General features: G+C 37.9%; 7 protein-coding genes across 14 annotated transcripts; 3 read left to right on the top strand and 4 right to left on the bottom strand.

Moving 5' to 3' along the window:
* Positions 1-24,502: 24,502 nt before the first annotated feature.
* On the bottom strand, positions 24,503-66,874 carry spag9a (sperm associated antigen 9a). Of its 8 annotated transcripts, XM_079864882.1 has the most exons (33): positions 66,326-66,835; positions 61,391-61,511; positions 57,113-57,183; positions 51,828-51,919; positions 51,561-51,711; positions 50,422-50,502; positions 48,521-48,680; positions 47,485-47,575; positions 46,827-46,948; positions 46,585-46,596; positions 44,411-44,440; positions 44,192-44,249; positions 43,948-44,100; positions 43,645-43,699; positions 42,731-42,861; positions 41,525-41,581; positions 41,246-41,410; positions 40,947-41,076; positions 38,070-38,159; positions 37,633-37,785; positions 36,386-36,557; positions 35,587-35,808; positions 34,732-34,915; positions 34,526-34,648; positions 31,751-31,831; positions 31,469-31,536; positions 31,226-31,374; positions 30,241-30,412; positions 28,754-28,867; positions 28,608-28,640; positions 28,030-28,209; positions 27,164-27,280; positions 24,503-27,038 (listed from the first exon to the last, which is right to left on the bottom strand). In XM_079864882.1, the coding sequence occupies exons 1-33, from the start codon at positions 66,623-66,625 to the stop codon at positions 26,914-26,916; spliced, it is 3,963 nt and encodes a 1,320-aa protein (XP_079721008.1). In that variant the 5' UTR covers positions 66,626-66,835; the 3' UTR covers positions 24,503-26,913. The 8 variants fall into 8 exon arrangements, with proteins under 8 accessions (XP_079721008.1, XP_079721002.1, XP_079721001.1 ...); XM_079864876.1 differs by lacking the exon at positions 44,411-44,440 and having other exon boundaries at positions 28,030-28,206; XM_079864875.1 differs by lacking the exon at positions 44,411-44,440 and having other exon boundaries at positions 28,030-28,206; positions 50,422-50,505; positions 66,326-66,759.
* Positions 66,875-68,412: 1,538 nt separating this feature from the next.
* kdelr2a (KDEL endoplasmic reticulum protein retention receptor 2a) lies at positions 68,413-72,501 on the bottom strand. Its single transcript, XM_079869015.1, has 5 exons — positions 72,273-72,501; positions 71,343-71,443; positions 71,047-71,205; positions 70,072-70,324; positions 68,413-69,399 (listed from the first exon to the last, which is right to left on the bottom strand). The coding sequence occupies exons 1-5, from the start codon at positions 72,361-72,363 to the stop codon at positions 69,365-69,367; spliced, it is 639 nt and encodes a 212-aa protein (XP_079725141.1). The 5' UTR covers positions 72,364-72,501; the 3' UTR covers positions 68,413-69,364.
* Positions 72,502-74,042: 1,541 nt separating this feature from the next.
* On the top strand, positions 74,043-76,439 carry LOC307166557 (immunoglobulin superfamily member 6). Its single transcript, XM_079884996.1, has 6 exons — positions 74,043-74,219; positions 74,615-74,938; positions 75,020-75,117; positions 75,259-75,312; positions 75,852-75,959; positions 76,131-76,439. The coding sequence occupies exons 1-6, from the start codon at positions 74,171-74,173 to the stop codon at positions 76,188-76,190; spliced, it is 693 nt and encodes a 230-aa protein (XP_079741122.1). The 5' UTR covers positions 74,043-74,170; the 3' UTR covers positions 76,191-76,439.
* Positions 76,440-80,006: 3,567 nt separating this feature from the next.
* rps2 (ribosomal protein S2) lies at positions 80,007-82,351 on the top strand. Its single transcript, XM_079885760.1, has 8 exons — positions 80,007-80,085; positions 80,494-80,631; positions 80,824-80,913; positions 81,366-81,473; positions 81,564-81,737; positions 81,813-81,972; positions 82,060-82,151; positions 82,231-82,351. The coding sequence occupies exons 2-8, from the start codon at positions 80,497-80,499 to the stop codon at positions 82,309-82,311; spliced, it is 840 nt and encodes a 279-aa protein (XP_079741886.1). The 5' UTR covers positions 80,007-80,085; positions 80,494-80,496; the 3' UTR covers positions 82,312-82,351.
* A 2,165-nt stretch (positions 82,352-84,516) lies between these two features.
* ndufb10 (NADH:ubiquinone oxidoreductase subunit B10) lies at positions 84,517-87,291 on the bottom strand. The gene is made up of 4 exons (XM_079882773.1): positions 87,047-87,291; positions 85,325-85,463; positions 85,092-85,231; positions 84,517-84,684 (listed from the first exon to the last, which is right to left on the bottom strand). The coding sequence occupies exons 1-4, from the start codon at positions 87,192-87,194 to the stop codon at positions 84,599-84,601; spliced, it is 513 nt and encodes a 170-aa protein (XP_079738899.1). The 5' UTR covers positions 87,195-87,291; the 3' UTR covers positions 84,517-84,598.
* Positions 87,292-87,984: 693 nt separating this feature from the next.
* LOC307167419 (methionine-R-sulfoxide reductase B1-A-like) lies at positions 87,985-92,694 on the top strand. The gene is made up of 4 exons (XM_079886512.1): positions 87,985-88,164; positions 89,376-89,518; positions 90,817-90,931; positions 91,299-92,694. The coding sequence occupies exons 1-4, from the start codon at positions 88,110-88,112 to the stop codon at positions 91,316-91,318; spliced, it is 333 nt and encodes a 110-aa protein (XP_079742638.1). The 5' UTR covers positions 87,985-88,109; the 3' UTR covers positions 91,319-92,694.
* Positions 92,695-92,816: 122 nt separating this feature from the next.
* Positions 92,817-93,802, bottom strand: LOC307167595 (oxaloacetate tautomerase FAHD1, mitochondrial-like). Its single transcript, XM_079886818.1, has one exon. It carries the CDS (start codon positions 93,633-93,635, stop codon positions 92,976-92,978), a length of 660 nt encoding a protein of 219 aa, XP_079742944.1. The 5' UTR covers positions 93,636-93,802; the 3' UTR covers positions 92,817-92,975.
* Positions 93,803-103,682: the final 9,880 nt, after the last annotated feature.

The following is a 103,682-nucleotide window of genomic DNA, read 5'->3' as shown; positions in this document are numbered from 1 at the left end:
TCAAAGGCGACATCTTTGACTCAATACGGAGCTGACGACGAGAAGGTTTGCTTGTAACGTTAAAGGGATAGTTCAGGATTTTAGACATGAATCTCTATAGCTTCCCCATAAGCAGTGTGGTGCATTGACCATGACTTACCCCCGACAGCGTCCTGTGAGCCGAGCTCCGGTCCAGTTTTGGTCAAGATGAAATTAGTCCGGCAAGTTTGCTGGGGTCACGGCAATAAAGCTTTTTTCTTCTCAAATCAATATGTGTTCAAAAGAGTGATATATTTGCAGCACAAAACCGCTGTCTATGGAGAGGTCAGACCTCGTAATGGCTTGGCACTATTTTCTTCCCCGTCATATCACTGCGCGCTGCCGCTACCTACAGCCAGCTGCGAGCCGCGCACGTGTCACTTTGTTTACAGCTCGTAAAGAGAACGATAACATGTCTGACTACAGCAGCGACGATGACAACATTGACTTCGACACACAGCCAAAAGGATATCTTTACGAACCTGAATACACAGATGACGAGTTACGCCAGATGGAGTTAGAAAGGACAGAAAGAGAGAGGATGGACAGAGAAGTTGAACAAGTTGAAGCTGGAGCTTGTACAAACTGATCGCTCTTGGTGAGTAGCTATGTTAGCTCGTTCGTGTAGCTGTTCTGAGCACGTAAACACTGCTGTAAACACTGCCGAACAACTGAAAAAGTGGTGTGCGCCTGCGCAGCTCGCAGCTGGCTGTAGGTAGCGGCAGCGCGCAGTGATATGACAGGGGAGAAAATAGTGCCAAGCCATTACGAGGTCTGACCTCTCCATAGACAACGTTTTAGTGACGCAAATATATCACTCTTTTGAACACATATTGATTTGAGAAGAAAAAAGCTTTATTGCCGTGACCCCAGCAAACTTGCCGGACTAATTTCATCTTGACCAAAACTGGACCGGAGCTCGGCTCACAGGACGCTGTCGGGGGTAAGCCATGGTCAATGCACCACACTGCTTATGGGGAAGCTATAGAGATTCATGTCTAAAATCCTGAACTATCCCTTTAACAGGGAAAACACCGAAAATAAGTGTTTTTAACCTAATTTACAACATGTATTTCATGCCATTATATTGTTTTATAACGATATTTATGTGATGTGTGCGCCTAAACCTTTCTCACAGACTAACGTTAGGCCCTGCATCTTCTTTGACTCGTGACGCAGTGCAGACACGGAGTTTGCTTTTAACGGTGAAAACACAGAGTAAGTGTTTTAACTCATTTACAATATGTATTTTATAATGTTATTTTGTTTTATGACAATATTTGTGATGTGCAAATATCATAATGTATTTATCCTCAAACCATATTTTACTTTCGTTTGCCAGCACACCTAACTTATCTTAACTGAAACCTAACGTTAACTGAAAAACAAATTTTCTTAGAATGTGTAAGTAATTCTTTAAGATTAAATGTTTATGAAAATGTATTTATCAGATTCAATTTTGGTTGATGTTTGGATATGCTTTCATGTTTAAATGTATTTGCTATTTGTGTTTGCTAGGAGCATTTCCATGCTGCACCAAGTGGTTAAGGCTAACCAGGCTTGGTCTTCAAAGGCTGTGCAGACTAGAACCTGGTGAGGGTCAGATTTTACAGATAACATTTGAGATAATCATGTGCATAAACATTTAAAAAAAGCTTTGTTGCTATTTGGTATAACTAGATTTTTTTTGTGTTTCATAAGTCATTTTGAATTTGTCCAGTCAAATTACTTTACAAAAGTTACTTTTCCTTAAATAAAATTAGTTTTCAAACCAATTGTTTTCATGATTTGACAGGTAGATGTTGTCTTGCTTTTTTAATTTTAGACTCAACTGATTGGGAAATCTCTGCCCATCACCTGCCTCCAACATCACAAAGCTACAAGAAGGGAACAAAGATTCTTCCGTCAGCTGACTATTTAGTGAGATTTCTTAAGGTGCGTGTCTAAATTTATTCCTAAAGGGTTAGTTCACCTACAAATGGAAATTATGTCATTACTTACCCTCATCTCGTTCCAAACATGTAAGACTTTCTTTCATCTTTACAACACAAATGAGGATATTTTTAATGAAATCTGAGAGCTTCCTGTCCCTCCATTGACAGTCTACGCAAATACCACGTTCAAGCCCCATAAAGGTGTAAAGGTACATCATTAAAGTACTCCATGCGACTCCAGTGGTTTAACATACATTTTATTAAACTACGCGAGTGCTGTGTTTGCAGCAACAAAACATTTACCACTTAATTTAGAAAATATAAATTTCCAACATGCGTTCATGAGAACATTACGAGTTGTGCATGTTGTTGATGCGAAAGCAGATGTTGTTAAGTGAGCGTGCATCGAAGATTAATAATTTGTAAATAAAGTTAAGTTTTTGTTGTTGTTTTTTCGTGCAAACAAAGCACTCTTGTTGCTTCATAAAAATTTTTTTAGGTTAAACCACTTGAGTCACATGATTACTTATGATTTCCTTTATACCTTTCTGTGGCTTTGGAAGTGATAGTTGAATAGGCTGTCGATGAAGGAACAGAAATTTTAAAATATCATCATTGTGTTCCAAAGATGAGCTCTTACTGGTTTGGAACAACATAAGGGTGAACAATTAATGACAGAATTTATATTTTTGGATGAATTAAGTCTTTAATTTACTTGGAAATCAGTAAATTCAAGTCTTAATCTAACCAAAATAGTTTATTGTTTGAGTCACGAAAGTCTAAGATGATTGAACTTTTTCCACCATAAACTTGCTGTATTTATAAAACACAAATATTAATTGTAAATGGTCTGGTTTTGTGTTGTCTACTCTAGGGAACCAGCACTACAGGATTTTTCGAGAAAGTTGGATCTGCACAGCCTTTCCTTCTCTGTGAAACAACTATGCACTGAACTTTACTGTTAGCAATTGGACACAACTGATCCACTCGTATCCTGCAACTGTTTTTCATCTGTTGAATGTTGTTGCTGTACTGTTGCAAAGTCGAAGGTATTTTTTCAACTTCACTGACACAGGACTTACATTCACTGACATGTACAGGACTTGAAGTATTACAGAGATACAGACCATTTGATGAGCAGCTTTCACATAATTCTGATGGCAGAAATGTCTATATTTTGCCTTCATTTATTTTAAAAGTTAACCTATGATGTAAAGGGACTTGTTTGTTAATAAAAACTAGTTTGTTAAAACAACTGTTTGCATTTTGCCTTTATTTTTAACTTTACAATGAACAGAATTCTACTATGATCCCAGACTAAGGTTACATTTTAACTTTCTGGATTGTTTTGATGTGCATTCATTGTTATCAATAGGTTAAATGCTTTGCTTTTATTTCTGAAAAGATTCCTTTTGTCAAAAAGCACATCTCATAAATACAAACTCAATTTGAGTCAAATTTAACACTCCTGAAATGTATATATGACTCCCTCCATTTTGGAGTTAAAATAACACTTTTGAAAGTGTGAAATATGCACATTACTAACGGAATACATTTTAACACTGTAAGTGTAAGTTACTGAGTTTCATTTTGTAAAGCAGATATTTGTTTTTCCAGTACAGCTATTGACTAAGAGTGATATGCCATGCTATTTTATTAGCATGACAGACAAGTTCATATGGATTTAAATAAATACATAAAATGTACTTTATCAGAGCATAGTGTGTAATTTATTTGAAATAACGAAAAATAGATTTTTTGACCAACATTAATGAAAAATAGACTTTTTGGCCAACATGAAATATTTAATTAATACAACATTTTATTTCAATTTGAGTCTGCTTGTTGGCCCAACAAGCTATGTTTAGTCAACAGAAAATATTTAATTGACACAACATTCTATTTCAAGCTCAGTCTACATGCAGGGGTAGTCAGCACAACACAAAGAAGTTGGTTTCTGCAACTTAAATTGGGCCAACTAAAAATTTTAGGTGCAACGGGTCACTAGAAATTTTTATGTTGGAGAGGCATATTTTTTTTTACAGTGTATATACTGAATATGTTGTTATACTGTTTTATAATGTACTACAATACACTGAGATCTAATTAATATCTGCCGCTATTTGCACTAAGTATAAATAGCATCTAACTACTATTTGCACTTAAGAAAATAAAATACTTCTTGTTGCTATTTAGTGCAAATAGCTGCGGCCTTAAAAAATAGGAGGAGGCATGTAGTATTTACAGCACAGTACAGTAATAAGTAAGCTAACACTCTGTTCTTAATATATCTTGTGTGTCTGAAAATGCAAACTATCTCACTTCACAGCAAGAGTCAGCAGTATGTATATGTAAGGCTGGCAAACTGCTGTACTGTAGAGTAATTTATACCTAATTTAAATTTAAATCAAATACGGATAGAAATACACTATTGCTAAAGAATGCGTAACAAATTACACTATTTTCTGCAACTGTCACAAACAGAATCAATTAAAGTCAAACAGGTAAAAGTAAATTTAAAATTACCAGTTGAGACAACTCCTGACAACTGCATGTCCTGCAGAAACTTTTCCACAATGCTCCTCATATTTAATTCAGAGCGACCTCAAGGAAGAGACAGGCCTGTCTGCTGACAAATCTAAAGCTCCAGGAAATATGAGCCACAGTCATATACGCCCACACAGACAGGCACACACACACACACACACAATCATCCTGCAATTCAAAGCGTGCTTCCCTCCCATGGGGTCTGATTCTCCTCCACGTGTCAAATGGCAGGATTTCATTTTGTTGTCTGATTATGGAAAAGCAACCCACATTTAAAGCCACTTCAGATCTGTCAGTAAGACAAAGGAAGGGGGGTGACAGACGAATCGGATGTCTTGCAAACACACAGCGATCTTTTATATTTTTGTCACACTTCTTGCCTCCTTTGAGCTCTTGCGACCTCAGAAAAACACATCTGTTTATAGCCGTCGAATCAAACACACAGAACTAAAACACAAATCCCACATTGTACGCCTCGAGTGTGAGTCATCACACCAACACTTCAAAAAGCACAACTGCATTTACTATTTTGGTCATTGTGAACAGGGAAAATATAAAAGAACTGCTAATAAGAACTAATAAGAAACCAGCTCAGAAGAATAATGTGTGTGTAATTGGGAAATTAATCATTTGGAGGCTCATTTTGATGCTTTTTTGTATGTAAATTAGCAAGCGAAGGATTGTTGCAAGGAAATCAGGACAAACCATTTTTTATGTTGTCCAATCTTTTAAACCATCCTAGGTTCACCGCAAATTAAAGTTGACATGAAAGCAAATTTTACATTATTGCCTGTTGTTCCTGGTCTTGAGTGAATGAAAATTTTATAGTGCATTTTGGAGCTTGACTATTAGTTAGCATGCATTTTATTAATTCATTTTGCTTGGAGATTCATTCTGCATAAGATCTCATTTTTATAGAGCTGCTAAAGGGACATGGTGATGGAAAAAAAATGAGATGGGAGGAAAACGTTTGCGTCCCCAAGAATCTTTGCATTCCCTCGCAACACTTTTGCGTTCCCAGAAAAACTCTGCGTTCACAAGCAAAACTTTAGCATTCCCCAAGAATATTTGCGTTCCCTCGCAAAACTTTTGCATTCTCTAAGAATCTTTGTATTTCCTCTTAAAACTTTTGCGTTCCTCGAGAAACTTTGCTCTCCCCCGCAAAACTTCAGTGTTCTCCAAGAATCTTTGCGTTTTCTCGCAAAACGTTAGCATTCTCAGAGAAAATGTTTATTCCCTCGCAAAACTTTAGCATTATCTGAGAAACTTTGCGTTCCCTCGCAAAACTTTAGCATTACCTGAGAAATTTTGCGTTCCCAAGAAACTTTGCATTCCCTCGCAAAACTTTAGCATTACCCGAAAAACTTTGCGTTCCCTCGCAAAACTTTACCATTACCTGAGAAACTTTGCATTCCTTCGCAAAACTTTAGCATTACCTGAGAAACTTTGTGCTCCTGCGCAAAACTTTACCATTACCTGAGAAACTTTGTATTACTAAGCAAAACTTCACCATTACCTGAGAAACTTTGCATTCCTTCGCAAAACTTTAGGATTACCTGAGAAACTTTGCGCTCCCTCGCAAAGCTTTAGCATTACCCGAGAAACTTTGCATTCCCAAGAAACTTTGCATTCCCTCGTAAAACTTTGGTATTACCCGAAAAACTTTGCGTTCCCTCGCAAAACTATAGCATTACCTGAGAAACTTTGTATTACTAAGCAAAACTTTAGCATTACCTGAGAAACTTTGCATTCCTTCGCAAAACTTTAGCATTACCTGAGAAACTTTGCGTTTCCCTGCAAAACTTTAGCATTACCTGAGAAACTTTGCATTCCTTCGCAAAACTTTAGCATTACCTGAGAAACTTTGTGCTCCTGCGCAAAACTTTAGCATTACCTGAGAAACTTTGCATTCCCTCACAAAGCTTTAGCATTACCTGAGAAACTTTGCGTTTTCCTGCAAAACTTTAGCATTACCTGAGAAACTTTGCATTCCTTCGCAAAACTTTACCATTACCTGAGAAACTTTGTATTACTAAGCAAAACTTCACCATTACCTGAGAAACTTTGCATTCCTTCGCAAAACTTTAGGATTACCTGAGAAACTTTGCGCTCCCTCGCAAAGCTTTAGCATTACCCGAGAAACTTTGCATTCCCAAGAAACTTTGCATTCCCTCGTAAAACTTTGGTATTACCCGAAAAACTTTGCGTTCCCTCGCAAAACTATAGCATTACCTGAGAAACTTTGTATTACTAAGCAAAACTTTAGCATTACCTGAGAAACTTTGCATTCCTTCGCAAAACTTTAGCATTACCTGAGAAACTTTGCATTCCTTCGCAAAACTTTAGCATTACCTGAGAAACTTTGTGCTCCTGCGCAAAACTTTAGCATTACCTGAGAAACTTTGTGCTCCTGCGCAAAACTTTAGCATTACCTGAGAAACTTTGCGTTTCCCTGCAAAACTTTAGCATTACCTGAGAAACTTTGCATTCCTTCGCAAAACTTTACCATTACCTGAGAAACTTTGTATTCCCTCACAAAGCTTTAGCATTACCTGAGAAACTTTGCGTTTCCCTGCAAAACTTTAGCATTACCTGAGAAACTTTGCATTCCTTCGCAAAACTTTAGGATTACCTGAGAAACTTTGCGCTCCCTCGCAAAGCTTTAGCATTACCCGAGAAACTTTGCATTCCCTCGTAAAACTTTGGTATTACCCGAAAAACTTTGCGTTCCCTCGCAAAACTATAGCATTACCTGAGAAACTTTGTATTACTAAGCAAAACTTTAGCATTACCTGAGAAACTTTGCATTCCTTCGCAAAACTTTAGCATTACCTGAGAAACTTTGCGTTTCCCCTCAAAACTTTAGCATTACCTGAGAAACTTTGCGTTTCCCCTCAAAACTATAGCATTACCTGAGAAACTTTGCATTCCTTCGCAAAACTTTAGCATTACCTGAGAAACTTTGTGCTCCTGCGCAAAACTTTAGCATTACCTGAGAAACTTTGTGCTCCTGCGCAAAACTTTAGCATTACCTGAGAAACTTTGTGCTCCTGCGCAAAACTTTAGCATTACCTGAGAAACTTTGTGCTCCTGCGCAAAACTTTAGCATTACCTGAGAAACTTTGTGCTCCTGCGCAAAACTTTAGCATTACCTGAGAAACTTTGTGCTCCTGCGCAAAACTTTAGCATTACCTGAGAAACTTTGTGCTCCTGCGCAAAACTTTAGCATTACCTGAGAAACTTTGCGTTTCCCCTCAAAACTTTAGCATTACCTGAGAAACTTTGCATTCCCTCACAAAGCTTTAGCATTACCTGAGAAACTTTGCATTCCTTCGCAAAACTTTACCATTACCTGAGAAACTTTGCGTTTCCCTGCAAAACTGTAGCATTACCTGAGAAACTTTGCGTTTCCCTGCAAAACTGTAGCATTACCTGAGAAACTTTGCGTTCTCTCGCAAAACTTTAGCATTACCTGAGAAACTTTGTGCTCCTGCGCAAAACTTTAGCATTACCTAAGAAACATGGGCCCGGTTTCACAGACAGGGCTTAGACTAAGCCAGGATTAGACCATAGATCAATTAGGACATTTAAGTAATTTTTATAAACATGCTTAGAAAAAAACATTACCGATGTGCATCTTAAAACTAAAAAGGCTCTGATATATTTTTAAGATCAGTCAGTGCAAGTTTATTTCAGTGGAAACAGCTCAGACTTACATTTTAGTCTAGGACTAGTCTTAAGCCCTGTCTGTGAAACCAGGGGATAGTGTTCCCTCACAAAACTTTAGCATTACCTAAGAAACATAGTGTTCCCTCACAAAAATTTTGCGTTCCTTGAGAAACTTTGCCTTTACTCGCAAAACTTTTGTGTTCTCCGAGAAACATTTTGCGTTCCCTCGCTAAACTTTTGCATTCACTGAAAAACTTTGCGTTTCCCTGCAAAACTATAGCATTCTCCAAGAATCTTTGCGTTTTCTCGCAAAACTTTAGCATCTTCAAATAAACTTTGTGTTCACTAGCAAAACTTTTGTTCCCCAAGAAACTTTGCGTTCCCTCACAAAAATGTAGCATTCTCAGAGAAAAACGTTTGCGTGGTTTTGTTGTGTTGTGACAGTGGCAGGTGCTGGTCGGGCTCTCTGTCAAGAGGCCCAGTTCAGTCATGGTTGAGCTCATCACTCTGTCGCTGCCTTCTGGCATCATTATGAGTCACAGAACCTCTCAAAATCTGACCAATCACAGCACACCGACGGGAGAATCTCTTGCACTTACTCAGCGACATGCTTCTGCTTGGCCACTGTCCAAGGTGCTGAAAACACAAGCGATGAATGCTGACGTAGACAAAGAAAGCTCACCATCAAGCGTGATACTAACTCAGATGGAAATATGAGCTTATTTCCAGCATAACTTAGCCTGTAGTAGTCTGATATGGAGTTTGTATGTATGTATGTATATATATAGCATCATTACTCCAGTCTTCAGTCACAAGATCCTTCAGAATTCATTCTAATATCATGATTTGCTGATTATCAATAGTTGTTATATTAATATTCAATAGTTGTTATATTAATATTGAATGTTGCATCTTACTTTTTTAAAATATTTTTTTAGGATCCTTTGATAGAAAAAGAACAGCATTTTTTGCAACATAAATGTCTTAATTGTCACTTTTGATTAATTGCATTGCATCCTTGCTGAATAAAATTATTTATTTAAAAAAAGTATAATTTTTACTTTTAGACATGCACTAGCATATAGATGGCTGCAAAGTTAATTATATGGACTAAAAGTTAATACAATTATTTCAGGGGGTATTTTTCTTTTTTTCTTTTTCTTTTTTTACATTCATTCCAAACCCATTAGTGGTCCTTTTTTTTTCTGTGAGGCACAAAAAGAAAATTTTATGAATCTTCACACCAGTCTTTTCCATACAAAAACAGTTTATACCAGTATATATATATATATATATATATATATATATATATATATATATATATATTATATATATATAAAATAAATACAAAATCAAAGAGCACCATAAAAGTAGTCAATATGACTTATAACTGCATTATATTTCAAGTGGTCTTCAGAAATTCTCTTTGTTTTCCACAGGTAAATGTACACAGGTCTGGATTAACATGAGGGTGAGCAAATAATGACAGAATTTTCCAGCTGAATTACTCATTTAATGGGGCTCTGCTACAGTTTCCAGCAGGCTTATGAGATCCAAATAAACTTGTGCCATATAAAATGAAACCTGAAATGTGCAAACAGATGCTGATAGTGTTGAGCTGCAGTGGTCAGTGATCTCTGAAGGTCTGTCTCTGACACATGGCTAATGAAGCATGTGTCTTCATGCCTCTGAGATCAGAGGAGTTCATTTAAAACACACACACACACACACACACACACACACACACACACACACACACACACACACACACACAAGGTCTCTCTCAGCTTCTAGCCCACTCTCTATGTAAAATTCAAAGCAGGTGAGCAGCAGGCCTCGCAGCAAACGTGTTTACCCAGCCTGTGACGCACATTAGAAAGAGAGAGAGCAAGATGGTGCTGATGGAATGAGGAGGAGGAGACAAATGGGAATAGGAAAGAGAAAGAGAGAGATGCTGTGAAAGCCAACACAGTGATCCATGAAACAGGATACAGAGCGCACATGTGCTGAGTCAAAGTGATAAATTAAACACGATTCCTAAAGCACCTGTCCCTCTTTCCTAAAAAGCGCTTTAGGTGGAAAGTAGACTGTGTATGGCCGTTTGGCCAGAAGCTAGAATTTTACTTTGTAACATGTTAAATATGAATATTTTTCTAACACAAACGCATCACTTCGCTTCAGAAGGCCTTTATTAACCCCCGGAGCCGTGTGGGGTATTTTTATGATGGATAGATGCACTTTTTTGGACAGAAACAAACATTCTCTGCCATTATAAAGCTTGGAAGAGCCAGGGCATTTTTTAATATAACTCCGATTGTATTCGTCTGAAAGAAGAATGTCATATACACCTAGGATGACTTGAGGGTGAGCAAATCATGGGCTAATTTTCATTTCTAGGTGAACTATCCCTTTAAAGTCAACATTCGGGCTGTCAAAAGTACCAACACTAAGTCGCTACTGAAATTTGAAAGTCCCCCTGTGGTGAAAATCAAGCTTTTAATGTTGTTTATATTTGTATGTGGGGGTTTTTAATATGTTTTAAGACAAACCATGTGTAATTTCATAAGTCAACACCATTGCTGAGTATTTTCTCTTTAAAACTGCGGCGAATCAAAGACAGTCTCAAAAACGCGCTTTGAAATCGCTGGTGTTTCTGACGTCACAAACCACCTTGTAACCAATCACGTCAACATGTGATCCGTGTGATCGTCAACGAGTGGGTGGAGGCGAGGCTAATTTACATATTCATAGAACCGCATATACTGAGGGTGTAGAGTTACATTCAAGCTATTTTAAGGAAAAACCTGCCCTTCAAACACATACACTTTTTACAATCCAATCAATTCTAAATAAGTGCTGCCCTTCATTTCATTCTCATTGATTAACCATTTCACTTGAAAGCACGTCACTTTACTAAAGTAAAATGGATGCTGAATGCATATCGGTTCAGTTGGCGGCCATTTTTGCAACACTTGAAGGAGGAAAGACTTAAATCTCTAAAACTGCTGGCTAAGCTTTTGTTTTAATAGCATACACTAAGATTATTTTAACGAAAGCAAGAAAGAAATACTTTTATTCAGAAAGGACATGTTAAATTGATCAAAAGTGACAGTAAAAACATTTGTAATTATACAAAAATGCTGATTTTTGAAAGTTGTATTCAAAGAATCATGAAAAAAAATGCATTGTTTCCACAAAAAAATATTAGCAAGTGTGTGTGTGTGTGTGCGCGCCAGAACCAGAAGCTGTTCATTGATTGTGCCTTTTGTTTGGGTTATTCTTTTGTACCGTTGTGCAACTCTTCTTGTAATTGGTGCTTATGGCAAGAAAGACTACTAATTTGTATGCTATTATTGTTTGCACATTCTCTTATGTTCTATGATTTTGATAAGTTTATTGTTAATTCTTTGGGAAGGGATTAGTAGGTGGGTGCCATTTCCTTTTGATTTTGTTTTCTCCTGTTGAAGCTAGTTAGGGAGTTAGTGTATTTTCATCGTTCTTTTGCTTTCGTTTCTTTTGAAGCTTAGTTAGTTAATCTCCCTGCTAGGTAAAGGGTTCACGTTTGTTGTTTTGGCCATGCCCCAATCTTGAAGCCTTGCAATCCTTCCACATTTATAAAACAAAAGTTGTTTTAGGTTATTGTGAAAGCACTGGGGTTGACAACTGAACCTTGCTGCCTCCACACATCACATTTTATTCTGTTACGTTCCTCCATCTCCACACTAAAATGGGGATGTAACACTTATTTGTTATACAAATTGTCCCTCTCCTTATACTGTCAACCAAAAACATGCATCCAAATAGTTTTATAATGCAGTTCAGTGACAGTCCTGACTGCTCTATCACACATGTTGGGCTAACTAATGTCAACACAACAACAGTTTCACCAGTGGTGGATCTACAAGGATTGCTGAACCTGATGGAATCTCTTATACTCAGGACAGCTCTAAAATGCACCGGGGCAAAAGTGTACCAATAGTACTGTTGTTACTGTTACTGTTGTTGAGAACTGCATTCTCCTCCAGGGTAAAATTCTAGAGGTTTATTGAGGACGTTAGGAGCATGTGAATGGTTTTAGAGTCTAATGCATGTTTTGACACGTTTTACTCTAAGGAGTACATTCTGTACCTTGCAAGTTGCACTTTCCAAAAATAAATCCCATAAACTGACATTCCAGAACCAACCCGAGCCATATCTAGACACCAGAATTTCATAGAGACTTTGGTCACTAAGAATCCACCAAGCAATGCCCTACAGTTTACTCAGAAATCCTTAGCAATAGCAACATCAAACTACCTTCCTATTTGTCGTCTTAGCTGTCATACTTCTCTTAAGGAACTATTCTCTACTTTTGACCCGTCAAAACCATGGAGCGGAGCTGCTCAAACTTTAGCGTCCCGTGACAGGTTTTGTTCTAGAGAAATGCCTCAGCTGCTCTTGCTCTAGTTTTGTGCTCTGCAAGCCCCTTTGTGGTAATAAGCACTGTTCTCCAGGCATTTCCCCAGAGACTGTCAGGATAAATTTAGGGGCGACTTTGTGAGCCGAGCGAAAAAAAACATGCTGAGTACACACACACACACACTCTCTCTTTCTACCTCTAAATTTGGAGGACTGCAGTGCAGGGATATTAAAAAGCCTGAATCATTACAGCCTTCAGAGAACTTGATAAATTACAGACACATCACAGGGATGATAGGTCAACGGATGGGCAATAATGAGAGGGATAACAAACTGACGACAAACTCACTTTTACTTCATTAACAACCCACTGAAACCACCCACAGAAAGCGGTTTATACCCTGTTGTGTTAAAGGAATAGCTCACGTCATTCTGAACCCGTACGAGTTTGTGGAACATTAAAGGAAATGCTTTGAAGAAGGTCCACGCTGTTATTTTTCATACAAGAAAATGCTAGCGTTCAGAAGGTTGAAGGTGCTAAGATCCTTTAAATGTCTTTAAAAGAAGACTCTCATATCACCAATGCTGCATTTATTTGATACAAAATACAGTAAAAACAGTAATATTGTGTATTATTGTAATATTTCTATTATTGTAAAATGTAATTTATTCCTGTGATGCAATGCTGAATTCTCAGCATCATTACTGATGCCATGACAGATCGTTTTTAATTAATTACACTTTTTAACTCTACACTATAAGGGTTTTGATACCAATTGAATGAAATCAGTATCAACAAAATCCATCTTACTATTCATCATAATCCATTTACGCTGCAATTACGATTGCCTAAATAATGTTATGATATTAACTTTTTAAATATAACATTTAGATTTTTTTGAATATATAAATATGGGTAACACTTTACAATAAAGTTACATTTGTTAAGATTGGTTAATAATATTAGTTAACATGAACTAACAATGAAAAATACTTATTAATGTTAATTTCAGCATTTTAAATCAAAAGATGAATCTGTTCACATTATTTAATGGACCTGAGCTAATGTGAACTAACAATGAACAGTTGTAATTTTGATTAACATAAACAAAGATCCATAAAAACTGTAATAAATGTATTGTTCATTGTTAGTTAATGAATTACCTAACATTAACTAATGGAACCTTGTTGTAAAGTGTTACTGAAATAAGCAGTATTGGGAAAAATTAAATGATACTAATACATGAAACTAAAACCTTCAGAAGTTGATGGCAATTCGTAATAAGTGAATCATAGAATCATTCACTCAACCGAGTCGTTCAAACTGGCTGATTCATTCATGAAAGAAGCAAGTATGGCCCTGTCCCAAATGGCGCACTTCATGCGGACTTTCGGTCTTGTGGACTTAAATTGCGCGTGCTCGCTGAGTCTACGAGTCCGTAGACCGTCCACTTCAGCATTTTACTGCTCTGAAGTGTGCTCAGCAAAATGTACCTTTTGTACCCTTGAAGCGGTCTTCCGCGAAACCCTCATAGAAGCAGGCTCCACACACTTTAACTACCCAGGAATCTTTGCGAAAGGCCAATCAGACAACGGATGGGAGGAGATTTCGCTCAAGAAAATATTACGGTTTTTATGACCTAGATGGCTACATTTTACCAGTTGTAACCTACAGTTTACAAACATTATGGTCATCGAGCAGTGGTTGATGTCTCAAACATAATAATAGCGCGTTGAATAATACGATCGCATTATGATTTATTAAATAAATAGAACCGAATGTCAGGGCTTTACTGAGTCATATATTTACACAGTATGAATATTGAAACCTGTAAATTCATCTGAAACTCATGCACATTTTCATTATGTGTTAAAATTGTAATCTTAGTTCAAATGGAACATTATGTATTATTATGTACAACTGTATACATCATTTAAATAAGCATGATGTATTGTCTAATGCCCATCTAGATGGCATGCATAATATCAAAATATAGAACTGTAAAATTAGGCTGTGTAGTTGACATGCAGATAAGACGTCGGAGTGCAAAAATGTGATTACTCCTGTCCAACAACAACCAGACCATTATTTCCGGCGTGACGATCGAGTCTGTCCCAAAATACCTCTCAATGCGCCCTCGTGGACTCGCGCCAAGGGCCCTATAGGTCTGCACTACATGACGTCACCAAAGTGTGGACTCTGAGGAAGTCCACAAGTCCGGAGTGTGCCATTTGGGACAGGGCCAATCTACTTGCTTTATGAATGTGTCATTGAATCATTGACTCACCCGATTCATTCAAAAACGCTGAATTATTCAAGAACGAAGCGCCGCTGTGTTGCTAGGAGACGCAACTTCTCTGCTTTGTTTGTAAAACAGAGCAAAAACAGTCCAAATTGACAACGTTGTGTCAATTCATTTAATCAGCTTATTGTTTATTGAACTGTTGAATAAATTTAAATGAATATCACATTTTGCAATCATGCTGATATTCGAGAAAAAAGCACTCTTGCTCGTGTGATATTGTTTAATATGTAATGTATAATTGACTCCTTGACAAATTATTGAAAAATAATGCACACCCGAGGTGGTAATGTGGCCACGATGCGAAGCCGCTTATACTACGGTCAGAGTGGTAGAGAAAACAGTTCTCTCGAAAATAGTTCTCTCTCTATGGCTCTGACTATGGTTAACAAACCTAAAAACATTGTTTAGATGATGTATATCAAGACATTTGTCAGGTTTTCCTTTAAAACACTGTTATAGGACTAATTTCTTACACATTTAATCCCAAGCCTCGGTTGCTAATTCCAAAACATAATTTTAGAGCTAGTAAAGGAGACTTTAGCCATTGTTAGCAGTCAATGAAGTTATGAGTGAGAGAGAGTGAGAGAGAGAGAGAGAGATATTAATCTAAGTGAATTACCTGAGTCTGTGCGTCTCTCAACAGTGTTCGACAGCAGAGTCTCTACTACTAGCGAAACTGTGGGCCCTATTTTAACGATCTGAAACGCAAGTATCAAGCGCAAAACGCAAGTAACTGTGTGGGCGGGTCTTGGGCGCTGTTGCTATTATACCCATAGATATCATATAAAGGCTAGATGTCTTAAGGCGGAGTCACTTCCGGCATCACCGGCGGCCATCTTAGGACAGGGCTCTGTGAATTAAGGTGAGTGAGCAGCACGCACACAAATCCTCTTATCTCGCTGAAACCTGGACAGATTTACAAACGGTTTGGTTTCTTACAAACGTTATTAACGTGGCTATAATTCTGAATGCTTAAACATTTTGAACATAATTATTCATATGTATGCAGTATAATAGCTACATCTCTGACGTTTATAACAAACCAAACCGTTTGAAAATCGGTAGAAAATTGAGCAAGTTATGGTTATTTAAAAGTACATGCACCATGTTATGAGTGAGCGAGCACCCTGTCGTAAGATGGCCGCCGTGTGCGGATGTCGAGCTCCATTGGCCAGCAGCGCGGACGAGACATCTAGCCTTTATATGATATCTATGATTATACCGGCGGGATAAATGACTCTTGCGCCCGACGCAAATCTAAAATGGGTTGGTCTGAAGTAGCTTCATTATTCATAGGTGTGGTTTGGGCGTAACGCGAAATAAACCAATCAGAGCGACATCTCACATTCCCTTTAAGAGCAGGCGCGCTTGTTCTATAGCGGATTCCTATTATAACGGCGGATTTGCCAGGTGCACGCGAGGAGCAGTTCACAGCAGACCGATGTTCTCGTCAGGGCCGTAAAACAGAGAAGTGACATTGGGGATGGAGAAACACACCCAAATTAACTTCGGTTAAACAGACATATGATAATTTGGGTAAATGTGTAAGCTAGATGTATGCTTTTATAATAAACTGTCTATCTATCTATCTATCTATCGTAATAATGTATTATTTGCAAAAATGAGAACTGCTGCTTCTGTGTATGAGAGAATCGAAGTGTATGTGCGTTGTGCACTCGCTACATTGATTATGGCCAAGCATGCACCCTTGAAATAGCATTTAATAACATGCGCAACGCGCCACTGACTTTAAACTAGTTTTTTCGGTCAGTGGCGGAATTGTTTTCTAAACCTGCAAAATAGCACCAGGGAACGTTTGCGCCGGAACACGTCTCCTCTTTGCGCTGAACCGCCCCCGGGAGCGCAAGTGTATTTCTTAGTTAACCGACGTGCGTCTGTGGAGGGAAAAGTCCGCTGTGCGTGGGTGCAAAATAGGAATGATACATGCGTCGCTGTGCAAAGTCAATTGCGCTGGGTGCAAGACAGGGCCCTGTAAGTTTATCAGCTTCAAGAACAGCGCCGTTATTACCTCGCTAGTGAGAAATGTCATGTAGCCGTCAAGTTGTTCAACTATTTTAGGGATAAATTCATCAGAACAACACTGACAACACGTTTCTGTGCGAATGTATGTCTGTACTGTATGTGTTTGAATGGGAGAGAGAGCGGGAGAAAGAGAGTATGTTTTCCGTACATAATAAAACGTAATTTTGTGGAAATAACATGGAAATAAGTTTTCTTTTTCATCCTATTGTTTACTATATTTATTTGCCTGGTCAGTGTCGTTAGTGTCGGGTTTGTTCTTTTGCTGTTGTAGTCTGTAAGGACTTTTGAAATAACTGAAATCATTTGGCGAAGCGATATGGAACTGTAATGCGGTCAAGACCTGCCTGGAACTACTTGCACACCTTAGAACGTTCGTCAACCAATCAGATTCAAGCATTCAACAGCAGTAGTAATATTATGTTATAAACAGAAAGTACTTATACAAGGACAATTCATATCTTGATATCTGGGGCATATGTATTCATTTTGGAGGCATTTCAGACCTTGCATGACGCTAAGTTAACACCAGACTAGCTTGCTTGTTTTTAAGCTTAATGGAGGGCTATTGCTTAAGTTAGGCTGGCTGTATTGAGATGTTTTAATAGTGGTTTAAAGGGCAAAATATCAGATACTTGGGGTCTATCTGTGCATGTGCCTGGTGACCAGGGGCTATCAAGTATAAAAAGCAGTCCTCGTGCACTATATTTCAAGTCTTTTATAGTCATACAAAAGCTTTACGTGATGAAAAGACCCAAAATGAAGCCATTATTCAGTATTAATGCAGTAGCTCTCGAATGCCATTTCCACATGTGCATATTCAAACGTAGCACACCAGATTTGACGTCAATGCCAGATCTGTTCTCACGAGTTGTATAAAGCAAACAGAACATGCCAATTTTCAATATGCAGAAGGGTGAATGACATTTAAAAGCAATCTGAGCAAATTATGACAGAATTTATTCTTTTGTTATAATTGTTCCTTTAAGAAATGCCATTTTATAACCTCTTAAAGAAACAGCTGGAATTTAAATGAAAAAAAAAAAAAAACTAAAATAGATGTTGTTTTGAGGTGGTGCCTTTAAATGTAGTTAAAATTAAAAATAATAATGAGAAAAAAAATAAGCTGTAATGGGCAACAAATGGACAGCCGTGCAACCGATGATAAACAAAGCACTGCCAGACACTTGAGCTGTTTTATGTGTGTGTATAAATATAGAGATACCAATGAAATGAACAAACCTTTCACACTCTTCTCCCTCACAATACCGGCCAGACACACTAACACCTCACCAAAATATACATCACACAAGCACATGGTCAGTCGCAGTGCTTCTATGTTTAGAGAGAACGGCCAGGGGAAGGACGTCACCCCATGTAACCCTCGTGATACTAAACCTCGCATGAACAGTTTGTCGCATTCACACAGTCTCGTCTTGCCCAGCTCCTGTGATTCATAATTCCTGATTCAGCCGCAGGGAAACCCTGACATTTGCCTGGACGCCGGCCATGTTGCCGCTGCCCTTCGACCCGTGTCCTACACATTAGAGAATGTTTTTAGCACGCTCTGTAACGGCACGGTCTAAATCACATTACAAGATTGTAATACTCACGCACACCCTTCGTACTTTCTAACCTTGAGCTTAAGCATTTCAAAGAGGTTAAATAACAGTTGCTGAAAGACCTGAAGACACAAATCAAATCACAGTTTGTTACCTAACATGGGTATACAGTTATGGTACGGTACGGATGGCAAAAGCAAGGGCCTGAATGATTACCATATACATATACTATGTAAAATATGGAATATGGCACGCCATGCATGGTCTTTCAAAGAGCAAATGCAACAAAAAACACACAAAAAAAACATGATATTACTATGGTACATGGTGTTCAAAATTGTATTTTTATGTTTTTGCAAGCAACATGAACAGGTAAATTTACAATAGCAAAAAATGATGGAGGTGTAGGATGTCCTCAAAGTACGTGAACGGGTAGGTGAGCAAACACAAACAAACACACACACACAGCTTATGAGAGCAGCTGGCTCTCTTATGTAAGTGCTGTAACTCTGTTTCTCTCTCTCTCACACACACACACCATCAGCAGCATGTGTAATGTCCTTCGTGTTGCTATGGGCCTGCGGGAACAGAGCAGTGCTGCCACCTGCTGGCGAACGCGGTTCTCAACTCTATTTTTACTTTGGACCTGAAGTGGCGACATAAACACAGTACCAAAGTTAACCATGATATAAAGTAAATAAATGTCATTAAAATCAAACATCGAAATTAATCTATAGTCTATAAATTACTTTGAACGGCATAATCTCGACAATATTGAGAGCTTACATGAGGGTGTTAATAGAAGTTAATTTTTTTTTAGTCTTAATCTTTCAGCTGTCGATATTATTAAAAAGGATTTTTGTAATTATGTCAAACAGGACTGATGTTTTAGATTGAGACAAACCACCTAATACCACAAAACAAAGTAGATCTATTGCCAATACTTACAGGTGTGCGTTCTGTTGATTTTCCTCCAAAATGATGTCACTTCCTGGTGGATGATGTCATCTTTTGTCAGTTAAAGGGATATAACAATATTGACAGAAGGAAAAAAAAAAAAAAAAAAAAAAATATATATATATATATATATAGACAGGATGGAAATCAAATTCAATTCAATTAAATATTCCGTTATAAATGTCTATTAATTTTTCAATTTAAAATGATAATGTAAAATTATAATTTATAGTTTTGTCCATTTAAAAGGTAATGTATTTTATGCTTGAAATATTAAATTGATAATTTGTTATATGAAAAGGATCTCAGTGTACACTGATAATAAAGTAAAGTCTATTAAACGATTACCAATTTAAACAATATTGTTAATTCTGATAATACATGTTTGGATTAAAATAAATCTTTTAACATTTAAATAACATTTAAATTGAACATTTTAACATTTAACATTTTTTAAAATAAATCGCCAGTTGTCATTTTAAAAGTTAAGTTCCAGTTAGGAAACTAATTAGAAAATTAACTGATTCTCAAAATTTTTTATTTAATATTTTAAATTGGGGATATAAAATGAATATACTGCATAACAGGAAAGACTCATTTGGATTGGTTCAAAAATAAACCCCTTCCTACAAATACTACAGTAACACTTGCCAATGGCGTTCAAGCATGCAAAATATGGTAATAATATATTTCAGATAGGCTCTGAACATCATTCATTCAAAACCTTTTCTTTCAGTCAACCTTCTTCAAGAAGCCTATTAGCAATCAAGACTTACACACCATGATCTAGCGGACAACGCCTTCTCATCCGCTGCTGTTTTCCAGTGAGCCATCAATAAGGATGACCTCTCACGATTGCCTCTCCCCGCACAGATCCAATAGGACCTTCTGATGGCCACGAGACGTGTGCCTTCTGCCTGGGTCGTGCCCACAGAGAGCCGGTGCTTGGGGAGTCTGACTGCCCCCACTGTGGAGATATGCACAGATATAGGTCTGCAGTCTGAACACTTTACCTCAGGGCGTACGTACGTTAACTGAATTAATTGAGAATCTCACCTGAAAATACGATAACATCAGCAATTTTCATCCACGCAGCTGATTTCTGTAAATGTAAAATGTAAAACTAAATGTATCTTGCAGCACAGGGTGAAGTCAGTATGTAGATTAACGAAGATTTGAGACAAATATAATGTAAATTGATTATAAAACTATGTAAATTGGCGATCTGAGGTCCTGAGCCGTAGCTGGGCACCGCGGACAGACACCGAATGGCGCTGCCGGTGTGTGTACACTCATAGAAAACATGTCCGGACAAGTGTGTGTACACTCGTCCGGTGTGCTTTGGCCTTCAGGCTCCGTGTGACCATCATCCAAGGTGATGAACTAACCCAACAAGCCCTGCCGCGCTCTTCCTCTGTCACCTCTTGCAAGCAGAGGAGGAAGGTGCCGCAAGCTTCTGATGTGGTCCTGTCAGGGTCAGGTGATGAGCTTGCGCCTGCTCGATGCCCACGCACCTCTCACCATGCCCCCCACCCCCCGCTGCGGGCTCCCTTCCAGTGCACTTCATGACTGCTGAATCCCCGCCCCTCCCCTGACCCACAAGATATGGTGGGCACTGAGGATGATGCCATACCAGTGGCAGCATCCGGGAAAGGATGAGTGATCCAACAGCCCGCAGGATTAAACCACGCCCCACGTCAGCAACGTAGGGGACCTCCATCATAGTGATGATGTCAAGCTCCTACCCATCCTGTCCAAGACGGTTGATGAGCTCGGTTTGGAGTGGGCACCTCCTGCCAAGCCAGCCAGGAGCTGCCTGGACGAGTGGTTCCTCCAGTCGAACCGTGGCCAAAATGACAACATGAGGAGGCCCTCTCCCTTTTCCCCGAGGTGCACAATGAGATATCAAAGTCGTGGAAACGGTCGCTCAAGACTCGAGTGCACATTCGAGTCCGGTATGAAGACAATCCCCAATAGAAGAAGCCATCTCTGCCCTGCAGCAGCGACGAGATGGAGCGTGAGAAAACACATCTCTCACTTCTAAACCTTGCAGCACCACAAACTTCACTGGCAAGGCATTCTCCGCAGCGGGCCAAGCAGCTTCACCACTGCATATGATGGCGATCCTCCAGGTCTATCAGGCCCAGCTGCTCAAGTCTGTGGATGAGGGTGGGCCGGACCCAGAAGATTTTAAAGAGCTCTAGTGTGCCACAAATCTGGTCCTCAGAGCAACAAAAATGACAGCTCGGTCGATCGGCCGCAACATGGGAAATCTGGTGGTGTTAGATCGTCACCTGTGGCTCACTCTGACTGAGATAAAGTACTCAGTCAGAAAGAAAGACGGCAGACTCCACCCAATCTTGGATTTGAGACCATTGAATCGCACGCTATCAAAGCGCCTGTTCAAAATGAATACGCTGAGGCAAATCCTCTCTCATATCAGGCCGGGAGATTGGTTTCTCTCTGTGGATTTAAAGGATGTTTATTTTTACATTCAGGTTGCCCCTCGTCACAGGCGCTTCCTGAGATTTGCAATCGAGGGGATAGAATATCAATTCAAGGTCCTTCCTTTCGGGTTATCGAAAGTATGAATACGTTCACGTGAAGCAGAGTGGAATGCACATCTTGACCTATATAGACGACTGGCTGGTTTTAGCCCAATCAGAGAGGGCGATGCTCAGCGACAGGCTCAAACTTCTCACTCATCTTCAGAGCTTAGCTTTCCTATTGGACAGGTGATCAGGAGAAAGACTGTTACGACGGATGAGTTGGGCATGGTCTGGGAAGCCATATGTAATGGCAGACCAGCCTTCGGGAAATGGTCAGAAGTTGAGAAGTCGTGGCACATCAGCTGCCTAGAGCTCCGTGCTGTTCATCGAGTGCTTTCTCCCAGATATTCTTCACCATCATGTTCTCATCAGGACAGGCAACACGACAGTGGTAGCGTTTATAAACCACCCAGGGAGGTGTGAGCTTGCTGCCCCTCCTGTGGCTATAGTGAGAGACCTCCTTCTGTGGTCAAATCAACATCTCCTCTCTATTCAGGCAGCACATGTCCCCAGACATCTGAATTGCGATACGGACATGCTATAGAGAGGCGGGGTGATCCATGGAGAGCAGAGATTACACCCTCTAACTGTCAATATGATTTGGAGTGTATTTGGCAGGGCGGAGGTGGATCACTTCTCATCCACAGTGAACGCTCACTGCCCAGTGTCTCGCAGTCTCCCTGGGTGTGGATGCACTCGCACACAGCTGGCCGAAAGCGCACAAGTACTCCTTTCCTCCAGTAAAACTTCTGCCTTGCATGCTTTGTCAAAATTAGGAAGAAGAGGGAATCAGTTCTGTTAGTGGCGCCGAAATGGCCCAACCAGCCATGGTTCCCAGAACTGGTGGAGATGCTGGGAGCTCCTCCGTAGACAATCCTGCTGAGGAGAGACCTCCTCTCTCAAGCACAGAGAACGATATGGCACCCCAACCCGGAGTTCTGGAATCTTCATGTCTGGACGCTCAACAGCGACAGACGCGCTTTCTCAGTGAGTGCTGAACACTATATCTCAGAGGCCAGGGCTCCTTCCGCTGTAACGGCAGAAATCACATAGTGAAGCGATTCTTAAAGGGGGCTAGAAGGCTGAACCCCCTTGCCCTTCCACCCTGCCCACTTGGGACTTGGCACTTGTGCTGGAAGCTCTTATGGGACCTCCATTCAAGCCATTACAATCAGTGAGCTTTCGTGAGCTCTCTCTCAAGGCAGTTACTGCTTGCGTTGGCCTTTGTTAAGCGAGTTGGGGATCTACAAGCAATATCAATTGACAACTTATGTATTGAATTTGAGCCAGGTGATTGCAGTCACTTTAAACCCTAGGAAAGGTTTCGACCCCGCTTAAAGCGCAGATCATAGCACTATCAGCTTTCCCAAGGAACCGGCCAGGACAGGACAGCTTAATACACCCTTGCTGTGCCCTGTACGCGTGTTACATGTTATATCGAGCGCTCTAGACAGTTCAGGCTCTCAAAGCAAAAAGTAGCTATTTGTCTGCATTGGCGGACGCACAAAAGGCCTGCCTGTGTCTAAGCAAAGACTGTCCCACTGGATTGTCTATGCAATCACCCTGGCTTATGGCTCTAAAAACGTGGATTCTACAAGAGTACGAGTCCACTCCACCAAGGGAATGGCTTTGTTGTGAGCATGGAACAATGGCATATCTATTCAGGACATCTGCATGGCGGCAGGCTGGTTGTCACTCAATACTTTTGTGCGGTTTTATAACTTAGATGTGTTGTCACTTGCTTCACATGTACGGTCTTGTGTGAGCTGCGCACCCGCCTACCCAGTCTCAGTTATGATCTGCGCTACATGCCTCAGTGGTTTCAACTAGGTCGTATATTCCACCTCAATTCTGTCCCTGTCAGCTCATCACGTTTATTATGATATAGACAGATGGCGACGTGATCACCGTATCATACACTACTCATTGAGCACCATTGAGCTCAGCCGTTACCCCATTATACATAATTTCGTTTCAAATGATCAAAACTTTTCAAAACAATTTAAATGTGATGGCATTGGCACCATTTCATTTCCTACAGGTCTTACCAGTGTTAACTCCACCTCACCGCTGGGGTGAATGCGACATCTTTATAGTTAACACGGCATGTTAGTTAACACCCATAGTATTATCAAATGCAATGTCGAGAAACAAAATCGAAAGGTAACATCTCCGGTTACTCCCGTAACCTCGGTTCCCTGAGATAAACTGCTGTATTACCTAGCTCAGGATCTTGCAATACCAGGTTGCTTCAGTCAAGATTCTGAATGAAAGACATTCAGCACTGCCTTATATGGCAGGGAAGCTCACCCATATCTTGTACGCTTGAACGCCATTGGCCAGTGTTACTGGCATGATTTAATAGGGCTTCAGTAGTATTTGGAGGAAGGGGGTTAGTAAACGCAATGTCTCGTTCCCTCATCTCAGGGAACCAAGGTTACGGGAGTAACCGGAGACCTTTGTGAATTAGACTATTTTATAACATATGAACACATTAGTGAATAAAACCAAGACAGAACGTTAAATCCCCATGAAATCGAGTTTAATAGAATTTAAAAATAAGGCTATGATGCAGTTTTAGCAAACTTTTGACAAGAAAAACAGTGATGACAAGCCGTGGCACACACAGCAAGTCCAGTAAGAGTTAAGGGATACAGCGACTACACACACACACACTCATCCACACACACAAATGCAGTAATATTTCTCAATCATCTCTACACACTCACACATATACACACAACCACCCAAAAAGGTGGTGATAAACAAACATGAACAAAAAAACTGCAGTATACTTTAAAAAAAACATGCATAGCTCAGTACAATAATCATGTTGATTTCCAAACGATCCATGGAGGTTATACGTCATACGCCGTCTAATACTGTCAAAATTATTAGTCAGTTCCTTCAACATGACAACATTTGTGTCTGACGTAAAGCAAAACAATAACGTCCTTGTTCACAAACATGTAAAAAGTTACATTCTGAACCACAAAGTTCATTATGAAAAATAAATACTTGGAATGGTGTAGATGAGGATATAAAGATTCCCTTTATGTGTCAGAATTTAAAAGAAACAAAAAGCCCAAAACCTACCCATTTCCCCATTTACACATAAAAAGTCATATATCCTGTTGCATTTGTTTCAACAGACATCAAGGTACAATAAAAGTGTCGAACAGAGCAGATACAAAAGGAGCGCAAAACTCAGAATTAGAAAATATAACACTCGAAACGAGGCCTGGGACATACAATACAGACAAAACCCATATTAATTATCTGGTATGCTTAGTGCTGAAGCAAACAAAACTAAATCCAACACAAGAAATACAAATCATTTATTATACAATCCCTGTCAATTTTTTATTAACATTATTTTGTCCATTGTTTGTCCATTCAAGAGAGTCACAGAACATCAAAAAGCCTTGGCAATGCAAAATATTTGAAAATTAGGCTGTTTAGTTACGTGCTATTTGTTCTAAGTTTCATCCTTTGGTAAAAGGGTAGACCATCTCTACTGCAATAAACACTACCGCGTATTAGAGCTGCACAATTAATCGTTAAGAGATTGCAATATCAATTCAAACACCCACACGATTCTGTCGCCAACGGTAACTGTCACTCGTGACGTTGGAAATTGAAAGCTCTCCATTGAAATGAAATTGGCAGTGTGAACACAGCTTTTTATTCCTAAATGACAACAATTCGCCAGGCTATTAAACCAAAAGCACATCGAAACATTCAAATCTGCATAAGTGCTGCCTTTTCTGTCTTACAATAATTCAAATTATCACAGAAGTACTGGGATAAAAGTTTATAGTTTGGAATCTGGATATAAACACTGATGTCTATGGTAGCAATAAAAAAAACAGAGCAAATCACCTTTTAAAAGTAATGTGGCGCTTCAAATAATGATTGTATCAGTTACATCGTAACACCAGTAGGTGGCGACAAGTGACTGTTAAAAATATTTATTTGCCATCAAATCATTCATTCAAAAGATTTGATTAAAAACACTGATTCATTCAGTAATGAAACAAGAAGTATTTAAGTGAGTCATTGAATCATTCGTTCAAACAGATTAAAAAAAAAATAGAATTTGAATTAAATAAACATTTTTATATAGACTGCAGCACTTAACATTTTGTCAGATCCTCTAATAAATTAGATATTATTTTGTTCAGTTGTCTGTTCAGAATCGTGAATTTGAGAACAATTTTTTTTGGGATTTGAATCATGCAGCTCTTCCATATGTTGCTCTTTCCGGAGATTATGTTTGTTCGGTACTGTCTTTAAAGTGTCAGAAAGCTCTAGCGTGAAAGAAGCCCGAATTTCTAGAGCTCCGGGGCTCCGTATAGGAATGATACAGGACTCATGCAAGCGAGAAATACACACATACAGACACGCACACCATGCTGTAAGGTGCCGAGACACACCGCTCACGAGATCTACGGCGGACATATAGCAAAAATAGCTCTCTGAGTTTCTATATACATGAACTACACAATGCTACCACTGCCATAGTGCACAGAGAAACCTCTGATCAATTCTGTGAACAACATAAAAAAAAATCTACAAAAATCATCTCAAGCAGCTAACATTATAATAGTTCCCTAAAGTTACATGTAAACCTTTAAGACTTTTAGCACAGGATTTTCGTATAGTTGCGATATATTTGTGGATGGACTTAAAGTTGCCGTTTTGTTCCTTCATTTCAACACTGATCTCTTCTGTCAATGCCAGATTTATATAAAACAATAAAATTAAATAAACATCCAAGCAAAAAATATTAAAGAACTCATTGTGATGTAGGGATTAAGAACAACACTATTATTATTAATGACAATATCCGTATCAATAAGAAGAAAAGTATGTCCGTGTGGGTTTGATCTAGAGTTCTCCGTTTAACCCGAAGCAGTGATTCATCAGTCACTCACTGCGCAACCTGCCAGACTATAACATAACTGCGCTCCGGCTTGGCAGGAGCCGACTGCAGTTTCAACGTAGGTTCGCCTGATTCTTCATCTTCATCTCGTCCCAAACCACCATCCTCATCACCTGAGAGAACAAAAAAAAGAGATGGTTTGTCAGCAGAGCAGAATGTGCACATTTACTAGGTTTACAATGTGAGGCATCTGCTGCTCATGGACAGGTCCTGGAGACACTGGTACTGAACCTCTTACCGATTCTGAAGTCGATGTATCCCTCTCCTCCACTCATGATAAGCATGCTCTTGCCGTCTGGGGCTGAAGAGTCTGAGTTGTCAGGCGTGCCTTCAGCTCCTGGCACAATAACCTGACCTGAAACACAGCATTAACACATTTGCACTCCACCAGTCATTATATATAACACCACAGATTTAAAACAATATGCTGAAAACCTTCTTTCATCTAGTAAAATGCATATAACTGAAACATATTTTCATATTTTTTTTGCACACAGCATATTTTTCACCATTGAAGGTTTCACTTTATTTTGATGGTACCTTTAACATGTTCTGTTGACAATAAGTAACGTTGCACCTACATCTCTACTTACTCTCAGTGTTTGTAGAGTATTAGTAGACTGGTAGGGTTCGGGTTAGAATAAGTTGACGTATTTGCAAAGTAACTTATAGTCAGTAGAATGTCTATTGGAGGACCATCACAATAAAGAGTCCACATATATTAAGCAGACAGTCTACTGATACTCTAATGACTGCAAGTTGACATGTAGTTGCAAAGTTACTTATAGAATGTTCAAAAGAGACCATCAAAATAAAGTGTTACCCCATCTTCTATCTGATTTTATGTAAAGGTACAGTATGTCTAGCAAACATAATTCTTAAATGCTTTACTTGCTTAAAAGAGATGAAGAAATTTTGCTATTTTTGCATTGTAATGCAATGTAATTTTTGCAATGTAAAACATCTTGTAAATTGCCATTTACCATTTAATGTATTCTAGTTATTTCCCTATAGATGTATAATGAACAGGAAGTCTTGCACATTCACAGAAAATAGCTTGCTTCCGTGTTTCAAAATAAGGTGGCTAATGTTATGATGTTATACCTGGAACTGTAGCAAAGAATTTAACAGCGTCTCTGTGGCCATGGAAGCAGAGCTGAGCGTGTGCCATGGAGCAGTACGGTACGTACGAGCCAGTCACAGCACCGACCACGGTGTCATCGCCGTACACTCGCACCGCCCCACCTGGACGACAGGCGATCGCTCCCACCGTCTTATTAGCTGCTAGGGGAAAAGTGTGTAAACACAAGTGTCTAAAGCATCTAATGTTAGCAGTTAGTGTCTTGCAGAGAAGATGCCTGTCAAATTCAAAGCACAGCCTCGTTGTGAAATTACTGGGATACAGCCACTGATCTATATAATGACATGTCATTCTATATAGATCAGTGGATACAGCCAATAATATTAAAGCATTAAAAGCAAATTTCAACTAGATGCAGATTCACAGCTGATAAGCTCAGAAAGATGAAGTTGGTTGGAGAGAGAGGACGATCTAAGAGGAACTAAGAACAAAGAACTTGGTTATGAAATATTGAACACAGCTGAGCATAAAAGCAAACAAGCCAAGCAAGACAGCTTTGTTTCAGAATTAATCAGCTGTCAACAATGTGTTTCCCACTCACCCCTCTGACCTAGATATCCACACTGACCTACAGCTACAGAGACGAGAGAGAACAGAGAGAAGTGGCCAAAGAGACTGAAACTAAAGCTGCCTTCCACATCAAATACTGATGTACATGTGTTTATGTGTGCTGTGATGTTGGCTTACAGTCTGATAGCGGGATGGAGATGATGACACCATTTCCTGTTCCCACCCACAGCCGGTTACAGGAAACCATTAGAGCCGTAATCCTCACAAAAGAGAAGCCCAGTTTCCCTGTTCCTGTTAAAGACAAGTGGAAGTCCGATAATTGTGTATTTATTCCAAAGCATATTATAAAAGAGCTCAAATCTTGTCTTGTAATTTCATGTGTTTTTCAGATGCACACTCCCAATCAAAAGTTTTGGGTCAGACAGACTTAATTTTTTTAAAGAGACAACAGGTCTTCAGTTTAATCTGGTTTCGATAACTGTAACCCTCCATTTAGCTTAACAACAAGCAAGCGAGTCAGGAGTTGGCGTGAAATAGCATTGTGCAGGGTAGGAAATGCCCACAAATTGAATTAAATGCCCGCAAAATTCAAGATATAAATTGTACGAGATTGTTTTTTTTTTATCATATAGTTAAGCAATATCACACGAGGAAAAAACGCTGTTTTTCCGAATTTCAGCACAATTGCAAATGTAATACAACAGTTCAATAAACAATAAGTTGATATTCATTTACATTTTTAAACAGTAATGTCAGTACAGTTTAACTGTTTTTGCTCTATTTGACCAATGATAACAGTTCCAAACAAAGCAGAACAGTTGTGTCTGAATGAATCATTGTAAAAAGTTGTAAAAGCAACGTAGAGATGGTGTTTTTATGACTCAAGAGGTGAGTGAGGTATTTTATTGAACGTAAATTGCCATATGTAGCTCTTTAACAGAGTTCATTGTAAAGCATTATCTGTTGTGAAGGGTCATTTCAGTATGGTTGTAGCGCTGTGCTGGAATTTATTTTCAAAGGACAGGGTCTAATGGGTAAAGCTACAGTAACGTCTTCAGCTAGTCAACTTGAGATCTTTCTATCTAATCTCTGGTTATAACTCTTAAGCCTAGTAGTGAATGTTTTATGAGCAGCAGGATAATCTCTTTTTTTAGTTATGAGAAATAACCATATTCATCCACACAGTCAGGCAGAGCCGAAGCACAACCAAAATAATGTTCTTCTGCAAAATGCATTCAGTTTTGTTTAACCACTAGAGGCCCAAAAGCTACATGGTGCACTGCAAGGATAATGAATTGATCAAAAGGGACACTAAAAAACATTTAAATGTAACAAAATATTTGTCAACTAAATACTTTTGAACTTTCTATTCATCAAAAAATCCTGAAAAACAAAATGTATCAGTTTCCACAAAAACATGAAGCAGTTCTCAACATTGATAATAATCAGAAATGTTTTTGAGCATCAAATCATCATATTAGAATGATTTCTGAAGGATCATGTGACACTGAAGACTGGAGTAATGATGCTGAAAATTCAGCTTTGATCACAGGAATACATTACAGTTTACTATATATTACAATAGAGAATTTTAAATTGTAATATATTTCACAATATTAAGCAGAATAATAAAAGGTGACCATGAATTTTCACAGTATTCTCACCTAACATTTTGCTGACATAAGGCTCAATGTCCACGTCCTGGAGATGCTGGAAGGTGTGAGCGTGGAAGAGGCGGAGGGTGGAGTCCAGCCGGATGGACACCCAAATCCCATCACCCACCCAGGCCAGCTGACGCACCTGACTCTCCTTACGCGGGTGGGCATCAAAAGACTTCTGTTTCATAAATACCCAATGAGAAATGCATCACAACTTATTGTAAAAACATCCTGCTTAAGCAAGTTAAAGGAGAACTTCACCGCTGGCAAAATGGGCATTCTATATAACATGTCGGCCTATACAGTAGAAAGGTGAAACAATTTTTGAAATCCGTGCTACCTGACTAGAGAAAACAGAGAAAAAAGGCTGTTGTCTTTCCTTTTGCCAAATAGGTAGGAAAACTTAATTAGGCATGTTGCCATCCAAGCCCACTCCCATACGCTTAACCCGAGACAAATATTGCCTTGCTTTAGTAGGAAATACTTCTCAGCAAATTATAATGGTGTCGACTTGTATTGTTCCCAGCTGCAAAGAGTTAACGTTTAGCAGGAGTGAGTTACTACCGGTTTCCAGTGAAAGATCCAATGTGTTGTAGGCACTAGAGGCTGAATCGTAAATACGGAGAAAACACAGTGATGAAAAATATGAAAAACCTCAGTGTTTGTAGTCAACATTTCAAACTGGATGACCACGAACATAGTGTTTTGGGCCAAACGCAGGAGAAAACTGAAAGAAACTGCTGTTCTGTCAGTTTCGACCCAAAGCAAAACAAATAAACGTGAATTTCTCGGTCCAGGTAACACGGAGAACGAGTAAGCATAGTTCATTTACATATTTTATCGACATTGCCTATTTTCAACCCGCTTTGAATTGTAACAAAGTAAAACTAAGGAATTTTTGCTCTCAAGAAAATTGAATTTAACAAATATTAATAAAAAACACATTTTTCAAAAACGCAAAAGCTAATAGAGTAAAGACATAATCCTGAACCTCTATTTTCATTGCTTTGGGCTGAATGACATAGATCTTGTTCTTGTAGCCGCACCACACTTTATCATGCACAACGGTCATGCAGCGGATTGAGTGATGTGGCCGGCCGAGGTCCAAGAGGTGGTAGTTGGTCAAATCCCACTGGCTGTCTGTAAAAGTAGAAGCAAGATGGAGTTTTTTGTACAAGTAAATGTCAAAGTTAAGATAAGTTTCTGAATTATTAGCAAACTGACAGTGTCTTACCAAGACCTCTGTGGAAGACGGCCAGTGTACCATCAGCCAGAGCCACCAAAACACGGCCTTTCACATGTCTATGTCGAAACAATATAAAATATCATTAGCACTCAGTGTTTTCTTTTTATTGCAGCTCAAGATTGCATTAAAGTGCAATAAAAGTAGAGCTAAAAAGCAAATTGCGTTATCATCTGGCTACATATATTGGAATTCCACTCAAATATGAAATAAACAATATTCCAAAAGTTGTTAAATTACCTTCCTAAATTTGTAAGTTTACTTTCCACTTACACTATGTTCAAGATGGAATCCTTCAGCTTGACAGCATGAAGACACTTCCTCCATCGAGCGACTGATGAGTGCACGTATAAACTACATGAAAGACATTTGCAAATTTGTTAGATTGTTTTTCAATGGTGCAATATAACAAATCGTTGATGATCTGATAGAGTGTACATTAAACAGCTCTCTAAATATTTTTTCAGTGCAGTGCAGTTGCTATACTGTAGATCTTAGTCAAAGGAGACATTTATTTGGCATGAATGAAAACAAGGCAGGCAGTGTCATACTTTTGAGTACTTAAGTGTTGATTGTTCAGCTGACAAAAAATTAAAAGTATAATTTTTCACAAATTTCAAGTGGACAAAAATACTACAGATGTAGATTGTAAAAGTGAGATCCAAAGAAGTATGGCAGCAAAATTAAGGAACGTTCGTTTTGACGCATCCAGTTTAAACAGCTGGTTTGCGTCTCTGTACAGACTTCAAAAGGTTCACAGCATCAGGAACAATTGGATGGTTTATTTTAATGCCGTCCTGGATCACGTTGAAGGATTGTATGTTTGTTCGGAGCATTTTGTTTTGCAAGCGAGTCACAGAGAAATGGAGAGTTTGCAAAGAACCTATTGTTAAAAGATAAAGCAGCCGACTGTATTGGATCTGACAGCAGTTGCATCACAAACCGTAAGTAAATGATTTCATAATACTTAGTCTGTAAATGAGGGTTTTATATGGATAATGTTTTCTAAAAACTCTCATGCAATAGCGAGTGGGCGTTGATACTGTTTCCTTATGCAATGACGTTAGCCAATCATAACAGTGGCCGTTTACTGACCAGTCTTAAAAGGATTAAGGTTCAAAATAATTGTTTTTACACAAATTTATTTGTTTTTTGGGTTTTTTTTGTGAAAAAATCTTTATTAACATTATATGTGAACTTCAAGGAACATGTTAAAATATTTTTTTTAAAATCCATGTCATGACCATGGATCCATTTTTTTAATGCTTTGAAATAGGCTGCATTTATTTGATCAAAAATACAGTAACAGTAATATTGTGAAATATTATAAAAATTTTAAGTAATTGTTTTCTATTTTAATAAATGTAATAATGCAATGTATTCCTGTGGTTCAAAGCTGAATTTTCAGCATCAGTACTCCAGTCTTCAGTGTCACATGATCCTTCAGAAACCATTCTAAAATGATGATTTGCTGCTCAAGAAACATTTAACGTTACTTAATATTATCAATGTTGAAAACAGTTGTGCTACTTCATGTATTAATATTTTGTTTAAGGATTCTTTGATGAACAAAAATTCAAGCAAACAGCATTTATTTGAAATTTATTTGTAACATTATAAAGATCTTTACTGTCACTTTCGATCAATTTAGTGCAGCGATTCCCAACCCCCGGTCCGTGGACCTGTTAGTACCGGGCCTTGAAATATTCCCAGAATAATGTTTCTTTTTTTCTTTTTTTTATAATAATAATAATAGTCTTTTTTTAATGCTTTTTAAGTGCTATGGCGTCATGTTATTTCATCCAAAACCTAAACAATAAATAGATTAAAATGTGTTTCTTTGAGCGCCTTCTTGCGATTGCTTAGCAACGCGTCATATCTGAACGGACTGCAAAAAAGCGCGCTGCACCTGAAGTGACAGGGAAGTGGAGAGATGAGCGGGCCGCGATATATTTTTTTCAATGGCTAGTTTAATTGCGGACAGTTCTGGTAAAAGGAAAGGCGATGACCAACTCGAAAATAGAGAGAGAGAGAGAATTTCGTTTTATTGTATCCTGGAATTTGTGTGCATTGTTTTGGATGCATATGTTTTTTATGGATGCTCAGGAAGAACAGCTTGTCTTGTGCACAGCTACAAATATAGTAATATCAATAAGCAGTTCATGCTCACATTAAAATAGTTTTGTTCTCATTGGTCTGATCTGGTATTTTTTGTTAAAGGTTAAAGCTTAATCTCTAATTTTATACTTTTAAAAATGATTGGCTGAAATCACTAAGTTATGTGTTTGCTATTGTATTCTGAAACTGTCTGACTGTTGAAACTGTCTCTTATTTTCATACAATTAGCCTTTGTTCACCTGTTGGTGAGTGAAAACACTAAGTTGCTGTTGAAGTGATTGTCTTTAGTGGTTCTGGAGAGATTTGACAGGTGAAATGAACTGGTATTTTCATACAATTGCCATTACTGCCACCTGCTAGTGAGTGAGTGCTGTGTGAGTTGCTTTTGAAGTAGACCGGTCTGAAAGTTTAAAAAGATTGGTATATTCATACAAGTAGCCTTTGTTGCCATCTAGTTCATTATATGCAAATAAATGATAGGCTGTTACTGTTTTACACAGTGATATGTTCCAAACGATGCATCTTAAAATTGACAACTGGTCCCTGGAATTTTTTTTATGAATATGCTGGTCCCTGGCACAAAAAAGGTTGGGAACCCCTGATTTAGTGAGTCGTTGCTGAATAAAGTATTAATTTCTTTAAAATAAACAAACTTACTGACCCCAAACTTTTGAATAGTAGTGTATATACTCATATACAAACTCATACGTATATATAAACTCCTATATAAAACTAATTTTGCCTAGCCTATTTATTTAAAATTATTTCTCTCTACATATTTAAACTTTTGACATTTTGTGAAAAGTTTCAGTATTGAGTGTTTCAAATCTTTATCATTTTGGTGTTTAATAAAGTCTGTTGCTTGCCATAATGGAAATGTATATGGTGCTTGTGGCCAGATGCTGTTTTTTTGTGTTGCGTGCATCTCACCAGCCATTCTGAGCCCCCAGCCACATGGTGGGCAATGCGCTGCTCATCCGCTGGGTCTCTTCTTTTGCCTGATCCACTTTTCCACCTGCTGAGACCGCATCGTCCCTGCCATGATCTGACTCCCTGGAGAGGAACCCAACCAAGGATGAGTTCCCATCCAAATCTGGATGTAAATCAACAACGAAAAGATACTGGGTCTGACTCACCTTTGGTTATCGTTGCCTGCTGACGCCCCAGAAGACTCTGTTCCGAGTGGGTCTGTAAACACATGCTCTGTGTAGATTCCTGGCTGACTGGTGTCCTGTCCTGGGCTCTCCTGGTCTTCCTCAGTGGCCTCCGTGGCCTCCTCTGCTGCAGGGACCCCGTCTTCACTGGGAGCTCTGGAGAGATCTACAACAGAGAGACTTACAAGTAGTGATGGGAGATACAAAGCTTTTCGAAACTCTGACAAACTGCTTGACAAAATGATTCGCTGTTTTGAAGAGCTCGAAACACCACAGGCTGGCTGGACAATGTAACGGACATTGTACATTCATAAAAAAATTCAGCTCAAACACCTCTAATTGCACGTTTCATGGAAGTGTAATCTATTAAATTTAATCTACAAATAATTAAATATCATTAAATATGAAGTTTCAGTAAGATTTGCATTCTTATATTATTTGTAGTGCTTGTTTTGTGTAGAAGCAATAAATATAATTAACCTTTTTGTATTGAAATTCATTAAATTAATAATAAATTAACCTACATTACAAAACTGACCCAAGATCAGTTAACCATTAGAAACATCTTCATGGGTTCAAAAAATGTCCGCCACAAACCTTCTGAATTCTTAAACGTTTCGAAACCAAGGTTCCAAACAATATGAAGCCTTGTTTGTTGAAATCACATGACTTGGCAAATCTGAAACAACCTCCGAACCACTGATTCGAAACAAAAGATTTATAAATGTTTCCTTTTAAGCTTAAAAAAATCCCCAACAATTTAGAGTCTGAACTAATTGTTCTATTAAAGTTGCCAAAATGACATGAATTCTACACTGAGCTACAAACGGTTCCTACCACTTCCTCTGGCAGGACTCTGTTCTGCTGACTGTTCGTTGACTCCTGTGCTGCCCGTCTGAGATCCTGAGCTGGACTCTTCAACGCTGCAGCCCACCGCTGACACGTCACTCAACACACCCTCACTGCCCTGAGAGCTGCTACTGGCCAATAAAAAGTCTGGTCCCGCCTCCAAATCCTGAGGAATCTCCTCCCCTGCGGGATAGTCTGTCTCCAAAACTCCTGGAAATCATATTACAATAAACAACATTATTACTTTTTATTCATATTTAAATGACACTGTTAATTGCCATTTAATTGTGTGAATTGTGTGAATTATGTGAATTATTTGTGAATTATTTCTCCACTCCCTTTTTCATCTGACAATTATTGAATTATTTATTAAATTATCTGCAGAATTCCAATAAACAAAACTAGACATGCACAGATGTATAGCTCAATAGTGTTTTGTAGACTAAAATGAGTTTTGAGCCCAATTTCAAAGTAAAGGTACAAACTCAATGCACTCTCTTTTAGTTTGAATACTGAAAAGGGTCTGAGTTGGTTTCCTGTAAAGAAGTCACGCTTAAAAAGTACCTATTTCTACTCGTATCAGTGTGTGTTCTCTTTGTTTTTTTTGCCTAGGTGTATTAAATAACAATATAATTTTTTGGTCAAATCACGCAGCCCTAGTACAACAATACCATTTACATTTTGTATTTGTTTATCAAGATATAATGATAAACTATTTATGCTTATGATTGAAAGAAACATGACAACAAAAGTGTACAAATGATGATGTGTTATGTACAATTCTGACCTGGTACACTGGCGATGCACAGCACACATGAGTTACAGACGTAGAAGCTGTCCAGCAGGTCGTCGGGCCGCGTCACATCCATGACCATCACCTTTGTGGAGGAGTGAGTGCTTGTACAGATCCAAACACGACTGGACATCTCCACATGCACCGCCTGCTCCCGTTCCTGCTCCTGTCAACACACATTGAGAACTAATACATATATTATACTGCAAAAACAGATTTCCCCCCTGTATTTTGTCTTGTTTTCAAGTACAAACATTTAAACATCCTTAAATCAAGAAAAAGTGACTTAAAAAGCAAAATGAGTGTTGTTTTCTGAAAAATATAAAAGTGACTTTACGCTTAAAACCGGCAAAAGATGTCTGCCAATGGGCTAAGCACAATAAGCTTTCTATCCCTTTAAAGCATGTTTATTTTTCTTACCCCACTGGCAGATATTTTTTTATTGTTTTAAGCATGATTTATAGGTTTTTGCCAATCTGCCTTTCTTATGTATAGGGCTTCTATAGACCTTATGCACCAGAGAAACAACCGTGCATCTTTAGAATTTTGTCTTTGAACTTCCATTTTTACATTTACTTATTGTAGAGCAGGGGTGCCCAACCCTGCTCCTGCCGATCGACTGTCCTGCACAGTTCATCTCCAACCCTAATCAAACACACCTGCCTTTAATTTTCAAGTGATCCTGAAGACCTTAATTGGTTGCTTCAGGTGTGTTTGATTAGGGTTGGAGATAAACTGTGCAGGACAGTCAATCGGCAGGAGCAGGGTTAGGCACCCCTGTTGTAGAGTAAACGAAAGTTATCAAGAACACTGTGATGTTTGAAGTGGATGTCATAACAAATGCCAATAGACCGGGAAGATTTTGAAACGAGCAGTTCATTCATAAATCCGTAAGATCTTACCTTCATGCTGTGGAAATACAAACCAGAAGACAGAACACAACGAGCGCAATGCTGAAAAGGGGCGGGGCTAAATAAGGCGTATATATAAATGATGTTTATCATGATTGGCTAGCCTCTACGCATTTCAACTAAGTAACAATACCCTCACCAAGAGTCTAGATACCAAACATGTTATGTAAAAGTGAACGGCCTTATGCTAATGAGCTCACACTTTTGATGCCATGACCATGATGATTTCTGAATGAGCTTTGTCTAATTTCTACATCAAGCTCTTTCACTTCAAACAAGTCCATGTTTTCCATGATAAGGCCCTTTTAAAAGTTTACTGAAATATTTTACTTTAGGTTCCTGCTCCAGCTGATCTAGGCTGCTCTGAGAGCCTTTCCTCTGTTTGGAGGCGTCAGCTTCCACCATAGACTCTTCACCAGAAACGCCAGAGCCTCCCGCACATGACCGTCCACCTGAGAGGTTCACTCCAGCTGCACACAAGAGCTACACAGGGGAAATCAGAAAAATAGATCTATCAGAGGCTGACAGCAGGAGTTCATATCAGCAAAGTAAGGTCTGGTGAACCCAAATAAGTCTTCATGCATGTAGGTGCACTTATATTTTTCTCAAAAGACAAAACTACTAAAGCAAAACGGAATGAGAAATTTGCACAGGAAGACTGAAAAAGCAGTATGGTCCGATTTTAATTATTTTCATATTTCAGGTAATTTTCAATCCATACATACTTCATCTTTCCTCACTAAATGAACCTTCCTTCTAGTCCTCACCTTCATAGAAGCATCTTTCTGCTCCAGGGGCTTGAGACACACAGGAACAGGTAGGTTTATTTTGTTCTCTGCATGGCCACCATTGGTAACCTATGCCAAGAAAAGGATAGCAGCACGATTATAGATGTAGAAATGTGGAAAATATGGAATTAATCAAATCAAATGTTGCAGTGCTTTTAAATAGTACTTAAGAGCAAGATAAAAACGAAATAAAACATAACTAAAAAAGTTTAAATAAATAATATAAAACGTTTTCCTATATATTTCCATGACTTTTGAAGCAAATAATCATGACTTATATGATAATTCACTTATGACATAAACAAGAGACAGATATTTAGACATAATTTTGTGTTTATGTGTCCATTCAAGTGCAAGGAAACACAAAAGAGGAATCAATTCGGTGTTCGAGCGCTGTCTGAAACGCACCTCTCTCTTTCTCTCTCTCTCTCTCTCTCTCTCTCTCTCTCTCTCTCTCTCTGCGCACGGCTGTGTGCACACATAACGCGCGAGTCCCAACTTTTGTCTCTTCTTCCGCGTTTAAAATTGTTTGAATGTGTAAATTGGCAAGACAAAACATGTCCAAATTATAAACTTTCACTCTATGAAGATTAAATTTAGCAGTTAATCCACAAATCATATGCGTGCCGAACCGTGGGGCCTGATCCGTACGGATCACGGTTCAACTGCGATCCGTTCCACCCCTACTAACAGTCAGTAAAAAAAAATAAAAAAATAAAAGCAGTAGCACAAATAAATACAACAGAATAAAGAAACAAATTAAAGGTAGGTTTCAGGTAGGTCTAACAGTAATATTCAGGTACAGAAATACTACAGACACTGAACTGTAAAAAAAAAAAAAAAAAAAAAAAAAAAAAAATTCACTGTAAATTAAAAAGAGATTAATCCTTCAAATTAATGTTACAAATGTTATTCAGTCAAGATCAGTGAGTGAATTTATTTTTCTTTTGTTGCTTGATTAACATTTATGACAGACGGCAGCAGGTTTATTAGGCTGATGTCACTTTAAGACCTAATGCATGGATCCGATATACTGATACACGTGTTTTCTTTCTCAACTGTTTACGTTCACTTAAGACTTACCTGATTGTGTTCATGATGATACTTGCCAAGGTGGGCATTTTGACATAACTTTTGTGTGTATTTGGCCATTTAAATGCAATAAGCCATGAAGAAATCTGGTACTCGTGAGCTGTTTGCGAGGCTGCTTTATGTGCGTGCTTTCAGAGAATATGCAAGTACTTAAGTACCAAATAGTTTAAAAATACTTAAAAAGATCTGCAAATGATAAACTTTTGTGACGATGCAACATAGGTCAAATTCTGTCCGACAATTTTGACAGCTGTCTTGAAACGTGAGCGAAAGTCTCATATCGCAGTGTGCTGTTTTTAAATGACTGATACCCCTATAACTGATATCTATATCCCTCAATGCCGCGCAGAAATTAAACATATTTCACTATACAGATATTTAGATATTCACTATACAGTGAAACAAATTTCTATGACTTTTCCCAAACTTTCTGGGTTTATTTATTTGTCCAAAACTTTTCCAGGCCTGGAAATTGCTATTTTAAAATTTCATGGCTTCTCCAGGTTTTTAATGACCATGCGAACCCTGATAAAACAAAAAATATAATATATAAAAAATATCTTGATAGTTTTGAGTTTTCTTCAGGGAAAATAGATGTTACAATATTCCTCATTTAAATAATCCTCAGATTCCCGGAATGGGGATATTTGTAGGTTACATTTCTGACACACGCTCTAAGCAGTAGACCAATCACAACAGACTGGGGCTGGCTGACCAATCATTGCAGACTGCGCATTTCAGAAGGAGGGTTAGAAACCAAAGCTAAAACAGAGCGTTCAGACAGAGAGTTAAAACAGGTGCTGCTAGAGTTGTCAAAAGTACAGACTTCAGTACCAAGTTAGTACTGAAATTTAAAAAATGTGTCAATACCAGCATTTCCCTCTAGCATTTTGAGCGCTGTTGAACAGATTCTTAAACACCTCTGATTGGCCACTGTGTTTGACGGACGTGCTCAACATATATGTCTATGATTGGCCACTGTGTTGATGCACGTGCTCAACATATGTCTCTGATTGGTCATTGTGTTGACACGCTTAACATATATACGTCTGTGATTGGCTACAATGATCATCGCTTAAAAACCATATTGTCTTTGACGCTCTACGTGGAGCGCTAACACAGATACACACAGGAGCGTTTGAAAGCGGCGTCTATCAGCGAATCTGGGATTTTAAACGCTCCTGTGTGTATCTGTGCAAGCGCTCGGTGAAGAGCGTCAAAGATGTCATTGTTGATCATTGTAGCCAATCAGAGACATATATGTTGAACATGTCAACATAATGGCCAATCAGAGGTGTTTAAGAATCCGTTCAACAGCGTTCAAAATGCTAGTGGGAAATGCTGGTATCGTCACATTTTAAAGATTTCAGTACTTTTTGACAACTCTAGGTGCTGCAATTATAAATTATAAGACAAATGTAAATTATAAGAAAAAAATGTTTTTTGAACATTAAATGATGTAAACGTATTCCAATCTAGTAGACCCCATAAACAAAATTATGAATCCCCTTTAAGAACAAGATAACAGTACAATTACCGTATAGATATTTTACCAAAAATATAAGTAGAAAATAAGTCATTTAAAAAAAAAAAAATATATATATATATATATATATATATATATATATATATATATATATATATATATATATATATATATATATAATATATATATAATTTTTTTTTTTTTTTTTTTTTTTCAATAAACTAAAAATAGTCACTGCTTTTTTGTAACAATATACTATCAAGACGTATAACTCTTACCTTGCATTTGCCCGGGAGACTCCAGCCATGTTCGATCACCCTGCCATCCTCTTTCTGCATGTGGGCTTTCACATGCTGGTACTGAGCCCGCTTCTGCTCCCGGCGGGACAGAGAACCACTTGAGTCCACCCTAATGAGAAAAACAGAGAAACAACAACAAGGGAGGAGAGGATCAGAGCATGATGAATTGAGTTTGATGTGCTGGGTGATCTTCATATGAGGTTTATAGATCTAAATGGTTCTCAACAGCCATAACATTTTTAATATGTTTGACAAGGTAAAACATAGGTATAAGTTACTCTTCTTTAAGGAAGTCGAATGCTTTGGACTTTTCTCTGGGGAACTGGGAGAAGGTGTTGCTCTTTTTCATGATGCTGGGTGGGTTGTACTTGACGTTGGATGGTAAACCTCTCGCTGTGTTGCTGGATGTTGAGGAACTGGAGGAACTGAACAGGCGACTGAAGCTGGAACAGGACATGGAGAGATGGAAGTGAACAGGTCGAACTCACATTTTTGATCTTTATGATTAGCATGCATGTGGACGAATTTTCAGGAGCAGTTAAGATAAAAGGTCTTACAATTGCCTGATGCTTGACCTCTTCTTCTCTGCAACTTCAGAGTTTTCCCTTGAAGCTCTGTGGAAAAACAAGACATCACTTTAGGAGAGCCGTGAGCAACCAGACATGTCTCCATGTGGCGGAGTGGGGTTTTTGCTCATTAACCAGAAAAACTGGCCTACTTTCTTGGACAATTAGTATGAGAACAGAGCTCAAGCTGAGCGTAAAAAAGATGGTCTTGTCAGACACTAAAGACATCAGAAATAAACAAACAGTTTACAAACAGACTACAAAACAGTAGCATCATAATTAGCATATAATTTGCTTGGCTGCTGTGCAAACAAATTTAATATAATTTTGGACAAAACAAAAAAATTATTAAAAAGGACAGGAAAAGAGCTTTCATGTTTCATTTTGGACAATAAAGTTCCCCTATTATAAAATTGTAAAGATTTCTTATTTTGTTGTGGAGGCCTGTGACAACAAGGTCAAAAAACACTTTAATTTTCTAATAATATACACTGCAGCATCGCTTCTTTTCTCACAGTGTCGGAAACAGTTTGATAAAGGATTCAGACTGGTCTGTTGCCCAGTCTGTTGTGATTGATCTACTTTGCTCTGATTGGTCAGATGGCCGAGTCTGTTGTGATTGGTCAACTCTGCTTTAACTAGTCAGATGACCCAGTCTACTGTGATTGGCCTACTCTGCTCTGATTGGTCAGATCTGTTGCCCAGTCTGTTGTGATTGGCCTACTCTGCTCTGATTGGTCAGATCTGTTGCCCAGTCTGTTGTGATTGGTCTACTCTGCTCTGATTGGTCAGATCTGTTGCCCAGTCTGTTGTGATTGGTCTACTCTGCTCTTATTGGTCACATCTGTTGCCCAGTCTGTTACGATTGGTCTACTTTGCTCTGATTGGTCAGATGACACAGTCAGTTGTGATTGGTCTACTTTGCTCTGATTTGTTACAAACCTGCATAGGTTCGGGCAGATAAGACTGGAATTACTGACAACTCGTTTCAGGCAGTTCAGAATCGGTTCTTTCTTTTAAGAGACAATAACTTAACTTGTTGTGCACTTTGATCTTTGAATCTTTGCAGACCTTTTACATTCACAAACATCTATATTACACACTACATGTAAGGTAATATCAAAAAAAGCATAATAGGGGCACTTTAAAGAAAAAATATCCTTTCCTTACAGTACTGTGTTACAGTGAAATGCTTACCGGATCATTTCTGTCCACCTGACGGCCTCCTGCAGCTCCATCAGTCTCTCCTTGTACTGATTTCGCTCCATCAGGACTCGAGCCATCTCCACCCGTGTGAACCTTCTCCTCTGAGCTGTGGGCACATCGCTCTGCGGAAACCCAATGAAAGAAGAAAATGACACAAAAAAATTACACACGCATATGGGCCTAGATATTATTATTTTAACATGCATTAGCTGTCATTTTTTGTTTTAAATATAATAATATAATATGCCAAGCTAAATGGCATTGGAACAAGTCAGCTAAAATGTAGAATGAATATTATGCATTGGAGAGCAAGGCAACAATTTCTGTGACAAACAAGTTATAATTTACACAAAACTATCATATGGCTTCAGAAGACCTGAAATATACACAACTGTTCAAAAGTTTGGGGTCAGTAAGATTCATTAATGTTTTTGAAAGAACTCTTACACTCACCAAGGCTGCATTTACTTGATCAAAAATACAGTAAAAACAGTAATATTGTGAAATATTACTCCAATTTAAAATAAATATTTTCATTTTTAATATAAATTAAGATCAAATTTATTCCTGTGATGATAAAGCTGAATTTTCAGCATCATTACTACAGTCTTCAGTGTCACATGATCCTTCAGAAATCATTCTAACATTTTGATTTGATGCTCAAGAAACATTTATTATTATTATCAATGTTGAAAACAGTTGTGCTGCTTAATATTTTAGCAGCATTTATTTGAAATAGAAATCTTTTGTAACATTATGAATGTCTTTACTGTCCCTTTTTGATCATTGTAACACATCCTTGCTGAATCAAAGAATTCATTTCTTTGCAAAATAAAAATGTCACTGACCCCAAACTTGTGAACGGTGGTGTATAATTCTTGTAATAATATTTTCATACCACTCACCTCATCTTCGTCTTTATTATTGTTCTCTTTGGCCACCTCTGTCTCCGCTTTCACTCTGTTATAAAATATTCTTATGAGTCCCTAATTTTCATTGCAATTGTACAGTCTAATTAAACATTTAATTACATAGTCCAAGTAGCATGTTATGAAAAAGTTGCACATTAATGTGATAAACATAACCTGTGGCTGCTAACCTGAATATGCCATGTTTGATTTATTCCACTACTGCATGATAACTACACCCTGAAAACTGCATATAAATGCACCCCTTTGGCTTTTTATTTGGACACAAAAATGACTCACTTTTTGAGTTCCTCCTCCAGCTCCTTGGTTTTCTCCTCTAGTTTGGTTTTGGCCTGCAAAACCGCATCCAGCTCCCCTTGAAGAACCTCTCTCTCACAGGACAGCTCGTCCACACGAGCGATCAAATCATTCTTCACCACGTTCAATGCATTTCTGTGCACACAAACACAGACAATATGGTGTCAACAACAAAGCCACATAAAACAGCAAATAAACTGTAAAAAGCAACTAAAAATGGACTCACTTTGTCTCAAGCAATTGCACATTTTCCTGAATAAGATTCTCCACCTCACGACTCATGCCTGCAAAATACAACACAAAATGATTAGAGTAAAACCAAGGCAAATTGATGACAACTGCAATGATCCAATAATAAACACACTGTTCAAAAATTCTAAATGTTTGAGATGAGTTTTATGTGCCCTGTGTTTTTAGGTTGGACAGGCCATATGAATGGTCTTACCGGAAAGACTCGGATGTGAAAGCGCATGCACTGCATGTGTTTCGACAGAGAGACAGACACATGGAGAGTGAAACAGGAATGGACAGCTGTGAGGTGAGAGTTAACAGGTCACAGAAAAACCAAGAGAGATGCTGGAAAGAGTGGAGAGTCCACTGACAGATCAGCACGACTATTCAACCACATTTAGATGAGCTATTTAACCAGGCCCACACTGAATCCATGCCAAGATTATTTAATATTACGGCTGATTTGTCCAACAAGACAGCGACGAACAAAGAGTGTAGTGTGAGAGACCAGGCTTCACTTTGTGAAAAAGGTTTAACAAAAACTTGGGCAATTAAAGTAATTTTGGGGGTATCAAAATTGTGTTTTTTGTTTTTGTTTTTTTGAGCTTTAAAAATTATTTTGGGGATGCTCAAGATTTCTAAGTTCCAATGCCTTTATGACTAAATTGGAAGATTAAATCATTAAAACATGTAATGCACATTATTTAATTTAAGTATGTGGTTGAAAACTGTTCTTGACTCATAAAGATGATCAATATTTTCTGGTAAAAAATATTTTAATTATACCATTTAAAATAAATATAATATAAATATAATATATACACTACAATTCAAAAGTCGGGGGTTTGTACGTTTTTTTTTTTTTTAAAGAAATTAATACTTTATTCAGCAAGGACACATTAAATTGATCAAAATCAATTTAGCATTAATCGGCATTAAAGACATTTATAATGTTACAAAATATTTCTATTTTAAAATAAATGCTGTTGTTTTACTTTTTTATTCATCATAGAATCAATGTCCTAACGTTGTGGGACACACATTATAGCTGCGACCAGGTAGCTAGCCTTATTAGGCCTCCAGTGGGTGGCCTCAATATTTGTGTTGGTGTAGTATGGTTCCCAACGGTATATGTGTGTAGCAGAATTGACTGGCTATCAGGTAGTAGGCCTAACCAGGCCTCACTGATGATGAGTCCCCGGCAGTATGATTTTGGCTGACAGCACTGACTTGCTTCAGGCCTAGTAGGCCTCTCAATTTTCTAAGTGAGTCTTGAGTGACGGGGTATACAAACAGTGGTGTTTATGGTCTTGACCTTAGCAAGGCCTCCCTGACCCTGAGCCCCATCATGGGGTGCTCGACTGTTAATTCGCTGGCCAATCAGACAATTGGCTTCAGAGGGCCTCTCTGGAGGCTAGCCCCAATTATGATCAGCTGAATAGGATTAACCACTGTCAGGCGGTTGGCCTTATCAGGCCACCATGTAGCTCGGACCCCAACCTTACGGCCATGGCAGTCCGTTTCTTACCTAAAGAAAACTTTCAGACGACCGGCTTTAACAGGCCGCTCCAAGACTGAGCCCCAAGACGCCTGGGACTGACAACCGGAATCAGAGTTCATAGCAATAACCAGTTTTAGCTTGCTATCGGGTAGTAGGCCTCTCCAGGCCTCCTTGAAGGCAGGCAGTAGGCCTCTACAGGCCTCCCTGAAGGCGAGTTCCCACGGGTGCTAGCTATCAGGTAGTAGGCCTCCCTGAAGGCAGGTACTAGGCCTTATCACGCCTCTCTGAAGGCAAAGTCCCAAGGTTGGGTAATTGCACAGCTAGCTGTACTGGCTGCCAGGTAGTAAGCCTCACTAGGCCTCCCTAAAGGCGAATTCCCAAATACGGGCACTAGGTAGTCAGCCCTCTGATTTTCAGGTAGTAGGCCTCACCAGGCCTCCTTGTAAGTGGTCTCCCATTGACACTGGGTTCTGGCAGCTAGTGGCCGCTTGCTATCAGTTCAGCTGGCCTTAGCAGGCAGCTTCTGAAGGCAATCTGTTTAACAGACTCTAATCACATGTCAATACGCAGAACTTTGCAGATTTCTATAATAATTACTGCATAAAATGTGAAAACGTCGGCAGATTCTGTGTGGCCTTGGGAATAACACTAGAACTATATTATGTGCTACATCTAGTTAAAAATAAGGACAGTAGGTAAAAATGTTCATATCATGTTGCTGCTTTAGTCCAAACCCATATGGCTGGCACTATTTATTTGCTGTATGATTTAGTTAAAGTGGAAAGTATGAAGAAGTAAGAATGGAAGATTAAGATGCTAAGAAAGATGCTAAGTGAAACAGAGGATGCTGATTCTCTGACATAAAGAAGCAAGGATGTCATACACACCGGAGTACTCCACTGCGGTTAGAGGGAAGAGCAGGACAACAGGGCATGGAGAGAGAAATCTGGGTCAGTTCAACATGCAGAACAGAGAATCATGGGACTGTGCCACTATATCTCAGAGCTCATCTCATAATGATGGAAAATGACACACATTTATTGTTTATAAAAATAAAGCTCTGGTAAAAATGTTATATGTTTGTGTAATACTCTTCATAATATCTGAAAATGAACAGCAATAAACGCACCTAACAGATCTGCTCCTTCATCCACGTCTCCAATCAAACCTGTGCCTGCTGACGACACTTCTTCAAAGAGAGAGTCCGTGTTCCGGTCAAATGCCATGTTCTCAATCCCTTGGGTCGGGGTACTTCAACACATCAGCAACAGGCATGTTACATCATTCAAATATATGCCAGCATTGGATTTATTCTGAGAGGGTAACAACACAGCAGTTACTCAGCTCAGTTTAGAGAATCCTATTGAACTGAGGTTTTAAGGTGTAATCTCCATTGTTGGAAAAGTTACTTTTAAATGTAATGCATTACAATATTGCGTTACTCCCTTTAAAAAGTACTTAGGTACTTTTTGTGGAATGCGTTACGTTACTTTTGAGTTTCTTTATCTGATCTGAAGTGTTTAAAGCAGTAATGCGTTCAACAACACAACCTATATAACATACACCTTACTTTTCTTTTAAAAACAAATTTACAATATTACTTTAGAATATTTCCTTACCTCTAGAGCTATGTATGCCATAATGTGATTATGTAATGCAATGCGTTACTCCAACACTGATCATCTCTTTTAAAACCTAGTACACTGCCTGTCTAAACAGCATTGTTTGGGCATCATAGACACATTCAAAGGTTGTTTCAGACACAGTGTTTGATTTTAGTTGGATACCTTGCACCTTTAGATCCGAGGTCCATGTCCAGCTCTGGGGTGGACTCAATAATGGCCTGAACATCTGACGTCTCCTCATTATCAGCCAGACCTGAATAATCAGAATGAATAATTACATATTTGCTCTGGGGACTCAATGCATTTAACATGTGATCTGCAATATGTAAGCATGCTTGTATCATATTACATGGTTGCTAGAGTTTAAGATGCTATTTACACCGAGTACAAATAATGAAAGCTGCTATTTACACTAAGTTTAAATAGCAATTTAGATTATATTTATTTAAAGTGAAAAAAGCTATTTTACTTATAAATAGTGGAAGATACTATTTGCACCTCAGAGTTGCTGTACATGAAACTGTATGCAATAATAACAGTCAAAATTATTAAATGGATGCTGGCTTATTGGGACAATAAAGCCGTCCCTACACCTACCCCTAACCGATAAACAATTTATTATTAAACACACGTTAGACATTTTATTACCACTTTTCGAATATTTTCTTCATTTTTATTGAAAATAAATGCCTTTCCATCGTGATATGTGATGGGAAAAGGGAGTAGAGCGAAAATGGGCCGATTTGTGTCAAAACTTTCTGCCAGGCACCTTTTTTTTTTGTCTGTCCCAACCAAACGTCAGTGGGCGGAGTTAGTGTAAATAGCCTCTGTCAACAAGGCGGACTCTTGCACTTAGTGTAAATAGACACTCCGTAATAATAAACGTTTCTTGAGCACCAAATCATCATATTAGAATGATTTCTGGAGGATCATGTGACACTGAAGACTGGAGTAATAATGCTGAAAATTCTGCTTTGCATCACAGGAATAAATTACATTTTAAAACAGATTAACACAGAAAACAGTTATTTTAAATGGTACATCTCACATTATTGTTTTTACTGTACATTTGATCAAATACATGCAGCCTTGGTGAGCAGAAGAACATCTTCTAAAACAAAAAATCTTACCAACCCCAAACTTTTGAGTTATTTAAGCTTGTACTGATGCTTCCATCCCCAGTAAAAGAGTGTCTAACCTGCAGAGACGCTCCTGGTCCCGGGAACAGCCTGAACATCTGTGTTCTTCCAGAATCCATCTCCATCCTCTCGATGGGAGTCCAGGGCCAGGTCAGAGGCCGTGGTGGACATGGGAGTGACAGACTTTGAGCCCCCCTGGCTGAGGTCAGACAGCTCATCCTGAAATCATTCAACGCACAATGATCATTACGACAAGGTCAACATGAAAAGCATAGAGGGGTAGGGATATCACTTTATCCCAGCACATTTAACAACCTGAGGTGACACCAACGAGCAAACACAGGACAGACACAATGAAAAAAATATAATGAATAATATTCATAACTGCTGGGACTGGTCATCAAACTTATTTGAAAGGGGGATTCTGAAATTGGTGTCAAATAATAACTAGATAAATCAGTGTCAGTTCAGGATACAGAACAAAGGTATGAAAATAGAATAAGACTGTAAAAACAAGAGAAACACTTGACAGCTCACTGATGCTACTGTGAGAAAGCTTACAAGAAGATACACAGATAACAACACAACAACAGAGAACTGTGCTTAGAGCACCAAAAAAATAAAACAAAATTGAGATTGATCGATACAGATTTTTTTTTTCTGATATCCAGAACCAATTTCAAATATTGTTTAGTTTCTGCTTTTTGACACAATAATAAAAAAATAACAATTATTAAAAAATATATTTAAAAAGTGTATGCATAATAATAATATTATGCCATTATACACATAGCTCAAATATGGTTTAATTTCTGCTTTTTGACACAATAATAAAGCATTATTGTTAAAAAATAATTATACAACTATGCAAAAGTGTATGCCAGTCCGAAATTTTCGTATGCGATTTTTCGTATTCGTGATTCGGTGGCTCTGAATTGTCAAAACACCATTCAAAATGCTTGCTACGGATGCGAAAATTGCTAGAATTTAAAAATGTGTATACAAGATTATAATTTTATCCAAACAATTCATGAAATAAGTGATTTATCTGTGAATTACCATTACCATACCAATGTTAAAGAACTGATAACTGAAAAATGTTTTTTTTTTAAATCACCTAAACCAATTATCGGTCAATCTCTACAAAAAAAACTATTACAAAAACACATTGCAACACGCAGATATTTACCGTTTACACAACACACCCCAAACAATAAAGCAAATCATTTATAATGAATGATGAAATAAGTATTTTATTGCTGTGAATGCAACACAACTGAAATTAATGACGTGATTTATAGAAAAGAAAAAAGAAAAACTACATTAAAGCCAAGTGTTGGGGGTAGCATGTTAAAGTTGACCCTCTCATTCAATATTCTGTTTCACTCAGAAAACACGTCACAATATTGAAGTAACTTCCAGTTCACGGTGACTTTAAAAGTAATGTAAAGGAAGCAACAAATAAATTACATAAATTACACTGTAAAATGAATGTAACCTATTAAAATTGAAAACTTTTACTGCTACATTTTTTATGTTTTAAAAAATAATGCAAAAGTAATTTATTTCTTTAAAAAGTAACATTCCCCAACACAAGTTAAAACTAAATAATAGTTACAATATGTGTTAAAAAAAAACTAAAGACAAGCGATACTATCAGCTACTATTATGATTAAAAACACAATGTAAGAAAAGTGTGAATGAAGAGTTAAATCTGAAATGGCATGCGGTGAAATTGAAAATAACAGCATGCGTTAGCTGTATGCAACTATATCCTAGATTATTGAAAATTTTAACATGCTCTTTTTTATTAGCATTTATTATTCGTCTAGAATTTCTGCATCTTTCTAGTTGCATACAGCTAAATAACCAGACATGGTTCTGTGAATAAACTTTCTGACTATTAAAGGACAACAGTGATTTGCACTACACACTGTCCGCCGGCACGGAGACTTGCTACCTTGCAGTCGTTTGCCAGCGAATCCCAAGCTTCCAGAACATCCTTACCCTCCCTGTTCTTTGGAGCGTCCTCCGCCTCCAACTGCTTGGACAAGAAAATTGGGACGTGGCATCTTATATTTGTTTGCAACACTGACACAACACAAAACACAATAGTGCTCACATGTGTTTGTGTATGTGCTGTGGGAAACACAACTCTGACATAACATTATTGAGCATGCGAACATTTAAAGCAGCGATTCATTCAAGAGAGCTTCGAATTCTTAATCTTGCCATGTTTCATGGAGGTGAACGTGGATGTCGAAGCATCAGTTCACGTAAAGAAAAATGGCTCTAGTAAACAATTCGAAATGCTTGTCATGGCTTGATGTAAATTCCCTCGACATTTGTCTTAGGGCGTTTTCACACCTGAAAATCTGCACCAAGGTCCGAACCAAAGGTCATGTTTTGATACATTGTATAAATTCGGTTAGTTTTGGTTTGGTTTCTCATTGCAATTATGCGAGCGCACTAAAGAACTTATGACGTACTTGTGCCCTGTCATCATCATCTATATGGGCTGCATTAACATTGATTGGTTTGTAAACGGACGTGCGTCTAACGTCAACGTGTTGTCAAGTCGGCGGGTAACTTTGACAAGAATGAATGAACAGAGTGACGCATATCGTTGCCACTATACTGTTATTATTACGGCATTACTCCCTGCAGCACCAACTATACTCGAGACTAGTTCAAATTCGTCAAATGAACGTCCTCGTTGTGCGAACATTTTATCGTCGCCGACAGGAAGCAGGACAAATATGTGTGTGTGTGTGTGTGTGTGTGTGTGTGTGTGTGTGTGTGTGTGTGTGTGTGTGTGTGTGTGTGTGTGTGTGTGTGTGTGTGTGTGTGTGTGTGTGTGTGTGTGTGTGTGTGTGTGTGTGTGTGTGCGTGAATCAGCTGGAAGAAACTCTGTGGGCAGGACTGACAGATCTGATCCAAATTTCGTCTGTTTGGTTCCAGACCGTGGTCCGGGGGAGGTTTCAAACCTGTAATTTTGATTCGGATCAAACTGAAAAGTCCAAAAATCCGGACCAAACAAGGTAGGTGTGAAAGGGCCCTTAGAGTCTCAGTAGAAAATGATGTGGGCCGTTATTGTACCTTGAGGCTGGCGTTAGAGCGCTGGTGACTGAGATTGTTGAACCTCCAGCCTTCCAGCCCAGGAGTCTCGGCTTTGCCCTGGACATCAGGCGTCAGTGAAGAGCTCCCGCCAGACATGGGAAAAATTCCCAGAGACAGGGGCCGCTCTTTCCTGTTCAAAAAGGGGGAAAAAGAGGATTAAAAATCCTGATATAAGCAAACCTGCATCATCATTCATCTACATGACATTTCTTTCAAGCACAGATATAGGGATCATGTCCGTCTTACCGAATTCGGCCCAGTGTCCCCATGTCAGAGGCCTCTCCTCCCGTCTGCTGCAGCCTGATCCGCTCCACATGTTCCATGTAGTTGTGGATCATCTGAAGAACAATGAACAAAAATCATGGGGATTAAATGAAGAGCTGCAGGTAGACACTAGAGCTAAATGTGGTAGTAAATTATCTCCTAAATGATCAATTCAGTTTTTGTATGGGTTGGTAAGATTTAAGCGGTCCAAAATTACCCCCAAAAGATCATTTAAAGTCTTTATTGTGTTAAATAAGAAAAAAGCTATAAAAAGCTATTCTATATTTTTAATATAGAATTTACTACAACACATAACCTTTTAGGCTACAACGGCCATGAGGTTATGAGGGTGAGTAAATGAAGACAGAATTTTCTTTTTTGGGAGAACTATACCTTTAGTTTTTTATTAATATGGAAATATAAAATATTTTTAATGAAATGATGCTCTAAATAAGAAACTAAATGGGTAAGTCATTGAGTCATTCATTCATTTGATTCGTTCAAACAGCTGATTCATAGCTTGTTTGCATATGACGTCACGTCACTGCGTTGGCATGGCGCGAAATGCAGATGGAGGGCAAGAAGTGATGTGCTACATTTAGGAAGCAATATAACAAACTCAAAATGTCTATGTTTTGCGTCGTTTATGGTTGCTCAAATCGATCAAACCGAGAAACCACGAGGAGTTTTTATCGTGTACCAAAAGTTGTTGTTCATAAGGGGGAAAAATGCAAGAAATTGACCGAAAAACGCTGGAAAAAATGGCTTGCAAACCTACGTCTGTGGTCACGAGGAGCCGAATCGGAAAATGCCAGTGTGTGCAGTGTTCACTTCGTCAAAGGTGAGTTAATACAACTTATGTGGCTATGTTTGTGTAACGTACCAGTTTCCGAACTTTGTAAAGTCAAAGTAATTGTTTCTTCTTTTCTTTGAGTTTGTAAGTTAACCCTGTAACTGAAGACAAACGTAACGTTACAGGCAAATCTTTCAGTTCAGTTGAAAAATCGCTCCTCTTCGATTTTTTGTTATATCTTTCTCTTGTAATAGCGTCTAAAGTAGTACAGTACGGACTTTCCTCCATCTCGTCCATTCCGCTCTTCACTTCCTGCCCTCCATCTGAATTTCGTGCGTCATCACAATCACGTGACTGCAAACCACTTATTCAGGAATTCAATAAATGGCTCTTTTGCTGTGTCCCAATTCAGAGTCTGCATCCTTTCAAGGCCATTTTCTAATACCAATTGCATCACAGTGGCCCGACGAAGGCTGTACCAATTCGAAGACTCCATCAAATGCACGGTCAAAATGCGTCCTTCGTTTCCCGCTAAATGAAGGATACAACAGATGGATCCTTCACAGCTTTGTCAACCCCAAAATGAATTGCTCGCCGGTGATGACAGGATTTTTTTTTTGAGAAATTACCAGATTACACTTTTAAATGTAAGTATTGGCTTTCAACTTACTCAAATAATCTAATGTATCTAATGATACAAACGTAAAAAAAAAAATAAAAAAAGTTGTCACAGTTGCAGTTGTCAGTTGCTAGGCGACAAGAACAGTCCTCTGTAGGCTAGACCGTCCCATTTAACAACGCTCAGTCTGACCTTTGTAGCCTTCGAAGACGTTAGCTTTGAAGTCTGAGTCCTTCGAAGGATGCTGCAGCCTTTGAATTGGGACACAGCCTTTATGAACAGGCCACTGAATCCTAGGTTCACCTGATTGATTCGCTCAAAATGCGGGTTCATTCAGAAACGAAACACCATGTTGATTGGAGACACACAGTTCTGCTCTGGCTTTAGAGGTAATATTTTTGTTGGCAAAATTGACCAAAAACAGACAATAATGTGTCTAAAATATAACACAATATTAACTTTTGCACTCGTGCTATTTGAGACAAAAACAGCACACGTGTGAAATTGCGCTCGTTATTCGCGTGATATTGCTTAACTATAACATATGATATAAATATGAGACAAAAGTTGTGCTGTTTAATATTTTTGTGGAAACCTTGATACATTTTCTTTTCAGGATCCTTTGATGAATATGAAGTTCAAAAGAGCAGCATGTATTTGAAACAGAAATCTTCTGTAACATTATAAATTGTGACACTGGACGACAAAACCAGCCACGGGGGTCAATTTTTTGTAATCTAAATAAATAATAATAAGCTGAATAAATAAGCTTTCCATTGATGTATGGTTTGTTAGGATAGGACATTTGGCCGAGATACAACTATTTGAATATCTGGAATCTGAAGGTGCAAAAAAAATCTAAACATTGAGAAAATCGCCTTAGTTGTTCATTTATGTTCTTTTGCTGCATCCACTCACAAAAATAAATGTTTTTATATATATATATACAGTGAGGAAAATAAGTATTTGAACACCCTGCTATTTTGCAAGTTCTCCCACTTAGAAATCATGGAGGGGTCTGAAATTGTCATCGTAGGTGCATGTCCACTGGGAGAGACATAATCTAAAAAAAAAAATCCAGAAATCACAATGTATGATTTTTTAAAGGGCACCTATTATGCAAAATTCACTTTTACATGGTGTTTGAACATAAATGTGTGTTGGCAGTGTGTGAGCAAAACCACCCTAGAATGATAAAAATCCACCCAGTAGTTTTTTTACTATCTCAATAAATCATGAGCACTGTCTCAGAACACCCTGTTCTAGATTTTCCTCACTGTGACGTAGAAATGAGCTAAGCCCCGCCGACGTGATTTGATTGACATCTGGTTTTGGCATAGACCCCGCCCTCGGTGATCTGCATCCTCCATTGTTTCAACGACAGCCGGTAATGTCTCCTAAGAAGTGTGTTGTGGGATGTAAGAATGGACATACTAGTCTTCACTGACATCAGAGCCACTGAAAACGCAGCGGATGGATTTTATTTATGAAGAAAAGGCACCACTTAAACGTCCTAAATACGAGATTCATTTTCTGACTGACTGTTTAGTGAACGAGGGTCAAAGTTAATCCTCAAGTGTGGATCGTTGCCTACAGTTCGCGATCCAACGTCACCTCCAGAAAAAGTAAGTGTATTTTATGATTTTTGAGCAAATAGTCATTTCAATCGATGTCAGCCAGTTCAACAACAAATGCGTCTAAAGCTATATTTATTGTCGTCGTCATAGGATGTCTCAACAAACAAGGTCAGACAGTTTTATGTCACGTATCATTTTTTTTTGCAGCATTTACAAATGTAAATAAATTAAGGTCTGCTCTATCTCCATAGACAGTAGGCTATATAAACGTCTATCTCCCTCCCCTTAAGAAATAAATAAAAAAATTTGTTTGTACTTCACAGTAGTGTGTGTGTGTAGTTTCAAAAAATTGCGCGAACGTTATCACAGTTCGTGTGTGTGTGTGTGTGTGTGTTGCACATCCATAATGACAAAAGGGACGCGATTAAAACTTTGTAAGTACATAAATGTATCAAATAACCATTCCGAGACGTTTAGTCCATTCTCATTCGTGTTTATTCTGTGCCGGACTCTCTTCATCATCTGGGTCCAGCAGCAGGGCGGGGATATGCAGCTCATTTACATTTAAAGTGGTAGACGCCAAAACAGCTCTTTTTAAAACAGGCCCCAAAAATGACATTTTCAAATGGTTATAATAAATTAACTGTGGGGTATTTTGTGCTGAAACTTCACAAATACATTCTGGGGACACCCAAGACCAATATTACATCTTCTAAAAAGGGGCATAATAGGTGCCCTTTAACTATTTATTTGTATGATACAGCTGCAAATAAGTATTTGAACACCTGTCTATCAGCTAGAATTCTGACCCTCAAAGACCTGTTAGTCTGCCTTTAAAATGTCCACCTCACCATCATTCTTCTTCCTCCAAACACGTTTAGTGGAATTATGGCCAAAAAGTTCTATTTTGGTCTCATCTGACCACATGACTTTCTCCCATGACTCCTCTGGATCATCCAAATGGTCATTGGCAAACTTAAGACGGGCCTTGACATGTGCTGGTTTAAGCAGGGGAACCTTCCGTGCCATGCATGATTTCAAACCATGACGTCTTAGTGTATTACCAACAGTAACCTTGGAAACGGTGGTCCCAGCTCTTTTCAGGTCATTGACCAGCTCCTCCCGTGTAGTTCTGGGCTGATTTCTCACCTTTCTTAGGATCATTGAGACCCCACGAGGTGAGATCTTGCATGGAGCCCCAGTCCGAGAGAGATTGACAGTCATGTTTAGCTTCTTCCATTTTCTAATGATTGCTCCAACAGTGGACCTTTTTTCACCAAGCTGCTTGGCAATTTCCCCGTAGCCCTTTCCAGCCTCATGGAGGTGTACAATTTTGTCTCTAGTGTCTTTGGACAGCTCTTTGGTCTTGGCCATGTTAGTAGTTGGATTCTTACTGATTGTATGGGGTGGACAGGTGTCTTTATGCAGCTAACGACCTCAAACAGGTGCATCTAATGTAGGATAATAAATGGAGTGGAGGTGGACATTTTAAAGGCAGACTAACAGGTCTTTGAGGGTCAGAATTCTAGCTGATAGACAGGTGTTCAAATACTTATTTGCAGCTGTATCATACAAATAAATAGTTAAAAAATCATACATTGTGATTTCTGGATTTTTTTTTTTTAGATTATGTCTCTCCAGTGGACATGCACCTACGATGACAATTTCAGACCCCTCCATGATTTCCAAGTGGGAGAACTTGCAAAATAGCAGGGTGTTCAAATACTTCTTTTCCTCACTGTATATTATATATATATATATATATATATATATACACACACTGTAGGAAATTTACAAACATATCTTCATGGAACATGATCTTTACTTAATATACTAAATGATTTTTGGCATAAAAGCAAAATCGATAATTTTGACCCATACAATGTATTGTTGGCTATTCCCACAAATATACCCGTGCGACATGTGACTGGTTATGTGGTCCAGGGTCACAAGTGTTAAAAGAAAATTATTGATTTTATATAAAAAATTTTTTAAAAAGATTACTAACCCCAAACTTTTGAACGGTATATTTTAATTTAAATTGAGTTCATTAAAGTCACCATGAAATCAAATTTGACAGTTCTTGTTTTTTTATGGAATATTGCAGTATTTATTATAAATGATTATCATTCTGTGCACATCATTATTTTTTATAAATCCCAAAAGGGGATCACAACTTCCGTGTCATGCCGACTTTAAAATGTGGTTATCACTCTCAGTTTCACTACGTACATGGCCAATGTCATTGACATGGTGTTGCATTTGCTCTCTTTCTTACCTCTGTGTGCCGCAGGTGAAGGGAATTATACTCTCGCTTGAGTTCAGCCTCTCGCTCCTCTAATCGACTGACTGAGAAAGATAGATTAAATGAAGCATGATTAGTTCGGCAGTACAAGAGTGCTTTGCAAAGATTTTAGAGTTGTAGTTCAGTTCACAAGTACTTACAAGTCTCTTTCTTTTTTTACAATCAACTGCTTTTAAAAAACTTTAAAAGAGAATATTTAGGCTTGTCATCTCTTTGCATGCAAACATGCAACGTTTGCAATGTCTTATAAACACACGTTATGCCACACAGAAGCTCTGAAGAAGAGCCTAGACCAAAATGAGGACAGAGAAATGAGGGTAATTTATTCCAGTCTTCATAACACAGGTTAAAATGTCCCAAATGACCAAAGACGATCCGCCGCTCACCGTTTTACTGTAAAACCATGTGAGAGAGCTTGGCACTTTAAAGGTACAATAGGTCATTCTCTACAGAATTGTTTTGTTATGCTGGTTGAAAGTCTCCTCATATCCTGATAGCAATCACAATGTTAAAGGGTAACTCTTGCCAAATTGCAACCTAGGGTCTTTTTGTTAATCTACCCAAATCAAACATTCGTGTAAAAGCATAATTAGAATGGAAACGCCACTTTTAAGATTGACCGTATTTTCGTTTTCGGTCAAATTTCCTTTTGAATGGGAGTGCTTGTGGCTCGACTATGATAGCATTAAAATCTCTATTTTTTAAAACACTAAGAAGGCTCGACACAACATGAAACTTTGTATCACCAGGGGCTCTACACATGAACTAGAGCATTGACAACATAAATCTTTCCATCTTTACTCTCCTCATGTTACGTTGCATTCGGAGATCGACTACTTTTGATTGACAAAATTCCAGCCACCGGAAACACATCCTTAATGTCAACAGGTCACCTTCTGAACTGGAGTCATTTCACAATCACATACTTATGCAAGCAAGTGCTTCTCTTTCTCCGCTCACTGTACTATTAAGTTTTCACGCCGGTGAATGACACATGATGTAATCCAATAACGTTGTCTCTGGTCGTCTCTCTTGTGGTCTGTGCGCGTTCATGTGTTTCGGACGAGGTGTGGTTTTGGACGCGATATGCAGGGAGGGTGGGAACGTATGCTTTCAATGCTAGCAGGCTAAAGTTAGCATTTCCCAGATCACCTATTGCACCTTTAAACTGGCCTGAAACCAGATTTTATATAGGCCGAGTAAGGCCTATAAAAAAACACTTGCAGTTCTGTAGAGGATATTCACACAGGATATTAAACAGGCTTGATTTAAGAGGTGACACAAAGACATAATCCACTTTTAGCTGTCAGGTTTAAATCTAAGCCTGCAGCAGAACTGCCCAATGCATCTCGCCTACAGTAATTCACTGTCTACTACATACTTAATTTAAGCACAGTGATTTCAAGTAGAACTGATATCCAGTTAAAATCTCAGACAAGGGTTTGCTGGCAATTCACTATTAATTAATGCCAGAATTAATTCATTAGTGCCAGATTAAAACAGCAGACATCCATGATTAGCATGTATTGGTGCTTGACTAATATCATTATCACCCACGGGCATCTTGTGGAGCACAGGCCAATTCTAGCACACACTCGGTGTGAACTGACCCTGTTTTAGCTTCTCCTTTTATTTTTTTTACAGATGTTTTTGAACAACAAAAAATGAGTAATGGTATTCAGGGCCACAGAAAACACTGCACTTAATAAGACTGAAGAGATGAATCACATCAATTCAAAACCAGACTAAACTCTCTTCAGGGTTCGTACAGATTCCTGGACTTTCAAGGACTTTTCAAGCACTCCTTTTTTGGATTTCAAGGACTACAATCAGCACTTATCAAACAATATCTTTATTATTTTTATTTATTTTATTTGTTTGTTTGCTTGTACTCAAATACAGATATCAGATCTCTGACGTTTCACTTCATAGAGATAAATCCATTGACAATCCATTTTTTTCAATGAAATTAATTTCACATATATCGTATTTAAATAATTTAATCACCTTTTAATTACCTCTTCAAAAAATATGGATGTTTTTCAGGAATTCAAGTATTTAAAGCACTTTAAGCACCTTGTACGAACCCCGTCTCTTACACAAAGCCAGACTACTAGTGGTCCAAATTTGCTGTGACGATTTCAGTTCAGATTTCAAATCTTTTCACATTAATGACTCTCAGTCCATGAGGAATCAAACAGCTATTGAAGCCAAAGAAAATGTCAACTCTTTCCTGTGCAAATGGGCAACTTTACATTATCACTGATCCATTAATGGGATCGGTAGAATGGGTTGAGGAGAGAGAGCAAATTGAATGATGGGATGCTACTCTATTATATGGGCCATGTGTGAAGAGCACTGTAAACCAATACTTCACACAAACAGCTAAATTGCATAGAACTATGGATTATATCCATTTGATGTTAAAGGAGTCATGACCTAGTATTACCTTGGATACCTACTGCTGTATTATAGTCTTTCAGGCCCTTCTAAAAAAGAAAAGTGGAAAAAAAATAAACACAGAGCTCCTCAGACCCTTATTTCTGAAGGCATTATTGTCTCGCGAGATCTGATGCGATATTTTGGCTGTCGTGGACAGTCATTTTAATAATGCAAATGAGGGGCGCGTTGATTGGTGGCAGGAAGGAGGGGGTTGACAGCGCAGGTGACGCTTTAGCATATCATTACAAAATGACATCATGGCGCAAATTATGAATGAACCCGACCTGGCCGCGACCGGCTTCCCGGCCAGTGTATAAGTATGAGGCGCCGTTTAGGGCTTAAATCAAACTTCATTCACGCACACATATATGAAACACGCTTGCATACATACTAAGTAGTCACACATACATGTATATGAACTCTCCACGCACATACTCATATGAGACGCGAGCACACACACACAAACTCGCGCACATACTCATATGAGACGCGAGCACACACACACACACACACACACAAACTAGACGGCGCCTCATATATAAGCGTTAGGCAATCAATATACAATAGCCGAATTCATGATGATCTCAGTCATTTGTTGTTTGCAAAGTAACGTTAGCAGCCATTCCCCATGTTTACCTCGAAGCTAATACTCCCGCTAGCATACAATAGCCGCATTAGCAGTTGGCTGCTGTTTGTTACACAGAGTAGAGCAATAAAAACACATTCTTACTGTTTCAATTGCAGGCAAGTGTCTGATTGTTGAAAATGGCCCCTTTTTCCCGAGCTTCGATGCCAACTTCGCCTGATATTGCCTCAAATTTGTGAAGGATTCCGGCGTAAAATGTTTAGTTAGCACAGACACATAACGTTAAGCCAGTGGGAAGGGTTGTAGGAACCGCGTCATTAAAAATGAATTTAATCCACTGGTCCCTGACAGCTTGGTCCGTTCTTGGGAGAGAAAACACATTTACATGTTGATTCTGGCAGTCAACAACAGAGCAACTCAGTGTGCACTACGTTTCTGCTTCTTTCTCGACTGAATATGAGGGGAGGAGGGGCGCCAGGGCGCACTTCCTGCGGCAGGTCTGCGGTGTCCATATATGGTATATCCTGCCCCGTCATGACGTCAAGTCGGGGCTGAAATCAAAATCTCGTATTTGAGTGCGCGTGCACGCGCGCTGGTTTATGAACCCTGGGGTAAACGAACGCTTCACTTTTAAATATCGGCTTCCCGGCCAGTGTATAATCGTTAGGCAATCATAACATACATTGATTCTCGTGGAAAAGTGAAAATTGCAGGTCATGACTCCTTTAAAGGATTATTTCGCCCATGGCAAAATGGGCATTCTATATAACATGGCAGCCTATACAGTAGAAAGGTGAAACAATTTTTGAAATCAGTGCTACCTGACTAGAGAAAACAGTGAAAAAAGGCTGTTGTCTTTCCTTTTGCCAATTAGGTGGGAAAACTTCAACACCCACAATGCATTAGGCATGTTGCCATCCAAGGTCACTCCCACCTGTCTGCTATGGATACACTTAACCAGAGACAAATATCGCCTTGCTTTAGTAGGATATACTTCTTAGCAAACTTTTAGTTATTATGGTGTCGACTTGTATTGTTCCCAGCTGCAAGAATTCAAAGAGGTTGAATATCAGCGAAGTTAAACTTTAAAACAGAAGGACTTTTTGAGCAGATACATGGGCATTAAACATCTAGAAGACGCATGTATGAAGGTTCTAAATATCGTCAGATCATGGAAGTGTAAGAGTAAACGAGAACAGGAAATAAAAGCGGGTGATTCTTACTCTGGTCAGCATAGTTCTTGATCTTCAGCTCCAGCTGACGGGAATGCGATCCCAGGCTTTCCAGGTGGTTCTGCAAGTCCTTCTTCTCTTGCTCCTGGGAATCTTCAAATTCAATGAACTTCTGCTCACAGAAAACACAAAAGAAAAAATTAAACATTGCATAATACATTTACTTTTAGAATAGCCAACAGGCGTTACAGGATTTAATTCTTACATCAGGAATAGACCATGATTTGCTACTTGCTGTTGGTAGTCAACACTAGGTGGTATTTTTAATTTAAAGGAAAGGAGCATTTTCAGCCTTGTACATTTTCATGAATCATCCATATTTTTGGTCTTATTAATTTTGCATGTATCTGCTAAAATAAACTTCAGTTAGCTAGCATATTGATTGTACCCTTAAACTAAAAGCTACAAAACTTCAAGCAGAAAAAACATTAATGATTTCTACTAAATAGTAGAATAGATGAATAGTGTTTTTACAGATCTTTATGCCTTTTTACAGGCTAAGGAACAAGTTTAAAATGTCAAATCTATCAAGACTGAAAGGCAGAAAAGTTTTCCAAGGATTTAATTTAATGAAGTATATCCAATTTTTTTGTACAAATACATATGTAACCAAATCTATGATGTGAAATGTCAATAACTGGTTGACCGATGTGACGCTTTTCTCAATAGTCAATGCTGCTGATATCTAGAAAGCACAGTCATTGACAGAATGCCGATAAATGATTTAATGATAGTAAATTAATAACACTGCCGAATGTACAAAAATGTGCTTTTCACAATATTTACTCACCAAATTCACTAAAACGTAGGAGACTGTGATATTTTTTTTCAGTATTATTTGATGAATAGAAAGAACAGCATTTATTTGAAATAGAAATTGTAATACTATAAATGTCTTTACTGTCACTTTTTAAAAAATCGTACTGATCCCAAACTTTCGACCAGTAGTGTATGAAAACAGCAAAAAGTGCATTATGCATTGACAAAAAAACTGTCTGTTTCACAAGAAAAATACAGTTTGATTTGAATCCAGTTTTTCAGCATGGTCACAGCAAAGGATCCCTTGACCTGGAAGTAATATCTTAACTAATATTTTCCTTAATTAGAATCTCTCTCCTACAGAACATGTCTGGAGTACAGGGGTCTCCTGGAGAGCCTGGTGCAGTGTGAGCATCTGATAAAGAGGAGCCGTTTCAGTGTCACTTTAGGTTCCCGTCACATTGGCACACAAAACTCATTCAGCACTCCACCACCCCCGAGCACGGAGATCAACAAACATATGGTTCAAGTCACATTCAATTCCCAATCATTTCCAGTGCAGCACAGCACTCGCACAAACACGTAAAGTTAAGGAAGTTTAAGATAAACATACACTAAACAGACATGATACTGTACAATTTCTGTTTTCAGACTGTTTTCTGAGTAAATATTCTGAGAAACTAGGGGCCAGGACATCTAAAATCAATAAATGATAAATATGCATTATATCAGACATTATGCTCTCTAGAGATCAAAAATATCCGCATCTGCCATGGAAAAACCCAAATTAACTCATTCAAATACGAAATATACACTGATGATGAGCCAAAACATTACGAGCAGTCACGGGTGAAGCGAATATCATTGATCATCTCGTAACAAGCACACATATTAAGATCTGGGTAGATTAGATAGAAAGCAAACAAGCAGTTCTCGTAATCAACATGTTGGATGCAGGAATAAAGATCTGGGCGACTTTGACACGGGCCAAATCGTTATGGCAAGGCGATTGGCTCAGAGTATCTCTGAAACGGAGAAGCTTGTGTGTCGATGAGGGTTTATCAGCAGAGTCCGAGGAGGGACGAACCTCAAACCAGAGACAGGGTGTTAGACGTCCAAGACTCATCAGTGCACGAGGGCAATGAACGCTGTCCCGTCTGGTCTGAGCCAACAGGAAGTGTACAGTGGCACACAACATTTTAATGATGGTCATGGGAGGAATGTGTTACAACACACAGTACATCACACTCTGCTGCGTATGGGGCTGCGTGGACACTGACCAATCAGAGAGATGATGACCCCTGTCCACCGGCAAAAGTGCCTATATGTGTCTGCAAGTGTCTGAACTGGACTTTAAAGCAGTGGAAGACGTTCGCCTGGTCCGAGGAGTCCTGTTTTCTTTTACATCATGTGGATGTTCTCAATTAACCCAGTTTAGTCTGGTACGTGTGCAGCATTTACCTGGGGAAGTGATGCATTGTGGGACGACGACAGTGAAGGGAGTGTGACGCTCTGGACAATGTTCTGCTGGGAAACCCTGAGTCCAGCCATTCATGTGGATGTAAATTTGACACGTGTCATATACCTAAACATTGTAGCAGACCAGGTACACCCCTTCATCACACTGGTGTCCCCTGGTGGAAGTGGCTCTTTCAGCAGGATAATGCACATGATGAAGAGTTCAAGGTGTTGCCCCGGCCTTCACATTTTTGAAGGCCTATTCAATTGAACATCTGTAAAATGTGCTGGACCAAGCTGGACTTTGCGACCTACAGTCAGCGCTATTTTGGCAGCACACGGAGGACCAACAACATATTAGGCAGGTGTTCATATCATAATGTTTTGGCTCATCCGAGTAGTGTAGTATAAAGTGGCCCAGTTTCACAGACAGGATTAGATTCTTAGATTAAGCCAGGATTAGGCCTTAGTTTAATTAGGACATTTAAGAAGCTTTTATAAACGTGCCTTGGATAAAACTTGAGACAAAACAATGGCACTGACATATTTGAGTGCATTGTCAGTGCAAGTTGCTTAAGTTAAAACAGCTCAAATATGCATTTTAGTCCGGGACTAGCATAAGTCTGTGAAACCGTGAGGGTACGTATAGTTTAAACTTTGGTCTCATATTGAATTTGCAGGCATGATTGACACTGTTGTTATCGTTAATTAAAACTAAAACATTTTCAGTAATCAAAATAAAAGCTGCAATTAACTAAAATGTAAATATTAGAGTAAAAAAACTAGAAAAATGTAAATGAAAATTACGTGTAAGTTGAAATACTAAAATTAAAATTTAATAGAAATATTTTAAAAAATTACAAAAACAAAAAAATTCTAATGAAAACAGAAAATCTAAGGCTAATTCAGCATAACGGTGTATAAATAATACTAAATTAGCACACTGGATTAAGACAGCACAGTGGTACAACACGTGGCTACTATTTTTCAGTAAGAAAATATCAAACAGTATGAAAATGAAAAACCTAAACCAAATTATCCTAAATAGTCTTAAAAGTCTCTCTGGTATTTCAGTGAGATGAAAGGCGAGTAAAAGATCAGTGTTCACCGCTGAATATTGATCACAACAACCGTATGTCACTCTTCTGGAAGTGAAACCAGTCTGTCATAATAGGATGTGTCCTAGATCCCGTATCAGTTCACACAGGGATTAATGGAGCTCATGGCTCATTTGTGTTTTGGTTGGAGAATGTGCCCGGCATATTGCTCATAATCCCAGTTAACTGTCACTGTCTCAGGAACACATGAAGCCATTGAGCAGCCTTAATCTGTCCAAAGTCAGGCTTACACACGTTGAGAACTGTACAATGCAGTGTAAGCTTATTTCCAAAACAGATTAGAGTCACATCAAAGAATTTACTCATGTAATCAACTATGAAAGGTTCATAATTTAACACAAATGACACATGCTAGGTTTAATGTGGGGAAAGACTTTAAAAATACTTTTCTGCATGCCGACAGACGGTTGCATCAAAATATGGGAGACTTAAATTGGAATAGCTTTCAAACTTTTGACTCATCGTGAATATTTGCCAGGGTAGCTAAGATTATATTTTGAAATATATTATATTATTAAAAAAATATTAGATTAGATTAAGCCAGGATTAGAATTTAGGCCTTAGTTCAGTTTAAGTAGCTTTTATAAACGTGCCTTAAAAACATTACTGGTGCATCTAGAGACTAAATAATGGCAGTGACATATTTTAAGATTTGCAAGTACAAGTTGCATCAATTGAAACGGCTCAAACATGCATTTTAGTCTGAGACTATCTTAAGCCTTGTCTGTGAAACCGGGGGTTAAAGTTGTGGTTACAAAACAAAATCATCCCAACCATTATCGCCCAGAGAAAAAGAAGAAAAGAAGATGCTGTCACACTACATGGGGTAAGTTGTCACAGTGAAAACCGTAATTAAATAACCTAATATAGGCTTATTAGCTAAATTAGACCAAGTATAACCTTTACAACACATGACAACTTGACATATTTTGAACAAACAAGACCACTTCTAAAGAAAACAATTTGACTTTTGACTCAAAGCTTGTCCTAATCTATTATATTTGTCTAAAAAAAACCTGGTATTGTGTATTACAAATATAGTCTCTTTGACAAATTGCTTTTCGTTCCTATTTTGTAAGTCGCTTTGGATAAAAGTGTCTGATAAATGCATAAATGTGATTTAAAAACCCATTGTGACAACTTGCCCCATATGGCACTGAGGAAAGCATCTCAGTAGTTTGCATGGTAAGCAAACAAGCAGGTTGCATGTTGTTTGTTTTATGCATAGATGTTATGTTGTTTTCCATCTCTGGCCTTAATTTATAAGCGTGCAAACAGCATTGTGCTGCCATCTAAGCTTGTACATTAAGTTCTCCCCATCAGCCAGGACAAGGACACAGTGATGACTGTTAAAACAAACATGCATTGATGATAATGCTTTTTATTGATTGATTTCTTGAGGCCCAAGACTGACTCATCGTCGAAGGGCACTGCCTAGTAAACAAGGCATGGTGAGATGACAAAGCCGTTCGTGCACGTGCAGCTGCTGTGATGCTGCAACAAAACAAAGATGCCAAGCTCCCGTCGTTTTCCCCGCTGATGTCAACTCCTGATGGATCTCCTTCCCTCACTCACTCACTCACTCACTCACCTCCTCTGCGTGTTTCCTCAGCGCTTTCTCGCGCTCGTACTGTGTGATCAGCTGCTCGTTGTCCTCCTTCAGGAGCTCCAGCTCCACTTCGTGCTCCTGGTTCTCGGCGAACACGGTGTCGAGGTTCTCCAGCACCGCCACGACCAGCGGCATCAGCTCTTTCACCACGTCCTCGTCGTATTTGCGAATAAGCCTCTCGAATTCGCGGTAGATGGAGTTGGCGAGGCCCGAGACTCTCTCCGACATGATCGCCGATGTCCCCGGGTCGTCCTGGTACACAACTCCGTCATCCAACTCCATTTTCCTTCCTCTTCTTTGAATGTCCTAGATTTAAACCGCCGCTATTCCAACCGACGTGCCCTGAGATATGTTGAGAACAAATGCGGATATATATATTCCCGTTATATTCTCCGACACACTGCCACAAGGATCCCACGTAAGTCCGGAGTCCCTCCCTCCCTGGAACTAACCGGCCGATGTATTACGTGGAATATTTTCCCGCGGTCGACCGACAACAGTCGAGTTCAGTTGTTGACCAGACAGTCGCGCGGTGACGTCACGCTACACATATTACATTATACCTGCCGTTAGTTTGTAAAATCACAACATTTCCACATCGGAATTAATCAGTTTATCATAACTGAGCATGAGCATTTCCATAATTAGAGTGTTCTTGACAAGATTGCTGAGTGCGAATTACAGTGTCTTAATCATCAACTGTAAAAAGGTGTTAATATTAAAGATTTTTAATAAATACATTAAATTAATAGATACATTTAAAAACGGTAAATAGTCGCGTTAAAAAAAAAATGATGGGCTGCTTTAATCCATGTTTGGGTCAAATATGGACAACCCCAACCGTTGTTGGGTTTTTAAACTTATTTAAAATTTTTGATTATTATAATTTTTTTTTGTCCATATTTGACACAAGCATGGGTTGAAACAACCCAGCATTTTTAGAGTGAGTATACTGTAGTAAAATGGTCGGTTACTAATTTCAAATTAACGTTACATGACAAAAATTGTACAAGTAATGTAATCTCTAATTATTTTATGTATTCTGACTACTTTTTGATTACATTTTAGATCACTTTTTACAATCACATTGATTTGAGTAGGATAATCCGTACCATATTGACAAAAATATAAAGAGAGAGAAAATGTATTCCATTCTTTGTTACACCATGAAGTGCTTTGAATATTACATTACGTCAGGGTTTCCCAGACTGGGGTTTGTGAGTAATTGAAAATTGAAATAAAATTATATAAAAAAATAAATAAAAACAATTAATTATAATGTAAATAACGTGAATTTGTATATTTTAATGTGTTTGAAAGACAAAAGACTTTAAATGACCCACTGAGTTTTAATTCAAGTAATAATTAATGTGTTCGTCAGGAGCTGATGATTAGATATGCAATGTTGAGAAAATCAGTGGTAAATGTTCGAATGCTTGTTCACTGTAAGGGATCAATGGATCACTGTGGTGGCCACTGTTTTTTATTTGGATCTGAACTAATTATTCATTGATGTTTTCACTGCTGTACACTTACAAATCCATATATAATAGTGTTCAGTTACTGATGTGAAATACATAACTAAAATACTGCATGCATAGTTATTATAAAAGAATGACCAAAAGAAATGCATCGCATCACAGTTTTGGCATATATATTCAAGTTACATGTACAAAATAAAATGCCCCAATTAAGCATTTTATTCATGCATTTAATTTGAAAAAAACTGTGATGTGATGTTATATGTTACTCTTTCTTTTATAATTAAAACTGCATGCATGATTATTGAGAAATTACATGGAACATAACTTTTAAAAATGTATCACACCACAGGACCATTTAAATTGAGCTAGCGAAAACAAAATAGTGAATAAAAATGTTGAAAATTTGGTCATAAGCACCAACAACACTGATATTGTTTAATTTTTGTATGGCAAAACATTTCTATTTATTTCTTTTATCTGCATCTTATAATAACTGTAAAACAGTGGAATATACCAAGTAAAATTGTCAACAGAAATTAGACAACTGACTTTAAAAACCACCAAGGAATAACACACAAAATCGTGTCCCTTAAAATATTTATTGGAGACATGTAAAAACTAGAAAAAAAAACTGTAAACCCTAGAGGAATGATGAGAGAGGGGAAAACAATGGGGATGTTGAACATAGAAACAAAAAAATACTAAGCTACAAAACTTATATTCACTCCAATATGTGCTTTGACAGTATCCACACCACTAGATTTAATGGTCTTACCATAAATTACTGCATTTCAACAAGCTGATGTCTGCAGGAAATAACTGAATATTTAAACAACCTTGCTTTAACATCACATATCATTGATAAATGTTGACATCCTAAATAAAATGATATGGGTCACACAAGGAGAATTGTGCCGAATATGAAACATATTATTTACAGTTGACTCGTTGCTATTGGGGCCATCAGCACAAATGCTTATGTACATAAACCGAAAGACGAATTATAAGGCATTTGTGTGAAAAGATGAAACCTCAATTTTCAGTGGTGGCTAAACCTCTCATTTAAGTAAAGTGTGATTTTACCACATTTACACTGTGGGGGAGAAAAAGAAAAAAAGAAAAAGAATGGGATACAATAACTTGAATTGTTGGACACACATTTCATCGTCCCTCTTAAATCAGGAAAGAACTTATTTGACACTCTGGGAACCATTTCCAATCATGGACAAATTTACAATGACGCATTTAATGTGTACAATGCACTGTTCAATATTCAATATTTCAATACACCTTGCATATAGAAAAGTTTTTTTCTTCTTTTTCTTTTTAATAGCAATAAAAAAGTATCGCAAGATGCTAAAGACAGAAGAAAACGTCCTCGTTTCTGTAAGGGGATGGTTGGTGTCCAGGCGCAGAGAAATAAATCAGTGATTGAACTGGCGTTATGTGTTCTTTGTCTTGGGCATCTTGCGGTGGCATCATTGGCTTGTGCCCCTCTATAAGTCTGACGGAGACACAGCTCTCTGTTTTTTGGCACTTAGGCTGGTAGACTCAGCTTCTTTCCTTTCAGCACTGTGGTGAAGACAAAAGATTAATAAAATAAAGCATAAAAAAGGGCTTTTCATCCTAAAACAAGCCAAAATCTACAGACAAAAGCCAAACAAGTGCTTAAACTGTCATTAATACATGCATTCATTCATTATCTGTCAATAAAGGGTTATTTTACAGTGTCCTTCTTACACAATACATGTAGTTATTATGTAATAACTATAAATTATGCATAATTACAGGCAAACTAATCTAATCCTAACCCTAGTGCCCTATACAGCCGGGTTCCGCAAGTAAAAACTCCATTCATTTTCTCCATAGAGAAATTGATTTTGAATGGTAACTTATAAACCTTTAAAAACAGCCTTACTGTGAGCTACGATGTTGTTGATCGATGGTATTTGCTTCTGTTGAAGCTGTCAGCCCACATTATTTCATCTTAGTTTTAAAATAATCATGTTTAACAGTGGAATTCGAGGTGAAAAACTACATTACCCATGATGCTGTGCAGATTTCTTTATATATATATATATATATATATATATATATATATGTGTGTGTGTGTGTGTGTGTGTGTGTGTGTGTGTGTATATTGTTGATATAAAGTTGATTTTATCCTGACTTTAATGTCTACCCAAGCATAATGTCATTTCACACCCACAACTCCAACATAGGTGTGAGTGCATACAAACTGACCTTTTGTGACGTAAAGGTAGAAGAAGTCACAATAGAGAATAGTCTGGACGACCCCAGCCACGATGGCGATCATGTCAAAGAAGCCCTCGAAGTAGAACCTCCAGATCCAGTTGAAGAGGTAGAGGGCGCGATAGACCCCCAGACAGAACAGATAGTGGGTGGTGATGGTCTCCGCCTCGCCCGTCTTGCTAATCATAAAGAGCTGAGGCAGGATGGCCACCGACTCCAGGTAGATGGAAAAGGTCCACAGAATCTGTCATGAAGATATTTTGAGCACAGGTAAGTTTTATTTACAAAAACAATTTTTAGATTTCTTTACATTTCTAAACGCCATAAACTTTATTTTGATCCTTAGGGCAGGAATTTTTAGCGGCATCTAGAGGTGAGGTTGCGAATTGCAACCAACAGAAGTTACGGTGGCCGACAGGAAAAGACGTCGTCGTCTGAGACAGCAGAGTAGCCAGTTCAGCAATGAGGTTTCTTTACAAAGATAAATTAAGAAATTAGGTTAACTTAATTATTCAGTAAAACGATATGTTATTGATACTTGTTCATCATTGTCAGTGTTTTATTCGCTGACTTTCGCTAGCTTTGTACGAAGAACAACATAGTGACGAAACGCGTTTGTCCGTTTAGGGCTACCGTAGAAACATGTCTGCGCATTTCAATGTAAGGGGACCCGCGGTGTATGTAGATGGCTCATTCTAAGGTAATAAAAACATAACGGTTCATTAAGTCTTTATTCACCACTGAAAACATAGTTATGTATATGATATTGCATTTCTGTCAACAGATCATCCTAAATATTACACAGTGCACCTTTAATCTGTTGATAATTTGCTTTTATTTCGATATTTATTTTATTTCAAGACAGACAAGTAGCAAGACTAGTCTTATTTTTTATTAATTATTGTGATTGCATGATAATGATTGGTTCATTATTTGCAAATGTGCAGTGAAGAGTCTAATAATCACCTCCAACGGCGAGAAGTCGTGGTTGACCAGAAAGGCGAGACCTCCCACTGGAACCACTAGAAACTCCACTCTGAAAGTGTCATGGTTTCCATCATAGGTCGCCCTGAATTTTGCATAGATCAGGTAGACAGTGGCATAGGCACAGCCAACGTAGATGATCTGTTTCAACAGAACAGAAGCACACAACTGATTAACAGTGCACATATAAACACACTCAACTGTTTACTTGGATGTGGCAATGTAAGATTGGCAAATGTATTGATGTGTGCATGTAAAGGTTCACTCTATGTATTTACCTTCATGCAAGAGTTGTAAAGAGAAATGAAGGATGTCAGGAGATCCAGATATCGTGTGGTGAACACCAAGGCGAAGAGTATCTGGCTCTTCCCAGAGATACCTGGGGATTAAAACACTTACACTCAGACAACCACTTATAAGAGCACACAACAGCGGTATTTACTGAATACTGAGCTCATAAACACCTCAAAAGGGTGCATCTAGGTTCTCTAGGGACAAAAAGAAAGAAGACCATATATCTAGACTACCCAGGTGACCCATCCTTGCAAAGCCCACACAAAACCATATGCACTGCCACGTCAAGGCAAGGAATGCAATGCACTTCAGTAATGTAAGGCAAATAAATGGATGTATGGATATAAATGGTATTTATATAAATAAAAAAATGGATGTAAATTAAGATGTATGACTTCTTCAACTATATAAAAAGCACTTGTTTGATTCTCATAAGTCAAGATATGAAGATGCAACTTGTCCTCTACATGGTAAAACAATATGTGTGTATATAAACCAAGTAATCTAATATTAAACAGCAGTTAGTTAGTAAGTAACTTAGGCCTTAAATTCAGCTAATTTAGCCACTTTACTGAGAACCAGGCTGTCATGTTACTGTTAGCCTGTACCTTCAAATATAATATGCAAACATTTGCGTCACAACATGTTATATACATACAGATCTGCCCATTCAAACCCAAATTGAATTTTAATTCAACAAAAAAAAATCTAGACCAGTTGCTTTCAAGTCAAGCTAAACCACTAGCTTGCATGCTACACAAATTACTTCATTTTATGCTTCATGCTTTAATATTAAATCATAAAGACTTTTCCGGGCAGCTCAACCCAGTTTAAAGTCTTCCCTATCTTTGATAAACACGCGTTTTAAGTATGAAATGAATGAGAAAAGTATATTTCGTGTGAGTTTAGCTCACCTGCGCAGGACCTGGTCTTCCATATCTTGAGCAGCAGGATGATGATGGCCGCTAGATGAGACAGATCTCCAGTCAGCCTAAAGATATTCATGGTGATTTTTCCTCTCTGGCTGGTTTTAGTGGCGTTAAAGAGAGCTCAGGGTGAGTGAAGTAATTGCGAACCGGCTGAGTGCCGATCTCCAGAAGAGCATTCCTCCACGAAATATGGCGAATGAGGGGCGACGTGGCCGGTGGACGTGACGTGGCCAACAGCGAAATCGCAATGAATGCTGGGAGAAGTAGTTCATGCAGCTGCGAACTCCACGAGTCGAACCCTAACCACGCCCCAGGCTCCCTTACATAAATTACATTGCTTAATGCTTATTAATATTATTAGCAATCATAATATTTGGGATATCTTTCTGACATTTCTGTCATTTTCATTTCTGATTTGTTGTTTGTTTGTTTGTTTTTGTGTGTGATTTTGTTCTGTGCTGTATAGTCAGACAGACAGACAAACAGACAGATAGATAGATAGATAGATAGATAGATAGATAGATAGATAGATAGATAGATAGATAGATAGATAGATAGATAGATAGATAGATAGATAGATAGATAGATAGATAGATAGATAGATAGATAGATAGATAGATAGATAGATAGTCTAAAAACTCAAGTCAAAAATTGCGAATTAAAGTTGGCTTTTCCATCACTCATTAGTGTGATACTTCAAAATGTGCATAAAAACAGGGTGATGGAAACAGCTACAGTCTTCCGGGTGTTTTTTCTTTTTCTTTTTTGCAAGTGTTTAAAGCAGTAATGCGTTCAACAACTCAGCATATAGCCTATAACATAAACCTTCCTTTTATTTTAAAAACACTAATAAATTATATTCTGAGCATGCACTTAAAATATTTCCTAAACCCTAGATATGCCATACAAAAGAATTTTACAGGTTAAATTACCTAGCCTATGTCCAACTCTCTTTTTAGGAATTTAATGTTACTTTTTTTTTTTTTTTTTTCTTTTTTTCTGTGTAGCCTACACATGAAAGCGCTTGTCTAAATTACGTTATGGAGAAGAGAGAGAATTTTAGCAAATTAATTCAAATGAAAAGTAACGTGCATTACTTAAATATTAATGTGCAAATTTATAATGTAATGCATCACTTTACTCGTTTACTCTGACCTTATTTCTTTCAGTCCAAGTTCAAAATAAAACACCATGTTAACGAGTGTATATAACGGACATTGTTAACGAGTATGAAACATTGCCAGTGGGATAAGTGTTTGTACGAACTCACAACAGGTTTTGCGTATAGGCTAGATAACGCAAATATCTTTGCGAGAGAACGCAAAAGCTTTGAAAAATATGTTTTCCTCCCATCCCATATTTTTTTCCACCACCATGTCCCTTTAGGGTCTCCGTAGAACAGCACAGCGATCTGCTGACTTTTAAAGTCGTGTAGTCTGAACTAGGCATATTATTGGCCTAATACCCGGTTTCACAGACAGGGCTTAAAGATTAAAGCCACGATTAGAATTTAGTTCAAACGTGCCTTAGAAAAAAAACATCACTGGTGCATCTTGAGACACAACAATGGCAGTGACATATTGTCAGTTGCTTTGGTTAAAATAGCTCAAACATGCATTTTAGTCCAGGCCTAGTCTGTGAAACCGGGGGTAAAAGTTCAAACACAACAGAACGTGACAATTACTCACATGTCACTATAAGCTGTGGGTGACAAGTCTGACACAAGGAAGGAAGAACCGAGGGGATGGGTCTGTTACTTCTCATTTCTACAAGTCATTTCTGGTTTTATTTATCAGTTAGGCGTGAGACCTTTGTTCAGATGACTAACAAATTGAAAAAACAATCGGAGAGATACAGGAGCCACAAACAACTGTGACATCAACATGAACTTTGGTTTCCTCTTCACCATCGCATTTCTTGTTTTGAGATTAGGTGAGCAGAGATTGAATTTATCAATGATATATGTAGGCTACACTCTTAAAGAAAAGTTCCAAAAGGGGTTTTCCACAGTGATGCCATTTTGGGTTCACCAAAGAATATATTTTTTTTAAAGAACCATTTTATTTTTTCTTAGTGTGAAGAACATTTTAGTAAAGGACTTTTCTCCATTCTAAGAAACCTGTAGTGCAATGCAAGTTCACATTGATGTTAAAGGTGAACCATTGATGCCGATAAATAGCCTAACCTTTTAAGAGTGTATACTTAGAATATTTATAAAAAATAAAATAAAATCTTGATTAGTTGGGGCTACTTGAAATATTAATAATATGAACTATCAGCAATTAAATGTATTCAATTTAATAAAACAATATTCTGAATTTCTACAGTCAGAGGATGTACGGTAGATGTCCAACAGCCAACGACGCTCATGAGAACAAAAGAGCAACAGTCTGTCTCTGTTCCCTGCTCTGTCAATATATCCAGCTGTCAACTCACACCTCAGATCTCTTGGTATGTGTTCCGGAAAGACTCTCACTACCAGATTGATTTGTCAAGCCAGCCACAGAAGTACAAACTGGAGCAACATGATCTGGAAATCAGCTCTTTGTCAAAAGCAGACTGTGGGGTGTATTACTGTGCAGCGGCTCTGCCGACAGTGACTCACAGGGGGGCGCAGGCAATTGGACAGGGAACCACTTTGAAAGTGTCAGGTAAGCACTAGCAGAAGATTCAGCACGACCCCATTAGACACTTCTATTGTGTTACACATATCGTTCTTGTTTTGTGTCCAGAGAGGGGCTTAAACGTCCCTCAAACACTGCTTTTGACACTGCTTGTCCTGCTGAGTGTCTACAGCCTTCTCGTCCTGGGCATCCTCATCTGCATTAAGGTGCACTTTTAAAGTTACAGTAGTAGTGCAGTTATAATGCTGTTAAACAAGCATTGTAATGCTCAGAATTTTACTACATTCTCAAAGAACTTTTTCATAATGCAATTTAAATAATTAAAATATGTTTTTTTTAATCGACAGACTGGACAATTCAACTCAGTTTTTATAAGAAGATGGAGTAAAACTAATAAAAAGGTATTGTTTGACCCTATTTATACACAATAGCTAAACATAAACTACAACTTAAAATTTTGGGTGTGGGAATAATTTTTTTATGCTTTTGAAAGAAGTCTCTTATGCTCACCAAGGCTGCATTTATTTGATCAAATAGAGTAAAAACCAAAGTCCTTTTCAAGTCTGTTCATCCGAAACCAATCCAGTCTTCAGTGTCACGTGATCCTTCAGAAATCATTCTAATATGATGATCTGATGCTCAAGAAACATTTATTATTATTATCATCAATGCTTTTTTTCAGGGCTCTTCGATTAATAGAAAGTTCAAAAGAACAGCATTTATTTAAAACAGAAATGGAGTTTCTTCACTGTCATTTTTGATCAAGTTAATGCAACCAAGCTGAATAAAACTAGTAATTTCTTTAAAAATATATATTTGTTTGAGACCTTACCATTATAAAAATGGTCATATTTTTGTGGAAACCATAAAAAAGAAATCTTACCAACCCCAAACTTTTGAACGGTAGCGTACAGTATGTCAAAAGTGTGGATGTTTTCAGGAGGACTCTGCAAGACAAGTGAATTTCAGTGGAGTGGTGCAAGAACTGTGCAAGAGGAACTTGAGTGGTGACAAATATCAGGCACGCTACGAAGTTTCCCAAGACAAGGTTTTCACTTCAGACTATTCTTTTACAACACACATGCATATTTTTAAGCAAATTAATATTCATTTGTAGCTAACACTCTCCTTGTGGAGTTTTAAGACTGAAATTGCTGTCATATTACAGTACCAAAACGTCTTGTTATAGCCTAACATTTATTTTCAATCTTCCCCACAGTCTAAAGCTCTTCAAAATGTGTACCATAGTGAAGATGTTTACCAAAATCTTGATGAGTAAGAAAAAAAATTCCCTAATGTCCTGCTGATCCTGATCGAAAACCTGCTGCTTCCTGCAAACATGCAAGCTATTTTGGGGAAAGTGGTTGCAGAGACCCAGAATTGGGATGTTTTGATTACTTTCTTCATGTTTCGCATTTAATGTGAGCCCTCTTGCTATGTCAATTACACTGTATTAATGTAGTGACTAAATTTACAGCAAGACATTATGTGAATTGAGTAAACATTTAAATAATAAAAGCATTTATATAAATTTTCTGGAATGTTGTTTAAATTTGCAAATGAGGCAATGTCTAATTAAATAAGCACTAGGCTCAAAATTCACGTTTTATTTGGTTGACATTGGAGTTTACAGGGTATCTTTTTATCACTCAATAAATGAGAAAATTCTGTCAACAGCCAGACAAAAAATATATTTTCACCATGTTTTTATGAATAAAATGATATAGGCTATAAAACCTGGCTAACAACCCCCAAACAACCTTCAGAATATAGATGGAAATGAAACTGAAAGTTTTATGTAGCCACTGAAGTGGAGAATTCTGGAGATAAACATTGGCACAATAAGTTTTGCACAAATCAGGATTTTATTTTCTGCTTACTTTTACCAACAATTTACAATCCAATTCAGAACATATTTCTTTCTCATTATCTTTATGAGCATTACTTGTAGCTAGCCTGCTAGTTCTTCTTCTTCTTCTTCTTCTGATTTTTAATGGCGGCTGGCAAACAACTTTTTAATGTGCATTACCGCCACCTTCTGAAATGGAGTGTGGATCAAAATAGCCTACTTCACTCACTACTAATGAAATAAATAAATACATAAATATCTAATAAAATTATTCATATTAATACATTATCATTCACAACATTATTAATACAATTTTACTAACAATTAAACTCATATCCTTCTAATGAGCCCAGTTTTTTCCAAAAAACTAATTATTGCTCTATACCCAACATGCCCTGAATTCAATTTGAATATTTCCTTCATTTCAAATCAAATTTTTTCTTTACTTAGCCTATCTTTCAGAATCATCCTTTCCTGCTTATACCTTCGACAATTAATAATTACGTTCTAATGTTTCACAACTATTACACTGCTCACACAACCCAGTTTCACGTAGGGGTGGGAGATATTGACAAAAATGAATATCTCGATATTTGTTTTCAATATCTCGATATCGATATTCAGACGATATTTTTGCCATCCTTCAAAGAAATGTGTGCAAACTGGCAAAGAAGGTCCAGTTGGTCTTTTGACTTGCTGCATTTGACCTATTATTGTAGGCTATAGAAAAAACAAAGGAGCTAACTAAACAGAATCTGAGGTAGCCCCTACTTTTCCACTTACAAAAAAAAAAAAAAAACGAACTAGGCACCTCTTGCAACAGTGATTATTAAATCAAACAACAATATTGTTGATGATAAATTCAAAGTAAAACATTTTCTTTTCAAAACGCTATAAATCCATCAATTTTTTCCCCAAAACGCAATAAATCCATCCATTTTTCCCCAAAAAAATTGATGGTTTGTCTTTTTAAAAAAGTATTTTGTCTTTTAATTTTTCGTGTTTGCATTTATGAGGAAAAAAAAATATTACGTGACAGTTCTCCGGACGCGAGTGCTCTGAAAGCGGCAGACTTTCAAACTTTCACAGAGACCTCAAAACAGAAAGCACAAAGCCTTTCTTTAAAACGAATTTCGTTTTGTATTAATTGTATCTTAATTTTAATACATTTTTCATTAACCAATTTCCTGGATTTAATACATAAAAAGTAAATAGTCTAGCAATCACAACATAGCCTAAGGTGCTTGAACTGGAGATTATTTCATCATGAACCGAACCGTAGCCTACTCGCCTCACAGGCCTAAAAAATGTGAAATATATTTACAGAAAGCTGGTTCTAAACAAAACCATCCAAAACAAAATAAAACTATGTAGCCTAATAAATGTGCATTTCTCCGGTGCGTTCACTAGCCTACTGAGAAGATCGCGAGTCAATAGCCTATATCGTCAACTTCATCTTTGCAGCCGACACAGAAATTAATAAACAATTAAAATGTCTTATTGCAATATTTTACATATTCATAATCATTACTTTTTCTGGTTCTTTGAGGCAGCTTTTTAGGTTTATGGCGTTTTGAAAAGAGCTCTTCACGTACAAACACCGTTTCACCAAGGCACAGCGGCCCTTCAGCACATAAGAAAAAAAAAAGAGAAAAAGCACGGACTTACTAATTACGAAACTTTGATGTGGTTGAACAGGTGAAACAGTCACAAATTCCTCTGCAACTCAAACCTTCTCAGTAAGAGTTATGAAGGAAGAGAACAGCATTACAGTTTTCAGCGCGTCCTCCTCTGATTGCTGTGTTGTGACTGAAAAAGTGCGTGCAGGAGCACATGCGCAAAATGTAGGCTAGGTTTGTAAAATGGCATATGATAAAATAAAAATAATTCATATATCATTTTACAAAACGGTTTTGCGCATGTGCTTCTGCGCGCACTATTTCGAATTTACGTATGAATGTGCGTTTTTGACGACACGGGACCATGGGCTGAGCCACTCGGAGGTTGCTTCCGGGAATACTGCCCTACAGTATTAAAAATCGCTACATATAATTGTTTAGAAGGTTATAGTGTGCGTTATTTGTTTTCTCTTTAACTTCTTTCAGCTCTTTTCATGTTTGGGGGGTCGGATTGTACAAATTATGAAATATTCGATATCCCAATTTTGCATATCGTCCAGACAACAATTTGGATATTATCGTCTAAACGATATATCGCCCACCTCTAGTTTCACGTTTCTCAATTATTTTAAGTGTACTATTTAATCCAGTATGCCCAAATCTCATTCTCGAAATAATGTCCTCTTCCTTTTTATTTCTATTATTTTCTCTCAATCCTCCTATACCTTATTCTGGATACTGTAGAACATTCTCGCTTTTGTTTCCATATTCCACTCCTCCTGCCACTTCTTTTTCATTTCTGTTTTGATTATGCTTTTAACCTCCACCTTACTATAACTTACTGCCATATCTACCTCTGTTTTTTGTTGTTGCATTTTTTGCATATTTATCTTAATTCATTTCCGACTACTCCTATATGGGCTGGAATCCAGGTTAATTTAACTATTACTCCTACTTTATTGATCCTGTAAATAATTTGGGCTATATTTTCAACATAATGTCCTGTCTTGCTTCTAACTGCATGTTTTTGAAACTGGTTAGTGCACTACTTGATCCTATGCTATTTGCTCGAGCGACCATCTCTTTTTGTTTTTCTTTTTTTTTTCTTAAAAAAAAAAAAAAATTATTGCAATATTAACAAACAGAACAAGTCGATACATACAAGAAATATAAACAATCTTTCAAAACAAAAGAGAAATAATGGTTCAGTATACTTTAAAAGAGGAAATGTGAGAGAAATTTAAATCTATTCAACAATAATCTTAAAAAAAAAAGAAAAAGAGAGAAGAGACGAAAAAAAAGAAAAAGAAAAGGCCACAAAAAAAGAAAAAAAATATTAAGGGAGAATATTAAACATGGCACAAATTCTGGATGTTTTCATTGCTTTCTTGTTGACAGAAGTTGAAATTGTATTTAAATACATCTTCAATTCTTCTTTGAAAAAGCTAAAGTGGGGTTTACTTTTCATTTACATTTATGGATATAAAACTTTCCAATATATAAAAGAAGGTTTATACAAAAACTTGCATTAATTAGATTCTTGTCTTTGACATAAAACCCTAAAAGAATGTGTCTATATGATAAAGAGACCATCTCTTGACTTGACAGATCCCTGCCGCTGCCAATATGAAATCTCGCGAGGACTCCACTTGAATAAATCCTCCACGAACTCTCGTGCGGCCTTCTTCTTCCTGAATACACATCACGTAAGTCGACACGGTTTCACGTCGCTGCTTAACAGAATCTGCTTTTATCTCCGCAATCGTAAAATAAAAATTGTACATTTGTATATAAAACATATCTGTACGGTTTGCTTACAATGCGATGCCAAAATGAGTCTTAAGAATTGAACAGAAATATTATTTTAGAGCTGTTAATATTAGATGGCCTCAAAATGGCGGAGAACTGGTGTAGATAGTCATTTAGTCTTAATATGCGTTCTTGTCTTATATGATTCCTTACATGTTAATTCCACAATTCCACATACGGCGTTATGGACTATAATGGCTCATATATTTGCAAACAAGTTGATTGTAATGCACGTGCATTTATGCTTGACATGTGTCTCACATTAAGCGTCACTTTTATGATGGAGATGTTTTTATTGTTTTTAGCAAATGGCGGACGACGCCGGTGGTAGAGGAGGTTTTCGCGGAGGTTTCGGCGCTGGCGGCCGGGGTCGCGGTCGTGGTCGCGGCAGAGGCCGTGGAAGAGGCCGCGGTGCCCGGGGAGGCAAATCTGAGGATAAGGAGGTAAAGCATCGTAAAGCTTACTCTACTCTCTGTTACTGTTATGAATTGGCATGTATAAATGTTTTGCTAAAGGTATTTTTAAATGCATGCTTTGTGTACCACATGGTCTTTATTTCTCATGCCAGTATCTGTCAATGTTGTATATCTGTAGCTTCCGTTTCTATATGCTTATAATTAATTTGTTTCATATAGTGGGTTCCTGTGACCAAACTTGGTCGTCTGGTGAAGGATATGAAGATCAAGACCCTGGAGGAAATCTATCTGTATTCTCTGCCAATCAAGGTACTAAAATTGACATGAAAGTGAAATTTATTTTCAAAAGTCCTGTAATGGATCTTGAAGTGAACAATTCATCTGCACATGCATTCCTTTTTATTTTTAAATAAGCATGTAAAGTTTAATCAATATCATAATTAGTTTACCCAACAATGAAAATTGTTCAAATCCGTAAGACTTCTGTTCATATTTTTAACATAAATGAAGATATTTTAAATGTTTTGGGTGAACATACTTTCAATGGAGGTACTGAGATTCCTTTAAAAATATTAAATTACAAGCAATTGTGTATAACCAATCCCACCATGTGTTTTTCAATCCATTATACTCTGATGTACATCACAATATGACAGAAAAGATGTTGCTACTTTAGTTTCATGACTTAAGTTATAAAAACCTCCACTTAGTGACAAAACAATGCTTGGCTTTTTGCAAAACTTAATACTTCTCTCCTGTAGGAGTCTGAGATCATTGACTTCTTCCTGGGCTCAGCACTGAAAGATGAAGTTCTGAAGATCATGCCCGTCCAGAAACAGACCAGGGCTGGTCAGCGCACCAGGTTTAAGGTGACTTCCCTCTGCCGGAGTGTTCAATGCTTATCTGGTTCTTCACTTCTTACAGCTGGTTCATGATCGCTCATGATTCTCAATCTTTAGGCCTTTGTCGCTATTGGTGACTACAATGGCCACGTTGGTCTAGGAGTGAAGTGCTCCAAAGAGGTAGCCACAGCTATCCGTGGAGCCATCATCCTGGCCAAACTGTCCATCATTCCCGTCAGAAGAGGATACTGGGGTAACAAGATCGGAAAACCACATACAGTGCCGTGCAAGGTGAGACTTAAAAGGTTATTTTATTTGGCTTGGTTTGAATTAGAGCATGTTTATTGACTGAATGTGTTTGGTTAGGTGACCGGTCGCTGTGGTTCAGTCCTGGTGCGTCTCATTCCCGCTCCCCGTGGTACCGGCATTGTGTCTGCTCCCGTGCCCAAGAAACTGCTGATGATGGCTGGTATCGATGACTGCTACACATCTGCCAGGGGCTGCACCGCCACTCTGGGCAACTTTGGTGAGGGGCTTGTTTGAAAACCGTTTCAAGATACAACTGACCATGCTTGGGTATTTCAATGTTAAAAACTGCTGTCTCTCATTACAGCTAAGGCCACCTTCGATGCGATCTCAAAGACTTACAGCTACCTGACCCCTGATCTCTGGAAGGAAACTGTGTTTGCCAAGTCTCCTTACCAGGTAATGCATGCATTTCCAGACATTACTATTTTTCACAAATGCATTGTCATTTGAAACTAAAGTGTCTCCTTTGTTTCAGGAATTCACTGATCATCTGGCCAAGACTCACACCAGGGTCTCTGTTCAGAGGACTCAGGGAGCTGTTCCTGCACCCTCCTAAATTTTGTACAATGGATTGAAATAAAAGTCCAGAAAGAAAACATCTTTGAGTCTGTGTTCTGTTTGACATTAAAGTTGTGCAATAGCGGTACAATCTGCATACCAAAAAATCCCAATTTGGGCAAGTTAGATTTCTCAGGTAATTTATTTAGATGGTTTAAAATAGGGATGCACCCATATGAAAATTGACCGATAATTCTTTATAATTGAAAGCCGATAACCGATATATTGGCCGATAAATCTAAATCCAAGTTTTTATATAATTTGAGAGCCTGATTATATAGCATGTCTTTAATATATCTGCCATATTTTCTTATCGGATCAATAACATTAAAAATGAGCAAATAGCGTCTGACACGATATGTTGGCCGATATATTTTAAAATTAAGATGCATGCTATATTGTGATCTTCACGGCTGAAGGGGCTTCAAGTGCCCTACTGTCTAATGACACAAAGCACTTTGCTTTTTGACTTTTATTACTACAATCACTGGGGAAATATTTTCATTAAGCTAAATTCATTAAATTCCTAGAATTTAATAGTCCTTGACATGCAAACTAATTTTATACTAGTTGGCATCATCAGTGCTATGCACTAGGTCATGCTGTTGCCATATAGGGTGTTTATCAATACTCATTGATGCTTGTTTACTTGCTCCTCTGTTGTCCAGCCTGTGACCCTACTAGGAGCTGTATTGAGCTAACCCCACCCTCACTACAGCGCCTACTAGGCTCACAGAGTTTAGCACTACACTGTAAACCGATCAAAGGGTGCCACCTTGAAGGACATTCAATTCTCAATTGCCCCTCGAGTCACTGTTGATCAATTTAATGCATCCTTGTTGAATAGAAGTATTGCATTTCTTTCGAAAATGAAAAAATGGCAAAATCTGATCTGTTATATGTCTTTATAGATAAGTGTATTGACACTTACAGATTTTAAACAAGTAAAATTATTTTAATGGAATATTACAGTATAAGTGATTTATTCATCCACATTATTTTTTTTATAAATTCATAACTCCCCTCCCTCTTGCAGTGTCATCTCTTCTCTGATCACGTGTTTAAGGGCGTGAGGGCGGGATCAGCCTGTCACTCACATGAGATTGACCAATAGCAAACCACAGTCATCCAATCAATTCCCCATGGACAAAATCAAGTCCCACGCTACATTTTTTTTCTTGTTCTCGGATATATGTCTGTAACTTTTAAAAGTAATTTGATACAATATTGCAATTTGCACTATTCTAAAAAACGAATTGGGTTAGTTACTCTTTCTGGAAAGTAATGTGCTCCGTTACTTTTACTCACCTGGGCTGGGCTTGCTTGTTTGTGTTTTAATAACAATAAAAGTTATATTTTGGCAAATGTAAAGGCCCTAACACACTAAAAGTGAAATGAATAAGCCTCAGGCTGAAGGAAATACTAATTCATGCCTGTACAGTAGAGCAGCTCAAACAAACCTTTCAGCTGTGCTGCCATTCTGGATTAAAGAAGAATAGGACGCTGGGGTTTAATACACTTACTTCAGTAATAAAATAAATAAACAAAACTGTGCTGTTTATCTAAAGTCATTTAGCTTATTAGTATGGTTGAATTGGACCATCGAAGATCAGCAGCAATAAATAAAGCTAATAAAGTGAGATTAAATACATATAGTATATTTGTGTATATTTAATTATCGCAGGTTTGTGTAATATTCTGAGTTTGCATTTCACTGTTTTTCTTCATTTTGAGGAATACTGAATGTGTTTTTGTGCAAGAGAGATGAGTAAATGCCTGCTCACATTAGTCTAGAACTACAATAAGCATCATGTTCACACAAGCGCACACAACACCTCTGCATTAATTAAGCTGTCAGTCAATACATGGGAAAACAGTATCTTACTTAATTGCTTACTTAAAGTAATTAAGATATTTTGTTGTAAATTTAAAGTAATGTGTTACTTTACTGGCTACTTTAAAAAAGTAATCCGATTATGTAACTCGCATTTCAACCTCCGTTTCATACCGACTCTATCCAGCAAATGGCATATACCGGTAAGCACTGATACATACAGTACAAATAAACTGTAATCTGATATTTAAAATGTAGGAAATGTCTATACAAAGCCAACAACACAACTGATATTGAATTGAAGGGAAAGTAATATATAAGGTAACTCTGACACTGGCAGGATTTTATTAAATAACATCTACTCAGAAGTTACTTTCCAATAAACTTTATTTTACACTTTGATACACAGGTAAGAGAGAGACGGACATAGAAAAGCTGAAGGACAGGAGGTTTATGCCTTCTGAGTCTCTGCCATCATCCTCTCCTTCTGTTTCATCAAACACTTTCGTCCGCTGGCGTACGCGCCGAGGTCCCCGTCTAGAAGAAATAAAGAGGTTAACAGCTGAAATACTAATTCCTGTACATTCATATAAACATAGCTTTGGTTTCATTGTCAATTGAAAAGTAGTTTTAAGACAACACCTATTACAACTGGGCTTGTCCCATTGTGTTATACAGGGTGGGCCATTTATATGGATACACCGTAATAACATGGGAATGGTTGGTGATATTAAAGTCCTGTTTGTGGCACATTAGTATGGCCACCATGGTCACCACCCATCTTGAGGAGTTTGCCCCCTCACATATACTAATGTGCCACAAACAGGACTTTAATATCACCAACCATTCCCATGTTATTACGGTGTATCCATATAAATGGCCCACCCTGTATATTGACCACTGCTAATTGCGCATAAGACATTACAACCTGACAGAATACTCACAGCGTGACTGAAAGGCCTTGGACACTTGATCAAACTGCTTCAGTTCTGTATTACAGTTCTGTCTGTAACTGGGACCCTCGCGCTGCTGGCAGGCCCGAAGACGCTCCTGGATCACCTTCACGATCTCCTGGTCCACCTTACTGGAGACAAAATTAAAAGACAAAGATAACGATTGTGTGCAAAAATAGAGATATATGAACAATAGGACTACAATGCTTTTTTGATGAACATACTAGTCTCTCCTCCACTGCATCTCAGCCTCATAATAGCACAGATAATCTCCTTCCTGGCATTCAGTCAGCTCAGGAACACGGCGAAACTTCTGATGGTAGTAGTGGGACTTCTTATCGCCCTGGATGCCTTCGATAATACCTGGTAGAGCAAACAAAAAACAGGAGGGCAATAAAGTAAGGGTCAAGAATTACAAGCCAAGTAGATTTTAGGGTGTGTTCACACTTGTAGTTCGGTTCGCTTGGTCCGGACCTAACAACATAGGGATATGTTCACAACCTGATTGGTCGGCTTATATTGCGTATATTTCATGACGCAACTTACCGAACATTCTAAGCAATGCTGTGTGTGTAAAGGAGTCAAAACTGAGACAGGAATCCCTTTGTCACGCACACAAATGAAGATCTGCTTCTGTTCTGATGCCTGTACTGAACTGTAATGGGCAACATCACGACTATGACGAGAAAAAACAGGTATTCTTGAGCATTCGGTCCTTTTTAGGGTCGCTTTTTGTGACATTGTGTTTATCGTTTTTGGTTAGATGTCTTTGGTCTGTGTTGTTCATATTTCAATTGTTCAGATGTGTTCAGAGTTCGTTTGGAAACGGAGCGAGACCCATATTTTCAGGGGTCTAGATCCACTTGTTTGGTGCACACCAGGGTTCAGATGGCAGCGTTCACACTTATTCAAATGAACCACGCTAACAGAGCAATCGCACCAGAGTTTGTTTTAATCCAACCAAACATGCCAAGTGTGAACACACCCTAAAATGTGATTAGTAACAAAATGCATATCCTTTGAATATATTGTTCTGATATTGATTGTTACAGTTTTGTTAACAATGTCTAGAGATATTTTAATATTTGTCCTCCATACAATTTGCACTGCAGAATATTCCATTATATTCTTGTATTTGACTGAAATGACAATAAACAAAACTGAAATGAAACCAAAATGCATTGCTATTATAAAAACCAACCAACCAATGAAGAAAAGCTTTAAGCTACGCTGTGAGGATATTTACATTCTGCACTGCTTTGTATAAACTGCATTAAAGGAATACATTATTATTCCTTCCTTCATGCATGTTAATATTGCTGGGAAGCGAACCCATGGTATTGGTTCTGCCAGCACCAAACTCTATTGTTTGAACTTCAGGATAACACAGAATAAGTGCTTTTCGACATTTAATTTGTTAAAAATTTATTATTATTTTTTTATGTTTAAAATGGTAGCAATACTGTTTTATAATATTCATAATTTGCGACAAATTTTTTGGTCACACTTTAAATTTAGGTCCAATTCTCACTATTAACTATGACTATTGCCTCAATAAACTCCTGCTTATTAATAGTTAGTAAGGTAGTTGCTAAGTTTAGGTAACTTATTGGGTTGGATTAAGGGATGTAGAATATGTTCCTGCAGAATAAGCCATTAATATGTGCTTTAAGTACTAAAAACAGCCAATATTCTAGTAATATTCATGCTAATAAGCAACTAGTTAATAATGAGAATGGGACCCTAAACTAGATAGATAGATAGATAGATAGATAGATAGATAGATAGATAGATAGATAGATAGATAGATAGATAGATAGATAGATAGATCAGTTCACCATAACATACACAAATGGATGTCCAGAATGTGCTTTTCACACTACAAAGGCTACTATATGTGAAACTGGATGAATAAGAAGATGTAAACAGTCTCAAATGCACGTCACCTCTGAATGTGGTCACTGGCACATCCACCGAGTAGTAGAAGAGCTTAGACAGTATCAAAGCTGGATTCGGCAGAGACGTTTGTTTATCCACCACTGGAGTCTGGCGGGGAGGCTGTGGATACACATCTTTGTCGTGATCCTCCGGCATTTTCGACCATTAATTGAAATGGAAATTTCAAAAACCCTTTAATCGACCTCAAGCTCCCGTCTCTCAGTGCGCATGCGCGGTTCACAAAACATGGCGTGAAAGGTCACCGAGCTACGATTAATAAACTGAATGGAAATTATTTTTACACATTTTTTATAATTTCTATTTAAAAATATGAAACTAATGCTATTAATCTGTATAAAATTGCCATTTTTTCTCCTCTTCTAGTTTATTAACTGCCAGGTTGAAGGTGAAAGGTTAAACACGTAATTGTTTTTTTCTACCAATAGATGTCGTCGTTCTACTACTGTACAATATTTTTTTATTTAATTAAAATACATTTATTTTTTATATTTTTTTAATTAAAAAATGCATTGAGACATTAATACTTACAGTTCTCAATTATAAAACTACAACAAAGTCAAATACAATATGTGAAAAAAAAAGGGACTGATAAATATGAATAGGTAATTTTAAGCTTCCCATTAAATCTGGCATTCTTACTCATAAAGAAATCTCAGCAATTACTCGTCTATATTTACAAAATCAACTAAAATAGGTTTAATAAGTTTAAGTAACATGTAATTTGTGTAGTTATGTTACACAGAATAGATGTTTGTGTGGTTTTGTTATATTCATGATGCCTGATGTCTATTGTGAAGTAGTTGGTTCTTATGGTTGAGAAACTATTATTTTGCAATAATATCGTGGTTCATTTGTGATATAAAAATTTTTTTTTTTAAAAATTCTGCCACCATGTGTTTGTTTGACACAAGTGTGCAGTGGTGCAGTCGCGATTGTGTGATCACGTGGTACACTACAGACACGCTTCTTCCATTTAACTCTGAACCAAAGCACCAGTTGACACACAAAGTTGCAGTCCTTCATTTTAACTTCACCACAGTCTGCGTAGTCATGTCTTTCTGTTCGTTCTCCGGAGGGGAGTTTTATAAAGATCATTTTGATACTGGTAAGTTGACCCCGATGTAGCTACTGTATAACATATGTAAACAAGGCAACTTATGTAAGCGCATATGTAACTTGTGTTATGTGATTAGTAAAACTATGGGAATGTCTTGTTTTAAAGTTATCACACATGGTGCTTGTGTGTTTGGTTCTCGACTATTTTTGACATGTTTATTTTCCATTTAATATTGTCAAGCATCAATAAAATGTTCATTAAAGGTTAATTTATGTTAATGCGCGTTGCTTTTCTTCATCCTTAAGTCTCAGTGATCAGTTTAATCGGTAACACTTTACATTAAAGTCTAATTTTTTTAACATGAATTAATGTATTAACTGACATGAACTAGCAGTGAGCAATACACTGATAAGCTAAAACATTATGAACACCTGCCTAATATGCTGTTGGTCCACTGCGGGCTGCCAAAACAGCGCCGACCCAGCCGAGGTGGGCTCTACAAGAGCCCTAAAGGGGTGCTGTGGTTTCTGGCACAAAGACGTTAGCACCAGATCCAGTCCTGTAGATTGCAAGGTTGAGTCGCTGTGGATCAAACTTGTTGGTCCAGCACATCTCACAGATGTGCAATTGGACTGGGATCTGGGGAATTTGGAGGCCGGGGCAACACCTTGAACTCTTCATTATGTTCCTCACACCATTCCTGAACAATGTGTGCAGTGTGGCATTGTGCATTATCCTGCTGAAAGAGCCACTTCCACCAGGGAACACCAGTGTCATGAAGGGGTGTACCTGCTCTGCTACAATGTTTAGGTATATGACACGTGTCAAATTTACGTCCACATGAATGGCCGGACTCAGGGTTTCCCAGCAGAACATTGTCCAGAGCGTCACACTCCCTCCACTGTCGTCGTCCCACAGTACCCAGACGCCTTGCCAGAACAATTTGGCCCGTGTCAAAGTCGCCCAGATCTTTATTCCTGCCCATTTCTCCTGCATCCAACACGTTGATTACGAGAACTGATTGTTTGCTTTCTATCTAATCTACCCAGATCTTAATGTGTGCTTGTTACGAGATGATCAACGATATTCGCTTCACCCGTGACTGCTCATAATGTTTTGGCTCATCAGTATATTTTTTTTACTACAAGACAATGTTTTTGAATAGTCGTATTAGTGAATAGTGGGTTAGTAACTTTTATAAAATAAGATCATCTGAATCTTATTCCAACCGCTTGTGTGTGTGTGTGTTTCTCCTGCAGGCATGTATGTTTGTGCTGAATGTGGATATGAGCTGTTCTCCAGCAGATCCAAATATGAGCATTCATCACCCTGGCCAGCCTTCACAGAAACCATCCATGAAAACAGTGTGTCTAAACATGAGGAGAGACGGGGCGCTCACAAGGTAAAGGTTAAAGTGGTTTCCAGTCTGTAGAAGAACTCCTGCAGTGCAGCACGATTTCATTGAGCATTTAATGCTGCCTTCACGTGCTATGGGAATTATTGTAAATACAAGTTTCCTAGTTAAACATTGGACATGAACACCCTCTCAAGTTGGAAGTTTGGGGATAATTTTGATACCCAAGTTCCCGAGTTGGGCGAGCCATAAACTTAAGCCCTGTTGTTAAAGTAGTGCATATTTACATCTTGAGTAATCATTTGAAGCATATTGTATGTTTTATACACAGCTCAAATAGGCTGTATTTGACCGAAATTCCAGAATCGTCAGTAAGAAGACTATAGATGAACACAGTGAGTGTTTATATGGTTGTCAACGAATGGGATGTTAAATATCCTTTTGGCTTTAATAAGAATTTCCCAATAAATAGACCTGGTGCCCTACAAGATCCTGTTCTTTCCGACAACAAATCACTTGAATGCGCCAAGCTCGTAATCACGACATCAGAAGTGGGAAGTAGGAACTTTCTGATAGCATGTGAAGGCAGCATAAAGTTGTTAAAGGGATAGTTCACCCAAAAATGAAAATTGTTATAATTTACTAAGCCTCATGTCGTTCCAAACCCGTAAGACTTTTGTTCGTCTTCGAAACACAAAGGAGACATTTTAATAAAATCTGAGGGATTTCTGCTGGGTGAAAGACTATTCACCCAAAACTCTTCTCAAGAGTTCTTACGAGACACAATTGCTTTATAATGAGCAGATTGAATTTAGGCTTTTATTCACATATAAACATTGATCAGTGGACGTAGATAGAGCACACAAATATGGTAAACAGAAGCTCAACCGTACTTGAGGGTGACTAATTGATGACAGAAGTTTCATTTTTGGGTGAACTTTCCCTTTAAGACCCGTTCACACACCAAGAATGATAACTATTAAGATAATGATAAAGATGTAGTTCTAAAAATCTTTCTAAATATAAAAGAATAGCAGAGTTCACAACAACTGTAATGATAATGACACAGAGAAACAATATCGTTGAAATCACTTACAGAAAAAAAAATTTTTCCAGCTGATGAACGATAAAAACATTGACAGCCAATCAGAATCCATCCTGCTTTAAAGCGCTGGAGCATTTAAAGGAGACGGCAAAACTGCAGCGCGCGCTTATAATAAAAAGATATCGTGCATTAGTGTGGATGCTAATATAGTTATCTTTATAGATATCCTTCTTGGTGTGAACAGGCCTTTAATCTCTTATCTGGAGAATGTGAACAATGAATTCTGTGACATCTTTTACAGGTTAAATGTGGTAAGTGTGGAAATGGTCTTGGCCATGAGTTTGTGAATGACGGACCCAAGCGCGGCCTCTCGCGCTTCTGAATGTTCAGCAGCTCTCTGAAGTTCATTCCTAAAGGTATACACTTTTACAACAAACAATACAAGTAGGCTGTGTTATTATACAGTAGTCAACATTTGAAGTGGATCAAAAAGTTGTCCTAAGACAAGAACGGGTATTGTTCAAAATTCATATATACTTTGATGAAAGGTTTTGATTCACTTCAAATGTTGACTACTGTATTTAGCTGTATATTATTATTAAATAATACCCCATAATAATTCGGGGTGATAGAATTTGAATTGTGAATGTGATCTGAATTTGTAAACTAATGGTTAAAGTGATCTCAATACATACTAATATGCTGTATTTCTTCAAGTAAGCTATTGATAACTGCTTCTATCTATGTACAGTATGTCTTTTAATACAGTTGTTTCTTCCACAGTCAAGAATGAGCAGCAGTAGAGCCGGATGGTTGGATAAGCATGCGAGGATGTTTCAGTAAGAGTATATGGAGCAGCTTGGATGCGTGTACCGTGTGGATGGTGAATGAAACACTCTGATGAAAAGCCCACAGAGGAGCGTTCAGAGTGATGATGTGTAAAACAGCCTCATGGGAAACATTTAGAAGCTTTCTCCCAATAACTGCTACTAGCAATCAATACGCACAACTATGCCAGATCAAATCTTTTATACTCTGCACAATATACACTACCGTTCAAAAGTTTGGGGTCATTAAGATTTTTTACATTTTTTTTAAATAAAAGTCTCTTCTGCTCTCCAATGCTGTATTTATTTGATCATTATAATTTAAAAGAACTGTTTTCTATTTAACTATATGTTAAAATGCAATCTATTACTCCAGTCTTCAGCGTCACATAATCTTTCAGAAATCATTATAATATGAAGAGTTGACGCTCAAGAAACATTTCTGATTAATATCAATGTTGAAAACAGTTGTGCTGCTTCATATTTGTGTGGAAACCATGATCTATTATTTAAGGATTCTTGATGAATAGAAAATTCAGAAGAACTGCATTTATTTGAAATTGGATTGAACGCATCTTTGCTGGATAAAAACATATTCTTTATTTAAAAGTAAGTTCTTTATTTCATAATAAACCGTATACTGACTCGAGTCTTAACTTCTGAATGCTAGTGCACATTTTATCTTAGTTTGCCTGTTATAGATCAATAGTTACTTTTAATGTGTATTTCTTGGTGACTTGATAACAATGATCCTAAATACTGACATAATTTCTGCAGCCTCACTTGGTCATGTGGAGATCAGCTTTAAAATGTTTACCACTTTAAATAATTTATGTATTTACATGTTTAGAACAATGACAAAAGATCAACTTTTGGAAACGTTTTGCTGTTTCTGTATATCACTGCTTGTGTGCTCACTACAAAGATTTCAATCTTTAAACTTGTTCGATTTTTAACCTTCTGCATTTTTCTGTTGTTACATATTGATAAAAAGCCCAGGAGATGTTTAAAGTTTAAAATCCCCCTTAAACATCTTTAAAAAACAGGATTAGTAAATGAATTGATTGTGGGAATGAATATAGAGCTTGATACTTTGAACCTATAAAGACACATTTACAGTCTTTGTAGCAGTGTGTGTGTGTGTGTGTGTGTGTGTGTGTGTGTGTGTAACTATGCGCCATATACATTTTCTGGTGTGAGCATCAACTTAAATGGCTACTGAAAGGTGATATTTGAGAATAGATTTTCCTACACGTGTGGTTGAGCTGCTGTTTTTCATGTTTATTCATGTGACTGATCTACAGTATGCAATAATTAGTCAATTTGAAAAATAAAACGGCTCTGATTAAAGTACATTTTGTCCCGTTAAATAGTACACATTGTAACTTGAGGGCCAGGGGTCTTGAGAAAGTGAGAAAGCAAATCAGCCACAGGTCATTTTGCAGAATGAGAAAAGCATGAGATGACCACAAAATATGATGTAGTCAGATCTTTTTTTTATTTAGAAAAGATTAAACATTATACAATGTTTCCCATTCAGAGAATGTGTCATTGTCAGACATTGTGCTCACATTTAAAACAAATCAAAATGCTTGTGCTTTGCAGCTATTTGAGACTTTTTTCAATGATAAAATCAACCTTTTCTATCAACTTTAAATGTCATAGTCACAATGCCATCAATCCCAGCTTGAAGTTCATCATGTTCCTGGACGCTTGACACTCCTTTAGGGGTCCCAGTGAGAATGAGATCGCCTTCTTCCAAAGAGATGATCTCACTGATGTAGTTTATGAGAAATGGGATGGAAAAGATCATCTGGGATGTGCTTCCACTCTGTTTCAGGATATCGTTCACCTTCAACCACAGATTGATGCTCCCAGGGTCTGGGATCTTCTCCTTGGGGATGAAGTCACTAATGGGGCATGAGGTGTTGAAAGCTTTGGCCAGGGTCCATGGAAGACCTTTGGACTTGCATTCGTCCTGAATGTCTCGAGCTGTCATGTCCAGGCATAACACATATCCAGCCACATGGTCCATGGCTGAAGACTGAGGAATAGCAGTTCCTCCTTTACCAATGACCACCCCGAGCTCAACTTCATGGTGGAGATTGCTGGTGTAGAAGGGGACCAGAATAGGAGACCCTTCCCTAATGTAAGCAGACGGGGGCTTCAGGAAGAGCACAGGCTCGCTGGGAATCGCATTTTTGAGTTCGATGGCGTGATCTGCATAGTTTCTCCCGACGCATATTATTTTCTTTCCCCATTCCCAAAAGCGAACAATATTCCTCGTGCTCATTTTGTCCTGCAGCCGGAAATAAGATGACCTTTGGTCGCTTGATAACGGAGGGCGATGAGACGCGTTAGTAGTACATTACGAAATATGTAAATCTAGTGCAAATAGAACAATCAAGAAACTGATACGATTGTCTGGAGTTAAGACCAAGAAACATTATTTGGCTTGAAGAAGTCGATAAACGATATCAATAATCCTACTACGGCAAACGGCTTACCTTATGAATATTAATTCATTAAAGCTGCGTTATTGAATATTAATTAGGTTTTGCTGACGCTCCTAGTTTGGCCATCCAATGACAAAAGCTCGAGTTACATTCCCAAGTCTTTAGCTATTTTTGAATTGTTTTCTATTGCTTGCATAAACTTTTTGGCATTTATATTGTTTGCATCAACAAAACGGATATGTATTTATGGATTTATATTTATGGATATATATCTGAATTAATTGCATTAAAAATGTCACTATTTGATGTTCCATCCCTCATAATATTTGTAAATAAAATATACAAATTTTGTCTTTTGTTCTAATTTAAATGTTTTTATTTTCTAATTGTTTTATCATTGTATATAGAGGCTTACTGTGCGTTGTATTGTTTTTTTTTTGTTTTGTTTTTTGTATTGTTATGGCTCTTATTGAATATTAATTAGGTCATGTGACATGCGTTCTGAATAAATGGCCAAGCCTTCATTAGGATTCGTAAATAGCCAGCCCGTTTATATGCTGCTACTATGCTACTGATAGGACGAAACTCAACGAGTGGACTAACCAACCACATGCAGGCAGAAAGAATTTAATTGGACCTGCCACATAGGCATATGAAAATAAATCTTTTTATTTATTTTATTTTTTTAAGTTTGCTATTTTTATCATTACATTATCATGTAACATGTAAAACTACATGTATATCGCTTTCCGCTCTCACGTGCACTGCAGATGATGCTGCCACTGAATCAGTTGCTAAGCACCCAAAGACGCCGCCGCTCGCTCACAACACTAAGCGTAAACAGAGCAAACTTGACCCAAAGCAAAGCAGCCGGTAACGTGCGATTTAAAATGCTCACCAAGACGCGACACATTTTATTCGCCATGTCCAATTGGCTACACTCCAAGCTCAAAACTACATTGAAAGAGGAGGACAACGAAGATGACAGCCCATCACAGAGCACTTCCCTGCCGGGGCCGTCGAGCCCGAATGGGGCGCTGGAGCAGAGGGTAAAGAGCTCCGAGCTCAAGAGCTCCTCCGACACGGCGCTCAGCGACAAGGTAAGAGACAGGAGGAAACTTACAAAAACTACTACTGTGAACTAGAAGTGTATACAGAACCATGGTAACTCCACTACACTGTAGGTCTATCACCACAGAACACAGTTGATAACTTACCTTGCTGGTAACACTTTACAATAAGGTTCATTAGTTAACATTAGTTAAAGGGGTGCTAGAGTTGTATTTTCATTCAAATTCACCCTCATGAAATTTCACAAATAAAGAAAGTCCACTGTCAAAAATGTGCCAATGTATGAAGCCTCTTGTGCACAGAAGTCACTTTACATCCCTCACACGATAATGGCCTTTTCACAAGATGTAAAATAAGTCTCTGATGTTCCCAGAGTGCACAAAACACCCCACAGATATTTTTTTATAGCATGTTTTTATAGCACTTTTTGAGGGTGAGCAAAAACGCGCCGTGTAAGCATCTTCGATTACCTAACACAGACACGCACTGAATATTTCAAAAAACTTTTAGCCTTTTATGTTCAAACCACAGTCAGACAAAGATGGAGAGACTCAAGAAGAAGTGACAACATGTAGACAATATTTCTGAATGGTTAGTTGATGAATTTATGTAGCTTATGTGTAGTTATCTTCTAGTCATTGATAAGCATATTCTGTCTTGATAATCTATAAATCGCGTTCCCGGGGGCGGGGTTTTCAGAAGCCAGTAACCTTTCACAACCATCCTAAATCTCACAGGTTCTTATTGCAGTCATTGTTTTGTCAGAGCAGGCGGCAGCTGCAGTTGAGGCAAACATTGACCTGAATGAATGATTTGCTAAATGTAAATGCATAACCAACATCTACAAACAGAAACTGAGGCCAAAAAACGAAGACATTCATCTCAGCCTCAGGTGGCATGAACTGTGCTTTTGTAAATGACATTCCCTCTTGCGTTCACAGGGGTTGCAGGGCACAGTCTCTGCCGCTAAAGACTCCGTACCCGTCCTCCCTTTGAACCCTGGTAGCCCGATTGAGGATGACAGAGCAGGTCCAAGTGGGACAGCTGGTGTAGATCTCTCTTCTCCAAATCAGTCCCTGTCTGACGAGAGCTGCCCGGAGACCGTAGAGGCTCTGGAGGAGGTGGGCAGACTGAGCCCGAATGGGGCGCTGGAGCAGAGGGTAAAGAGCTCCGAGCTCAAGAGCTCCTCCGACACGGCGCTCAGCGATAAGGTAAGAGACAGGAGGAAACTTACAAAAACTACTACTGTGAACTAGAAGTGTATACAGAACCATGGTAACTCCACTACACTGTAGGTCTATCACCACAGAACACAGTTAATAACTTACCTTGCTGGTAACACTTTACAATAAGGTTCATTAACGTTAGTTAACATTAGTTAAAGGGGTGGTATAATGCCCTTTTCACAAGATGTAAAACAAGTCTTTAATGTCCCCAGAGTGTATTTCAACAGAAATATGAAGCAGCACAAATCCTCTCAACATTGATAATAAAAAGAATGATTTCTGAAGGATCATGTGACACTGAAGACTGGAGTAATGATGCTGAAAATTCAGCTTTGATCACAGGAATAACTTACATTTTAATATATATTACAATAGAAAACGCTTTTAAAATTGTACTAATATTTCATAATATAACTGTTTTTACTGTAATTTTTATGAAATACATGGTAAGTATTAGAGATTTTCAAAAAGACACACACACACACACACACACACACACAAATTGTATCGACCCCAAACTTTTGAACAGTAGAGTATATGTAATGGAAAGTTGCATAAATGTACATCTTGAGTCACACTTGGAAATAACAGCAGCTGTTAGGTATAAAAAGGGCATTGCATAAATAAGGAGCATAAAATAATCTGAATATTTTTGCAATAAATATGCTAATTAAACCTTTTAATTTTGCTGTATGATTTACTTTTAAATAAATATTTTTTTATAATTTTTCAAATTGTTTTCTAAACATGTTATATTAAGGCAACAAACAAAATTCCCAAATTATAGTAAATGTATAATACTAAATACGTAAAACCATAGAATTCAGTATTACTATGATACACAGTCATATGAAAAAGAAAGGATAACGTTACCCCTTTCTTTTTCACATGACTGTGTATCATAGTAATAGAATTATAAATAGTATTTTGGTACTCCCAAAAGCTATAATATTACCATGGTAGTTTTTAATACTGTTTTGTAGGTGTACTATTTGGTGTACCATCACATAATATGGAAATGGAACTGACCAATTACTATATTCATTTACCATTGTGTTTACAAGGTACTACAAGGTAACAGCCATAGTATTTCCATGGTATTTTATATATATATAAAAAAACAGGGTATTACCAGATATTTAAAAAAAGGTCTAGAAGCATAGTATTTCCTTTGTTATATGTCCCAACACTACCTAAATAGATAGAGAGATGAATAAAAAAATAAAAAGGGTATTACCTTAATGCACATCTAAAACAAATTCCCATATAACAGTAGTATATATATATTACCATGGCACATGCTCAAAAACATGGTATTACCATCTAAAAACATAATCATATTTTCATGCTATGTGTCCACAAACACTGTATAACTCTTGTCTTTGTCCAAAAACATGTTAATACCTTGTTCTTTTTGCTAGAGTTGTATTTTCATTCAAATTCACCCTCATGAAATTTCACAAATAAAGAAAGTCCACTGTCAAAAATGTGCCAATGTATGAAGCCTCTTGTGCACAGAAGTCACTTTACATCCCTCACACGATAATGGCCTCTTCACAAGATGTAAAATAAGTCTCTGATGTTCCCAGAGTGCACAAAACACCCCACAGATATTTTTTTATAGCATGTTTTTATAGCACTTTTTGAGGGTGAGCAAAAACGCGCCGTGTAAGCATCTTCGATTACCTAACACAGACACGCACTGAATATTTCAAAAAACTTTTAGCCTTTTATGTTCAAACCACAGTCAGACAAAGATGGAGAGACTCAAGAAGAAGTGACAACATGTAGACAATATTTCTGAATGGTTAGTTGATGAATTTATGTAGCTTATGTGTAGTTATCTTCTAGTCATTGATAAGCATATTCTGTCTTGATAATCTATAAATCGCGTTCCCGGGGGCGGGGTTTTCAGAAGCCAGTAACCTTTCACAACCATCCTAAATCTCACAGGTTCTTATTGCAGTCATTGTTTTGTCAGAGCAGGCGGCAGCTGCAGTTGAGGCAAACATTGACCTGAATGAATGATTTGCTAAATGTAAATGCATAACCAACATCTACAAACAGAAACTGAGGCCAAAAAACGAAGACATTCATCTCAGCCTCAGGTGGCATGAACTGTGCTTTTGTAAATGACATTCCCTCTTGCGTTCACAGGGGTTGCAGGGCACAGTCTCTGCCGCTAAAGACTCCGTACCCGTCCTCCCTTTGAACCCTGGTAGCCCGATTGAGGATGACAGAGCAGGTCCAAGTGGGACAGCTGGTGTAGATCTCTCTTCTCCAAATCAGTCCCTGTCTGACGAGAGCTGCCCGGAGACCGTAGAGGCTCTGGAGGAGGTGGGCAGACTGAGTGACAGGCATGAGAGTCTGGAAACCCATGTGAGACAGAAGAAAGCACACATGGCTCTTCGGAACGATATTCAATATCTGCAGCATCGCCTCACTACATTGGGTACGACATACACAGCAGGGTCTCAACCGACAACATCCTGCGTTATTTCTATTATTCATTCAGAATTCTAATCACATTTATAGTTCATGGTGACCTCACAAAGAGGCTTATGGCTTGAAAAGATGCCGATGTTAAAACAAGTTTTATCACAGACAGCAACATAGTACGGCCCAGATCCAGCCCACATCGAATCCACATGTACCAGATGTGGCCCGGATCTGGGTCGACACTACGCAGCTGTCTGGGATTAAAGGAATAGTTCTGTCATTATTTACTCACCATCATGTCATTCCAAACCTGTATGGCTTTCTTTATTTATGGAAAACAAGATATTTTGAAGACAGTTTTTTTCCATTCAATGGAAGTCAATGGGGTCCAAAACAACAATAATAAAAACAATTGACTTTTCACTTAAAAGCCACCGTTGTCGCTAATGACAAGGGTGCCTTAACTCTATATAAAGCCCCTTTAATATAAATTGGGCATTACAGGTGCCTTCATCTGCATTTTACACCTGCAAATCAATCAAATATATCCATTTATATTAACTACTATGTACTTGCATCAAAAAATATTTGATATAGGTACAATGTAATTACAGCATTGATGTTGTATTGCAAAACACTTGTGCTGCTATTGAGGTGGATACGGGTAAGGTTAAGGACAGGTTTGGTGGTAAGGGTAGGTTTAAGTTAGCCTGGTCCTACCAGACTGTCGTACATCTCATTTGTACAGAGAGTCTGGCCACTCCATTGACGAGCGTTAACTTCCTTGTAGACGGGTACTCTGCTGAAGTTAAAAACTATTGGATCTGCCCAGAGCCACTCTGGATCTGCCATAACCAATTGCTAACGTTTGGTCGTGACGTAACCCTACAACTCAAACTTGCGCACGACCTTAACGTCATCGTTCTCAGCCACTCCCTCTGTTCGCTGATTGGACGGGTAAAAATTTGGCCGGAGAAAACCCACGAATATACCGCAAACCAAGACGGAGTACTGAAGGAAAATTAAAATTGAGCAGAAGTACGTAGGAGGGCGGAGCCAGGTTAGGTTTAAGTGTGGGTTAAGCTGTAAGCGAAGGTTAACAGTGTAATTATAGATGTGATTACAGAAATTAATTACAGCTGTAATTACATGCAGGTATTTTTATAAAAATTCATGGTCAATGTAAAAATGTACACAATAAGTGCATAGTTAGTACTAGTTAAATGCACTTAATATGAAGTGGGTACCAATTTTTATTCACAGGCAAGTTACTTTTTGTTAATATACTTGTGTAATTATGTTTCTGACATTTTGTTTGTGACGTCTGCAGGAGAGCGGCATATTCCTGATGATGTGCTGTTTCAGCTGCTTTATCTGAGGAATCTTGTGGACATTCTTCTAGAAGATGAAGCGAAGGTATGAGAGAAAATAATCCAACCTAACCTTTCCTCTAACCCTCTCTTTAAAAACACAGTTTAGGGTTATCAGATTATATGATAGTCAAGTTCCTCTAAAGGCTGTTTTCATCGGTACAGTTTATGTAATTATCTAAACAGAACTTCCCCTAGACTTTTATCTATCTATAAATTACAGAAACGTCTGTCTGTCTGTCTGTCTGTCTGTCTGTGTGTGTGTCTGTTCCTCGCATATCTCTCGAACCGTTAGTCCGATTGATTTCAAACTCGACGGGTGTCTCGCCACGGGCACGAGTAAGTGCAGTGCCAAGTTTGACATTGTTTGGATGAGAAATGCAAAAGATATCGTTAAATATATCATTTTTAGAAGGTTGTGGTTTAAAAATAAACATTCTGACATTAGAGAGTTGTATCGGTCAAAGAAGCCCCAAGAAGGTTGTGGTTTAAAAATAAACATTCTGACATAAACACTCAGTCAGCTACACTGTTTACTTCTGAATATTATTGTTTGGTTCCAGAACCATAGACTGTAAAAAATAGTCCAGAACGTGATAAATGCATTTTGATTAATTTGAGTAAAAATGTGTTTTCTTTACCAAGAAAGCAGGGTTGCCAACTTTTCAGTTTAGCTCGGAGTGAGAGTTTAGCTCGGAGTCATTTTTCACCATGTCATGCATGACTGCAATCTCTAGAAAAAGCTAATAAATAATATTAGCTAAGCTAATAAAACAATTTCAATTCAAATGAATGTTTCATTATGTTTAATTGTAGTGTGATATAATGATCAATAATAACACATTTTTAGCATCTAAGCACATCTAGGCACTTTTTTACACCTGGGGTGGGCGATATGGCAATAATATCACAATTTTTGTTGTTTTTTTCAGAAAAAAATCACGATTTTATCATGATTCTTTTTCATGTTGGTTTTACTATTTTGCATGTGACTGAGCATTACAGCCAAACTAATGTCCCTATTTTAAAAACAAAGCCTTATAGCAAAATATAGGTAACAAAATATAAAATAAAAAAAGAATGGCAGACATTTAGGTCAAAGTGGCGAAGATGAAATCTTTGTCACTATTTTCTTTGTTATTAAAAATTAAGAACAGAGATACATATTACACATACACAACTTAATATACAAATGAAATAAACAGTGCTTTATTTTTTCAGCTATAGGTGTATTTAACAGTAGAATTGAAGAAAGTAATTAAATGGACAAATATGAAAATAAAACACAACAGACTTAAAGTTCTCAGTCAAGAGCAGTGAATGATTTCCTCTGTGTGTTTTGTTGTTTTATTAACATTAACGGCATAGTTCTCCCCCCAAAAAGTCATAATTTACTCTCTTAAGTTGTTTTAAACCTGAATAAGTTTCTTTCTTCTGTTGAAAATAAACGTTATTTGAAAGAATGTCAGTAACCAAACAGTTGATGTACCCCTGTGACTTCCATAGTATATTTTTTTCCTACTATGTATGTCAATGGGGACCAGCAACTGTTTGGTTTTGGGTGAACTATCTCTTTAAGAACAAGCGGCAGCATGTTTATTATTAGGGCTACTGTCTCTTTAACAACTGCACGCGACGCGTCTAATATACACGCATATGACAAGCAGATTTTAATTAATTTTCTGTTTGCTTTCACTTTAGACATAACCAACTTGTTTATGTAAACATTGTCTGTATTTGACAGTATTAGCGCAATATAAGACTCAAAAGATAACTTTTAGTCCAGTAACAGGCTTTTAGTGCATATGCGCGTCGAGTGTACGCGCTCAGTAAAGCGCATATTTGAACAGCGCATCAGCAGCGAATGACATGTTTAACTGGCAAGGCTTTAAAGCACATGCAAATAATGAACTTTTGTGAACTGCAGTGTCCCGTTCCTCTGCGTTAACATTTGATGTGAATATACGTCGTGCTGCAGTGTAGCCTATAGATGAAGGCGCCGCAACTGATAAAATGCGCAGTTGTAAGACTTTCCCTCTCTGCCGTGCGTGCGCGCGCTATCGGTTGGACGACAGTCTCTGTCTCGCATGCGTGCTCGCTCTAGGTTCTGGGAGATTTTTAACTAATTTGCGCCATAACTAGTGGTCCATCCAGTAGTTAAGAGCCTGAATTGTTTATAGTAATTCTGAAATTTAGTGCACATGAGTGAAAAAAAAATACAGCACAGAAGAATGTCTATTTTTGCGTGAGATTTCTTTGTTGAGCGTGAGAGCGTGAGATTGAGGCTGAATGCGTGACTGTCACGCGAGATGCGTGAGAGTTGGCAACCCTGAGAAAGTGGCAAGATGAAAACCACTATTTTCTGTTTCAAACTTTCACATAGCATCTTTAGGTTATAATAACATAAAAAATTCAAATCCAGATTTTTCAAAATGCTATCATATTGAAACTGTTGAAATCAGCCATCACTAAGAAATATCTCCTGAACTTTTTTGACGGCGATCAGCTCACAAAAACTGATTTTGCACGGGCACTTTGCACTGCTCCCTGAATCAACGCGCTTATTCATTTGTGGATGTTAACTGAATCTGTAAGTCAGCTATGCTGTTTCTGAATATTATATTTCATTCTGGTGCGCTTAACGCTATCGCTACTGTGTAATAGTAGCCTATGCTATTCACCAACTAAACATATCCTATTCAGTACGTTCACAGTCTCTTTCACGGGCATCATTTGTAGTTGCCTATTCACAAACTGTTTCCTCAAGCATAGCGTTTTCGGAGTTCACTGTGTGCTTTCTACCATGCACAAATAAAAATGTCACTGAACTTTTGCTGTGTAATTGTAACAATGAGCTGTAAGAACAATGGGTTGTACATTAATATTAATATTAATATTAGCTCAAATTATCTATTGGGAATTTTAATAATTAATCATGAATATGATTAATATGTTGTATGTTACAGTTACATTAATTTAGCGCAGCTGAACTAGATTGATATATGAACGATTACCATAACGGGTTATGGTTCGTCATTAATAGCCTACATCAATTGTGCTTATTTCAGCTCGAAGTTATGGGATAACTTTAATGGAATTAATTTAGTTATCAAACAATCTGTTTGTCCAGCAAACATATACGTAAGATTAACTTAACTCTCAAGGAAAATTATCCTTCTTACAAACACGAGAAAGAGTATCTTTTCCAGGCCTTGAAAAGACACTCTCGGTGTTTGTAGACTAAAATTAGGTTACTTAAATCGTAGCCTACCAAGATAAAGCATATAGCTAAGATCGAACATTTCAGGGACTAAGTAACATGGGCAACTAAATCAGAGTCAGTCAAGGGCATATGGAATTTAATAATTGGACCAATACATCGAACTAAGGAATATATCAAACTACACAATACACACGGATTATATGTCTATGTACATAAAATACAGTTAAACAATACAAGATAACGAATAACAGTGAGAGAGAATAAAATGATCAGAGTTAGAAAAAGATAGAATGCCAGAAAAGGATTAAGAGAGAGTGGATGAGAGAGAGAGAAGGATGCGGGACGAGATCGGAAGTGAAAGCAAAAATCTGCGATCAGAGATCGCAGTTGGCTATGGCAAAATCACAGACATGTAACCCTTAAGACACAACAAAGAAATCACATCATAAGTTCAATTCAATAATCGATACTTGCATGGCATATGGTTCTCTTTGTATGAGGTGTGTAGGACCGCAGGGTTCTGCGTGTCTTTAAAAGCAGCGCGAGTCGTCTGAG

This window comes from Squalius cephalus (assembly GCF_949319135.1).
Source record: "Squalius cephalus genome assembly, chromosome: 1".
Classification (NCBI taxonomy): Eukaryota; Metazoa; Chordata; class Actinopteri; order Cypriniformes; family Leuciscidae; genus Squalius; species Squalius cephalus.
Note: the sequence above shows the minus strand (reverse complement) of the source record. Positions and strands in the feature narration are given on the sequence as shown.

What these genes read in the sequence shown, in the direction of transcription:
- spag9a (XM_079864882.1), bottom strand. Translation starts at nt 66,625, where the DNA reads ATGGAGTTGGATGACGGAGTTGTGTACCAGGACGACCCGGGGACATCG. An exon ending in CGCTGGCAAACGACTGCAAG is followed by an intron (nt 48,681 to 50,421) that starts GTAGCAAGTCTC and finishes GAATGATTTCAG; the next exon opens with GATGAGCTGTCTGACCTCAG. An exon ending in AGAAAGATGCTTCTATGAAG is followed by an intron (nt 37,786 to 38,069) that starts GTGAGGACTAGA and finishes TCCCCTGTGTAG; the next exon opens with CTCTTGTGTGCAGCTGGAGT.
- kdelr2a (XM_079869015.1), bottom strand. Translation starts at nt 72,363, where the DNA reads ATGAATATCTTTAGGCTGACTGGAGATCTGTCTCATCTAGCGGCCATC. An exon ending in GAAGACCAGGTCCTGCGCAG is followed by an intron (nt 71,444 to 72,272) that starts GTGAGCTAAACT and finishes TTTAATCCCCAG; the next exon opens with GTATCTCTGGGAAGAGCCAG. An exon ending in ACGACTTCTCGCCGTTGGAG is followed by an intron (nt 70,325 to 71,046) that starts GTGATTATTAGA and finishes TCTTCATGACAG; the next exon opens with ATTCTGTGGACCTTTTCCAT.
- LOC307166557 (XM_079884996.1), top strand. Translation starts at nt 74,171, where the DNA reads ATGAACTTTGGTTTCCTCTTCACCATCGCATTTCTTGTTTTGAGATTA. An exon ending in AACCACTTTGAAAGTGTCAG is followed by an intron (nt 74,939 to 75,019) that starts GTAAGCACTAGC and finishes TTTTGTGTCCAG; the next exon opens with AGAGGGGCTTAAACGTCCCT. An exon ending in GCATCCTCATCTGCATTAAG is followed by an intron (nt 75,118 to 75,258) that starts GTGCACTTTTAA and finishes TTTAATCGACAG; the next exon opens with ACTGGACAATTCAACTCAGT.
- rps2 (XM_079885760.1), top strand. Translation starts at nt 80,497, where the DNA reads ATGGCGGACGACGCCGGTGGTAGAGGAGGTTTTCGCGGAGGTTTCGGC. An exon ending in TGTATTCTCTGCCAATCAAG is followed by an intron (nt 80,914 to 81,365) that starts GTACTAAAATTG and finishes TCTCTCCTGTAG; the next exon opens with GAGTCTGAGATCATTGACTT. An exon ending in CACATACAGTGCCGTGCAAG is followed by an intron (nt 81,738 to 81,812) that starts GTGAGACTTAAA and finishes GTGTTTGGTTAG; the next exon opens with GTGACCGGTCGCTGTGGTTC.
- ndufb10 (XM_079882773.1), bottom strand. Translation starts at nt 87,194, where the DNA reads ATGCCGGAGGATCACGACAAAGATGTGTATCCACAGCCTCCCCGCCAG. An exon ending in GCCAGTGACCACATTCAGAG is followed by an intron (nt 85,464 to 87,046) that starts GTGACGTGCATT and finishes TTGCTCTACCAG; the next exon opens with GTATTATCGAAGGCATCCAG. An exon ending in ATGCAGTGGAGGAGAGACTA is followed by an intron (nt 85,232 to 85,324) that starts GTATGTTCATCA and finishes TTTTGTCTCCAG; the next exon opens with TAAGGTGGACCAGGAGATCG.
- LOC307167595 (XM_079886818.1), bottom strand. Translation starts at nt 93,635, where the DNA reads ATGAGCACGAGGAATATTGTTCGCTTTTGGGAATGGGGAAAGAAAATA.